At 44.3% G+C, this 144,179-nt stretch overlaps 1 protein-coding gene and 1 long non-coding RNA gene across 3 annotated transcripts; one reads left to right on the top strand and one right to left on the bottom strand.

The window, feature by feature from the left end:
* The first annotated feature begins 25,914 nt into the window (after positions 1-25,914).
* Positions 25,915-138,553, top strand: LOC143923741 (uncharacterized). Of its 2 annotated transcripts, XR_013261777.1 has the most exons (4): positions 25,915-26,052; positions 29,274-29,438; positions 134,069-134,198; positions 136,692-138,553. It is a non-coding gene; the product is annotated as an uncharacterized LOC143923741 (long non-coding RNA). The 2 variants fall into 2 exon arrangements; XR_013261776.1 differs by lacking the exons at positions 134,069-134,198; positions 136,692-138,553 and adding an exon at positions 95,669-95,813.
* Positions 55,801-116,016, bottom strand: SLC38A11 (solute carrier family 38 member 11). Its single transcript, XM_077447569.1, has 12 exons — positions 115,850-116,016; positions 112,711-112,831; positions 108,524-108,598; positions 102,575-102,709; positions 100,524-100,589; positions 98,680-98,786; positions 95,689-95,768; positions 78,671-78,741; positions 71,615-71,776; positions 66,554-66,666; positions 60,827-60,958; positions 55,801-56,087 (listed from the first exon to the last, which is right to left on the bottom strand). Exons 1-12 carry the CDS (start codon positions 115,928-115,930, stop codon positions 55,812-55,814), a joined length of 1,419 nt encoding a protein of 472 aa, XP_077303695.1. The 5' UTR covers positions 115,931-116,016; the 3' UTR covers positions 55,801-55,811.
* Positions 138,554-144,179: the final 5,626 nt, after the last annotated feature.

Raw genomic sequence — 144,179 nt, 5'->3', positions numbered from 1 at the left:
TCCAACCGTACCTGGAACATTTCCCGATTCCTTTGTGGTACTGGAAAAGTGTGAACTCATCAATGTCCTTTCCAATTCGGTAACCAGGCACTTCTCAGGATGCCACTTGCCGGTCCTCCTCTGAAGAGTCCTCCCCCGGTCACTTACACAAGCTGTGGTGCCCCTCCAAGCCGAGAGCATACCCGCACACTTTGATTCCTCCCTCAGTTACAGCGCCTCGGGCCAGCCGGTTCCGAGACTCAGGAACAGACGGATCCTTACCCCAGACCAGGCAGGTCTATCAGGGGCCACTGACAGGAACATGCTGCGGGATGTCAGACACCCCATGACCGGGACCCCTCACAGGGCTACCCCCGTCCTGGAACCAGAACAGATCACACGGGTCTCTCGAACAACTCCGGAACCCCAAACACGTGACCCACATCTGCTTAAGTACCCCTCCCAGACTCCTCAGCGGGCCCGGCACTCCCGCTGATTGGCTCCGAGAGGGCCATACCAAAACATCCAACCAGGCCTGGTTCTAGTCTGTCATGTGCACCTCACCGTTCACATGACCAGGCAGAACTTCAATCATGGCCTGGCCAGACTGGTGTTAAGGCCTACCTACACAATTAACCCTCAGTACCGTAGGGTCCTGAAGCAAAAACTAAATTTACAATGTGTGTGACATTTGATCCAAAAATGTCATCCGCTACATTTGTATGGCTAATTCAAGATGTAAAACACATACACACAGATATAGATATAGAAATAGGCAGGTGAATTTATAATTATGCCTTTTGTCTTTAAGTCAAGCTTGGTCACAGTGGTCACACTCCATCCTGATTACTAGGGAGGCTTCTTCTACTGGAGAATGTGTCGAGAACAATTCACAGTTGCATATAACTTTAAAGAATTTTTTAATTCAAAAAACAATAATGTAATGTATTGCAGCTTACCAATTCTTGGCTGTGGTGGCAGCATTAGTAGTTTATTTTTTTAGGGTTTTCTCCTTTATTGCCACCTGTTGATTTTGACAGTAATGCCTGAAATACACAATGCGAAAAATCGTCCAAAATTCAGTCATTTGGCCAGTTCGCTAGTTTTGCGACCAGTTAATGAGCACCAAATCGACGTTTTTGAGCTGAAAAAACAAAGGACAAGTTTGGAAATTTTGTGCCAAATGAACGATGAATTGAAAGGTTATTAATGTGTTTCCCGTTCGAACTGTCTGCAATAGGAATATGTAAAAAAACTAACAAAAAATGTATTCATTTATGTCCACTGAACGATTTAGCGGTCATTACATGATGGCACTATCGTTTGCTTTCACGGCCAAATGTTTTTTTTTTTTTTTTTGGAAAATGGATTTGACTGGTTTTTCGTATAGTGTATGGCCAACATTAGCATTGGATATTTTTCAACTGTGCTTATGTAGCACCCTCTAGTGTTCTACTATTGGTAGTACAGGTAAATTATAGTCTGGTTTAGGGCTAAGCCTGAGTCATGGAATCTGGGTCAGGATTCATTAGCATTCAGAGCTGGATGACTCATCCAGGCAGCTCTTTGGTGCCTCCCCCTGGTTCTAGAATATTGGAGAATATTCTAGACATTAGTAGGCGGAAGCAAGGAGGGTTGCCTTGCATATTTAGGGGCCCTTAGCCAACCCCCAGGAAGTGGGCCTAGCAGGGGACTAAGTAAGCCCTTAAATAGACATGAATCAATTGAGCAAGGTGAGTCGGGTGGGGAAAATGGCAATGCAGTGCTGAGGGAGTCTGCCTATGGCCCTCGAGGAACCCCTGCCGGGGAGGGATTTTACCTTGGGTTGGAGCTCGGTGGCTGGCCTGGAAGGATCCTACCACAGGAGGCAGTTGAAAGAAGGCTTTCTGGAGAGGCAGCCGGAGCAAGCAAGGGCGGTGTGAGTAGATCAGCGCTGTGCAGGGACAGACAAGGGGAGACACTGCCACATGTAGCAGCTCTCTCTTGAAGACAGCAGTGTGCTTATATCTTCAGCCTTGCCCTGGGAGATCTCCAGTGCATCAGTTGATTCGAACTGGTGCAAAGTGTCAGTCAGGTAGACTGGGAAGAAGAAGCAGTCAGATGGGCTGGTATAGCGGTAGCCAGCTGGGCTAGCATTTCTGCGAGAAGTAGAGCTGGGATCTGTGTCTATAGAGAAGCAGAAGGTGTGGCCAGGTGCAGTTTACTCCACATGTACTACTTTTCCAAGGGACTGAGAGCTTCTAGCCTTTAAGGGGCTGTTACTAAGCCAACAAAAGTCCGTTAGTTCCTAAAGGAGTGAACCACGTAGAGCTGTGCAAAAGATCAAGTTATTGTGCAGGAGGATCAAGTGTAAGCTGTAAATAGGGAGGAAGTTGTCCCTGGTTCTGTTGTTATTGTCAAGTTGGGCATCTCATAATTGACATCCCCATCCAAGTTATTATACCCTAATAAAACAAACAAAAAACAAGCTCAAGGACAGTTTTCTGTGTCTGGATGCAAGAAGGGATTGCTATGTGACTGTCTGTGCTGCAGTGGGGGACCCTTTTTACATGCAGCCCTATGGGGTAGTGCTACACGTGCAATGGTCAGCTTGTATTCATTTATATAAATCCTTTATCCCAAAAGGAAACAAATCAGTAACAGTTGTAACTACCTGAAAAGTTTTAGCTTCAGCTCAGCTTTAATTTGTTGGTGAAGTCCAACCAATTCTGCTAGTGCATGTAACATTGCCAATGCTGACAATGCTGCTGTCCAAAGGTATCTCTGTTGCTCTTCCATTCAGAGTGGACCTGCTGCATGCACCATCCTTACTGGGATCCTTGCTGCTACCCAGCCTTCAGGCATCAGGGTTATATTTTTATCTGAATCAGGCACTACAAGTCCTCTCAGCTTCCAAAGTCACTTCTCTACTCCACCAACCTTTAGTGCCCCCTACCTACCTGACTGGTCTGGGCTCTGCTCCGGCCAGTATCCATACACAAAAAAAATCCCTCCCACCACAACGGGACCATCTACCTCCATCCTCCGCTGAACTGACCCTCGGCTATTTTCGGCACCCTGCCTTTATCTCATACCAGCCTCGGACCTCCGGCTGGCTGGGTGTCCCTCTAGGGGAGACCATATTGATGCCCTCTGAGGATTATCTGACCTCGCCCCCAGTCCCGGGCTCTGGGCCCTCGGTGCCGAGCAGTGATCCCTTCCTTGTCCTTATGCTTCCTACATTGTGTACCTTCTGCTTTTAGTATTGGATGCACCTTGCTATTTGCTTGATACATCACAGGATACATTTGCATATGCTGATCCTCAATCCCTGATGAAGAGTATACACTTGAAACGCGTCGGAATTGTTATAGCTGTATCTGTGTTTGTGCGCATAGTGTTTGCATCCTGTATACCTTTTTACTGTAAATTGTTGTCTTTTTCACATACATGTAGGCTATTCAACTACATACTCCCCTTTTCACTTCAATAAATACTTATTACAAATTGGTACATTCAGTAGTTGTCTGTTCCCTTAAAAATCCCATTGAGGAATACCTTTGTCTTTACATATAGTTTACCGGGATGTGGGTCAGACCTACTTCAGACCAATCCCAGCACCTATATCCATTCCTATTCAAAGTGGAGACATCCTAAGACAGGTAATGTGTTACTAGCTGGACTACCAGGTAAAAATAAAGGGAAAAAACAAAATAACAAAAAACGAAAACAGCCACTAAATTTAAGGATTGTAAACTACCATATATTTAATGTTTTTTTTTTTTTTTTTTTTTTTAAATGGTTCTAAAGGTATATGTTTTTTTTATCGTAATGCATTCTATGCAAAAGGGTAAAAAACAACATTTCAGTATCTCAGTAGCCCCCCCCCCCCCCCCCATACTTACCTGAGTCCTGTATCAATCCAGCGCTCCCCTCTCTTACATGCTTGGCTGTCAGTCAAATCCTGTGAGGAGGAGGCTGGGGACGGGGCTATGTGTCTATGGAAGCACATAGCCCGACTTAAGAGCGACCCTGTATGTGTGCCCCCATAGGAAGTGGCTTCCTATGATGGCACACAGAGAAGAGGAGCCTAGAGCACTGGTGGGGGACCCCAGAGAAGGAGGTTTGGGAGTGCTTTGTGTAATACCATTGCAACGAGCAGGTAGGTATAACGTTTTTTTTTTGTAAAAAAATAAAAAAGAGTTAACTTTATAACTGCTTTAAGTACCTTTATTCCCATTCAATTTGCATCAGAAAAAAGTAACCTGTATGAAGCTTGTATTTTTTCCATACGTTTGCTAAGATCACCTTCCACTGCGTATTACAGCCTCCACCCAAAATGGCCTGAAAGCACATGTGTCTGTTGCAGGATCACTGGATTGTAAACCTACAGGTGAAAGTTCCCATATGGTTTACTGTTCTCCGTAGTATATGTTAGCAGTAAAACAATAAAACAAAATATGTAAAACATCCATTAAAGTGTAACTCCACTTTTGTTGAGAAAAAAGCATTCCCCTCTGGGTGATATCTGTACATTGCAAGGATTATAACAACCTTTGTTGCAGTTTCCTACCTTTTGTTATTCTAAGGCCGCGTACACACGGGCGGATTGTCTGCCCAACTTAGTCCGCTGAACAGTGTTTCAGCGGACAATCCGCTCGTGTGTGGGCTTCAGCGGACTTTTTCAGCGGATTGTCTGACGAACAAAGTCTTACGGAATTTCCGTAAGACAGTCCGTCCAAACTTGGTTTCAGCGGACAGTCCGCTCGAGTAGGCTAGTTCGACAGACTAAGTTTGGCGCATGCTCAGAAAGGATTTACACGGCGAAGGTTGCATTGCAGTGTATTGGACGTCTAATTTTTCGTCCCGTTGTACGTGCCGTACACGTCATCGCGCAAGCTTTCAGCGGACTGTCTGCTCATCGTGTGTGGTCAAGTCCGTTCATGCAAATTTTGAACGGACTGTCTGTCGGATTGTCTGACGAACTTAGTTGGCCAGACAATCCGCCCGTGTGTACGCGGCCTAAAGAAATCCCTGTATGTTCCTCTCTGCCTCTGTTCTGAGTGGGTCTAATGGGAGTGGTTTCATACTTATCTATCAGTTGTGCACCTTCACAGCACTAATGAGGAAATCTACTGGGTCTGCATCCCTTTAGATGTGTTCCTATAGGGAGTATCCCACCAAAAATTACATTTTTGTTGCAGGGGATGCCTGAAATCTGACTTGTATCTTAGAGAGACTTCTGGGAAAATTGAGCCAATCACACAAGCAGGAAATAATCTTTCTGGGGTGTGGTCAGTACACACTCTGTGTACAGAACAACTCCAGGTAGCCATATTGCATTGCAGTCTATCAGCGGCTGCAGATTGAAAAGGGAAGGTAATTTTAATAACATTCAATTACAATATGACTTGTGTTGCAATTGTATACACTATATTATTTTTTATTTGCTATTTTTTTCCCCACGAAAGTGGAGTTACCCTTTAAGTTTTTTTTAATTTCACAGATCTTATAGTACTGTGTAGCGGCGACACTTTGGACAAGGTGTCTGCTATGTACAAACTTAGTTTTTTCTGAGGGCTGATTGTGTAGGTTTAACTTTGGCATCAGTTTGGCTGGGCTGTCTTATGCCGCGTACACACGACAGGACTTAAGTCCGGCAGACTTTCGACGGAGTTCTGACGGAGTTCTGACAGAGTTCTGACGGACTTTCCGAACAAACGGACTTGGCCACACACAATTACACCAAAGTCCGACGGATTTGAACGTGATGGCGTATGACTGGACTAGAATAAGGAAGTTCATAGCCAGTAGCCAATAGCTGACCTTGCGTCGGTTTTAGTCCGTCAGACTAGCACACACACGAGCGGATTTCTGGGTCCGGCAGAGTTCTGTCGGAAAAATTTGAAACATGTTCCATTTCTAAAGTCTGTCAGACTTTTGCAAATCAAAAGTCCGCTGCAGCCTACACACGATCGAATAGTCTGCCGGAATCATTCCGTCAGACTTTTGATGTTGAAAAGTCTGGTCGTGTGTATGGGGCATTAGAGTTCTGCCTGGTCATGTTTACAGTTAGCTGTACATGACAGGCTCAGAACCAGGCCTGGTTGGAGGCTTTAGGTATCAGCATTCCCCGGAGCCAATCAGTGGGTGCGTCTGGCCCCGCTGAGGAGTCTGGGGAAGGGTACTTAAGATGTTGAAGTCACGTGTTCAGGGTTCGTTTGTTCGTGAGGCCATAGCTGCCTGTTCCTGGATCTGGCCTGGGGTAGCCCCGCCAGGGGTCCCGGTCATGGGAGCGTGTGCCGCCCCACAACATGGTCAGTTTTTACTAGCCCCATTAGACCCGCATGGTTTGGGGTATGGATCCATTTGTTCCCGAGTCTCGGAACCGGCTGGTCCGAGGCGTAGTAACTGAAGGAGGATTCAAGGCGTCCGGGTGTGCTCTCAACTTGGAGGGGCACCGCAGCTCATGTAAGCGACCGCGGGAGGACTCTTTGGAGGAGGGCCAACAAGCTGGCATCCCAAGAAGTGCCTGGTTGCTGGGTTGACAAGGACACTAACGAATCCACGCTTTTCCAGTACTGCCAAGGAGACAGAGAACATTCCAGATACTGAGGAAAGGTTCCTGTTCATTTTCGGTTGCAATCTTTATTCAAGGTCAAAGACTTTGTAAGTTCCGGATCAAAGTGCTGACTACCATAATCTCTGGCTAGAGATTTGTTCAGCCTTGAAGCGCCCAGCTGCGAGTGGCTACTCTCTGGGTTGTATTAGAGACTTTCTGATGACTAGCAGTTCAAGGTGCCTGAATTTCTTCACCCTTGCCCTCTGTTCCCATACGAGACTGTGTTTGCTGGATGTTACCCCTGTAAATAAAAACCCTTCTAAAGGACTTTTATGGTGTCAGAATCCAAAGTTGTTGGGTACTAACCCTGGGAACCCCTAGACGTGGAAGAACAAGCCAAGTGGAGGTAACCGGTAAGTCCAAAAGTCAAGGCCGCCCTATCGAGGGTTATGGCCGCTTTTCAACTGCAATATCACTTGTGCTAAACTTATAATAATCCTATGTATAGCAGTGCAGCTTCTTATGGTTGATGTAAATCAAACAGAATGTTATAACTAATCAACACATACTACACAGCTACTCAAAATAATTTATTTTTTAAAATGAAGAAGCAGATTCTGAAATAGTTAATTACATCTGATAATGTTGCAGATTGGAAGATATTTCTCCCACTACCTTCAAGTCAGAATTTTTTATTTTTTTTTTATTTAATGGATTTAAGCTTCAGGTTATTAGCATATAAAGTAAATCAGCAGATTGTGACACGTGTAATCGTCCTAGAGCACAGTACAGGACGCTAAACCTTGCAGGGTTTATGGCTGTTCAATTATCTCACTAATCTTGTACATCGGCCCGGCTGCAGAGGATCTCGCAACATTCCAGCCCATGGGTAGGGCTACGGGTAACAAGCAGATGCTTGCTGAGCTATCCAAGCAGCTGGATGTTGACTGCGATTACCATTACAGATATTGAACTCCATGGATCATAGAGAAAAGCCTGTCTGGCCCTGTGATCAAAATCCTTACTTAGGCTGGTGCTAAAAATTAAATAAAATAAAGATTTCTTGATAGACAAACAGGCCATACAAGGGTGTCACTCCTTGGCCCCGCAATAACCCATTTCCCTCCTTTCACATTCCCTAAATATACCCGTATATGCATTCAGTAAACAATGCACTATTCCAAATGCTGTCTTGTATAATATTTTCTTGCTTTTTTATCTACTGTTCACAACACCAGTTATCACAAACGGCTCTATTTAACTCCAAACTGAACTGTTGAAAGATTTAAATTAGTTGAATATATTCCAAGTATATAAATAAAAAAAGAGTACAATGTTTGTTTTTATTAGAAAGTACCACATGAGTGGAAAAAAGCTATTCCCTACTAGCATGATATATAGAAGGACCATTGCTCTCTCCGTAGAAGCAGTGGACTCTCTTCAAAGGTCTGACACACCCCTTGATGAGTCAGAGCTAGACCTCTCCAATCACCAGAGAGCATAAGCTGATTGAAGGTCTATATAGCCGACTTAAATCAGGGATTGTGTTAGGCCTTTAGAGAAAGACCATTGCTACATTTCCTTCTAAAGCTGGCCATACAGTAGGTGACCGCGATATTGTGTCAATATCGCCACTTTTATTGGCGAGTATGACACCCTGCGAGTCCCGCCACGGAAGCCAGCGCCGAGCCGGGTCGCTTCGGGAAAGGAAAAATGTTTTTTCCTTTCCCAATGAGCGACAAGCATTGCTGACATTGAGGCCAGGTTCACACTGGTATGGGGATCCGACTTGGATTCCTGCCAATACCAGGCACTGTGTTTGGTATGAATCTTGAGGGAGAACTCCACGCCAAATTTTAAATAAAAGAACAGCATGGGTTCCCCTCCAGGAGCATACAAGGCCCTTCGGTCTGGTATGGATTTTAAAATCCATACCAGACCCCTATCCGAGCATGCAGCCCGGCCAGTCAGGAAAGGGGGTGGCAACGAGCGAGAGCCCCCCCCCCCCCCGAACCGTACCAGGCCGCATGCCTGGGTGCTTTGGGGAAGGGGGGCAAGCCACAGGACTGTGACGACATAAGGGACGGGGCCATCGTGTGACATTACCCGGTGACCACGCCCCATGCCTATATAAGTGATCACGCAGCGTTCACACGACATTACAGTGGAAGAGAGCGTTGTGTCAACATTGAAAGAAGAGAAAAGGGAAGAAGGACACAGAAGACAGGGCCACCGCTAGCAAAAGAGCTGGAAGAAGATACCAACGGCCAGGGTTGTCGGGAAGAGGCTTTTGTCCTCATCAACATGGGGACAAGGTACTTTGGGGTGGGGGGGCCGCAGGGCACCCCCTTCCCCAAAAAACCCACGCTGAGGGCATGCGGCCTGGTACGGTCGGGGGGGAGCACTCGCGTGCTCGGATAAGGGTCCGGTATGGATTTTGGGGGGACCCCCACACTGTTTTTCCGGCGTAGGGGGGTTCCCCTTAAAATCTATACCAGACCGAAGGGCCTGGTATGCCCCTGGAGGGGTTAAGTGTGTCCTAGAGAGTGATTCTAACTATGGGGGGAGGAGCTGTGTGTGACACAACACTGATCACTGCTCCCAATTACAGGGAGCTGTGATCAGTGACAGTGTCACTAAGCAGAACATGGAAATGCTTGTTTACATTAGCATTTTCCCGTTCTTCCTCTCCGTGACACGATCACGGGTATAACTGTAGACCGAGTCTGTGGGACCCACGATAGTGCTCACGAAGCTCCTGGCGGGCGTCCGCAACCCGCCTATTAAAGGGCAACGTACAGGTATGTGATTCTGCCTGGCCGTCCAGTACTCTACCTTCTGATTGACTGAGACACAGCAGCGGTGCCATTGGCACCTGCTGCTTTTAATCAAAGTCAGTTAGCCAATCAGGAGAGAGAGGGGACAAGGCAGAACTGGGGATCTGTGTCTAAATGGACACAGAGAGCTTGGCTCGGGTGTCCCCATAGCAAGCAAGGGAGGGGCCAGGAGAGCTGAAGAGGGACCCGAGAAAAGGACGCGGGCTGCTCTGTGTAAAACCACTGCACAGAGCAGGTAAGTATAACATGTTTATTATTTTATAGAAAAAAAACTGAGACTTTACAATCACTTTAAACATTTTGGGAGAATTTAGAGATTGGGTCTAGTTCTACTCTAGGGCTCCATTCACATCTGAAAAACATGCTTGAGATGCCATTTATTAGTAATGGCATTCCAAACACGCTCAGCAGACATACAGTACATGCATTAAAAGCCCCAAAACAAACAAGGCTCAATACTCAAAAAGGTGCAGGAGCTTCTTCAGTATGTTTGTTGCACAAATGATTGGGCTGCCCTATGTGCACCGCGTGAAAACATGTGAATGTAACTTTGGAAAGGTTTATTGATAGGGTGTAGTTCTTCTCTTAGAAAAGTGTAATGCTTGGGTATAGTTATACTCTAAAGCTGGCTACTAGTGATGGACGAACTTCCGACGGGACGTTTGGCGAACTGGAACGTTCGCGGCGGGCCCCATTAACTTCAATGGGAGGCGAACTTCGCAAACCTACAGGTCAAATTTGCAGCCACAAAATAATTAATAGCTGTGCAAACATAGTCCCACCACATGGCCAATGACATAACACATGTATGAGGTGAATCTGGGATCGACAACTACAAGCATTCTTTTTTTATATGGGAAATTGTTGTGACAATTCAGGACTGTGGAGCGCATGAAGGCAATGGAGGAGAGGGAAGGTCAGGGACCAGGGTAGGCAAAGAAGAGGGTGCAGGAGATGATCACCAGCAGCGTGACATACAGCAATGACACCTGCACCGTGATAGAGTCATCTGATACCAGCACCGTGATAGAGAGCACTCACACCAGCACCGTGATATACAGCACTAACAGCAGCACCGTGATAGAGAGCACTGACATCAGCAGCGTGACATAATGCACTCACACCAGCACCGTGATATACAGCACTGACAGCAGCATCGTGATATACAGCACTGACACCTGCACCGTAAGCAGCCCCAGGAGGAAGTCAGCATAGCACAGGGATGGTGGGATCCCCTCATAATGAGCATAGCACAGGGATGGTGGGAGCCCCTCATAATAAGCAGCCCCAGGAGGATGTCAGCATAGCACAGGGATGGTGGGAGCCCCTCATAATAAGCAGCCCCAGGAGGATGTCAGCATAGCACAGGGATGGTGGGAGCCCCTCATAATAAGCAGCCCCAGGAGTAAGTCAGCACAGCACAGGGATGGTGGGAGCCCCTCATAATGAGCATAGCACAGGGATGGTGGGAGCACCTAAAAATATGCACAGCAGAGGTACATCCCCAGGAGGAAGTCAGCACAGCACAGGGATGGTGGGAGCCCCTCATAATATGCACAGCAGAGGTACAGCCCCAGGAGGATGTCAGCACAGGGATGGTGGGAGCCCCTCATAATAAGCAGCCCCAGTAGAAATATGACACCGCTCAACCTCTTCAAAGAGGATGGTACGGGCATATAGTACGGTGTGCTTTTTTTGGACAAGGAAGTGAGCCAAATGAAGAAAGAAGGTCTCTGTGCTCGATTAAAAAAATTGTTTATAGACATACATGGGTTCCTGGTCACATGTGTTGAATTCCTCCGAGATCCATGCCTCATTCATTTTTAGAAATGTGAGGTAGTTAACACTGTCGTGAGCTAGGCGAGTACGCTTATCGGTCACGATCCCCCCTGCTGCTCTGAACGTCCTTTCGGACAGGACACTGGATGAGGGGCAAGCCAACAGTTCGATTGCAAATTGGGCAAGCTCTGGCCAGAGGTCAAGCCTGCCCACCCAGTAGTCCAGGGGTTCATCACTCCTCAGAGCGTCCACATCGACCGTTAACCCGATGTAGTCGGACACCTGACGGTCTAGGCGTTCCCTGATGCTGGATCCGGATGACACCTGTCGATGGGTCGGCTGAAAGAATGACCTCATATCCGAAGTCACCAACACATCTTCAAACCGGCCTCTTCTTGCAGGCGCTGTTGGATTGGTACCCGCAACTCCTTCTCTGGGAGTGGGAATTGCTCCTCTGCCAGCGCACGCAAAAGCAGAATGCAGCATTTCTCGAAGCAAGGCCTGGAAGTGCTGCATTCTGACAGCCCTCTGTGACGGCAGTAACATTTCCGCCATTTTGTGTTTGTACCGGGGGTCTAAGTACGTTGCCACCCAGTACTGGTCCTTGACCCTTATGCTTTTTATACGGGGGTCCCTATTAAAACACTGGAGCATGAAGGCCCCCATTTGCACTAAAGTGGAAGCGGTGTGGTGGCCTGGCTCCTGCTCCTCATCCAGGATAATGTCGTCCTCTTCATTCTCCTCTCCCCATCCACGCACAACAGGGATCCCAGAAAGGTTTAAAGCATGCTCTTCTTGCTCCTCCTCATCCGCCCCGGTACCATCCTCCTCTGACTCCTCTTCAGACTCCTGTTGTTCACTTGTCTCAGATAGAGTAGCCCCCCCTGGGAATTCATCCAGCATTGCGACTTCCTCATCTTCCCGCTCCTGCTCCTCCACAGCTTGATCAATGACACAACGCAATGCACGCTCCATAAAGAAGGCATAAGGTACCATGTCACTGATGGCGCCATGGCTGCGACTGACCAGTTTGGTGATCTCCTCAAATGGGCGCAGAAGTCACGCATGAGCAGCCACTGGCGCGGTAAAAAAAAAAACAGCTCCCCAGAACTGGTTCTGCCGCAGAGTTCATACAGGTAGACATTAACTGCACGTTTCTGCTGGAGCAGCCTATCAAGCATATAGAAGGTTGAGTTCCATTGCGTCGGGCAATCGCAAATAAGACGTCTGACCGGCAGATTGTGTCGCCGCTGAATGTCAGCAAGGCGAGCCATGGCCGTGTAAGATCTTCTGAAATGGGCCGAGATTTTCCTTGCCTGCTGCAAGATGTCCTGGACCCCAGGGTATTTGACAAGGAATCGCTGCACGACCAAGTTTAAGACGTGTGCCATGCATGGCACGTGCGTGATTTTGCCCTGTTTCAATGCGCTAAGCAGATTGGCACCGTTGTCACACACCACTTTACCAACTGTAAAATTGAGCGGTGTTAGCCACTGATCTGCCTGTGAACGCAAAGCTGAAAGGAGTGCCGGGCCAGTGTGGCTCTTGGCTTCCAGGCACAACAGACGCAGCACGGCATGGCAACGTCTCACCTGGCATGTCGAATAGGTTCTGGGGAGCTTGGGCGGCGCAGCGGAAGAGACGCTAGCAGCGGAAAAGGAGGAGTCAGCTGAGGAGGAGAGGGAGGAGGATGGAGTAGGAGGAGGAAGAGAAGAAGAGTCAGCCCTGCATGCAATCTGTGGCGGTAAAACCAAATCTACACGGGTGCCACGGGTTACATGCTTGACGGCCGTCAGAAGGTTCACCCAGTGGGCAGTAAAAGTGATATACCTTCCCTGCCTGTGTTTGCTAGACCACGTGTCTGTGGTCAGATGTATCTTGGCACCGACACTGTGTGCCAGAGATACATTCACTTGCCGCTGAACATGGCCATATAGCTCTGCGATGCCCTTCTCTGAGAAATATTTCCTTCCTGGGACCTTCCATTGTGGTGTTCCAATGGCCACAAATTTTTGAAAGGCCTCCGAGTCCACCAGTTTATATGGCAGTAGTTGGCAGGCTATCAGTTCTGACAAGCCAGCTGTCAACCATTGGGCAAGAGGGTTATCCGGCGTCATAATTTTTTTACGCACGAACATTAGGCCCACGGAAGCCTGCCTTTTTGCAGAAAAACTTGAGTGTGGCGTGATGGAAGGTGGAGTGGAGGACAATTGTGAGGAGAGAGGAGAAGGAGAAGTAGAAGACGAGGCTGGACGGTGAGAGCCTGCAGTGTGGCTTTGTGTGTTCCGTTGCTCCCACTGGGCTCGGTGATGGCTGCTCATGTGCCTCTTTAAGGCGGTCGTCCCTAGGTGAGTGTTGGGCTTACCGCGACGAATGCGTTGACTGCAAAGATTGCAGATGGCAACGCTATTGTCAGCAGCGGTCACGTTAAAAAAAGCCCACACTGCGGAGCCATGTGCCGGTGTCCTGGGAGCGCCAGATGTGACCGTACATGGTCGATGACTCGCTCCTGATACATTTGCAGTCTGCTTTGTCCCTCCTGTGCGATGTAAGTTATTCCTGCTTCTCCTCCCTATCTGCTGGTCCATATCTCCCTCTGAACTCCCCTCCTCTTCCTCTCTTGTGGGCACCCACGTGACATCACTAGACACGTCATCATCAACGTCACCTTCCCCACTGCTATAAGTAGAGATCTCGGAGTAGGCAGCAACACCGGGGACCAACCTCCTCCTTGGGCTGATCTGGGTACTGTCGTCAGACTGCTGAGTAGCGGTTGTTGCTACCTCCTCTTCCTGATCCAATACCCAGAGTGGCTGCGCATCAGAAATGTCTTGATATGGATCGGAAAATAATTCCTGTGACTGAAGCGGAAGGTATGTGGTGGTGGTGGTGGTGGTGTTGTTGGTAGTGTCTTTGGGGGTGCACATAGCAGAGAGTGAAGAAGAGGGTGCAGATCGAGAGGATGAGGAGGGTGCAGAAGAGTAAGGCTGAGCGAGCCACTCAACCAATTCTGGTGCGTCCTTTAAAGTAATTGAACGCACCTTCTGCAACTTCCCACTTTGGCTCAAGCCTGTTGCTCCTGCCCTACCCCTACCACCCCTGCGGAAGGGCCTGCCTCTTACTCTGCCTGTCATTTTTTTAAATGACCCTGTGACAAAACTCTCAGTCCCTATACTGATGAAGGACTGCTGCAGTATATGGCAGCAGTCAGCAGTAGTGCACCTCAACCCTATGTATTGTGGACCGATACCAGTCCTTATAGAATGGCAGACTGTACCTCACTCAACCCTATGTACTGTAGCACCCTAGACAGACCAAGTTACCAGTCCTTATAAGGACTTTTGTGGACCAAGTAGGTTGTGTGTGAGTGATTAGCAGACTGTACGTCAGTCCCTATACCGATGAAGGACTGCTGCAGTATAGGGCAGCGGTCAGCAGTAGTGCACCTCAACCCTATGTATTGTGGACCGATACCAGTCCTTATAGAATGGCAGACTGTACCTCACTCAACCCTATGTACTGTAGTACCCTATACCTTACCAGTCCTTATAAGGACCTTTGTGGACCAAGTAGGTTGTGTGTGAGTGATTAGCAGACTGTACGTCAGTCCCTATACAGATGAAGGACTGCTGCAGTATAGGGCAGCGGTCAGCAGTAGTGCACCTCAACCCTATGTACTGTGGACCTATACCAGTCCTTATGGAATGGCAGACTGTACCTCACTCAACCCTATGTACTGTAGCACCCTAGACAGACCAAGTTACCAGTCCTTATAAGGAGCTTTGTGGAACAAGTGGGTTGTGAATGATTAGCAGACTGCAGCAGAAGGGCAGCAGTCAAGTATAATATTCTTTCTATATTTGGAAGAAAGAATATTATACGTGTACAAGCCTATTACCATACCACTGATACCAGTCCTGAAAAGAACCTTTGTGGACCTAATATAGTAACAGCTACTGATTAAACTGACTCTCACTGCCTCACACACTGCTTCCTGCCTGTCCCTATATAAACTGACAAAACAGAGGCTACTGGAACAATAATTGAAATAGCACTTTTGTGGACCTGATAGTAACAGCTAATGACTAAACTGGCTGTCCCTGCAGCACACACCGTCCTGTCCCTTTCTCTAAACTGACAAAAGACACTCAGGCTGCTGCAACAATCACTAGCACAGCACTGCCTATCCTGAACTACACCTAACACCTATACCAGTCCTGAAAAGACCTTTTGTGTACCAAATAGCTAGCGATTTGGGTCACTGTAATCTCTCCCTGCTCCACTTAGCAACCTCTCCCTATAGTGACAGAAGAAAGAATGTAAAATGGCCGCCGGATCGGGTCTATTTATAAGTTAGGGGGAATGTCCAAGTGTCCATGTGCTGTAATGTCTCAATTGGCTGTCCTGTACCCCATGATGGATGTGTCATCATAGGTCAAAGTTCTTTTACACAGTAAACACGGAAGTCCGCCGGGCGAACGGCGCCAATAGTCCGCCGAACGGGCGGACCGCGAACAGCCAAAATTCGCCGCGAAACAACCGCCGGGCGAACCGTTCGGCCATCACTACTGGCTACACATTAAAAAATATTCTTGTACAATTTTATATTAGATTTACAAAAAACATATAATATGAGGTCATGCTTAAACACTTTTTTAAATTGTGTGCAATCAGGCAGGCCCTTGCACTACATACTTAAAGGTAAATGTAAAGAAAATTGAACTAGAAAATTGATTAATATGTAGTCAGCTTTAGAAAGGTTTAGTGGTTGGGTTTAGCGCTACTCTTCGCTCTTGTACACACTGTCGGAAATTCAGATGGAAAATGTCCGATCGGATTATATTGTCGGAAAATCCGATCGTGTGTGGGCTCTGTTGGACTTTTTCCGTCGGAGATTCAGATGGACAAAATTTGAGAGCAGGATCTAAAATTTTCCGACAAAAAAAATCAGATCAGACTTTTTCCGATCGTTTGTAGAGAATTCCGACAGAGAAAGTGCCATGCATGCTCAGATCAAATTACGAGACCAAAGCTATTGGCTACTAGCCTCTACGTAGTCCCGTCATACGTAACGAACATCACCACATTCCGAAACGATCGGATTTTCCACCAACTTTGTCCGACTGTGTGTATGCAACACCAGTTTTGGACAAAATCCGTCTGAAAAAATCAGATGGATTTTGTGGTCGGAATGTCGTGTGTACAAGGCATTAGAAAGGTTTAGTGATTGGGTCTAGTTTTACTCTTGGGAAGGTTTAGTGATTGGGTCTATCGCTACTCTTGGTAAGGTTTAGTGATGGGGGTCTACTGCTACTTTAGCAAAAATTTTGTGATTGGGTCCAGTTCTACTCTTAGAAAGGTTTAGCAACTGAGTCTTATTCTACTAATAGAAAGGTTTAATGATTGGATCTAGTTCTCCTGTAAGAAAGGTTTAGTGATTGGGTCCAATTCTACTCTTAGAAAGGTTTAGTGATTGAGTCTAATTCTACACTTGGAAAGGTTTAGTGATTGAGTCTAATTCTACTCTTAGAAATGTTTAGTAATGGGGTCTAGTTCTACTCTTGGAAAGGTTTAATAATAGGATTACAGGGAAGGTTAATGGAAGAGTTAGTGTGTAAGGGTCACAGGTAGGGTGTGTTTGAGGGTCAGTGTTAGGTTTAGGGTTACAGAATGGGGTAGTTCAAGGGTCATTAGGGATAGGGTTAAATAAAGGATTATAATAGGGATATAAAAGGGGTCTGAATTCTAGGCATTACTTTCTTCGGCTAGATCTAGAAACGCCAATCTATGTCCACTTATGCCGCGTACACATGGTCGGAGAATCCGTCGGAATGCGTCTTATCGGACCGTGTCGTCAGATAATCCGACTGTGTGTGGTATGCATCGGACTGATTCAGTCAATCTCCGTCGGACCCAATTTTCCAACATGTTGGAAATATTTCCTGACCAACTGGGCCGGTCGGACCTAATCCGATCATGTGTAGCGAATTTTGATCGGACCAAGTGCCACGCATGCTCAGATCAAATTCCTACATCAAAGCTATTGGCTACTAGCCTGAATGTAGTCCCATCATAACGAAATTACGTCACCGCGTTCTTGGCAACCGCTAAATCAGACAACTTGGCCTGACCGTGTGTATGCAACAGTTTCGGACTCAATCCATCGGACTAAATCCGACAGACAAAATCCGACGGATTGACTTCCGGTTCCGGCGCCGCATGGAGTAGCTGTGCCTCTCACAGCTCCCGCAAACCGCCCTCCACATCGGCCTAAAAATCGGCGTTTTCCGCCCCAAACAGCCCCACCAGCCTTCTCCACGTCCCCGGCCACGGGATGGACCGGTTCCTCGAAAAAACCGGGCCGCGATCGTACGCGGCGGCCGCCGCGCGGCCGGCCCAGCCGCAAATCGAGGCCCCGGCTTCGGCCTACACGGATCCGGCCTGTGCGGCCCAGCCTGAGGAGACGTCGCCTGCTATGGAGGTAGGGGAACGGCCTGCTCATCCATCCAGCATTAGTGACTCTATACCACCACAGATCCAGGCCCCCCCTCCTCCAGCTAGCCCTGAATCATCTCCCTTCATCCAGCAGCCACACTTACCTCCACTGCCACGAGACCATCACACAGAACTCCTGGCACAGGCTGTGGCTGCTCTCCTCTCCCCTATGATCGCTGCATCAGTGGAGAAAGCTGTCAGCTCAGGTATGCAGAAAGTCCAAGCCCAGCTGGGGGAACATGCATCCAGACTGAATGAAGCAGAGCATCGCATATCCACCATTGAGGACGAGCTTTACAAGACGCAATCCCTGGAACATGCACAGGACAGAACGAACAAATTTATCCTAGAAAAACTCGATGACCTCGAGAACAGGTCCAGGAGGAACAACCTGCGTTTCGTAGGTTTCCCTGAATCGCTCCATCAATCTGCCCTAATGGAAGTATGCGCTCGTCGCATCCCTGAAGCTCTGGGTCTGGGAGGCCCGTGTATCGTGGAGCGCGCTCACCGCATGGGGGCTTTCAACTCGGAACGCAAGTTACCGCGCCCGATCATAGCCAAATATCTCAACTACTCAGACAAAGCCGCCATACTGCAACAATACCGGCAAGCAAGATCCCTACAGATAGAAGGAGTCCGCATCCTGATCTTCGCCGACTATTCGGTAGATGTTTCTAAACGACGCAAAGCTTTCCAGCATGTTTGTGCAGAACTTCACCAACGGCAATTCAAATTCACATTGGCATTCCCGGCTACCCTACGGATCAAAACACCCTCCGGTGAACAACTGTCCTTTCAAGACCCGGAGGAAGCATCTGCCTACTTGAAATCGTCGCGCTCAGGATCCCTCCTCAGCCCCACACCTAAGGCCCCACCACTCAACCGGGCCCTGGATCAGAGGAGCCCGCGCAAGGACTCTCCCAAGCGCTTCAGGGCCTCGGGTCCAACTCATCATGGCCTCACTACACGCTGAGGGGCACGCACTGGCCCCGCTGTTTCCACACGCAAGTGTTCCTTTCTTTATGGCTCTGTTTGGCCTTCCTCCGTACCTGGTCAAGGTGTTCTGAACTTTGGACTCTCCCTCCTGGACAGTCCACACCTCACAGGTAATATCTGTTACTACTTGTTCAGACCTGTTGTTCTGTCTGCATACATCTTGAACTGACTCTTTGCTGACGAACTTTTTTGTTATGTTCTATTTTAGTTGTATTTTTACCCTTCCTCAGTGGTTCATGGCTATAGAGGTATTTTGCTTAACATGGCAACTTATGTACACTAATTTGTGACATCTATATTTTCACTTTTGTACACATTCGTACCCTCTTCCCCCTGGGCTCTTTGTGCAGACCTGCGTCCATGTGCTGCTCTCCCACATGCCCTGCCGCTGCCTTTTACTCCATCTCTAAGGGGCGGAAGCCTCTGACATGATGCAGGGCTGGTTATGGGAACTGGTCTTCGCAGTGACCCCCATGTGGAAAAAAGAGAAGTTAGTTAGCGATTATGTTTATTTCTGCCTATCTTATCTTTGGCTACTGCGACAGTTTTATCCTTCCCCCCCTTCTCCTTTTCCTCTACCCGATAGGTTTTCTATTAGTGCACGCATACTCATCACCCCCCTTTTTAGGGCTTTGCTCCCATGCTCCAGTATAAATAACTACTGCTCACTACACTTAACCACACACATCCGAATGATTTCACTACTAGCACACCATATCCCCATCCTAATCCCATCATGCTGCGAATAATTTCGTGGAATGTGAAGGGCCTTCGTTCCCCTGCTAAGAGAATGAAGGTTCTTCGCCATCTCAAACGGCTCAAAGCAGATATAGCTTTGCTTCAGGAGACACATCTTTCCTCCACCGATTTTGTTCGGATGAAGAAGCTCTGGGTGGGGGCGGTGGCGGGCTCAGAAGCTCTCGGCCGTAAAGCGGGAGTCCTTATCCTTATTCATAAAAATCTCCCTGGTACCATACTGTCAACGGATACGGATACTCAGGGCAGACTGCTCTCTATTCGTATCCGCATTGGGACAAAAGAAATAGTGATATCCAACATATACGCCCCAAACAGTCCTACGAAACAATTCTTCACCACACTGACCACCTGGCTCCTGCGCTACCCCTCCTTACCTCAAGTCGTGGGGGGAGACTTTAATTCCGTAATACACCCACTAGCTGATAAATCTTCGAAACGACGACTTGACTCGTCCTCGACACCGACCAACACTACATTGTTAGCGGACACAATGGAATCCCTTCGTCTCCTTGACCTATGGCGCACGCACCACCCGACCGATAGGGAATTCTCCTTCTACTCCCATCCACACAACTTATTCACTAGAATTGACTACATATTTAGCTCACATGACCTACTCCCCTGCATCCCAGACGCGGAGATACATGATATTGCTATCTCTGACCATGCTCCTATATCTATATCCCTAGAGACTCCTGATATTCATCCGAATCCCAAAATTTGGCGATTCCCAGCATTCCTCCAGCACAACGCGGCCTTCCACACCTACATCACCAAAGAATGGCGTTTATACGCACAAACTAATGCGGACCATGCGGACAACCCTAATCTGCTATGGGACGCAGGGAAAGCTTTCCTCCGAGGACGCATTATCTCTTATGCATCCTCCTTCAAAAAAAATGCACATCTTAACTACACTACGGCCAGTACCAGACTCCATCAGGCTCAACGTACACTCTATACCCATGACACACCTGCAAACCGGGAAGCTTGGCGAATAGCCAAACAATCCTTTGAAACTTGGGCCGACACACTAGAATCGATTAAGAGAGCTCACTTTGATGCCACTCTCCACAAATTCGGGAACAAAGCCGGTAAACTGCTAGCCAGACTATGTAAAGGAACCTACCGCCCAACTATCATACCTGCTATCCGGGAGCCCGACGGCTCTATAACAACGTCGCAACAGGGCATAAACTCTGCCATGCTGCGCTACTATACGGCCTTGTATGCGGCCGACCCTATCGACGAGCAAACGGCAAACGAATTTATAGGCAAAGTAACCCTGACTCAAATATCCCCCTCACAACTAGACTCCCTAAATGCCCCCATATCTCTCGCGGAAATAACCAACACGATTCGGACTCTAGCCTCTTCCAAAGCCCCTGGTCCAGATGGACTAACGGGCGAATTTTATAAATCCCTCAATTCACTCCTAGCACCCACACTTGAAAGGGTGTACCAACACATATGGACAGGGGGCCCCTATCTACCCACAGGCAACCAGGCGATAATAAAACTTCTAGAAAAAAAGGGGAAGGAACCTACAGAACCAGGCTCTTATAGGCCCATATCGCTCCTAAATCTCGATGTCAAGATTTTATCCAAAATCATAGCCACAAGGCTAGCTAACATCATCCCTTTTCTGATCCATCCTGCCCAGTCAGGCTTTGTGAAAGGCAGAACGGCGACGATCAACATCAGAAAGGTGATGATGGCACTAGAGCACGCTAGATGCAACCCGAACGGGGACTTTGCCATCATTACTCTTGATGCCGAAAAAGCTTTCGACAATGTTAGTTTTGAATGGCTGTCTCTGGTTCTGAACAAAATGGGTTTCACCGGCCCTTTCTTACATCTAATAAAATCTATGTATACCTCTCCGGCCGCCAGATTGGTTGCAGCTGGCCTGCTCTCAAATGAATTTCGCCTCCATAAGGGTACGAGACAAGGCTGCCCCTTATCCCCTCTCCTCTTTAATTTGGCCCTGGAACCACTATCTAGGTTTTTGTCCACAGTAGCCCCAATCCATGGCATTCCGATAGGTGAGCTACAACTAAAGACGTCTCTCTTTGCAGATGACGTCCTCATATTCTCCGCAAATCCTTCCGCAGATATGCCCACGATAAAGAACACATTTGATCTATTCCGAAAATGCTCCGGTTTACGCATAAACTATTCCAAGAGCGAGATACTGCCCCTCGGTTCCCTCCCACCTCCGGCCTGGTCTCACAATTCCATCTTCTCGATAGCTAAATCACACATCACTTATCTGGGTATTAAAATAGGGAAGCTTCCCTCCTCACTTTACCATCTGAATTATCCTCCCCTTTTTAACAAGCTCACTCAGGAACTTGAAAACTGGATGGATCTGCCCCTCTCGCTCCTGGGAAGATGTCACCTGATAAAAATGGTCAGTTTCGCACGCCTGCTATACCCTCTTCAAACGATACCTTTACTCATCAGACACAAAGATATTCAAATTTTAAACTCTGCAATATCAAAATTTCTTTGGCGAAACAAAAGACCGCGCATTGCCTTCTCGAAACTTCATCTTCCCAGGACCGAAGGCGGTATTAGTCTTCCGAACGTTAGACTGTATAATTTAGCATGTCTCTTGAGGGTGAGTCTAGACTGGATTACCCAAAAATCCCAATGTTCAAACTTTCACTTGGAAACGGCAATGGTCCATCCCTATTCCCTTACTGCCCTTCTTCACTGCAAGTGGAAATCTCTAGCAACTCCGCATCAACACAACCTCCTGCTGAGGGACACTGCCATTGCCTGGAGGGAGGTAAGGAAAAGTCTCCGTCTCTCTCCCTTCATCTCTAAATTTCTCCCAATTCAAGGGAACCCAAATTTTACTCCAGGTTTGGAACGACAACCTTACGATGAATGGCGCCAAAAGGGTCTTGCTACATTTTTCTCCATGTGTGAGCCAGATTCCGGCAGGGTGCTGCCATTCAGCTCCCTAGCAGCAAAATTTTCTCTTCCGGATGCCTCAAACTTCCATTATCGCCAATGTGTCAGCTTTCTTCAAAAAACCTGCAGGACCGAATCCGTCAGATTCACTACATCGTTCATGGAAACTCTCATCCGGAATGACACCTGCAAAATTTCTGACATATACAAACCACTACTTTTGAAAATTACTCCATCCTTAGCCTCGTCATCAGTGCTGAATTGGGCGAAGGACTTTCCAGAGGAGGACATAGTAGACAAAATCCTGCAAGGCCTCAATTCTGTGTACAATCTGATCCCTAATGAATTATGGAGGGAAACCCAGCTAAAAATCGCCCACCACGCCCATATTCCTTTTCTACCCACTCCCAACCATTCTTCGGCCTCTTCCTCCCCGTCACTGTGCCCAATGTGCCAACAACCCAAACCTTCTCTCGTACACCGGTTCTGGACTTGTAACTTTATTGCTACTTTCTGGGATCAAGTTCTGGCTTATATCTTCAGGATTACGCTGTTGAAACTCCCCAAGAATCCGCTCCTCCTCATCTTTGGGCATTGGGACTACACTCTACTTCCCTGGTCAACCGCCCCCAGCCCACCGGGAAAGGACTGGTCCCTGATCTGCCTCCTATTAGCCAGAAGGGCCATACTGGCCAACTGGACCTCCGCATCCACGCCCTCCATTTCCCAGGTCGAAAGGGATCTCTTACAACTCCTTTTTCGGGACAAAATCAATGCCAACCTGGACCACCAGAAAGCCTCCAAACGCTTTCATGACAGATGGGACCTTTTTATTTCAATGCAACTCTCTCCACACGACCGTACGTTCCTTGATAAACACTCATTTGTGTACAAAGATCCTCATCAAACATGAACTCTTCCACTATTGGATGTCTTCCTTCAATGGAGTATTGGACCTAAGCCCACTATCCCCCCCCCCTCCCCCCCCCCCCTTCTCCCAGCCCCTCTCCTGTTTTTGCCATATTTGGTTAGTTCCATGAGGTTAATTTTAGAGCCTCCGGGCTAGTTAGATCCATCCAGTTATAGTCTCCTCATGTCTGTCTAACCCTATGAGGGAGTGGATTAGCGTCCGCCCTCGTTCAAGTTTTTAAGTCTTTTGTTTTTCCTTTCTTTTCTTTTCTTTTACACGCCTTCAAGATGATGAGAGTCTCGTCTTGTGTTATAGTCTACTTTGTACACTGTACTTATGTAAACAAGAAAACACTTGTATCTGCTGATGATGATTTTATGTACTGTTATATCATTTTTTCAATAAAAATTTATTCAAAAAAAAAAAAAAAATCCGACGGATTTGGTTGGCAAAATCTCCGACCGTGTGTACGTGGGCTTAAAGCGTCCTATTGCTCATTGCAGGTATTGCTACAGCTTGTAATCAAACAAGAAATAGCAAGGTAAGTGATCGTGACCTGACATTATGTTTAAGAGTATGCTTTTTATGCAGCCATCTACATCACTGAGTAACCTAAAATAATTACTGTACTAGAGGGAGTTGTATAGTACTAACACAACAAAAACTACCATTATATAATCATTCAGAACTGTGAAAGAGATCAATGGATACCAATGCATTCATCCCAAGGTGTTATTTCATCTTGACAGCACCCCTGAAAATTAAATTTCAAAGCTCTGTAATTTCTTGCCCTGGGCTCATGGTGACTTTTGTCCTGCTCTGTTTGTAGCAAATGCTATTACTGTCGTTTATCTAAAGTAAGGCAACCACTTTACTATATTCTGTGGAAGACATTACGTCAAAAGCTCTACAACTTAATTTGCTAATTCTCTGGTGTACATTAGGCCTCGCATAAGTACATTTTGTTGAAAGTAGTATTCACATAAAACTGTAAAATATTTGTTAATAATAGTTCACTGCCTCCATTCTCTATTTCCCCACTATAGTCAGTATTATGTGGTGGAGGACACGAATAAGACACCAGAAGGGCCTTAATCAAGGTCCTAATGTAAACCTGCAGTCTAAAGTAATAAAGCAAACTATTAGCTTTAAGCTTTCAGATTTACCAAAACCATATATATTTTTGGGGATATTAAACAAAGAATTCACACAACTGGAAAGATACAAGTTTTTGGAATACAGGTCACTAGTTTGTATTTGAGGAGATTAGTGCCTACCTTCTTTGTAAAGTTTTGTCTTTTTAGTGTGTTTCACACTTAAAGGGGCAGCTGTCACATTTTATCACATCGTTTTATGGTGTTGGTTGGCGCCAATTATATATTTCTATAGAATTCATCAAATTTACTTTGGCACAGTACAGAATAGGCATTTGACCCCAAATGCTATGTCTTGTGCATAAGTGACCCTTAAATTGACTCTGTTGATTCCACAAACCAAACACATTAAGCAAAGCAGTGCTTGTGAAATAACACGGTAAACACTCACCTCTCCAGTTGCCTGCACTGCCAAGCTTCATTTTGTTGCAAAGCTTGCTTGTCTGAAAAAACGTTTGCATCCATTTTGCAGCCAACATTTTTGGTCTTTAATCCTGCCAAGCATTCTCTACAATACACAGTTGTAACATAGGTAACAGCAAAAGAACCATACCACTCAGTGGTGGAGAGGGGTGTTTCTAGGGTTCTAATGGGCAAGGGGCACTTCAAGGCACACACATTAAAATGTTGAGGGGCTAGCAGGATACCATGATGACTATTTTGGAACAAATTTATTACCAATGCAATAATGTCACACGTAATGTCACATTATGAGGACAAACTTAATAATAGATGGATTGAAAAATAGATAAATTATACAACATTTCAAGGCTACATTCACGGGCTAACAGATCATTTTGGAACTTTTTTTGCTTGTTCTTATGTTTTTTTTTTAAAGCAGAGCTCCATCAAAAAGGTCTGCTTGTCTGCCTCCTCCTCCTCCCCCCTCCCGTGCCACATTTGGCACCTTGTGGGGGGGGGGGGGGGAGCGGGTACCCTCGCCGCAGCCGGCCCATTGAGAAAGCGCAGCATGATTTGCTCATTCACACGGGTAAACCGGCTTTGAACCTGCAAGGCTTCACTGCCGATTTCCCTTACCCAAGATGGCGGCGCAAGCACCCAAGAGCCGATTCCAATTTGCTTAGGTGAGGACACCGCAGGATCCCTGGACAGGTAAGTGCCCTACTAGTAAAAGTCAGCAGCTACAGTACTTGAACTGCTGACTTTACATTTTTTGGTGGGGGGGCTGGAGCTCCACTTTAAGGTGAATTCAGGCTTCAGCATTTTGTTTTAGCCAATGGAAAACTAGTTACTAGGAAGAAGATATGGTTGTTCCCAGTGAAATCTAGGTGGGGGTAAAAACATACCATTTTGCTTCAAAAGTAGCTCATGCATCTTTCTGTGCTTCAGTTAAGCTACAGGCATCTGAGTGCTCATATATGAACAGGCACAGATGAAAGACATGAGATTGCAGTTGATGAGCGTTTTGGAGCTTTGAACTTGAAGCTGTAAAAAAACTCTGTTGATGTGAATTAAGGGTAATGCATAGAATTTTTTATATTCATATCTCAAAAGAGACCTGCGTCACTTAGCAGACGATCTGGGACATATGCCCTAGACACCAAAGTCTAGCAACGCCTCTGGTGGTGGACTAGGCATCCGATACAACTACGTATCAGATATAGAATAATATTATGGAGAAGCAGAGGGTGAAGATCAGTGGCACAGACAGCATAACAGGTAAGTAGTTACTGTGTTCTTTTACAGGCACTGCTTGGTTTATATTTTTCATAAGTTGCTGAGTTTTTAGGCAGATCTGGGTATTGACTCATGTAATGATGATGCCTATGGCTACACAAATACTGACTTTGAAAACTTGAAGGTTGCTATACAAACATACAGTAATTAAGCAAAAGGTATAAGTTGTCTATTTTGTCCACAGATTCACTTTAAAAGTACTCCCTAGTATACAGTAAATATGAATGCCGCCTTGACAATCAGAAACAATTGGAAGAAAAATATCAAAGCTCCTAAAAGGGTATTTCTGAATTTTCCAGGGCTTGGGTGTTAAATTAGGGTAGGAATCAGCAGGGGAGGGGAAATAGAAAGAAGTTAGGATAGAGTTTAGGTTTCCTTTACTTTATATGCTAATCAAGACTTAACCTGTTAAAGCTCAAGTTAAGTTTAACTAAACACAGATATTATATATCCCTGTACTTTCTGATGGTTTTCACAATAGGTTTTCTATGAAGTAGGCATCTGCTTATGCAAATTTTTATCATATGCACAGATTGAACGAATCAGGTTTGTATAAGGCCCCTTTCACACAGGCTTTCTGATCAGGTGGACCTGATTGGACGCTCCATTCGCCTCTATAGAGCGGTGGATGTCAGCGGTGACATGTTGGCTGACATCCGCCAATATCCAATACGATCCTGTCCGTGAAATGCAGACAGATGGAGACCCTATTTTCCATCCGTCTGGAGGATTGGATTGGATGAAAACAGACAGTCGGTAAGTTTTCATTCGATCTCCCCATAGAGGAGAGCGGGACTCTGACAGGTCCATCTCTGCAAAGGGAGTGGAGATGCACCTGTCATCTGCCTGCTCAGTAAAGATCAGCGGATTGATCCCCCCGCTGAGCAAAGTGGAGTCCGTCGGGCGGACTGCCCATGTGAAAGAGCCCTAAGGCTTTGGATAAATTTGGTAAATTAAAGGATTATTTTGCTTTTTTCACAAGTAATATTCTTTTCAATGACTATTTAGTAATTAGCTAGGAGGCTTTCTTTATCTGAACTCTTCATTCTCCTATCCCCAAGACAGGAAAGTCCTCTGGAAACAGATGGTGCTGGATGAGGCTGCAATTGAGATCCATTGCCATAAGGGCTGAAGAAGGTATGGGGTGGACTACTTGAAGGGTACGGGCTAGACCAGGTTTCAGTGGGCCCCCTGGGTAGGGACTCATGCCCATAGCAACCTGGTAGGTTTAGCAAACCATCCTAAGGCAGGGCAGGAATGGGCTAAAGAATGCACATTTTCAACATGTTTACCTGTACACGTGAAGGACATGCAGTTCATGCGATTACAGTTACATTACATAGTTACACTGGTTGCATTACAAAAACACATTTATAAAAACATAACATTGTCTCTAAATACATAACTACATTAAGTGGTTTTGTCTGGAGGTTAACTATAAACACCGGTCATGTGGTCTGAATTGAAACTAGTTGTTCATGGAAGCCTACATTGAGCAATTAAAGTAGTGGATAAGACGTGACATCACGTGTCTCTATCAGCATCCCTCATATCAACAAGGGAAAGGTCAGGGCGGCTTTTGCTTCCTTCCATCCACTGATGTCATGCTCCTCTCCGTGGTCACAATCACCATCTTTCATCACGTTCATCAACAAGAACAAAGAGAACTCCAAACAAAGCTGTATTTCAGGATATTTTATTCTAAAATAATTTTTTGTGAAAAAATATTGCAATTTAGTGTAGCCATAGACCTCAAAAGAGACACGGGGAGAAGTATTTTTTTTTTTTTTTACCAGATTTGGCCAAAAATTAGAAAAAAAATAGTCTAGAACTCTTCTTCTATATTTTGTCTAAAAACAAGCAGTCTCTATCCAAGGCAGATAAAAAAGTGTGTTGACTTATTTAGTAGCTAAAAAGAATTTATTCCGTTATATTGTTGGACATAACTAGGGACAAACAGCTAAATTCACCCCTTCTGGGCAAAATAGTCAGGTCTTTGACCTCACATTTTCCAGCTGAAATAAAGTGTATTTAAACTTTCAGATAAAAAAAAAAAAAATATATATATATATATATATATATATATATATATATATATATATATATATATATATATATATATATATATATATATATATATATTCTCTCCATGCCTCAAAGGAGCTTCTAGTGTAGCCAACAAAATCCAAAATGATCTCTCCCAAGCAGAACTACAGAAAGGACATGTCTGCATTTATACTCTGCTTTTTTTTTTTTTCTCTTCCCATCCTCCCATTGGACCGGACACTCTTTGATCATCCTATGGCCTCCCTGTTGGAGGGAGATTTGTCATATATGCCAGTGTATGCTATTCCTTTCCTCCTCCTTCACTTTTGTCTGGGAATGTACTGTGTGAGAGCACTAAACCATAGGTTCTGTAGTCCCTAAGGGAGACAAGGATACGCTCTCAGTCTGCTGATTGGACAATGAAGGAGCAGCAGCTCACTAATATGATGATCCCTATACTCTCCATCTTCCTGTGAATACGACTTGCAATGTTTCCCATCCCTGTTACAGTTGGAATCCTTCCACACTTGCCACTGCAAAAGGCTTATATGAAGACAGATTAGATGCCCTTGTGCCAGCTAAATTTAAAAATACATGTAGGATTTATAGTGAATATATATTCAGTTTAAAATGAGGTCTTTTACATCTGTCTTCTGTTCCATTTTAAGTTTGTTTTTACTTTGAAGTACTTTTTATACTTGACACATGGATGTCCACTCTTTCTAATGAGCTTGGCAAAAAGCATAGGAAAATGTCGAATAAATACTTCAAAAGGTTTGTATCCAGCGACTCTGTTTTTCCGTGTTCACAATCCATAAACCACATTCTATTCAAATCATAATACCCATTTTTTGTGTTTTTGGTTTGAACTCAACAATACAATAGCACATGTGCTAGCTGGCATTGTATCTGGCTGTACAAGGTGTACATAGGCATTTTTAAAATGGAAATCCTCAGGGTGCAAAACAGTTACTATCTCTCCTTTTTTTTTTTTTTTTTTTTTTTTTTTTTTTTTTTTAGCTGTGTACCTATTAGTAGATTCCCTCTTGCTTCTTGGCCTGGTGAAAAGAAATGAGCAATTGGAAATTGATCCTCCGGGCTTAATTCCAGCTGCATAACCAGTCCGTGTAAATCATTTCTTTTTGCTGTTCCACCAGGCGCACCCACTTTCCACATCATCACATACAATACTGGACCAGCAGTTCTGCATAGTATATGAGGACAGTGTGGGAGACCCTGCACACATCCTGCCCAATAGAGAGAGGAGAAAAGCGCCAGATGCCGGGGTTACAAGGAATACAGAAAGTATTGATGCTTGTTAGGTAAGTGCAGCGTGGTGTGGTAGGCAGTAAATACACAGAGTTTATTTTGCAAAGAATGATGTAGTAACACAGCAGGCTAGCAGCTCAAACAGGCCCAGCAAGTAGGCTCACCTGTCCGGTGCCACTTACAACTGTGGAGTGGAGAGACTGTGGTCAGAAGACACAGGGATGCCAACAGCATCCGCCACAAGGGACAAAGTGAGGCCTGGCCAGTCCGACCCAAAAGGGAAGCTTCCTGAGAAGTGGAGGAGGGGAAAAGATTACAGTGCACACATACTAAAATTACATTTAAATCCTGCAAGGCTATTTAGAACACCTGAACATATTCAGCAAATAAGCAAAAAATATGGGGATTTGGTTACACTATATGGCCAGTGCTTAAGCCCACTACTGCGTCAAAGTACCCCATTATCAGAGGGTCCTACACTATTCATAGAATGAAGGATTCAGCTTATTAACCATTGGAAAAATACATTGCTTTATGTGGGAGAACTAAAGGACTCTTCCTATAACACAGGTGCACACTAATAAGAGGTGGCGAGGGGATGGGGTGCTCCAGCTCAAGGGATCTGGTTACAATAGACAAACAAATATAGACTTGGGGGGTAAACCCTAAGAATGCATAAGATTAGTTGGTGCAGCTATAGGACTCGACAAACAGAGGAAAAGATTACAGCACACACATACTAAAATGACATTTAAATCCGGCAAGGCTAGATTTAAATGTCATTTAAGTATGTATGCGCTAGCCTTGTTGGCTTTAAATGTCATTTTAGTATGTGTGCCCTGTAATCTTTTCCTTTGTTTGTCGGTCTTATAGCTGCACCATCTAATGTTATACAAACAGAAGAAAAACAGCGCCAACCTAAGTGCAGTATTTTAGATCACAGATATTTATTTGTAAAGTAGTACACTCACTCTCTATCGGAATGTTTCAGGCACATCACGTTTTACGTGTAAGAGAAGGTTCTGGGGGACATCATAGGGCTCCCGGGGAGAAGCGGTTCCTCTTTTAGCTGTTTTTTTTGTCCGGTGGCGCCGGTGGTTCCCAGCGTCTCACGGCCCGGTGTCGTGGCGTCAGGGAGGTCCGTTCATTGGTCATACTGGGTCACGCCGTGATGACGTTCGTTGCACGTGTTCGGAGCATGCGTGCTCCTTCCTCAGGCATATCGACCACCATGTGTGTTCTAACTGTAAGGGGGGATGGGATCACTAGAACATGACAGAGATCACTGCTCCCAATCACTGGGAGCAGTAGATCCCTGTAATGTTGCTAGGCAGAACAGGGAAATGCCTTGTTTACATAGGCATCTACCCGTTCTGCCTCTCCGTGCCACGATCACGGGCCACCGGCGGACATCGAGTCCATGGGACCCGCGGGCACACTCTTGTGGCACGCGGTGGGCACGTGAGCGCCAGCTAACCGCTGATGACGCAGTGACGTACGGGTATGTCGTTTTGCGCACCCGTGCCACTTTGCAGACGTATATCAGCGCAAGCCAGTCAGCGAGTGGTTAATATATGGCACTATGTGTCCAAAATATATCAAGTTTCATTGTGATGCCAAATGACTGGAGAAAGGTTAGGTACTAGTTCCTTAGCCAAACCTTAAATTGTATATAAACTTAGTCACTACAATCTCATATGAGCTTTAACATACAGGGCAAAGTAACAACTTTAATGTCACCTGACACGTGCTTACTATCCCTTTTCTTACCACCTACATTATATTACCAAAAGTATTAGGACACATGCCTTTACACGCACATGAATTTTTAATGGAATCCCAGTCTTAGTCCATAGGGTTCAATATTAAGTTGGCCCACCCTTTGCAGCTCTAACAGCTTCAACTTTCCCTGAAGGCTGTCCACAAGGTTTAGGAGTGTGTCTATGGAAATGTTAGAACATTCTTCCAGCAGTGCATTTGTGAGGATGAGAAGGCCTGGCTCACAGTCTCCGCTCTAATTCATCCCAAAAGCTTTCTATCGGGTTGAGGTAAGGACTCTGTGCAGGCCAGTCAAGTTTCTCCACCCCAAACTAGCTCATCCATGTCTTTATGGACCTTGCTGTGTGCACTGGTCCAAATCATTTGGTGAAGGGAAGATTATGGTCTGTGGTTGTTTTTCAGGGGTTGGGTTTGGCCCCTTAGTTCCAGTGAAGGGAACTCTTAAGGCATCACCATACCAAGACATTTTGGATAATTTCATGCTCCCAACTTTGTAGGAACAGTTTGGAGATGGCCCCTTCCTGTTCCAACATGACTGCGCACCAGTGCACAAAGCAAGGTGCAGCCACACCACGCTGCACCCCACCTACATGTGTACAGCGGCCAGTACAAAAGAATGACCATGCTCTGGTAAATGCTTGTGCATAAACCATTATCCAGGCATGCACATACTTTCACACTCTAATGCCGCGTACACACGACCGGACTTTCCGTCAGAATAAACTCTGACGGTCTTTTCGGCGGCGTTCCAACGGAGTTCCGCTGAAACGGACTTGCCCGCACACGACCGTTTGTTTAGATCGCGATGACGGGACTAGAAAAGGAAGTTCAATAGCCAGTAGCCAATAGCTGCCCTTGCGTCGTTTTTGGTCTGTCGGAATACTATACAGACAAACGGTTTCCCCCATAGGAATTGATTCCGTCGGAAAGATTTAAAATATGTTCTATTTCTAGGTCCGTCAGAATTTTTGAAAAAAAAAGTCAGATGAAGCCCACACACGATCGGAATATCCAATGAAATGATTCCGTCTGACCTTTTCTGCTGGAAAGTCCTGTCGTGTGTACGCGGCATTAGAGAAGCAATCGGCATTTAGCCCAGCATGGCTAGCTGTACTGAGGATCAGATATAAGCTATATAGCATGTACTCCAGACTGTTGTTAAATAGGTATAGTTTAATTATTAGTAGTATTATTTTTGAATAACTACAAAGTGGAAATAATTTAGCTGATTTCCCCAGCTATTAATTAAAGACAAAAAATATATTCCCTAAAGCAGCATAGCTAACAACAAACTGTTTAGACAGTTTCCAAGGTAAGTTGGGTGCAGAATATCCCTTAATATATAAAGGTGTTAATTAGGCAAATAAAAATATACTGGATGAAGTAAGATGTTTATTCCCATGAGACCTCCTGGGACATGTTTTTCTATTACATTGGTAGTTGTAGGGCAGTGCCATGCTGGGTAAAGTCAAGGTGTTGGATATCACAATAAAAGTTCTGACAACCGACTGGCTGAAAAGATTGTGTTCAGATTTCAGTGTGTGCATTGTATGTAATCCCACCCAGGGTAACAGAATGCCTGATAAGAACTTATCAATCACTATATTAACTATACTGTGTCATATCTTGTGTTTGACTCAATATAATTAACAAGGGTAGAAAATGATCCATAATAATCAAAAATACAATAGAAAATGGCAGTTCTATTTAAAAAATGATGTGAATTTTTTTTTTTTTTTACTGCATTATGGGAGATAGTGTGGGAATCTGCATATATGGCAATAGCCCTGAACTGGACAGCGAGTGTCGTCTAGTAGGGGAGTGGAGGATTGGTTAAAAGCGCTTTTACTTTTTTCCTAGAACTTAAATAAGCAGTGCAGATGCAGCCCCACCAGTGCTGCCAACCTACCAAATTGAAATTTACTGACAGGACACCCAAAATTTACTGGCACTGCCAAGTTTTTACTGGTATTTCCAAAAGTGACATAATTACAGTTTTAAGTGCAAATTTTTGTATTTAAGCTACAAAACAAATACAATATGGAATTAGTATGGCGATTTTAAGGTCGATATTCACCACTTCAGCCCAGGGATGGACTGGCGCCATCGGGACTACCCAGAGATTCCCGGTGGGTCGATGGCCCCTGTGGGCCAGTTTCAGCCGCATCTGCGGTGCACGGCGATCTACCCATCAACCGCCGACAGCTGGCGCCTGACGGGTAGATCGAGATGCATGCAGAATAGCGCAGGAAGTGCCTGTCTGTAATAAGTTCTCTCTCATGTCACGCAGCGCTGTTCGCTCCTCCGCGGCCCCTCCTTTCTTCTCGTCTATCCCCATTGGCTTGTAAGGTCATCTAGAGATAGACGAGAAGAGAGGAGGGGCCGCCAGGGAGCGAGTAGCACTGCGTGACATGAGAGAGAACTTATTACAGACAGGCGCTTCCTGCACTACTCTGCATGCTAGCTAGTAAGATCCCATGATGTGCCCTGATGATGTGCCCTGATGATGTGCCCTATAATGTGCCCTATAATGTGCCCCATGCTCTGATGTGCTATGTGCCCCATGCCCTGATGTGCCTCGATGTTCTATGCCCTGATGGGTCCCGTGACCTGATGTATGCTGTGCCCCAATGTCCTATGCCATGATGTGCCATGTGCCCTGATGTGCCCCATAATGTGCCCTGATGTGCTATGTGCCCCATGCCCTGATGTGCTATGTGCCCCGATGTGCCCTGATGTGCCCCGTGCCCTGATGTGCCATGTGCCCTGATGTGCCCCATGCCATGTTCCCTGATGTGCCCCGTGCCCTGATGTGCCCCCTGCCCTGATGTGCCCTGATGTGCCCCATGACTTGATGTGCCCTGTGCCCTGATGTGCCATGTGCCCTGATGTGCCATGGGCCCTGATGTGCCCCATAATGTGCCATGTGCCCGAGCCCTGATGTGCCCCATGCCCTGATGTGCTATGCGCCCTATAATGTGCCCCATAATGTTCCATGTGCCCTGATGTGCCATGTGATATAATGTGCCCCGAGCCCTGATGTGCCATAATGTGCCCAGAGCCCTGATGTGCCAGGTGCCCTGATGTGCCAGGTGCCCTGATGTGCCATGTGGCCTGATGTGCCCTATGCCCTGAGGTGCCCCGTGCCCTGATGTGCCCCGATGTCCTATGCCCTAATGGGCCCCATGAGCTGATATGCCCCATACCCTGATGTCCTGTGACCTGATGTGCCCCGTGCCCTGATGTGCCCCGATGTCCTGTGCCGTGATGTCCTGTACCCTGGTGTACTGTGCCCTGATGTGCTGTGCCCTGTACCCTGATTCGTTGTGACCTGTGCCCTGATGTCCTGTCCCCTGATGTCCTGTACCCTAATGTGCTGAGCTCTGTACGCTGATGTCCTGTTCCCTGATGTGTTGTGCCCTGATGTGCTGGGCTCTGTACCCTGATGTGCTGTGCCCTGATGTACTGTACCCTGATGTGGTGTGCCCTGGGCTGGTCTGGATAAATTCCAGGGCCACATTTTTGTCCCAGTCCAGCCCTGCTCCCTTCCTTACCGAGCACTTTTTGCGATTCGGCACTGCGTCACTTTAACTGACAATTGTGCAGATGTGCAACATTGTACCCATACAAAATTGACGTCCTTTTTATACCACAAATAGAGATTCCTTTTGGTATTATTTGATCGCCTCTGCAGTTTTTATTTTTTGTGCTATAAACAAAAAAAATTCGAAATTTTTGAAAAAAAATACAATATTTTTTTACTTTTTGCTATAATAAATACCCTCCAAAAATATGAAAAAATGTTTTTCCTCAGTTTAGGCCGATACGTATTCTTCTACATATTTTTGGTAAGAAAAAAATCGCAATAAGCGTTTATTGATTGGTTTGCACAACATTTATAGCGTCTACAAAATAGGAGTTTTAAAGATAGAGGGAAGAGAAAAACAAGGGACTGGAGGGTAACCAACCCCCGGGACTTTTAAGACGGTACCAGATATAAAGGCAGGATAATCACATGCCAAAAGTAAAATCAATATAATTTTATTAAGAATACAAATACATAAAACATTTCCGGAAAGGGAAAGTATAAATATATGCGGCAAATCCCAAAGTACAAGAAATGGTATAAAGTCATAGATAACTACACGTTACCGAACTTGTACATTAAATATGCTGCATTTTTCTCTACATGTTTCGCTCTCCTGAGCTTCTTCAGGATATTGCAGCGTATACAGTTACACAAAGAAACTGAAAAAAATACAAAGTAATGAATAAATTTACTAAATGCATCTCAGAAATTTAAAGCAAACATTTCTGTGTTAAATTAAGTATCTGCTCTGACCAACCTCAGTTGATCAAGGCAGATACATTCCTTATTAAAATTATTAAAGCAAGGACATATATTGCAAAGTAATATGAAACAAATGCATGTTAATATATTGAGGAACTGTGTATACATAATTTCCAGCATTGAAACAGAACAAAACTGTTTTAAACAATCCAATTGAGATTTAATTAAACTTACAAAATGGCCGCCTTACCCAGTGGGTCTTACATCCATGCTTATCAAAGAATTGATCAAGTCAACTGTTGATGTGTGGAGAAAGTCAAATGTGAATAGATAGAAGCGCCAATGAGGAGCCCCGATGTTCCCCGGCAGTCTGCAGAGGCACGAGATATACGGTAGAGTGAACACAAATCTATAGGTTTGGGCCAAAAAGTGGCAAATATTGGTCATATAGGGACGTACCTGAAGGGTATCAAAGGAGTAACTATGTTTGAGCCAATTTTAAAATGTAGAGGACAGGATACCTCGAAATAACCGGAGTATTGTCAGATGGTGTTTGAGATTAGGTCCTTTACAGAGAGCATTGGCCTGTAAGGGTTCAGAGCAGAGAGCGTTTTCTTATAAATAATTTGCTATCTGTTTAACCACTTGCCGACCGCCGCACGCCGATGTACGTCGGCAGAATGGCACGGGCAGGCATAAGGGCTTACATGTACGTCCTTGCCTGCCCGCCGGTCGGGGGCCCGATCGGGCCCCCGCCCGGTGCCTGCGGCGGTCGGTATTCGTTCGGGAGCGATCCCGGACGAGGGGACGGCCATTCATTCATGGCCACCCCCTCTCGATCGCTCCCGGCGAATGAAAATGTCCGGTGACATCACTTCCTCTCCTGTAATGTAAGCACAGGAGAGGAAGTGATGTATTCTCTCCTCCGTGTCGGTAGTTTTCGTTCCGGCACCGAGGAGAGAGGTTCGGTGAGTTGCACCAACACACCCCACATACAGTAGAACATGCCAGGCACACTCACACCCCCCCTTTACCCCCGATCACCCCCCAATTACCCCTGCCCCCCCAGTCACAGTGACACCAATTGCTTTTTTTTTTTTTTTTTTTGCATTGGTGTCATTTGTGACTGTAGTAACTGTTAGGGCAGTTAGGGTTAGCCCCCTTTAGTTCTAATGTGCCCCCCTAACCCCCCTAATAAAGGTTTAACCCCGTGATCACCCCCCGTCGCCAGTGTCACTAAGGCTGGGTTCACATTGCAGCGGTTTATGAGAACGAATGTGATTCGCACCGCACTGCAGTGCAAATCACATCCGATCTCTGTGCGATTCGAGTTCAGCCATACAGATAGTATGGCTGAATTCGTGTCGCACCCGCCGCACCCGCCGCAAATTCGCACGGGACCCTTTTTTTGGCCCGCAGCAGAATCGGATCGCATGGGTGTTCACACCATGCGATCCGAGTTTGCAGATCGCACTGCGATATGCGAACTGATCTGGGGGTGTCATTAACATTTCACTGACACTCCCAGCAGTTCGCATAGAGCAGTGTGAACTGCCGCCGGGAGGCATGCGATGCGGGAACCCGCCGCGGATTCATGGCGTTCCCGCATCGCTCCAGTGTGAACCCAGCCTAATAAGCGATAGTTTTTCTGATCGCTGTATTAGTGTCACAGGTGACGCTTGTTAGGCAGGTAGGTATTTAGGTTCGCCGCAGCTTTTTATAGCGCCAGGGACCCCCATATACTACCGCATAAAGCCCCCTGATTGCCCCCTAGTTAACCCTTTCACCAGTGATCACCATATAACTGTTACAGGTGACGCTGGTTGGTTAGTTATTTTTTTATAGTTTCAGGGCACCCGCCATTTATTACCTAATAAAGGTTTAACCCCCTGATCACCCGGCGGGTGTCATTTGTGACTGTAATAACTGTTAGGGCAGTTAGGGTTAGCCCCCTTTAGTTCTAAGGTACCCCCCTAACCCCCCCAATAAAGGTTTAACCCCGTGATCACCCCCCGTCGCCAGTGTCACTAAGGCTGGGTTCACATTGCAGCGGTTTATGAGAACGGATGTGATTCGCACCGCACTGCAGTGCAAATCACATCCGATCTCTGTGCGATTCGAGTTCAGCCATACAGATAGTATTCGCGCCGCACCCGCCGCAAACTCGCACGGGACCCTTTTTTTGGTCCGCAGCAGAATCGGATCGCATGGGTGTTCACACCATGCGATCCGAGTTTGCAGATCGCACTGCGATATGCGAACTGATCTGGGGGTGTCATTAACATTTCACTGACACTCCCAGCAGTTCGCATAGGGCAGTGTGAACTGCCGCCGGGAGGCATGCGATGCGGGAACCCGCCGCGGATTCGTGGCGTTCCCGCATCGCTCCAGTGTGAACCCAGCCTAATAAGCGATCGTTTTTCTGATCACTGTATTAGTGTCACAGGTGACGCTAGTTAGGCAGGTAGGTATTTAGGTTCGCCGCAGCTTTTTATAGCACCAGGGACCCCCATATACTACCGCATAAAGCCCCCTGATTGCCCCCTAGTTAACCCTTTCACCAGTGATCACCATATAACTGTTACAGGTGACGCTGGTTGGTTAGTTATTTTTTTTATAGTTTCAGGGCACCCGCCATTTATTACCTAGTCTCACTAGTGTACCCCTAAATTTAGGGGTGTCTACTTTCCAAAATGGGGTCATTTGGGGGGGGTTTGTGCCATCTTGGCATTTTATGGCCTTCAAAACTGTAACGCCCTTAGAAAGCCTGAAGGCGGTGCTTGGTTTTCGGGGCCCCGTACGCGGCTAGGCTCCCAAAAAGTCCCACATATGTGGTATCCCCGTACTCAGGAGAAGCAGCAGAATTTATTTTGGGGTGTCATTTCACATATGCCCATGGCATGCGTGAGCAATATATCATTTAGTGACAACTTTGTGAAAAAAAAAAAAAAAAAAAAGTTTGTAATTTTCCCGCAACTTGTGGCAAAATATAAAATATTCCATGGACTCAACATGCCTCTCAGCAAATAGCTTTGGGTGTCTACTTTCTAAAATGGGGTCATTTGTGGGGGTTTTGTGCCATCTTGGCATTTTATGGCCTTCAAAACTGTAATAGGTAGTGAGGAGTGAAGTCAAATATTTACGCCCTTAGAAAACCTGAAGGCGGTTCTTGGCTTTCGGGGCCCCGTACGCGGCTAGGCTCCCAAAAAGTCCCACATATGGGATATCCTCGTACTCAGGAGAAGCAGCAGAATTTATTTTGGGGTGTCATTTCACATATGCCCATAGCATGTGTGAGCAATATATCATTTAGTGACAACTTTGTGTAAAAAAAAAAAAAAATTTTTTTTTTGTCATTATTCAATCGCTTGAGGCAAAAAAATAAAATATTCAATGGGCTCAACATGCCACTTATCAATTTCCTTAGGGTGTCTACTTTCCAAAATGGGGTCATTTGGGGGGGTTTTGTACTGCCCTGCCATTTTAGCACCTCAAGAAATGAGATAGGCAGTCGTAAACTAAAAGCTGCGTAAATTCCAGAAAACGTACCTTAGTTTGTAGATGTGACAACTTTTGCGCAAACCAATAAATATACAATTATTGACTTTTTTTTTACCAAAGACATGTGGCTGAATACATTTTGGCCTAAATGTATGACTAAAATTGAGTTTATTGGATTTTTCTAATAACAAAAAGTAGAAAATATCATTTTTTTTCAAAATTTGCGGTCTTTTTACGTTTATATCGCAAAAAATAAAAATCGCAGAGGCAATCAAATACCATCAAAAGAAAGCTCTATTTGTGGGAAGAAAAGGACGCAAATTTTGTTTGGGTACAACATTGCATGACCGCGCAATTACCAGTTAAAGCAGCGCAGTGCCAAATTGTAAAAAGACCTCTGGTCATTTACCAGCAAAATGGTCCGGTCTGAAGGTGGTTAATAAGGACCAAGAGAAAGTTCCCCAGCAAATGCTAGGCAGGCTTTCCAAGTCCCAAGGGGCTCACATATAAACATTAGCCCACAGAGTATATTTGAATAAGGTTCCAAGACTTTGCCTTTCCCAAGAGAACATGAAAGGGGTTTTGATATTCCATCCAGGTCGCATCAAAGCGTCACAGAGATCCTTCTCTGTTAATTGCCAAATAGGCAATGACAGAGAAGGTGTTTTAAACTCGTGGCTCCAGCCTGGCGGCATCTGACGTCACCGCCGGGCTGCGGGCGTATTTCTAAAGAGGATTCCCCTTACAAGGCGAGATTTTGTAATTGCGCATGCGCGGACGGCATGATTCACGTCTTTCCAGCGCACCGGCCATTTTCAAAGATGGCAAACGTTCTGGCGTTGCCCTCCTCTGTGTGCTGCGCCTGCGCGAACGACGAAGAACACGTCGTTTACACGCAGGCGACCATGATGGAGAATGGCAAAACTGCCCATTCATATGGCAAACAGGGAAACATGCTGAGCGCCGAGGAAACCAGAACGGCAAGATAATATTGCCATCATCCAGTGGTTCCAAGGCTCCAAGAAGTAGCAAAAGGGAAGCAGCAAGTGGGCAAATGAATCCTCAAATTACAAAAGGGGGCAAGTTTGCGAAATTTGTAATTGGTTAAACAGACTATAGGCAAATCATGCCCCAGGGCGCCCGTACAGATTGCCTTAAAGGGGAAACAAAGAGAAATTCCTCATGGCGAAACACAATTTTTAATTCATTCAGAGTTGACTTAAATAAAAACACTTAAATAGAACGAATTGTAAAGGCATCTTTGATCAAAAAGTATATTCAAAAATTAGTATTTATATTGGATCCATAAAGAAAATAAAAGCATGGTAACACCCAACAGGGCAGCGTGGCAAAAAAAAAAAAATATTAAAATTTATATTCTGGGATGTGGTACCACTTTACCTTTTGATCAACTTCATCTATTTAAATCTTTTGTTTCTACAAAATAGGAGATTTTTATGGCATTTTTATTTAAATTTTTTTTACTAGCAATGGCAATGAGCTGCGATTTTTTTTTTTTTTTTATCGGGACTGCGACATTATGGAAATTTTTTACACTATTTTGGGATCATTGTCATTTATACAGCGATCGATGCTATAAAAATGCATTGATTACTGTGTAAATAGCACTGGCAGTGAAGGGGTTAACCACTAGGGGGCAGTGAAGGAGTTAAGTGTGTCCTAGGGAGTGATTCATACTTTTAGGGGGCTGGGCTTTAACACGCAGGACAGTGATCACAGCTCTTGATGTCACTAAGCATGTTGTTTACAAAAGCATCTCCCCATTCTTCCTCTCCGTGACACGGTCGCGGGCACCTGGCGGGCGCTCGCTCGTGACGCTGCTTCTTAAGGGGACGTACATGTATGCCCTTTTGCCTACCAGCGCCATTCTGATGACGTACATTGGCGTGCGCTGGTCAGCAAGCGGTAAGGCAAAAAACATATTTCTTCTTTTATTTTTGATATAATAAGTAGCTCAGGGACAAGATTCAGGAAGATACAAGAAATTAGAATGGGTGGCACACACACAGAAAATTTACACTCGCAGTGACACTGACAGCAGTGTGCAGCAGCACAGATGATGATGAGACCTCACCGACACGACACGTCCCCTCCTGATTCACAGGGACAGTCTCTCTCCAAGCCAGGTGGTCTCCTCAGTCCACTCCAGTCCAAACAGTACCAACAGTCCCGTTCTCGGCTTGCCTTGCTCCGATCCCGCAGACCTGCACATGAGGAACACTGTGCATTTTCTTTTGAAATGTATATACTGTACAGTATGTGTATATATACAGTATCTCACAAAAGTTCGAGCTTGCAAATCTCCTTGTATTTGTTAGACATATATCTCCCTTCCAGAGCTCCTTGCTGCAAAGACCAGTTATGCAGTATCTCACAAAAGTGAGTACACACATCACATTTTTGTATATTATAATATCTTTATATATACTTAATTATTATATCTTTTAATGTGACAACACTGAAGATGATGACACACACACATTTGCTACAATGTAAAGTAGTGAGTGTACAGCTTGTATAACAGTGTAAATTTGCTGTCCCCTCAAAATAACTCAACACACAGCCATTAATGTTTAAACCGCTGGCAAAAAAGTGAAAATGTCCAAATAGGCTCAAAGTGTCAATATTTTGTGTGGCCACCATTATTTTCCAGCACTGACTTAACCCTCTTGGGCATGGAGTTCACCAGAGCTTCACAGGTTGCCACTGGAGTCCTTTTCCACTCCTCCATGATGACATTGTGAAGCAGGTGGATGTTAGAGACCTTGCGCTCCGCCACCATCCATTTGAGGATACCCTACAGATGCTCAATAGGGTTTAGGTCTGGAGACATGCTTGGCCAGTCCATCACCTTTACCCTCAGCTTCTTTAGCAAGGCAGTGGTCATCTTTGAGGTACTGTATGTTTGGGGTCATTATCATGTTGGAATACTGCCCTGTGGCCCAATCTCCAAAGGGAGGGGATCATGCTCTGCTTCAGTATGTCACAGTACATGTTGGCAATCATGGTTCCCTCAATGAACTGTAGCTCCCCAGTGCCGGCAGCACTCATGCAGCCCCAGACCATGACACTCCCACCACCATGCTTGACTGTAGGCAAGACAAACTTGTCTTTGTACTCCTCACCTGTTTGCTGCCACACACGCTTCTCACCATCCTAACCAAATAAGTGTACATTGGTCTCATCAGACACAGGTCATGGTCCCAGTAATCCATGTCCTTAGTCTGCTTGTTATCAGCAAACTGTTTGCAGGCTTTCTTGTGCATCATCTTTAGAAGATGAGAAGAAGTCTTACTTCTGGGATGACAGTCACGCAGAACAATATAATGCAATGTGCAACGTATGGTTTGAGCACTGACAGGCTGACCTCCCCACCCCTTCAACCTCTGCAGCAATGCTGGCAGCACTCCTATGTCTATTTCCCAAAGACAACCTCTGCATATGATGCTGAGCACGTGACCTCAACTTCTTTGGTCGACTATGGCGAGGCCTGTTCTGAGTGTAACCTGTCCTGTATGGTCTTGGCCACCATGCTGCAGCTCAGGTTCAGGGTCTTGGCAATCTTCTTATAGCCTAGGCCATCTTTATGTAGAGCAACAATTATTTTTTTAAGATCCTCAAGAGTTCTGGCATGAGGTACCATGTTGAATTTCCAGTGACCGGTATGAGAGTGTGATAAAACCAAATTTTACACACCTGCTCCCCATTCACACATGAGACCTTGTAACACATTTTCACTTAGGGGTGTACTCACCTTTGTTTGTTTATATATATATATATATATATATATATATATATATATATAGTATTTTGCTACTGTATGCTAGGTAATTTGTATGTGTACCACTTCCAGGTATGTATTACCTCTCACACAGATCACAGTACTCCACCTGACAATACCATCATCTACATGTCTCTTCAGAAGACATATTTGTTTAGACATCAGAGTCACCATCTACTTCCTGGACTGGGAAGTTGGCTTGGAAATGGCATAGTTTTATAAATCCTAATGCCTATACAGTTCTTGTTTTGTGTTCACAAATGTCCTTCACAGATCAGCTTCTGATATAGCCTCTCACCATATGACTTGTTAAGGTCTGTATACATGATCAGAAAATCATATGAAAAAATACCACTTTTGAAGTGATTGTACGATAATCTGATAGTACAGTTAGTACAGCTTCTGAGAGCCGATCGCAACAGTTCATCCGATATTATCCAAAGGGACGAACACAAAAAAAAATGTGTATGATACCAGATCGTAGGATTTCTGTTTAATTTGACTGACAGCAGTGGGAGCAAATGGCTCCCGTTGCTGTCTGTCAGCCCTTGTGTGAAGAGGAGGAGAGGAGAGAAGACGGTAGCCGAGCACAATGATGGATCGAGTATAAGGGGAGTGAGGAGACGATACCACTAAACATTTTTTCCCTTATCCGCTTCAGCCCCGGAAGATTTTGCCCCCTTCCTGACCAGAGCACTTTTTGCAATTCAGCACTGTGTCGCCTTAATTGAAAATTGCGTGGCCGTGCAACGGCACCCAAACAAAATTAAGGTCCTTTTTTCCCACAAATGGAGCTTTCTTGCGGGGGTATGTCATCACCTCTTTTCTTTTTTGCGCTATAAACAAAAAAAGCGCGACAATTTTTTTAAAAAACTCTACTTTTTGCTATAATTAATATCCCCCAAAAAGTATATAAAAAAACTTTTTATTTTTCCTTAGTTTAGGCGGATATGTAGTCTACATATTTTTGGTAAAAAAAAAAATCGCAATAAGCGTATATTGATGGTTTGCACAAAAGTTATAGCCTCTACAAAATAGGGGATAGTTATATGGCATTTTTACTATTATTGTTTTTTTTACTAGTAATGGAGCCGATCTGCGTTTTTTATGGGGACTGCGACATTATGGCGGACGAATCAGACACTTTTTTGACACATTTTTGAGACCATTGCCATTTATACAACAATTGTATAGGTGTTATAAAAATGCACTGATTACTTTAAAAATGTCAATGACAGGGAAGGAGTTAACCACTAGTGGGCGATCAAGGGGTTAATTGTGTTCCCTCTCTGTGTTGTAACTGAAGGGGGCAGGGGACTGTCTAGGGGAGATGACAGATCACTGTTCATACTTTGTATGAACAGACTATCAGTCTCTTCTCCCCTTAGAGAACCGGAAACTGTTTACACACACAGATCCTGGTGCTCGGTGTGTCACGAAGGTGATCGCGACCACCAGGCACTCGCATTGGCTCCTAGTGGCCACAGGGCGAAGCGACGCAACATAATGTCGTTACGCCAAGCCGTGTCATTCTGCCTCAGTAAAACTGCAGCGGCTGGTCGACAAGTGGTTAATGCAGGAAATGCATTAAAGGAAAAATGTTTAGGCTTTAGAACCACTTTAATAAGTCAATTACAACTGCATATCTGCCCACATTTCTCCTTTTTATTGTGGAGTAGGCTGACACTGGACAAATAATAATTCGACTACAGGACAAATAATAATGACCCGGCTCATTGATTTCACTGTAGTTTCCTCTGTTCTGTACTACTGCCAAGTGGTTAATCCAACTCTTAAGAGATAATCATTTCCCTGCTGGTTATTACATTCCAGCTGCCACAGGTACCTGACCTGCATAAGGACACATTCCATTCCACCACATTCCACAACCAAAGATTTCCAGAAACCCCAAATCTTTTTTTTGTACTGAACTGGCTAGAAAAAACCGCTTCGTATACAGAGTACGGAGACTACTTAATATACAGAGTACTGAGAGCTAGAGGTGTCAGAACGTACCTGAAAGAACCTCGAAAATCCTGCAGTTGCGGCCAAATACTGGACTCTTTTGAATAGCAAAACTCAGACACTTTGGGGAAGTGTCGAGGCTTGCTGCTACCTCGCACCCCCCACACAATCCAATTAGCCCATTACTATGATGGGCTGCTTTACTGCCCAATAGGAGTGTGCAAGAGGTGGTCCAACCAAGCTTCTGCATCATCATCCGTGACTGCTGCTCCTCTTTGCCAATCCCGTCACTGGCTTCCCCTACCCCACCGTATAAAATTCAAAATGCTAACCACAACATACAAGGCCATCCACAACATCGCCCCCAGCTACATCACCAACCTAATCTGCAAATATCACCCAAAATGTCCCCTCCGCTCCTCCCAGGACCTCCTGCTCTCTAGCTCCCTTGTTATCTCCTTCCATCCTCTGAAATTCCCTGCCCCGGTATATATCCGATCAGCCCCTAACCTGTCCACCTTTAGGAGATCCCTGAAAACTCACTTATTCAGGGAAGCCTATCCCACACCTACCTAACAACTGTCCCCCGAGCCACCCCCATCAAATCATTCCCTGCATCTATTGCCTTTTGTACCACCACCCCCTCCCTTTAGAATGTAAGCTCTATGAGCAGGGCCCTCCTGTCCCTTCTGTATTCTACTGTACTGTAATTGTAAAGTGCTGCATAAACTGTTGGCGCTATATAAATCATGTATACTACTAATAATAATAATCATGGAAGTGTCAGAGCTTTGTCCCTCAGAACGACCTGGGATTTAACCTTAAACACTAGAGACCCATGCTATAGCCGAATGACGGCTACAGCGCGGACCTCCTTTGCCGGGACGACGTCTATTGACGTCGTCCCGTGCACGAGCGGCCTGCGCGCCCCCCTGAGGGGCGCGCACGGCGCGCTCTGTGATCGGCGAGTCTATGAGACTCGTCTGATCACTGATCCGAGCAAGGGGTCGATCCCGACCCTTACCACGTGGTCAGCTGTCAGCCAATGACAGCTGATCATGTGATACAATGGAGCCGGTAATCGGCTATTATTCCTCCTTGCACTGACAGCGCGAGGAGAAAAAAAAAAGAGCCGATCACCGGCGGCCGTGATCGGGACTGATGTCCCGATCACGGCCAGCCCTGCCAGTGCCCAGCTGCCCCCTGCCAGTGCCACCTCAATAAAAAATAAGTGCCCCCCCCTCAGTGCCACCCAGCAGTGCCCACAGTGCCACCCAGCAGTGCCCACAGTGCCACCCATCAGTGCCCACATCTGCCTCAACAACGGTGCTGCACCCCAGTGCCACATATCCGTGCTCATCAGTGTCATCTACCAGTGCCCATCAGTGCCGCCCATCAGTGCCCAGCAGTGCCACCTATCAGTGCCACCTATCAGTGCCCATCAGTCCCATCTATCAGTGGTACCTATCAGTGCCCCTTATTGCCACCCATCCATGCCAGCCATCCGTGCCACCTTATCTGTGCCCATCTTTGCCCATCAGTGCCGCCTTATCTGTGCCCATCAGTACTGCCTTATCTGTGCCTATCGGTGCCATCTTATCTGTGCCTATTAGTGCCACCTTAACTATGCCTATCAGTGCCCACCAGTGCAGCCTATCAGTGCCCACCAATGCAGCCTATCAGTGCCGCCTCATCAGCGCACTTCAATGAAAGAGAAAAATGACCTGTTTGCAAAATTTTATAACAAACTATTAAACATGATTTTTTTTTTTTGCATCTTTTTTTGTTTGTTTAGCAAAAAATAAAACTCCGAGCTGTAATTAAATACCACCAAAAGAAAGCTCTATTTGTGGGGAAAAAAATGATAAAAATTTCATTTGGGTACAGTGTTATATGGCCGCGCAATTGTCATTCAAAGTGCATCAGCGCTGAAAGCTGAAAATTGGTCTGGGCAGGAGGGGGGTTTAAGTGCCCAGTAAGCAAGTGGTTATAAACCTCAGACATGAAATATGAACAAAGTATATCCCTCTATAGTGTGGGCTTGTCTCAATCCAGAGCACTAAGTGTCATTTCTGTCTGCTTTTCATTCCTCTGCTATCAGCATGAATCACTTCTGCCAAGAGAAAAATGGTGACGGGGAGGGATCTCCAGCAGATTGACAACCTGCGCTCTGTTCCTGTGTGAAGGGGTGTGTGTCCCTTCTCTCCAATCATTTCTCAGAGCTCTGTAACTGAGTGTAATTTCATTTCTACACCTCCTGTTTTCTGACAGCTCAGACAAGCTGTTTAAATTCTGGACTTTGAACGTCTGTAAAGCAGAGAAGATTGCAAATAAACATGTAAGACTTATATAGGAGGATTTTTTTCATCTCTTTTTATCACCTGGGGTCACTCGCTTCACTGGGTATATGTAAGGGTTTACAACAGGCTTTTGGAGGCTGCTGTAGGTATGTGCTTGCACCTCGGGGTGTACATAGGTTACAGTATTTTTTTTCCTGGCAATCTCTTTAAGAGACTATTTAGGACCAGTCCCCTGAAGCTGCTTCCCTTTGTCATTCTGCGGATTGCAGGCATTCCAATGATATCATGTACAATGCAAGACCAGTAGTCCTGCAGTAATCCTGCATGATACCATTAGGAAGTTGAGGGTCAGCCCACATCCCGGAGCATCAGAGTGAGCAGAAGAGCTGGAGTACAACAAAAATAGCTGCTTATTCCTCTACCCATAGACAAATAGGCATAGGTCAACTTTGTTTAAAAAAATTGTAAATGCATTTTTTTCCCTCAGGACCCTGCAGAGCAACACACTTGCATTCAGTGGATTGCAAGGTGCAATGTCAGGCTCCTGCAGGCACTTATTACAGACCAATGTATGGACTGTCAGTATCACAGTGGCAGGAAATGGCAGTGGACAAGGAGGACACTGATCACTGGTCCATTGAGAACTGCATCTGCAGTGGAAGATGGGACTTGTAGTTTATTTATTTACAAATCGCTGTGAATGAATGACATGGGTTTATAGAAACATCAAGAAAAACAGAAATGGAAGGCCCGCACACCTAGTGCATTACCAAAGATTTAATAATAAGAAATTTTTATATAAAAGTGAGTACTCACAAAATGCAACTAACAAAAGGCCATAAACACAGTGCATGGACATTCACAGAACACGGGGTACAGCTAACGCATTTCTGGGGCGCACCCCCTTCCTGAGAGCTAGGCTCATAGAAACGTGTTATAAAGGTGTTACATGTTTTCGCCCAAAATACGAGTGTAACATGCAACATTGCATGTTACACCCATTGCTAAATGTGAACTTACCTTTTACCCTGCAGGACAGGAGGGCCTACCTGCAAGGGTGATTTTTTTTTTTCACCGAACCCAGAGTTTTTTTTATTAGTTTTAATTAGTACCTGATTCATTGAGCAACAAAAGTTTTCTTGGCACCAAGATAATATAAACAGACATTTTTGAAAAACTGCCATCCCAAAAAGGTTGTAACTGGAACCACAGCAGACCAGACCAGCGCTGTCTGACTACATGCTGCTTTGAACAGGCAGTAATAGTATCTGGCAAACAATAAGGATAAAACGAATGTGTATATAGTTTTGAACAATTAGTAGTCTGTATCATTAAAGGAATTGTAATTGAGAGGGAGATTAAAGCGTATCCAAGCCAAGAACAAAAATGTAGCAAACGTCAGTTTACTAGTCCCTAAAAGAGAAGTTCTGGAATTCTTTTTTGTTTAAAGCCCCATACACACTATCAGATTTTCTGATGATTTTTGTGTTCAGATTTACCAAAACCATGTAGTACAAGGGCCTGCCCGATTGTATACAAATTGAAACTCCTAAGGTTTGACCTCATATTATATGGTTTTGGTAAATCTGAAGCAGAAAATCTGATAATGTGTATGGGGCTTTAGAATTATACATACCTAGGTGGATGCAGCATCGGTCCCAGCCGATGAGAACCGAGCAATCAAACGCTACTGATTGCTCAGTTCTCAGAGTGGGTGACCGTCAGCCACCGCTGTCTGCTCTGCCCCCTCCAAACGAGCTCACTGGAGAGCTGGGCTGTACAGGGGGTGGGAGCGGCTGAGTCAGGTGCCAGTCCAGGTTTGTGGGCAGATCCCGACCATATGCGGCTCTGTGACATCAGCCGACGGTGAACTGTCTGCTGAAAATGGGTCACAGGAGTGTAGAACGAACTGCACTCCTGTGATCCATAGAAGTACAGTCAAACAAGCTTTGGCTGTACTCCTTCTTTAACCATTTCCAGACCGCCACACGCCGATATACGTCCTAACTTTGAAGAGGGATATCTTTGTTGTGGCAGCAGCTAGCTATCCTCTTCTTCGGTGGGCAGTCCGGTTTCCGATAATGGTGATCTCTGTGGCGGATTCGCAGCAAGAGCACTTTTATCAGCGGCGAGAGAGGCCCCCCCTCCCACTGTGGTGCCCTCCGCCGTTTACCGCTCACGAATGTGAATGGCCAAAGATGGATCCTGCTAAACTGGCCGGATTTCGATTAATCTATGACCAACTTTAGGCAGGAAGTATATTTGGACTACATAAAACATCCCCCTCACCTCTTCTCCCAAACACAGGTGTTATGTAGTCTTAATACACTTTCTGATAATGTTGTTTGGGATAACAGAGCATAGTGCACAAGGACAGCATCAGACTGGATAAATAAGTATTTTTGCACTTATAAGACAGATGCTGTAATACAGGGATATGCAATTAGCGAACCTCCAGCTGTTGCAAAACTACAAGTCCCATCATGCCTCTGTCTCTGGGTGTCATGCTTGTGGCTGTCAGAGTTTTGCTGTGCCTCATGGGAATTGTAGTTCTGCAACAGCTGGAGGGCCGCTAATTGCATATCCCTGCTGTAATACCTAGGATTGCGAGTAACGTTGTTTACGGGCATTTGACTTTATGAGCTATATATATATATATATATATATATATATATATATATATATATATATATATTTTTTTTTTTAAATCCTGACTCCGTTTGCAAGCGCCTCACAAGATGAGCAAGTTTCAAGCCTCTGGGGTGTGCAGTCAGCATTTGGCCAGAGGTGCGTGGGGTGCCGGTGACACTCGGAGCCGCTCGGAGACACTCAAACACTCCGTTCCCTAGTGTCTCCGAGCCTTTTTCAGAGTGTCTCTGAGTGCATCCGAGGGGTCTTTGAGTGTTTCCGTGTGTCTCCAGCGCCCCACCCCCATCTCTGGCCACATGTGGTACTGCATACAATAGCAGTCACTGTGGAACAAATTATCGGAGTTTCCTTTGACTCCTATGGGGAAACTCACTTTGATATACGAGTGCTTTGGATTACAAGCATTCTTCTGGAAGGAATTATGCTCGCAATCCAAGGTACCACTGTATAGTATAACCAAACGCATTCAATGGTATAGTTAACAGACCAAAAGGGAACAAATGAGAAGAGTTCATTGTTAGTTTACATACGGGAAAGTATGCTACTTGGTAAGGACCCCCATAACAGATAATTAGGTTCTGCCAGGAAAGTAAAAACCATTTCTAGGTCGGCTACCTAATTTTGCTGAAAAATATTTTTCCAACACAATTGGAAACATAGAAAAATAAACACAAAGCTTTGGCCGATGACTCACACAATTTACAATAAAGGATATTAATTCATGGAAATAAAATTAATTGTGGCAGGTATTAAATGGTGTTTTTACAATGAAAGAATGGATACATACGATGCCTAGCCAGCCCTTGCTTATTATTACAGATCTATTCAGAGAGTGGTGCTCCTTTCCTCTTCCTGTTGCACTTCCTCTATATATTGGTCATTGCTGCCTGGAATTTCCTCACATCAAACATCTAAGCTGCCTCTATTGTTGTGAACTAATGTCTTCCCTTCAGTGGCTCGGTGTCAGGTGATAGCAGTCTGTGTGCCATAATAAATATCCATCACGTTCCTGTAACTAACCATCCATGAATACTCTATTGAAGGGGTTTTCCACTTCCAGTAAAAAAGATATTTTCTGAAGGTGAGGGGTCGATCAACGACTCAAGACACCCTAATGCTGTTTCAGCAAATTGTCATCATCAGCCTTAAAACTCATCGATCAAATCAAGCTTACTTGCAGCATTTTTCATGCTAGAAAATGTGATTACTTCAGCAGTCATTTCCCTAGCACTGACCCTTCCTTCCTTGCACACCATAGCTAGCTCCTTATCCGGGAGTGTCTAATAAATGTCTGTGCTGGCCAAGCTCCTCTGCCCCTCCCACCACCCCCCTACATAACCTTTTATGTATCCCCTGGAGGAGGAGTGAGGGGAATACTGTAAAGTGTGTGCTGAGGCTGCTGACTTCACGTCCAAGATGGCGGCATCCAGAGCTTTTGGATGTCTACAAGGGCAGCATTTACAGGGAAATAACATGCAAAAAATATGTAAATTCACATATAATCTAATAGGAAGATTGTTGTTGAAATGAACAGGCTGTATCATTAATGTCACATGCTATTTACATGTAGGCAGGTAGTGTTTCCCATGTTTTTCTTGGTGGGTTTTCTTGGGTCCATACTCCCAGTCCTGTGTGCTATAAAAGGGTTGGAGGCCCAGACCCTAGGGTTCTGTCTTACTTAGGGGGCCCTTACTAACAGGAGAGACCGCACCATGCTCACTGCCATTGCCGGAGACTGGATTTCCAGTGCTATGCCAAGGTCGGTGTTTCCACTACCTAGGGGGATTGCTGGGATCTGCAGTACTCCTTGAAAATTGAAGATGCCAATCCTGAATACTGCCATTACTACTACTATAAATTATGGCCAAAAATTGACTCATTCCTATGCAGGTATGTTGGGGCAGCCACAAGTTAGGGACTCTGTATGTTAGGGAAAATACTGCACTTTATGTTGGATTGTTCCCAGATAGCAAGCAATTGTGCTGCAAGTCTTAAAATGACTTTCTAAGCTATTGATAGTATTGCCAGGCTTCACAAGTTTGTTGTGCAATTGCAGCAACTCTGCATTGCATGACTCCAGATCAACTTTTTTTCTGCAAGTCTGCTGCAAGTTCTGGTTCAGTTATGTTGTGTAATAGTCATCCCACCACAGGAACCACTGTGACTTGCAGAGCCAGTGGTGTCGCTTTGGGGGGTGACACCCACCATAGGGGTGACACCTTCTCGAGGGTGGCGAGGGTCCTAGAGGTAGGGCTTTTTTTCAGCTAGAACATGGCGGAACACAGTTCTGCCACCTCCGGTGCTAGCCCTGTGCTTTTTCTTCTGTCACTGCTGCTGTCAGTGTCACTTCTAATACAGAAACCCAGACTGACAGAGTAAGCAACTCCCCGGACAGCGCGGCTGCATTGAATCCTCCCCATCTGCTGCCCAGGTGTAGTTAAGCTGCTATGACTGTGAATTGGGGGGGGGGGGGGGACAACGACATCACTGCTGTTGGAGCCCCAGGAGACGGGCATCCATCCAGTCATGCTCCCGCCAGGTTGACCACTCCGATTGCCGGCAGTGGTGACCACAGCATCTTGCCATGTTCCCTGAATCCCATCCAGATTCCAGCAAGCAACACACTATTGTTCAGCACTCAGCAGGTCAGTTCCAAATCAATGCCAATGATGCCATTGTCAGCTGCCCCCAAGGACAGATCTGATCCAGAGATCCCCATACAGTATGAGGATCTCTGGATCGGATCTGTCCTTGAGGACAGCCTACAATGCAAAGTATGGGCCATACATAAAGTATAGACCAGGGGCTAGATTACTGGGGCAATAGAGGTCCCAAGCCAGAACCTGCCTAATCAATCTGAGTGCCAGCCCTAGACAGACAGACACTGCCACTGGAATTAATTACAGTAAAATATTGTAAATAATAAAGTATGGCTACTTACATTATTAAAGCTCAGGCATTTTTTTCATACTTTCCCTGTGGAATGGGACCAGCCCCCGTTAGAGGTATGAAAAAATGATGCACACTTTAAAAATGTATGACTAATATGTAGCCATAATACATTATAGTTTACTTATTGTAAATAATATTATTTATTATTATACAGGATTTATATAGCGCCAACAGTTTATGCAGTGCTTTACAATATAAAAGGGAGACAATACAGTTATAATACAATAAAATACAAGAGGATTAAGAGGGCCCTGCTCAGAAGAGCTGACAATCTAATAGGGTGGGGCAGGTGGTACAAAGGGTTGTAACTGTGGAGAATGAGCTGATGGAAGTGGTAAAAGATTAGTTGGAGATGTGATAGGCTTCCCTGAAGAAATGAGTTTTCGGGGATCGCCTGAAGGTAGTAAGAGTAGGGGATAGCCGGACAGGTTGAGGTAGCGAGTTCCAGAGGATGAGAGAGGCTCTGGAGAAATATTTTAGTGAATCAGTCCTGATGATGGTAGGCCTGCCACTGGGATTGAATAGTCACTGGAATTGATTAGAGAGACTGTAAGGCTCAAAAGTATGAATACAATTAGCACGCTGTGTACTGTAATAATGTGATGAATGTGCAGCCATAATTAATTATATATAATATTTTATTGTAATCAATTCCAGTAGCAGCGTCTAAGTCTTTCGCTCAGCCCACTGGAACTGATTATACTAAAATATTATATATAATTAATGATGGCTTCACATTCATCACATTATTAAAGGGTTTGTAAACCCTCATGGTTTTTCACCTTAATGTATTCTATGCATTAACCACTTCCGGACCACCACATGGCTACTTTGGTGACGGATATCGTTGTTATGGCAGCAGGTAGCTGCCATAACCCCGGTATCCCCGTGTTCGGCCGGTAGTCCAGTACACAATAAAAGTGGTGGAGGAAGCGATTGGATCCTTCTCAGTGCTGTGCATGGAGACGAGTGAGGGGAAGATGGCCCCCGCCGTCTCCATGACACTGCAGGGCGGAAGCCACGTCATAACGTCGCTTCCGCCTATAGCTCTTAAAGGGACATTTTTTTTTTTTTTAAATGACAATTATTTTATTGCCTTTTAGTGTAAATATGAGATTTGAGGTCTTTTTCACCCCAGATCTCTTTAGGAGGTCCTGTCATGCTTTTTTTCTATTACAGGGGATTTTTAAATTCCTTGTATTAGGAATAAAAGTGATACAATTTTTTTTTAAAAAAACAGTGTAAAAATAAAAAATAAAAGGTAAAGCAAATAAGAAAAAAAATGTTTTTAAACATATCCCGTCCTGCCGAGCTTGCGTGCAGAAGTACATGCATATGCGAGTAGCGCCCGCATATGAAAACGGTGTTCAAACCACACATGAGGTATCTCCGCAATCGGTAGAGTGAGAGCAATAATTCTAGCTCTAGACCTCCTCTGTAACGCAAAACATGCAACCCATAGAATTTTTTAAATGTCGCCTATAGAGATTTTTTAAAGGTAAAAGTTTGTCGCCATTCCACGAGCGGGTGCATGACATGTTGGGTATCAATTTACTCGGTGTAACATTATATTTCAAACATAAAAAAAAATTGGGCTAACTTTACTGTTGTCTTATTTTTTAATTCAAAAAAGTGTATTTAAAAAAAAAAAAAAGTGCGCTTGTAAGACCGCTGCGCAAATACGGTGTGACAAAAAGTATTGTAACAACGGCCTTTTTATTCCCTAGGATGTTAGAAAAAAAATATATAATGTTTGGGGCACTTTTCAGATTTGTAAAAAAAAATTGAAAACCATTTATCATTTTCCTTCCACTTCACAATTATGTGCCACTTTGTGTTGGTCGATCACATAAAATCTAAATAAAATACATTTACATTTTTGGTTGTAACATGACAAAATGTGGAAAATGTCAAGGGGTATGAATACTTTTTCAAGGCACTAATTAATTACGAAGGTTCTGGTGCTAATTTAATGCATGTAAGGCACTAAAGCTGGCCATACACCATACAACTTTCTTATTAAATTTCCTTTAGATTTACCATCAACTGTGTAGTAGAAGGGCCTGCCTGATTGCACACAAATTGAAAGTGTTTAGATTTGACCTCATATTACTGTATATGGTTTTGGTAAATCTAAAGGAAATCTATAGAAGAAAGTTGTATAATGTATGGCCAGCCTTAGTGAGTTTAATTACCACCTTAATCAGCCACAGAACCTGTGTATTTAATATGTGTTTGGTTTTAAAGGGAAGGGGTGGCAACCTTACATGGGCTGTATGCTCACATGCGGGGCTGGACTGGGGCAGAAATTTGGCCCTGGACTTCATCCAGACCGGCCCACTTACATTTTGAGTGTCCCATCACCAGCCCCCTTACAACAGAGTGTGCCATCAGCACCTCTTACATCAGAGTGTCCCATCAGCACCCCTTTACGTCAGAGTGTCCCATCAGCACCCCCTTACGTCAGAGTGTCCCATCAGCACCCCCTTACGTCAGGATGTCCCATCAGCACCCCCTTACGTCAGGATGTCCCATCAGCACCCCCTTACATCAGAGTGTCCCATCAGCACCTCTTACATCAGAGTGTCCCATGAGCAGCCCCCTTACATCAGAGTGTCCCATCAGCACCCCTTTACGTCAGAGTGTCCCATCAGCACCCCCTTACGTCAGGATGTCCCATCAGCACCCCCTTACATCAGAGTGTCCCATCAGCACCCCCTTACATCAGAGTGTCCCATCAGCAGCCCCCTTACATCAGAGTGTCCCATCAGCAGCCCCCTTACATCAGAGTGTCCCATCAGCAGCCCCCTTACATCAGGGTGTCCCATCAGCAGCCCCCTTACATCAGAGTGTCCCATCAGCAGCCCCCTTACATCAGAGTGTCCCATCAGCAGCCCTCTTACATCAGAGTGTCCCATCAGCAGCCCTCTTACATCAGAGTGTCCCATCAGCAGCCCTCTTACATCAGAGTGTCCCATCACCAGCCCCCTTACATCAGAGTGGCCCACTGAGCCATCAGCCCACCGGGAAACTCCCGCTAGTCCCGATGGCCAGTACATGCCTGCTCACATGCTCCGGTGATGGAAATGGACCCCCAATTTGTGGACATACAGTATGTGGTGGTAATTGAAGATTTGATTCAATTCTGGGTTTGTGATAAAAAAAAAAAGACTGTGTTAGCGGATGATCATAACTTTATTTCAGATACATTGGCTGGGTATGGGGTGGATGATATGGTACCGAGAGATGTAGAGTTTGTTAGACAGTAAAACATCTCATTACCATGACTGCACTCTTGAGGATAAAAGATGGCCATAACAAAGCCTACAGGCATTATTATTATCCCGAGTAGGAAGATTAGGCAAGGCACAAAGTTACTAGGATGATACCACTGATCTGCAGACAACTTTAAATAGCAGGCCGTTGGGATGATGAAGACAAGAGGTGTCGCGCTGAGAACTCCCTGAAAAAAAAAACAGTAAAAGTCAGAGCAACCAAAGCCAATATCTCCTTTTTCAGGTAGATGCTGGACAATTAAATGATCTTCCAGTTTATTTTAACAGCAGTGGTGGAATACCTCTGCTAGTTGGGGGTCACAAAAAAAAAGACATGTATATATGGAAGTAGCACCAGACCAAAAGATAAGAGTCCAAATTTATTTTTGATATTGTGTTAAAAGACAGCCAATGCTTTTCAGGTGTCAAAGGAACTCCTCCTTCATCAGGGCTTCAGCTAGAAATGAGAAGCTTAAAGTAAGGCTTTGCTGTTTGAATATTTGCAGGGAAGCTGATTGCTGGATTAAGATTCCTGGCCAGCAGTATTTCCATCAGCAGTCAAAATAAAAAAAAAGATCAAAAGTAGCTAAAGACCTGGGACTGTATTGAACTTCACCCCACTTTATTTGAAAGTAAAGAAAATGTTTTATTGGATGAAAAGTATTCCACCTGTGCAATTAGCTTCCAACATTCTTTAGCTGGTGAGTCACCATCCAACAAAAATCTTTAGGGTCTTTTTTTTTTTGTCTTCACTCATAAAAAAGGTCTGGCTGGTCCCTCCTGCCCCCCCATACATTCCTATTAATCCATCACTATGATAGGCTGCCTCACTGCCCAATATGAATGTGTGGGAAGCAGAAAGCAGCAGGTAGACTTCAGCACAGTGCCATCCATCTCCAGTTTGAGAATAATATATATAGATCTTAAAGCAGTAGTAAACCGCAGCTTGCAAAAATATATATATATTTTTTTAAATCCCCTGCAAAGGCAATGGCATAATCGCATACTAGCACATTATAAAATACTTACCTAAGAACAACACTCTCCAGCAGCACACTATCACTGCTGACAGGGTTTCCATCTTCCCCCAGGGCTCCTGCTGTATGAGTGTCTGGAGCCGCGATGACATCACTCCCGCACATGCATGCAGGAGCCATCGACTGAAGCACAGAGGTCTGAAGGTTCGGCACTATAAACACCGGCACTGTAAACACCACAAGTTTAGGAGATATTCAATGCACCTACAGGTAAGCCTTATTATAGGCTTGTCAAACAAATACGCTGTGATTTCCAAGCTCAAACTTACCAATCAGCCAGAAACCAACCAAATTGACCTGTCTAACACATATGCGTTAAGAATAGGGGTTTAGTCTGCACACATTTGCAAATACATGCCTAAACTATAGGCCCCATCAAGGCACCCTGTTTCCTGTAGTCTTAACTTTAACTTCTGTAAATCTCCACAATGGAAGCACATTCATTTTAATGGATAGGCAGAGGACAGGTGAGCCCATTGGAGCCCACCCCTACCCAAAGGTACAGGGGAACACTAAACACCCAGCACATAACACTATGGCAGAAAAGATGTTTGTACGTTGCCTGTGTTGGAGATACAACAGCTTTCAGTTTAGCCTATTGACTGCAGTTCACAAACAGGACACTAGATGTCGCTAATGCTCAGTGATATGCTATGCTATACATTTTTCTATGATGTGTTGTATTTTCTGTATGTAATGCTGTACTTGTTGGTTTTCTTTTTCACTAGGTCCAACCTTTGTTCATCTTTGAATCCTGGCGGCTGTTCCATGTAAATATCTTCTGTTATATCGCCATATAGAAACGCGGTTTTCACATCAAAATGTTTCACTTGCGTTTTTCTTGTGACGGCTACTGTTAGTAAAGTCCGTATTGTAGTGTGCTTGACTACTGGTGCAAACATCTCATTATAGACCTCTCCGTATTTTTGAGAATAGCCCTTGGCAACTAGTCTTGCTTTGTACCCAATTGTGCTATCATTTCTCTTTAAAAGTCCATTTACAGCCTATGGCTTTCCTTCCGGGTGGTAGTTATGTAAGTGTCCATGTTTTAGTGTCATGCATGGATTTCATCTCTTCCTCTGCAGCTTTTATCCATTTACTTGCTTCTTGTTCTGAAAGTTGAGATATATCTTCCCAGCTTGCAGGTTCGTTGATACTGGCAGTACTTGCTTTGTATGAGGGACGTATAGGTGGTTTACCTTGGTTTTCTCTTGTTGACCGTCTCGTTTTTGTGTCTGATCCTTCTTGTGTCTGCTCTTCGGTACTGGCTGAGTCTGCACTCACTTCAACCATTTGTTCGGAAGTTACAGAGATGAGCTGGTCAATGTCGGTTTTCTCTTCTATTCTTGCGTCCACTGTTGTCATTACATTGTCTCTTAAATCTTCAACAAAGGTTATGCTGTTGCTAATGGTAACCTTGTTTGTTTTGGGATTTAGGATTCTGTAACCCTTGATATTGTCACTGTATCCAACGAGGATACCTTCAAACGCTCTGTTCTGGAGTTTGGTGCCTTTTTCTTCAGGTATGTAGATGAATGCTTTGCATCCAAAAACTCTTATGCCGCGTACACACGACCAGACTTATGTCCGACAGACTTCCGAAGGAGTTCTGCCGGAGTTCTGACAGAGTTCTGACGGACTTTCCGAATGAGCGGACTTGGCCACACACAATCACACCAAACTCTGACGGATTCAAACGTGATGACGTACGACTGGACTCGAATAAGGAAGTTCATAGCCAGTAGCCAATAGCTGCCCTAGCGTCGGTTTTAGTCCGTCGGAATAGCATACACACGAGCAAATTTTTCGGTAGGAACTGGGTCCGGCGGAGTTCCGTCGGAAAAATTTGAAGCATGTTCCATTTTCTAAAGTCTGTCAAACTTTTGCGAATCAAAAGTCCGTTGCAGCCCACACACGATCGAAAAGTCTGCCGGAATCATTCCGTCAGACTTTGGATGTTGAAAAGTCCGCTCGTGTGTACGGGGCTTTAGGTGTTTTACACTTAGCTTCTCATTGTGCCATCGTTCATATGGGGTTTTCTCCGCTGTTCTGGAAAGAAGTCTGTTCTGCAAATATGTAGCTGTCATGGCTGCCACACCCCAGTATTTTTATGGTATTCCAGAGTCTGTAAGCATACATCTGATCATTTCAGTCAGTTCTGTTCTTTCTTTCAGCTACTCCATTTTGTTCTGTTGTATACGGGACTGTCTTTTGATGTTCTATTCCATTCTGTTTTAAGTACTCTTGTATCTTACTGCCTGTGAATTCACTTCCATTATTGCTCCGAGGTATGAGAGGCTTCCTCTGAAACTCGTTACTAGTCTTTATTGTATAGTCTTGCAATTTGTCAAAAACTTCACTCTTGTGTTGCATTAGGTAGGTGACTGTGTATCTTGAATAGTCGTCTATGAAAGTCACTATGTACCTGTTGCCTTCAGGTGTTGGTGGGTTGAGGGGACCACACACGTCACTGTGAACTAAGTCAAGTGGTCTTGAAGCTCTCTTCTGACTGATTTTGGGAAGTGCTGCTCTTGTAGCTTTGGATTTAATGCAACATTCAGCCTGGGTTCACACTATAACACGCTGCAGAACGCACAGGACTGATGTGCGTCCCTGTTCCCCCTTTCAGGGACGAATCAGGGCCAATTCTATGCTGGAATTCTGCCCTGAAATGGAGCCAAAGATGCACACGTTTTTTCTGCAGTGCGCTCCGCAGCCGCCCCGGAGATATGTAAACCGGCTCCATAGGGAGCCAGTCATGTTCTCCTACTATGCGAATTAGATGTGGAGAAATGCACATCTAATTTGCATAGGTGTGAATGGGGGCTCACACTTAACAGTAACTGGGCAAGGGGATATTGTTAGATCCCTTGTCAGATTTTTTTCTCTGTAGTTCCTGTATGCATTCTGGGTGTCTGTGACCTAGACGTCTTTATGAATGAGCGATCATCGAAGTCGGGGACCTGTGCCATGTATACCACGGCCCAACACTTCTGACCATACAGTCACGTAACTGAAAACTCACATCGGCTGGGCTGTGTATATTTAAAAGCAGCCGTGAAATGCACACATTTTTAACCTGGCCATACTGTATGATTTCTCTCCTTCAGCCTGTGGACACCATGAATAGATAAATCTCTCCTGGTGGTTATTGTATTTTAACAGCTGGCACCCATTGCAGGCTATGATCTTTTTCTGTGAATGGTAGCGCTGGGCCCTGGAGAGGCATCTACTGTTAGAAACCAGAGCTGTCAATCACAAGTCCGTCTCCTTCCTAGCAGCGTTGTCGAACAGAGGTTGGGGGAACCTGTCCAACCAACCTGCTTAGAAACAAAGGGAAGGATTTGAAAGCAACCAAGTGCTATAAAACAATATATAATGTTGGATCGTCTTTAAGATCTATGTATAACATTCCCAAACTGGAACTGAACAGTTCAATAAACTTTTCAACAAAGTTGCTTGAAGCTTGCTAAAAGCTTTGCAAATGCTTTGAAAAGACTTGTTGTACTGATCTTAAACAAAAGCCTATGTTAGAAAAGTTAACAATCGATGTCTGATTCGACTTAACAATCAAATTGAACATCGATTGAGTGAAATAAATAGCATGGTTGAGACCTGCGATTCCATCTAATTAACCTGATACAATTCTGTATGGGAGCGATCGAAACTTGGGCACACGTGTATGTCACATTGCAATAGATTTTAGCTCAATTTATGTGGTTGATCAGTTCAGAGCGTTCATTTTATTTGACTGTGTAGGCCCACCATTGGAGGGGATCTACAAGATTTCAAATATATATGGCTACACAATCTGAAATGAAATACATGAATTAATTGTTATGCTAATAGGAACCATTACTTTTATAAATTCAAGGTAATAAGCTACTTACATTAAGCTCCAATACCATTCCGAGGCAGTCAGAGAGTAAAGATATAACAGTGGTTAGAGACACAACTAAGAGGGTCACTGTGAAATGAAGGACAGTGGAGAGATTTCCTCCAAAGAAGACATTCGAAATCACCTGCAGAGAACACAAATACCAATTGTAGGGACGACCCCCTTTTCATATTTCATTCTACTGTAGCACTGGCAAGAGTTGGAACAGCAGCGCCATCTACTGTGTTATAAGTGAAGTAGTGCTTACAGGTGACACAAACAGACAGGTATGAAAGAATATGACTGGTATGGCTTTAAAACCCAACTCCAGAATTCATTTCCCTTTAAATGGTTTGTTTGGGCCAAACAAACTTTTCCCATTACTAAGGGTTCATGCAGACTGCAGCTAAAAAAAAAAAAAGTTGCTTTTACAGACCCGTAAGTTTGTATTTCAGCTTTTCTCATTTTCTATTGAACTTCTTCAAGCTTCTTAAAGCTCCTTTTGAGCTTTTTTGAGCAAAAGCATTTTTTTTATCACAAACTCTCCTAGATACAATTTTCTTAAAGTGGTTATAAACCCACTAAGAAAGAAGAAAAACAAACCTTGCAAGACAAAGGTGTAATGAGCTAGTACACATAGCAGCACATGCTGATACAGGGGATATCTCCTAAACCTGTACTTCCATGGTAGCTACAGGTAAGCTTTATTATAGGCTTACCTGTAGTGAAAAGTGGTGTGTTTACAACCGCTTTAACCACTGCATAAACAAAACAAAAAGTGGAACAAATGCTTTTGCACATTTTCAAGCTTCTTTGAGCTCTCAAAAAACACGAGTTTGTTTTTTTTTTTTTCTGCCTGTAGGAGCATATGCCTGAAAACGCCTGAAAAAGCCATAGTGTGCATAAACACATTGGCTAACAGGGAGGCACGTTTCTAGGCAGAAAAAATAAGAGCTCAAAAGTCTGTAGGAACGTCTTCTTTGAGCTGCAGTGTGCATGAGCCCTAAGACATGTGCTGGCTGTCATCGCTGCAGAAATTGTATGCAGAATCAACTACACATACAGATATGTCAACTACAAATACAGAGCTATGTTCTGGCAGCAATATGGAGACTTCCTGTCCCTTTTTCTAGAACAAAACTGAGTTGGACTGAGTGTTGCTCAGCCATTCACAGGAAGCTTTGTATTTTTATAAATTAAAACAAGGCTTCCCCTGATTGGCAGAGCAGTGCTCAACCTGACTCTGGGAAGGGGATAGGAAGTCTTGTACTGCTACCGGAACTCAGTGCTGTAAACTGCATGTAACTGATATTACATACACTTTATATAACACTAAAAGTGGGTGCATGTATTAGTAATTAGTAATGGACATCATTTGTTTCGGCCAGCTTGGCCAAAACAACCCACTTAAAGTGAACTGAAACCTGAAGTTAGACTTTAAAGAGTAACTCCACTTTTGTTGAGAAAACCAAACATTCCCCTCTGGGTGATCTATTTACACTGCAGAGAGTCTAACAAACTTTGTTGCAGATTCCTACCTTTTATTAATCTGAAAAAATGCTTTGTCGGACAAAATTAATGTGAATGAGAGTGACTTTATAGTTATAAATCAGCTGCTGCACTTGCAGGGTTCCAATGAGGAAAGTGGCAGGGTCTGTATCCATTTAGATGTGATTTACCTTTAGGAGTATCTCACCAAAAAATGACATTTGTGTGGCAGGAGATACCAAAAACCCGTCTTGTATGTTAGTGCAGAGTTCTTGGAAAATCAGTAAGCAAATCACACAAACAAGTAATCACATATCTGGGGCGCCTTCTGTACATATCTTTGTACATATGATCCTCTATATTGCCATACCATATGGCCGTTACCTTATAACTAGGTTTGCACTGATACCGGCATTGGTGCCGATACTAAGCATTTGCAGGAGTATTGGTACTCCTGCAAATGCACCGATATCTGAAACGAATACTTTCAGGCTCGGTTCTCTCTTCTGTTAGCGGAATTCCCCCACTGACAGCTGAAATGTATAGAAAAAAAAGATGGCAATTATTAGACATGTGCACACTGAAATATTTCCTTTTGTAATTTCATTTTCGTCCGAAAAATACATTTATTTAGTTACTCCCAAAATTCGTTTTTATTTTATTTTGTTGTTCGTTAAAAATTACATTCATCTGAAAATGCAAATGAATTAAGGTCAAATCTGTCATTGAAGGCTTATGGTGTCTGTCGAATGTTCAAAGAAGATTCGATGGAGCAGCTAAACTGTAAGCCCTTGTACACACGGTCGGAGATTCCGACAACCAAATCCGTCGGAGTAATTCCGACGGATGAATTCCGGAAGAGGTCCGGAAGTGATGTTGCATACACACGGTCGGACAAAGTTGTCGGAAAATCCGATTGTACATAACGTGATTTTGTTACGACGGGACTACGTTCAGGTTAGTAGCCAATAGCTTTGGTCTAGGAATTTGATCTGAGCATGCGCGGCACTTTTTCCGTCGGAGTAGGCTACACATGATCGGAGTATGTGCGATCGGAGCATTTTTTCAGAAAATTTTACCGGCAAGTTGGAAAAGTTGGTCCGTCAGATATTCCGACGGAAACAGTCCGATGGAGACCACACACAGTCGGAATATCCGACAAAACGGTCCGATAGGACACATTCCGTCGGAATCTCCGACCGTGTGTACAAGGGCTATGACTGTATAGTTTAGCTGCTCCATCGAATCTTCTTAGAACTTTCGACAGATACCATAAGCCAAAGATTCGATGTTTGTATGTTTTTGGCTGCTTTGTCGAATCTTTGTGGTTCGTTGAATGTATATAGTTCAAACAGAAAATAGCAACACTAGTATCACTATCAGGTTCACAACACTAACACAATAGCAGCAGATTATTATGAAAAAATTAAGTTGAACTGCAGCTTGTTTCACTATTGTTCTGCTTCTGTGCTTATGCTTAATTACTAAATAATTCAGGTTCTCTGACAAACGGACCAGCTAAGGCCGCGTACACACGGGCGGATTGTCTGCCCAACTAAGTTCGTCAGACAATCCGACAGACAGTCCGTTCAAAATTTGAATGAACGGACTTGACCACACACGATGAGCAGACAGTCCGCTGAAAGCGTGCGCGATGACGTGTACAGCACGTACGACGGGACTAGAAAAACGACGTCCTATACACTGCAATGCAACCTTCGGCCGTGTAAATCCTTTCTGAGCATGCGCCATACTTAGTCCGTCCAACTTGCCTACACACGAGCGGACTGTCCGCTGAAACCAAGTTTGGACGGACAAAACCAACAAAATTACGGAAATTCCGTAAGACTTTGTTCGTCAGACAGTCCGCTGAAAAAGTCCGCTGAAGCCCACACACGAGCGCATTGTCCGCTGAAACACGTTTCAGCGGACTAAGTTGGACAGACAATCCGCCCGTGTGTACGCGGCCTATGGCCGCGTACACACGGGCGGACTGTTCGCCCAACTTTGTCCGCTGAACAGTGTTTCAGCGGACAGTCCGCTCGTGTGTGGGCTTTCAGCGGACAGTTTCAGCGGACAGTTTGACGAACAAGGTTTTTCGGAATTTCCGAAAAACTGTCCGCTGAAACCTTGTTTCAGTGAACAGTCCGCTCGTGTGTAGGCTTGTTCGTCAAACAAAGTTGTGCGCATGCTCAGAAAGGATTTTCACGCCAAAAGTTATAATGCAGTGTATAGGACGTCGTATTTTTCGTCCCGTCGTACGTGCCGTTCACGTCATCGCGCACGGTTTCAGCAAACTGTTTGTCCGTCGTGTGTGGCCATGTCCGTCCATGCTAATTTTGAGCGGACTGTTTGCCGAAACTGTTTGACGGACAAAGTTGGGCGAACAGTCCCCGCGTGTGTACGCGGCCTAAGACTGACTGTCTTCTGAAATGATTCAGTGTCTGTGTCTCTCTCTGCTAGCAATCGTAAGTGAAAGTAAGTTGGCTGTACATGTGTACTTAGTTCTAGCTATTTTACTGCTCCTCCTCTGTGGTTACAATCACTCAGCCAATAACATTCATCATCATCATTATTTTTATTTTACTTCCCCCACCCAATTACAGCAGCGATCTTTTCTCTCTATGCCGAATCTTTTCTCTCTATGCCGAATCTTTTCTCTCTATGTCGAATCTTTTCTCTCTATGCCGAATCTTTTCTCTCTATGCCGAATCTTTTCTCTCTATGCCGAATCTTTTCTCTCTATGTCGAATCTTTTCTCTCTATGCCGAATCTTTTCTCTCTATGCCGAATCTTTTCTCTCTATGTCGAATAATCTTGGACTAATAGAGTTAAGGTTCAACCACAGGTTCGATAGACACAGATTGTTATTGTCGGCATCATGTCGAATCTCCTATCTATATCGAAGTGTTGTCACAATGAAAATGAAACTGAAGCATTTGTTTATGTCGGATCTTTCGTTTTTCAGATTCTGCACTTTCGATAACGAAAATACCTGAAATTCGTACGAAAATGCATTCAAACGAAAACTAATGCACATGTCTAGCAATTATCAGTTGTTAAAGTGGTTGTAAACCCTTACAAACCACTTTGACCTACAGGTAAGCCTAGATTAAGGCTTACCTGTAGGTCCAAGCAATATCTCCTAAACCGATATTTGCTCGAAAACGGGCACCGCTGTCTACGGCGCATGCGCCGTAGACAGCGGCGCGCAGGCGCACTGAGCGCGGCAGTTCCAAGAATGGAGCTGCCGCATTTGTCGACTCCCGTGCGCATGCATAGTCCCGTGCGATGCATAGTAGTCCATTATGCTTTACCTTTGCAGGGAAAAAAAGAGGAAGTAAACTCATCAGGGTTTACTTCCTCTTTAAGGAGTGGGGCCGTTGCGTCCTTAACAACCGATGACTCATTCAGCTGTCAGTGAGGTTCCTCTGTTGATAGCTGAAGTATAAACTAAGACCTGGCAATTGGAGCTGTCAAATAAAATAAAAAAAGCAACTGGGCAATGTTTATCAACAACATTGCTTGGCTGCTGAAACAGATATATAGCAAGAAACATTGTTTCTTTTTATCTATCCTTCTGTTTATTTATTTACAGATCAAAGGGATGAACTTGGTCTGATGACTTCAATTTAAAGCAACCAGTTTATTAAAATGTTCCTTTGTTTAACCCCTTATTAACCCCTAATTTACTCTAATCAGCCTTATTAACTCCTTATTCTCCTTCTCCATTTAATTATTTTTTTCCTGCTGATTTTTTTCTGTTCACTTCTATTTTATGAACAATTAAAACGTATTTTTTGTTTGCTTTGTTCAGTAATAATTTTTACACCTTTAACATATATTTACATGTTTCACTTTGAAAAAAGCACATAATTAAAAAAAAAAATAATAATAATAATTTGTAAATAATTTTTCAGTGCTTTGTACCATTGCTGACAGCTGAAGTGTAAACAAAAAAGTTGCGGTAAGTATCAGTAATTGGTATCGGCGAGTACTAAAAAAAAAAATGAGACTCTTAATCGCAAGGTTGTGGGTTTGCACCCCACGTTGGATTTATGACATTGCAGAGTACTATATATTATATATTATTATATTTTTTGTATTATTTGCAATATTTTTCCCACCAAAGTGGAACTACTCTTTAATGATCAGAGCCAGTTTCTGCATTATTAATATGTTGTGTATATGTGTTTTATATGTTTGTATATTTGGTCATGTACATATTTGTGTCATAGTTCTGCAAACTCACCTCTCTGGCCACAAAACATTCCATCGGGTATGTCAGTATTATAGTTATTGCATAGCAAAATCTTCCCACAGTGGCCAGGTTGTCATCCATACAGTAATTCTCAAACAGGTCACCTATAATGGTAAATAAAAAAAATATCAAAACAAAAAAGTTTGCTCTCATGTGATCATACTATCAAATCTAATATGAAAAAAGTTACAATGATACATTTCATCAGGGCCAGTTTACAGGCACAAATGTTAAATACTTGGCCGTGTTTTCCCTCATCTTGCACAATAATCAACTTGTTGGTGGAAGCTGCAAAGGACGAATACAGGAGGGGGGAGGGGGTCGGGAATTAAAGCGGAGTTCCACTCAAAAGTGGAACTTCCACTTATCTGTCTCCTCCCCCCTCCTGTACCACATTTGGCACCTTTCAGGGGGGGGGGGGACGGGTACCTGTTTTTGACAGGTCCCCTTCCCCACTTCCGGAGACAGTGCCGCGTTGCCATCTCTTGGGAGTTCGGCCCGCCTCCTCCTTCCTCCGCCGACAAGCCTGCACACTATGCACAGTAGGGTACTGGCTGGGAAGCCTAAAAGCTGCCAGTTTCCCTTACTAGGAATGGTGGCGGCAGCACCCGACACGACAGCCGATCAGAAAAATGGCTGGGGTGGATTTCAGGACAGGTAAGTGTCCTAATATTAAAAGTCAGCAGCTACAATATTTGTAGCTGCTGACTTTAAGACCCCTTTCACACTAGGGCACTTTGCAGGCACTACAGCACTAAAAATAGCACCTGCAAAGTGCCCTGAAAGAGCCGCTGCTGTCTCTCCAGTGTGAAAGCCCCGAGATGCATACTAGCTCATTATGCCTTTGTGTTGCAGGGTTTCACACTGGGGCGCTGCGCTGGCAGGACGTTACAAAAAGTCTTGCAAGCAGCATCTTTGGAGTGCTGCTTGCCCATTGAAATACATGGGCAATGCTGCCGAATTGCCTGCAAAGTGCTTTGACAAGGGCGCTATTAACCCTTTCCTCGACCGCTAGCAGGGGTTAAAAGCACCGAATAGCGCCAGTAAAACAGCGATAAAGCGCTGCTAAAAGTAGTGGGAATTTTGCATAGAACACAAAGACAGTCAGCAAACACACAATATGACCTTATTGTAAATACTGAGCATTGTTTAATCTGAATATTACCATAGCTACTGGCATATTCACACAATGCTTGTTGTGATTCATAACTTAGTTATAGTAAATAATCAAACTTTCCCTGTTGTACTGAGAAATTATCCCTTTAGGTGAAGCTCATGTTTGTTTTTACCAATTATTATTATTAAAATACCTTTTATACTACTTCTATTGGCTTCTATTACTGTCTCTTGCTGCCTAAAAACCCCGCTTGTGGGGGAACTAGTTCTATTTGTAGGAAAAAAAAATGCCTTTTAAAGCGGGAGTCCGCGTTTTTTTTTTTTTTTTTTAAAAGCCAGCAGCTAGAAATACTGCAGCTGCTGACTTTTAAAATAATGACACTTACCTGCCCAGCGCGCCCGCGATGTCGGCACCCGGAGCCGATCTCTCGATCGTCTCTCAGGTGCTGCCGCCGCCATCTTGGGTATGGGTATCAGGAAGTGGAGCCTTTCGGCTTCATTTCCCAGTTCCCTACTGCGCATGCGCGAGTCACGCTGCACAATAAGGATGGACCCGCTGCCTCTGGGATCTGTGTGTTTCCCAGCAGGCAGCGGGGGACTTTCGGAAAGGGGCGTAATCTACGCCCCTTTCCGCAGAGAGCTATCCCGGAAGTGGGTGCAGATACCTGTACTGTACAGGTATCTGCACCCCCCTCCCCCCTGAAAGGTGCCAATTGTGGCGCCGGAGGGGGGGAGGAATCCAATGAGCGGAAGGTCCACTTTAGGGTGGACCTCCGCTTTAAGCTTTAGCTCCTGAAAATGCACCCGTTATACAGTACATCCCTACTTTCTGAACAGGACAATGGAGAACTGAAAAAGAAGAAGCTATAGATGGGGGCTCTCAGTGGCCACTTTATTAGGTACACCTGTTCAATTGCTTGGCAACACAAATTGCTAATTAGCCAATTAGGCATCTAGACATGATGAGGACGACTTGCTGAAGTTCAAACCGAGCACCAGAATGGGGAAGGAAGTGACTTAACTGGCCTGCACAGAGTCCTGATCTCAACCCAATAGAACACCTTTGGGATGAATTAGAGCAGAGACTGTGAGCCAGGCCTTCTTCTTCAACATCAGTGCCTGACCTCACATATGCACTTCTGGAAGAATGATCAAACAGTCCCATATGGACACACTCCTAAACCTTGTGGACAGCCTTCCCAGAAAAGCTGGTACAGCTGCAAAGGGTAGGCCAATTCAATATTGAACCCTTCAGACTAAGACTGGGATACCATTAAATTTCATGGTTGTGTAAAGGCACAATACAGTGTATATATACACCTTAAAGTGGATGCAAACCCGATTCATGAAATTTGAGCTGGGAACATATATCTGCAGTGTTTTGTTATCTCTATCAAAAGCACTATGTCCCGTAGCTGTCCCGTAGCTCCGTAGCTCTGTTATCAGCATGATGACACGTTCTCCGAGACGGGAGATAGAAGTGTGTGTCGGGGGAGGTTGCTAAAAATATATTACCAATCAGCTTGCCATCTAAGAGCAGAGCTGTGCACATTCCTTTCTTCCTTTGCCTATGAGGAGGGGTGTGCCTTTCCTCCAATCAGCTGTCTTGGCTGTATGCATCTCCTTCCCCTACTTGGTGGCGTCTGTCTCCTCGCTCCTCCTCAGGTGCCAATCAGAACGCTTCTCCTTTCAGCTAATCGGGAAATGTATCTCACACCTGCTCTTCCTGATTGGCCGAGAGACGAGTCAGTGTTAGAATAGCGAATATTTATTCGCTATTCTAACACACTTGGGTGGGCTTCGAGCACAATGGTCTGCGTCTGGAGCCCACCCTATTTTTAAGCCTATTAGAGCCTGCTCTAATCAGGTGCTTCAAAAAAACAAAAAACCTTCATGTGCCCGGCATTCTAAAAGGGGCTAGATGCATCAATAGGTGGTGGCAGTGGCGATGGATAGGGGAGCCGTGCGCCCTTAATGGACGGGCCGCCCCTGATGCCAATAATCCACTCCCAGCGCTAACCAGGGAGGGAAAAACTTTAACAGGATGTGCACTCTCTAAAGGATATATACAGCTGAAGAGAGAAGATATACATGTAAAACTTATGCATAGCTCCCAACTGTCCTTGATTTCGAGGGACTGTCCCTGATTTGGAGCAAAGTCCTTCCGTCCCTCATTTCTCCTCATTTTGATCTGATCTATACAGATGTATATAAAATTTACTTTTTATTTATCAAAAAGTGTTTTCCAGTACTAACCTTTCATCTGATTTCTAATTTGCTGCATTTGTAAATTCCAAAAGCCAATATAAAGGAATAGTAGTGGTAAAAAAGCACTTCATTAACCAATCTTGATTTTTTTTTTACAATTCTCCTTTAAGGGGGCGTGCCAATGGGTGTGTCCTATGCCTGCATGTTTTTGCTGATAGGTGTCCCTCATTCCCATCTCAAAAAGTTGGGAGGTTTGTTTTATCTCTGTGTATCATCTGAGGCTTTTCACTTCGCCGGGTATATGGAGGCTTTACATCCACTTTAACCACTTGCCGCTCGCCCTATAGGCAATTGACGGTGGCAAAGTGGTTGCATAATCCTGATCGGACGTCATATGACGTGATCAGGATTATAAGCCGCTGCGCGCCCCCGGGGGCGCGCATCGCGGCGATCGTTGTTGCAGGGTGTCAGTCTGACACCCGGCAACTACGATCTCGGTAAAGAGTCTCAGACGGAGACTCTACCACGTGATCAGCCGTGTCCAATCACGGCTGATCACAGTGTAAATAGAAAGAGCCGGACAGACGCGAGTAGAGGAGAGCCAATCGGCTGCTCCTCTGACAGGGGGGGTCTGTGCTGATCGATTATCAGCACAGCCCCCCCGAGGATGCCCACACTGGACCACCAGACCACCAGGGATGCCCAGCAAAAGGTAATCCTCCCTAGACCACCAGGGATGCCAGTCAGTGCCCATAATGGATGCCAATCAGTGCCCACAATGGGCATCACTGATTGGCATGCATTATTGTTTGGCACTGATTGGCATCCATTAGTACAGTATAACACCAATGCCGCCTATGAGTGCCCACCTGTGCCACCTATCAGTGCCCACCTGTGCCGCCTATCAGTGCCCACCTGTGCCGCCTATCAGTGCCCACCCATGCCCATCTGTGCCGCCTATCCATGCCCATCTGTGCCGCCTATCCATGCCCATCTGTGCCGCCTATCCATGCCCATCTGTGCCGCCTATCTATGCCCATCTGTGCCGCCTATCCATGCCCATCTGTGCCGCCTATCCATGCCCATCTGTGCCGCCCATCCATGCCAATCCGTGCCAGCTATCAGTGCCAATTTGTGCCACCTATCAGTGTCCATCCGTGTCGCCCATCCGTGTCGCCTATCAGTGCCACCTATCAGTGTCCATCAATGCCACCTCATCAGTGCCACTTCATTGGTGCCACATCATTGGTGCCCATAAGTGCCGCCTTATCAGTGCCCATCAGTGTAGCCCCATCAGTGCCCATCAGTGAAGGAGAAAACGTACTTATTTACAAAGTTTTGAAACTGAAACAAAAAAAAACATATTTTTTTTCAAAATTTTCGGTATTTTTTTATTTGTAGCGCAAAAAATAAAAACCGTAGAGGTGATCAAATACCACCAAAAGAAAGCTCTATTTGTGGGAAAAAATGATAAAAATTTCATTTGGGTACAGTGTAGCACGACCGCGCAATTGTCATTCAAATTGGGACAGCGCTGAAAGCTCAAAATTGGTCTGGGCAGGAAGGTGTTTAAGTGCCCTGTATTGAAGTTGTTAAGATCCCCTACAATATCATTATGTAGCTGGAACAAAATATCATAAGCTATTCAAATGGAAAAAAATATACTGTATATTTTTTTTGCCAATAGAAATAGAAATATCTTCTAGTAAATGAATATTTGTACATTACCTTGTGTGAATCCTGTGAAAGATATATATCCAAAGACTGAGTACTGAACGCTGATAATCAGTGACATTATCATAGATACATGTGTAATACGGGACCAGCTGCTCACTGTCGCTTTTTCTAAAGATCCATAAATAAGAAAACAGGCGTGGTGGCACATAAACACTGAAAGAGAAATTTGTGATTGAGACACACATATGGTGAATATAAAATCATTCAACATTTAGGGCTGGTTCACACCACTTGAATTGTGTGAAATACAACTCACACCACACAGCAACACACTGCCTCCTGCAGACATGCGCAGATGCCATTTATTCTTAATGGCATCCCCAAGCATCTTTCCAAAGTGGGTGCATTCATGGCCACCAAAACTCGTGGTAATGGTACCCCAGCAGTACCATGCAGTTTGGTGCGGCGTGATTTTGGAAGTCCCATCTGTTGTACTTTTTGCATATTCCCATGCGTTTACCAGCCTATTAAAATTATAGCCTGGTGAACATGCACACGCACGGGCGCACCTTTTATGCTGTTAACCAGCCCTTAAACATATAAAAAAAATAATTGTAAACTATATAAATGATCCCTCTAGAAGTCGGTGATCAGCTTTTACTCGATTCCCCATTCTAATTTATTCCATGATACAAACACACACTTTAATTGCCCCCAAAAAAAATCTATCTAGCTATCTATTTATCTATCTATCTAGCTATCTAGCTATCTATTTTTTATTTGTCTATCTATTTGTCTATCTATTTATTCATTTATTTATTCATTTATCTATCTATCTATCTATCTATCTATCTATCTATCTATCTATCTATCTATCTATCTAGCTATCTATTTTTTATTTGTCTATCCATTAATCTATCTATCTATCTATCTATCTATCTATCTATCTATCTATCTATCTATCTATCTATCCATATATTTATTCATTTGTCTATCTATCTATTTATTCATTTGCAAAGCACTGCGTTCCATGCCCACCCAGTTGTGTGACAATAGCAAATGAATATTCCCTATTGTAACACTGATTCTGCCTCCCAGCCAATCAGGAAGCAGGTCCTGGGACCCATTTCCAGATTGGTTGAAAGGAGGAGGGAGGAGACACACGGCGAGGACACCGCCATGACGCCAAGGAGGAGATGCATGGTGAAGTTTAAAAGTATCTATCTATCTATCTATCTATCTATCTATTAATTTGCAAAGCACTGCGTTCCAAGCCCACCCAGTTGTGTGACAATAGCAAATGAATATTCCCTATTGTATCACTGATTCTGCCTCCCAGCCAATCAGGAAGTGGGTCCTGGGACCCATTTCCAGATTAGTTGAAAGGAGGAGGGGGGAGAGACGCACTGCGAGGACACCGGCATGATGCCGAGGAGGAGACGCATGGTGTAGACACCGCCGTGATGCCGAAAAGGAAACACAGGGGAAGCTGACTCCCCATCGCCCGTAGGGTGCCCGACCAGGGGGTGGGGTGGTTGCAGGTAACTCAACCTGGGTGGGGGGGCTGCCTGGGCACTGTTTGCCTCCCCCTCAAGAAAATATATCACTACCCACCACTGTGTGGGGACATAATAATGTGGGATTACAAAAAAATACATATTGCACAGTACAGATTAAAGGAAGTTTAAACAATTTTAAATTAATTAGTGTCGCTGTCCTGCTTTCGGCACCGTGGCCTATTGGGTACCATGTATCCTATCTGGTAGCAATGTCCTAAAGTATCCAGATTCGGTGACAGAAATGTTCATAGATCTCCTGAGCTAGCTTGTCTTCGGGAATTACCTCCAGAAATCCCAGAGAAATCGATTAAGTTAATCCTGTTAATGATTTTAGCAGCCAGGATCACCATTGTGAAACATTAGAAGCAAGCCTATGATAACATTCGATTACTTCAAGTTCAAATTGAATTAGATCATGATTAGTGATAGGCTCACCTGTACCCTCCAAAACAACATCATCAAATTTGAAAAGACACGGGATCCATGGATTAAGGTTTTTGTGCTTTTTGCAGATTTGCACTACAGTCCATTTACCATGGTTTCCTATGGAACACGTTCTGTAGTGCAAATCTGCAAAATGCAAAAAGCACAAAAAATGCATCGGTGTGAATCCAGCTTATCAGTCCAAGGACTAGCGACTCCTGGGATGGCCCTACTTACTATACTTGACTGTTACTTCCTTTCTATTACTTTCCTTTACTCTACACTCTTACTGCAGTTGGCAATTTTGCTTTTCTTCCTTTCTTCATTCATTAACAAGGTTATACTCTCAGCTATTTACAATGGGCCCATTAGGTTTTACCCTCACCTTTTTTCCTTTTTTACCCAATTTTTCTTCTTTCCTTCCTCTGTAATGATTGTCTGTCCCTACTTTTTGAGATCTCATTACGATGCCCACTAGTATGGATGTTATGGCTTGTTCTGCCCTTGTATTCATCTATCAAATACGATCGCTGTTTGATGATCATCGCTCAAAGTTTTATTTGTCAAATCTGCTGGTATACATATTCTCTACTTATTTTATCTGACGTTTGATCTCTGCTAAGCTCCTTGTAAATGACTAATGTACCTCATTATTTTAAATAACCGAGAGACTTTTATTGGCATTACATTGATAAATCTGCCTACTTGAAAACATTTAATAAAAAATAAATTGAAAACTAAATGAATTAGTGAAATTCATTTTTATTCATGTGAATAGCATTTCTTTTGCCGCTTACACAGGCCTGTTTTTTTCCGTCAGAATAAAATCCAAGGAGTTCCGACGGAGTTCCGGCGAAACGGACTTGTCTACACACGATCACACCAAAGTCCGATCGTTTAGAACGCGATGGCGTACAACACGTACGACGGGACTAGAAAAAGGAGTTTAGATAGCCAGTAGCCAATAGCTGCCCTTACGTCGTTTTTAGTCCGACGGAATAGCATACAGACGAACGGTTTTCCCGATAGGCTACGATTCTGTCGGAAAGAGTTAAAACATGTTCTATTTCTAGGCCCGTCAGAATTTTTGAAAAAAAAAGTCAGATGAAGCCCACACACGATCGGAATATCCGATGAAATTATTCCATCAGTCCTTTTCTGCCGGAAAGTCCGGTTGTGTGTACACGGCATTTATAGTGGAACACAAAGTAATTTTTTTTTTCTAGTTTTGGTAAGAGAAGGGATAGAACCTCTGTCAGGTTTTACTACTGTACATGTATACTTTAGAGAGACTATTCTTGCAATCAATGTCACCGGGGTAGAAAATCTTCTTCAATCTTATAGGTCTAACTAGAACAGGAATAATATGTAAATTGTCTAAAGGCCCGTACACACGGTCGGACTTTTTGACAACAAACATGCAAATTAGCTGTTTTGGAGCAACATCTGACTGTGTGTACGCTCCATCGGACAAACTTTTTCTGTTTTCATCAGACTTTTGTTGGCTGTGCGAACGGACAAACTTTCTGGCAACAAAAGTCAGATGAAGCAAAGTCCGACCGTGTGTACGCAAAAGCATCAGACTTTTGTACAAGGTACAAACACGCATTGCTCAGAGCCAATGCAAAAGATCAGACTACAATACAGAAGTTGACCAAAGGTGGCGCTGGAGTCATTGAACATCCTCTTTTGAAGTGGCGTCAGTATGTTGTGACGTCACTACGTTCGTGTTTGTTGTCAAAAAAGTCCGACCGTGTGTATGCAATACAAACTTGTGGACCACGCCCTTTGTACAAAAGTCCACGGAAAAGTTTGTACAAAGTCCGACCGTGTGTATGAGGCTATATAGACACAGAGGTTTCTTCCTGTTGTCTATGAGACAGAAAGCGAAGATACTTTTTTTGCAGCAGTGACATTGATAAAAAAATTCTTAATTTTGAGCTCTCGCACCTGTATACCCTCCATGGAACAGAGAGCAATATTTGACCAAAGCTTTGTCATTACATTACAAATACATATATTATTTTATAACAAAAACAGGGCTTTCCTATAGTGATATTAGGCTCCATTCACAAAGGGGTATCTTACTGCATCCATGTATGTGGTAAGATACCACACAACGTTTTTCAAAAAGTTTTTTGACATTCAGTAAAAGATGCTACTAAAATACCACATCAGTTATTTATAAAGTCATGCAGTATTTTAGTAGTGAAAGCCTGTGGTAATTTAGCCAGAGTCCTTACCACAGGCTGTAAATAGCTAGTTGTTAAGGAGCAGGCAGTCATTGGAATCCCTAACAATCAGTAACTGTCATGGTTGTTAGAGAGCGGGCTGTGGCCGCGTCCTTAAGAACTGATGAGTCATCAGCTGTCAGCGGGATTCCCGCTGCCCCAAAGCACCCCGCCTATTTTGAGGGCATGTGGTCTGGTATGATTTAGGAGGGGGCCACCCCTGTCCTAAAGCACCCCCCCCATGTTGAGGACATGTGGCCTGGTATGGTTCAGGAGGGGGGGGGGCTCACTCGTCCCCTTCCTTTCCTGACCTGCCAGGCTGCATGCTTGGATTGTGGACTAGTATGGATTTGGGGGAGAGGGGGGACATGCAATTTTTTTTACATTTCGGTGTGGGGGGTTCCCCTCAAAATCCATACCAGACCCGATGGGCCTGATATGGATTGTGGGGGGACCACAATGTTTTTTTTTCTTAATTTTTTCATTTCCAGTATTTTTTTTATTACATTCAGCTGTCAGCGGGGAACCTTGCTGACAGCTGATGATTCATTGGTTATTAAGGGCACGGCAGCCACCTACCGTTTCCTTAACCACTTCCCGACCAGCGCGCGACGATGTACGTCGACAGAATGGCACGGGCAGGCATATTGGCATACATGTACGTCCAATATTCGTTGCCGCCGTGCCATCGTGAGCGCGCCGCCGGCGGCGCGCTCCCGCGCTGGTCGGGACCCCCGTGAGTCCGGTCGCGGGACCCGCGGACTCGATCGCCGCGGGCATCCCCGCGATCGTCTCACGGAGCGGCCGAATGGAGGAAATGCTGTATAAACAACATTTTCCCATTCTGCCTAGCAACTAGTGACGCTGATCTCTGCTCCATGTGATTGGAGCAGAGATCAGTGTACACTAAATGAAAGCCCAACCCCCCCCACAGTTAGTAACACACCCCTAGGAACACTTAACCCCTACACTGCCACCCACAGGTTAACCCTTTCACTGCCAGTGTCATTTACACAGGAATCACTGCATTTATATAGCAGTGATTACTGTATAAATGACAATGGTCCCAAAAATGTGTCAAAAATGTCCGATGGGTCCCCAACAATGTCGCAGTCACAATAAAAATCGCAGATTGCTGACATTACTAGTAAAAAAAAAAATAATAAAAAATTATTAATAAAAATGCTATAAAACTATCCCTATTTTGTAAACGCTATAACTTTTGCGCAAACCAATCAATAATCGCTTATTGATATTTTTTTTACCAAAAATATGTAGAAGAATACGTATCGGCCTAAATTGAGGGAAAAAAATGTTTTTTTTATATATTTTTGGGGGATATTTATTATAACAAAAAGTAAAAAATAATGCGTTTTTTTTCAAAATTGTCGCTCTATTTTTGTTTATAGCGCAAAAAATAAAAACCGCAGGGGTGATCAAATACCACCAAAAGAAAGCTCTATTTGTGGGAAAAAAAGGACGTCAATTTTGTTTGGGAGCCACGTCGCACGACCGCGCAATTGTCAGTTAAAGCGACGCAGTGCCGAATCGCAAAAAGTGGTCTGGTCTTTGACCAGCAAATTGGTCCGGTCTGAAAGTGGTTAAACATCACATGCCAGGACCACTACTTATTTAATGCATCTCATGCATTTTTTCTTCTTTTTGTGAATTGACCTTCACTTCTTTTATACGGTATTTACTGAGCATTTTTGCTTTATACATTAAATACCGCATAAAGCAAATACCGCATAAAGCAATAGTGAATTGACATTTTCAGGATCGCATGCGGTATTTGGGAAAACCCCTAAATACTGCATGTGATCTGATTCTGTGAATGGAGCCTATTATCTTAAAAAAATATTTTATTTTAATGCAGTTAATTCATAGAGAAAAAAGTAGCAAAACTGAAATCTTCATTTTTTTTTCTACTTGATTTTGTGTTAAAAAGGGTTTTATTTTCCAATTGTGTGTTTTTTTTTTTTTTTTTTTTATGCAACACAAAAGAACAGCAGCAAAATAACAGTTAAGAGAAATAAAAGAAGGCGTTAAAGTGGACCTTCAGTCATTTTTTCAACTTTCCAACTATTAAATCTTCTGCCCTTGCTGTTTTGACTTTGGATGGTAAAACATTTTTTTTTTCTGCCAGTAAATACCTTACACAGCCCACTTCCTGTTTTGAGTCTGGTAAAAAGCCTAGGCTTATGACATCACGCACAGCTCTCTCTCTCACGCTCGTTTGCCAGGAAAGGAGGGGGATGAGTCATAAGAGGGCCAATGAGAGCTGCAGGGCTGCAGATCTACAGATGTATCTGTGTAAATACAGGAAGTGAACGGGCAGCAGCTTCAGCTGCCCACAGTTAAAATGGCTGCAGCCAGACTCGGTGGAGGGAGATTTCTGCAGCATATTTGGCAAGTACAGAATTACAGTATATATAAAATAATATGCAATAAGTGGTTGGAGAGAAGCTTCAGAATGGCAAAGATGTTTTTATTACAGATTATGTGAGCAGACTGCAGTTCCTCTTTAATTAGGACTGATTATGGTAAACTAATGGTTCTAGGATACAAAGGGGTTATTCTTATGGGTCTGGGATAAACTTCTACTTACTGCAGTAAATTTACATGACAGTAGGTGACCCACACCAGGAGCATATCATAACGGGTGATTTTTATGAAGGGTATAGACCTACAAGTGCATTCAAACTCTTCTATAGTATGAATCATTTTTGAGGCCTGTATACTATCATTTGGCTTGGTAATGGTCATGGCATTTGGGTGTATCTGAGAATTATTGTGCAGGATTTTGCCACTGGAGATAAAAGGTAGCTTGTTAATTCATTTGCTACTATGCCAAACGTTTTGGGTGGAGTTAACTTTTACAGAGAGACTCTTACCAAAAGACATCACGCCAACTGCTTGCACCGCGTTCCAGTTTGCAAAAACCCATGCATCTTTAGTGTGTGGTCTAGAATGTAAGGGACAAAACTGTTAAGGAAGAAGTTTGGGGTTTATAACAAAAAACAAGCATACATAATCACCTCCATGCTGCAGCTGTTCCCCACCAGCTCTAAGACAGAGAATTGAGTGATCACATGGCTGCTGATCACTCAGTTCTCAGCCTGCTCCTCCAGGGCTCATGTCGGGTAGAAGAGGGGATGGGAGCAGGTGGCTCAGGCTTTCAGGAGGGGAGCTGAGTGGGTGAACCAGCTGCTGGCCAGACATCTTGGTGGAACCCGACATTATTGACAGGGTCCTTTTGGAGCCTGGATCAGCTCTGTTATGTCAGCTGACAGCTGGCTTTAGTCCGCTGCTGGCTGATTCTGGGTCACAGTAGTTTAAAAATGAGTGCCCTCCTGGGAAACAGAAGAGAAGCATAGCTCCCAATTGTCCCTGATTTCGAGGGACTGTCCCTGATTTGGAACAATGTCCCTCTATCCCTCATTCCTCCTCATTTGTCCCTCATTTGGTATGATCTATATAGTTGTATATACAATGCACTTTTTATCTATCAAAAAAGGGTTTTCCAGCGCTAAACCTTTCATCTGATTCATCTTAGTTGCTGCATTTGTAAATTCCAAAAGCCAATTTAAAGGAATAGTAGTGGTAAAAAAAAGCATTTTTGGGTTTAACCCAGTGTTTCTCAAATCCAGTCCTCAGGCCCCCCCCCCCCAACAGGTCATGTTTTCAGGTTTTCCATTATTTTTCACAGGTGATTTGATCAGTTTCACTGCCTTAGCAATTACCACAGCCGTTTCATCTGAGGGAAATCCTGAAAACATGACCTGTTGGGGGGCGGGGGCCTGAGGACTGGATTTGAGAAACACTGGTTTAACCAATCTTATTTTTTTTGTACAATTTTCCTTTAAGGGGGTGTGGCAAGGGGTGTGGCCTATTCCTGCATACTTTTGCTGATAGGTGTCCCTCATTCCCATCTCAAAAAGTGGGCAGGTATGAGAGAAGTATGACCACAAAAATCTTTATCCATACTTCTCTTTTAATACAGTAGCATAAAAACCTATGCCTGGATAGGATATGTGACTAAACACGCAGTGTACTGATTATGTATTACTGGTACATAACTTCTATGTTCACTTTCTGGCATGTCAGCATACAGCTTTCATCACTGAGGCGGATCCAAATATTAAAGAACATCCATTCAATTTTGAGCAGCCTATTTGCTGGCATGAATCACGTTCACTAAGTTCCAGGGCCGGTGCTACCACTAGGCGGAGTAGGCAGCTGCCTAGGGCGCACTACCCCCTCTGTCCCCGTGAATCTCAAGGCAAGTGTGAGCTTGCCCTGGTCCCGGGAACACATCTGCATGCTTCCAATCCCCCAATGTGTCCCGCTGAGCGCCCCGCTGTTCCCTCTCTTCACAGAGTAAAATCTCACAGCGCCGCTCCAGGACTCCTTTGCTCCAGCCTGTCCCTCTGGAGCGGCGCTGTGTATCTGTGTGTGTGCAGCGGAGGGGCGGGGCTTGGTGGAGATTGGAGCATCGAGAGGTGTAGTGTCTGTTAGCTGGCCTCCCGGCAGGTGGGGACACCATAGCAATACTGCCCACCCAGCGCTGAGGAGAGCCCAGAAGCAACAGACGAAAAACAAGCTCTGGACTGCCGCACTCTTCAGAAGACCACTTTCTTTTATTGGAAAATCACATCACAGCTCAACAAACACAGCGAACAAGGAAAAATTGCTGATGTTTCGCACTAGCTGTAGGAGAGCCCAGATGTGATGGTTAATGAAGCAGAGGTAAAGAGGAGGATAGATCCTCCATATCTACATCAAGCTGTGTGTGGGGGTTGGGGGGGGGGGGGGGTGAGTAGTGCAGGAAATAGAAGTCAGGTAGGCCAGTGTATGTTTCAGGTAGGTGGGTCAGTGTATGTGTCAGGTAGGTTGCTCAGTGTGTGTGCCAGGTAGGTGGGTCAGTGTGTGTGTAATGGTCAGGTAGGTCGTGTGTCAGGTAGGTGGATCAGTGTGTGTGTCAGGTAGGTAGGTCAGTGTGTGTGTGTCAGGTAGATGGGTCAGTGTATGTGTCAGGTAGGTAGGTCAGTGTGTGTGTGTAATGGTCAGGTAGGTCGTGTATGTGCCAGGTAGGTGGGTCAGTGTGTGTGTAATGGTCAGGTAGGTCGTGTGTCAGGTAGGTGGATCAGTGTGTGTGTCAGGTAGGTAGGTCAGTGTGTGTGTGTCAGGTAGATGGGTCAGTGTATGTGTCAGGTAGGTAGGTCAGTGTGTGTGTGTAATGGTCAGGTAGGTCGTGTATGTGTCAGGTAGGTGGGTCAGTGTGTGTGTAGTGGTCAGGTAGGTCATGTATGTGTCAGGTAGGTGGGTCAGTGTGTGTGTCAGGTAGGTAGGTCAGTGTGTGTGTGTCAGGTAGATGGGTCAGTGTATGTGTCAGGTAGGTAGGTCAGTGTGTGTGTGTGTCAGGTAGGTGGGTCAGTGTGTGTGTAATGGACAGGTAGGTCGTGTGTGTGTCAGGTAGGTAGGTCAGTGTGTGTGTGTCAGGTAGGTAGGTCAGTGTGTGTGTGTCAGGTAGGTGGGTCAGTGTATGTGTCAGGTAGGTAGGTCAGTGTGTGTGTCAGGTAGATGGGTCAGTGTATGTGTCAGGTAGGTAGGTCAGTGTGTGTGTGTCAGGTAGGTGGGTCAGTGTGTGTGTAATGGACAGGTAGGTCGTGTGTGTGTCAGGTAGGTAGGTCAGTGTGTGTGTGTCAGGTAGGTGGGTCAGTGTATGTGTCAGGTAGGTGGGTCACATATTGCAAAGGGGGTGGAGTCGTGGGCGGAGCAAATGGAGGCGGCAAAATTAGGTTTCGCCTAGGGTGCCAAAAATTCTTGCACCAGGCCTGTTAAGTTCCTGAAAGTTGTGTCACCGGCATATACCACTGCCTCTGAGCAGACATGTTTTGTTTATTAGCTTTTTAGTTTTTTTTTAATTTTATGGAAAAAAAAAATGTGTTTACTTCTGTCCTAGACTGTAAGCGACCACTGCTCCAGACCTCCAAGGCCATAGAGGTGACCAGAGATGATCTGGTCTCTATGACCAGCCAGCTGCACCATCGGAACTTTTTCTCGGGTGCGCCGGTGAAAAATTTACACAAACCAAAATACACCACTGGCAACAGCAACTCAGCACTGCACTTATTTTACACTCAATAGGCTGCCTGGGGGTGGCTGAATATTGCATGATCTGTTCTCTTAAGAAAAAAATCTGAAGTCCAGTAATAATGTATTTAGGCCTCGAATCGTCATCTCTGGCCTTCCTTCCTCCAAATGGTTTCATTAGAGAGGATCTTTATGGGAATTATAAAAGAAAACAGACCGCAAGACAATCATTTCCAATCGCTCTTGTCCTTAAATTTGCCTCTGTCAGCCCACACAAACCAAACATTCTGCTCTTTGATTCCCAAGCCCCCATTTGCAGGGACAGTTTTTCCCACAGTTAGTCAATTATTTGCTTTTGCTGCATTTGTTTACACAGCTATTATGTCAGCTGACTGCTGTGACTGCAATTTAGAGGAAAATGTCAGATATGGAGAGACAGACCCGTCCTTCAGCTGCAACTTACATAACAATGATACAGTAGAAATTCAGTATGTTTTTATAATCCGTCAGTACTGAAATGTGTATGCATAGACCCAATTGTGTATGTGTTCCTGTGTGTGTTTATGGTGACAATCAGGGGGAAAAAAAACATCTAATTAGCTTTTAGTTTTTCCCATGTGAAACAGTTTGGGTTGTAAAACCCAACTTCAAAAAATGTTTTTTAAATGTCCTCCAGTTGGAAAAAAAGATAAAGAAGCTTAAGCTGCAATACCAACCTTCAATTCAGGGATGTCCCTACAGTACCTCTTTTTAGCCACTGGATGTCCTCAGTCTTCCAGGTTAAATGATGCCCAGCGTCATTCAATCTGGAAAACAAAAGACTCTACCATGAATGCTGGGTGTCATGGCGCTACCCCCTGAAAGGGCACCACCATGGCACCCTTCATTCACAATGTACTGTGCACTATAAAGGACTGTCCAACCCAGAGAGGAAATGAGGAGGACCCTGTGGCTTCATGTGACCGGCCTGAAGACTTAAGAAATGGTGGGCATTAATAGTAAAAAAAAAAACAGAAAAGCACACTGGGGGATCTTCAGGGGAGTGAAGGAGGGGCCTGGAGGCAATAATGGAGCATAGAGTTAGGGTGGTTTCACACTGCGAGTGGGACCAACTACATTGAGGTCTAATATAATCCATTGGTACAGCAGGAAGGCCAGGCGGCGTCCAAAATGTCTGACGTGTTTCAAGGGTGAATCCTCTTCATCAGAGCCAGGGTAGGTTCTGATGAAGACGGTTTGCCCTAAAACATGTCAAACGTTTTGGCCACCACCTGGTCTTCCTGCAGTACCGATGGATTTCATTAGACCTCAAAGCAGTTGGTCCCATTTGCTATGATATGCATTTATACAATATGAGTTTTGTGGGTATATTTATTGCTGTTTTATCCCTTATTATATTTCATTGAGGTATTGTGCTAGGTTGGTGCACACTTCTCTTTATCTTGTTGTATTTCAGTCTAAGGATACCCATTGTCCTGAGAGGGCAGCAAGACCATCAACGTTAAGAAGGAATTCACACTATATACCTCTGGGTTAACCATTGTGAGCGCAGGAGAATGCTAGTTTGATATGGTTTCACACTGCCCTAGGGCAGTTCCGGTGCGCTTTGGGCAAAGCACAGCTATCCAGTGGGTTTCGTGGGGGTTTGCTGCTCTTTCTTATAGATATCTACGATATCCTGTAGTTTTGGTGTGGTTTCAGAAAGCGCACCAAAGATGTATTATAGAGGATTTTTGGGGCGTTTTCTGAAACCACCCAAAACAGAACCTTATAGAAATCTATGGGAAAAAGGGGCAGCTAGCCTGCTCAAAAACGGCTAAAGCGCAGCTGGGCAGTGTGAAGTCGCCCTTAGACCCCTTTCACACCACACCCATAGCGCCGGTGGTAAAACGCCGCTATTTTTAGCGACGTTTTACCGCCGGATTTGCTGCGCATTTTGGCCACTAGCGGGGCGCTTTAACCCCCCGCTAGCGGCCGAGAAAGGGTTAAAACTGCCAGCAATACACCGCAATAGCGGCGTTTTGCCGGTGGTATTACAGCACTGTCCCATTGATTTCAATGGGGAGCAGCGGTGGAGGAGCGGTAAACACACCGCTCCTTCACCACTCCAAAGAAGCTGCTGGCAGGACTTTTCCCTGACGTCCTGCTAGTGCACCGCTGTAGTGTGAAAGCCCTCGGGGCTTTCACACTACAGACAATGGTGCAGCTTTTTTAGGGCGGATTGCAGGCGCTATTTCTAACGCTATAGTGCCTGCAAAATGCCCTGGTGTGAAAGGGGTCTTAGGCTTTGAATTCAGAATGAAAAATTCAACCCAAAACTTTTTTGTATTTGGATAGAGAAGTTCCGGAAAGAGGAGAGGTTTAAAAACTCCCTGCTGCTGGTGTCTCCATTGGTGCAACAATTCCTGTCCTGGTGACTCCTGCCAACAAAATTGGGGTTATAGTGAGCTGTGTGTGTAATTTAATCTTCAGCAATTCAGCTTTGGAAACTGGCTTTTATTCTAGAAAGATTGGTCTGTTAAACATGTAAAAAAGCCTAGTGCTCCATCTGCTGGCTGGAAATAGTAAATATGAAATCATAGCTTGCATCATCTTCTATTGATCTGACAAAGAATGAAAAATGGTTAAAAGTTATACAGTAACACCTTGAATTATGAGCCTAATTTGTTTCAGAAGAATGCTTGTAATCCAAAACACTTGTATATCAAAGCGAGTTTCCCCATAGAAAATAATGGAAACTCAGATAATCCTTTCTACAGCCACTGCTTGTCTATGCAGTACCGCATGTGGTCAGAGGTGCAGGGGCGCCGGAGACATTGGAAACACTCGGAGATGCCCAGAGACCACTTGGAGATGCTCAGAGACACTCGGAAACGAAGTGTTTCCAAGTGTTTGAGTGTTTCTGAGCGTCCGAGCATTTCCAAGTGTCTCCGAGTGTCTGAGAACGTCACTGGCGCCCCTGCACCTCTGGCCAAATGCGGTACTGCACATTCTAGAGGCTTGAATCCTGCTCGTCTTGCGAGACCACGCGATTTAGGATTTAAAAAAAAATAGCTTGTATTGCAAAACGCATGTAAACCACGTTACTCGCAATCCGAGGTTCCACTGTAAATCATCGTAAAAACTGTGAATATGGCCCACCTAAGCAGAGCCGTTTTTAAGGAAGGGCAAAAGGGGCAGCTGCCCTGGGCTCTGTCATTGTTGTGGGGCCCAAAACAGCTGCCTCATACTTGCCAACTATCCAGGTTTAAATTCCCTTGTCCCTTGAAGTTTTAGTCCTGTGCTGTCTCCCAATATCTCAGTGTAAAGTGCTGGTACTAATGCTGCCCAGCTCTGCCTTATTGTTGTGTGCAGATGACTCACCTGCAGACCCTGTGTTTACATGTAAATTACCGGCATTCATATGTAAATAGCGGCGACAATACTAAGTAAATAGCTGCGGCCGACGCCATTGGTATGTAAATAAAGGCGGCATTCATATGTATATCATGCTCCCCTGCTGTGAGGAGATGATGTGCTGTAACCTCTAGCAACTAATCAGTGAGTTGTAATGTGTGCTGTAACCTCTAGCAACCAGTCAGTAAGCAGTAATGATATGCTGTAACTGCTGGCAACCAATCACAATTGCTGCCTGATCTGATACAGTAAACTGATTTTAAGTCTAGCTGCTATTTATTGTATTTCTCAGAGCAGGTGGAGAGTGAAATTGCACAGAGGGGGGGCCCAAATTTTTTTTTGCCCAGGGTCCAATCTATACTAAAGACGGCCCTGCACCTAAGCCTTTGACAATACAGGCTGGTGTGTTCCAGGCACTGCCCTCTCCCTGAGACCACTGATGTCTCTGAAGTATAAAAGAATGAAAGCATAGAAGAATGAAATGAAGGTTGCACGGCACAACATCGTGTGACAAGAGGCCAGCATTACACCAAACAATTGTGTAAGTCATGGGGAATCTGTCTGCAATTAACTTTCACAGTTTGATGATTAAAACTGAACTCCAAGAAACACAGCTAAATACAGTATATAGATAAATCCAAACTGAGAACGGTTTTGTTAGCAGATTATTTGTCAAATTATTAGCATTTTTATCCATCCGGGCTTGAGTTTTTTACAGCTCTGCCCCATTCTATAGCTATATCACTCTGCTCTCCCCCTCCTATCAGCAAGCCGCTTGCGCCACAGCACATTCAACTGGCTCCTTGTGCTGTTTTTACCGCCCCCCCTCCTGAGCTTTGCTGTGAATAATATACAGCCGACTGCAAGAGGCTAATACAGTCAAATTCAAGTACTTTGCATGCAAAATAGTAATTTAATTATGTATTTGATTAATTCACAGCTACATTAATTTGCCTATTTTAGATCTGCTTTTCAGCTTTAATTAAGTGAATATCCTCCGCTCAGCACTGTGACAACATATTCTGTACAAAATTTAAAAGGGAGCGAGATACTAAATGATATAATTGAATGTATAAAATCATTCCCTAACAATAACTGTTGCATAATCAGCCATTAGCTGTACTGCCTGGCATTCATCGCTTGTAAGTATGTTTTCTGTTTGTGTTAGTTTTAACATTTTTGTGGTATTTATGAATTTCGAAATAGAAAGCTGTACAAGCATCCATTATTGTGCTGGGAAGTTATATAGACATAAAGCTGGCAGATGTTGCCCTCTGCTGGCAAAACAGCAAACAGCCAGAATACCTATTAGGAATAAAAATAATAAGCTATAAACTTATTATAAGCTATAAACAAGCCAACATCACTAGCCTTATTTGGTAGAGGTTTTATTTTAATGTGCTAACTTTTTAGAACAATAACTCCAATCAAAAAAAACAATCTGAATTCATCTTGCACTGCTCTGCCTCCAGTAGAGTGAATTCTGGCTGCCTGTAATGCAGGTTTGCCAAAAATCTTAATGGCACATTGTTGAGGATATAATTATATTGGAGGGCTGTTTATAGCATAATGCTTTATGGAATGTTGGTGCTATTTTTTGTGTACTATTTTTAACAAGCTTCAAAATAACTGACATATAGAATAAGGCAATTCCTTTGTTTAGTTGAAAAAGGCATTCAATAATAGTCCCCCCCACAGCTATTACCTTTTGTATCAATTGACCCTTCCTTTTTAGATTGTAAGCTCTAACGAGCAGGGCCCTCTGATTCCTCTTGTACCAAATTGTAATGTAACTGTAATGTCTGCCCTCATGTTGTAAAGCGCTGCACAAACTGTTGGCGTTATATAAAACCTGTATGATAATATAATCACAATAATAAAAAATAATATATCCCTCTAGCATAGAGAAACTGCAAGTTTGAACGCTTCCTTCTGCTGAAGTTCTTCCTTCTGCTACCGCAAATGTTCAATACTGACATAGTTAGATCCTTGGTAAGGTTGAAGACACCACCCGTCCAGTTCCACCTTACTATTTCCATTATCCCTGTACATTCCATTCACTAAGGCCGCGTACACACGGGCGGACTATCGGTCCAACTAAGTCCGTCAGACAATCCGACAGACAGTCCGTCCTACTTTTGAATGAACGGACTTGACCACACACGACGAACAGACAGTCCGCTGAAAGCTTGCGCGATGACGTGTACAGCACGTACGACGGGACTAGAAATACGACGTCCAATACACTGCAATGCAACCTTCGGCCGTGTAAATCCTTTCTGAGCTTGCGCCATACTTAGTCCATCGAACTAGCCTACTCACGAGCGGACTGTCCGCTGAAACCAAGTTTGGACGGACAATATTACGGAAATTCCGAAAGACTTAGTCCGCCAGACTGTCCGCTGAAAAAGTCCGCTGAAGCCCACACACGAGCGGATTGTCCGCTGAAACACGTTTCAGCGGACCAAGTCCGTCAGACAGTCTGCCCGTGTGTACGCGGCCTAAGATGTCCATCTGAATGTCTTCTGAAATTATTGACTCGGTTTAGCCTCTAACCCTCAGAACAATCCCTAACCCGAACCCTAAAACTCAATTCATTCACTCCTTATCCAACATGTAATGCTAACCTTAAACTTCTGTTCATCCTTGGTTTAAACCCTTAATCAACCTTAAAGTGTAACTAAATGGTAAAATGTAAACCTCTCTTCCTGTCAAACCTATCCCATTCTTTAAAGTGTATCTAAACCTTAATAAAGAATGTCTCTAATTTTCTTCCCTTGGGTTTGTTATATACACCATTAAAAGCATTCAGTTATACTGTAAATGTCTTATAAGGGCACAAAACAAAACAGTTCATTCTGTCAGAAATCCAGTGACCTTGTACACTCTGCTTGTGTTGCAATGAAATCTCAACCAATGCTATTAGCCCTTCCCAATTCACTTTGTATACACCCTTTTGCACCATACTACACCTTTGTCATGGAGAAGAGAAAAGTGTTCCTCTAACCTCAAAAGGCTTTCCGACCAAGGGTAATATGTGTGTAGACATACGTAGACTCATCCACTTCATTCCAGAAGAGGAGAAAGCAGTAGTAGTAGGAACAATCATCAACTCTCAACTCGACTACGCAAACTCTCTCTACCTAGGACTACCTAAATTCCAGATTGCACGCCTACAAAGTTGTCCAAAACACAGCAGCAAGACTAGTCATGGGAAAAAAAAACCCTGAGAATCCATCTCCCCTTCCCTGAGGATCCTACACTGGCTACCCGTAAAGGATTGGATCACATTCAAGACCCTCTGCCTGACCCACAAATGCACACAAGGAAACGCTCCTCAATACTTATGCGAAAAAATAAAACACTACACTCCCAATCGCAACCTCCGATCAATTAACCAAAACCTTCTCCTCATCCCCAAATCCTGGTACATCAAGGGGAGAATGAAGATTCGCAGTCCACGGCTATGGAACGCTCTACCCATGAACATCCGCTTAGATGGAAACCACCAGACTTTTAGGAAAAAGCTCAAGACCCACCTCTTTTAAGAAGGATGTAAATGCAGATTGGATCAAACGCCTTGAGGCGATTCAGTTCGCATTTGCAGCGCTATACAAGTCATTCATTCATTCAACAGTTAGTGAGTGTTGTTCCCCCCCAAAACATTAAAAATGTTAGTGGCGGGTTCAACAGGTGAAAACAAAACTTACAAAAAGCCTGAAAAAAACTAATTCAGCTACCACTACCAAGGACTGCTAAACTAAAATATTACATTTTTGCTTTTGGATTTAGATATGTCTCAACATTCACCCTAGCTCTCAACCAAATCGCCCATCCTTATTTTTGATTCCTGAGAATAACCTTGCAACAATATTTGTTTAACCTTAATGTATTCCCTGCATTAAGGTAAAAAATGCTCCATTGCCTTTTCTTCCAATCCACATCCCTAAACACTTACCTTATCTGGCCACCACTCCAACACTGTCTTGGCTGCAGCACTGTTCCCCTCACTTCCTGTTTCAAAGGACACACTGAGGGCAGCTGGAGCCATAGTATCCTGAGGCTGTCAGTCCATTTCCCTTGAGAAAGGAGCAGGGGCATGGCTCCTCAGCACTGTGTGTCTATGGACGCATACAGTCCAACTCGGTAGCATGTGTGTCTCTAGAGTACCCTGCTTGCTAAGGAGGCACCTAGAGGTGGGAGGAGTGAACAGCACCATTGTGGGACTTCCAGAAGAGGAGGTAAGGGACCTCTCTGTGTAATATTGTTGCACAGACCAGGTAAGTATAAAAAAATGCAATTTTAACCAAAATAATGTTGTTCTTTTAGTTGTGTCGCCCCCGCCCCCTCAATCCCACCAAAAGCCTACTGCCGCGTACACACGAGCGGATTGTATGGCGTACTTAGTCCGTCGAAACACATTTCAGTGGACAATCCGCTCGTGTGTGGGCTTCAGCTGACTTTTTCAGCGTGCAGTCCGGAGTACTAAGAATTTTGGTTTTTTCGAAATTCTGTCCGTCGTACTTTGGTTACAGCGGACAGTACGGTCGTCAGTATGCTAGTTCGACGGACTAAGAATGGCGCATGCCCAGAAAGGATTTACACGGCGGAAGGGTGCTTTGCTGTGTCTTGGACTTCCTATTTCTAGTCCCGTCGTACGTCCTGTACACGTCATCGCGCAAGCTTTCGTCGGACTGTTTGTGCATCCGTGTGTGGTCAAGTCCGTTCAGTGGAAAGTACGACGGACTGTCCGTCGGATTGTATGATGGACTAAGTACGCCATACAATCCGCTCGTGTGTACGCGGCATAAGAAGGCAGTCAGAGGGAACTGTACACATGTCTTGGCTGCAATACTCAGCTTGTCGGGTGTGACAGGCAGCACCACCTGTTAAACCCATTGTGATTGTTGAAATTCATGAGACTACACCGCAACCATAAGTCAACAGCTTGGCTCGTGGTTGCAGCACATTCGTTTTATGCTTTTACGTTTTTCAGTGACTGTCACCTAGTGAATCTAGTCTTAATGAGAAAACTTAGGTGCTCATCTTTAAACCAAAAATAAAGACAAAACACCCCCCCAAAACATCTGCGCAAATACAACCAGTCCTAAACTCAATGGCTACACCATTATCTATTGTATCAACTATCATCTTTCAATGGAACCCACTGCACATTTCACGTTTACCCAAAAAATACAAAACAAGCACAAGAGACGTTACTTACCTTTAGTGTGATGTGTCGCTTGTGCTTCTGACTTCTAGTTCAATAGTAATCTATCTAACACCCCTTAAACTTCCAGTGTGATGGGGAGTTAAAAGAACTGAGATGCTGTCACTGGCACTCATCGAGAGATCTCGATTGTGTCCCACCTTTCCACCTTCCCACCCACCTCCTCCATCCATAGAAGCCATCCCACAGCATTTATGAATGAAACGTGATCTATGAATGGAGAGGGCAGAACTTTCAATCATTTGCTCGTCCTCCATTCATAGTTCCTGTTTCCTTCCTAGAAGTGGGCTATTTTGACCTGAGATGTGGCCTGATCATATTGACAATTATAGCCCTAAAATAACCTGCAAACTGCTAGTACTGAACTTATTGTTAGCTATCGTTGTCCAATGTTACAACCCATCAATAGCTAAACAGAAATATTTCCAGATATGCCATAGGCCACTGGCCCTCGTCTGCGTTTTGAATAAAATATTACTAGAATAATTTTCATTGTTTTTCCCTCACATTCAATATATATTTCAGAAATGTCCTTGAGATAAAAAAATGTTTTTTTTGTTCCAAAAATGTTATTTTTATATGTTAAGTTATAACTATTAGGAAGAGGGGTTGTCATGGCAACAGGAACACTGGTACAGCTCTTTTTTTCAAATAGCCTCCAATGTATAGTATATACGTAAACTGGCAAAACGCCTTCTACGTAGGAAAACCGCTACTTTGTTTATAATATGCCTGTCTGCATGTCATGTCCGATCGTAAACTCTCACAAGCAGGGCCCTCCAAACCCTCTTGTCTTGAATTATATTGCAAATGTACTGTCTCCCTTTATTTTTATAATGTGCTATGTGAACTCTTGGCGCCTTGCTCTGCCTTGTAAAGGCAGAGCAAGGCATCTTGGGACCTGAATCATCGGGAACTACAACTACCAGCTGGCTGATAGGGAAGAACAGACTGCTGGGAGAGTCTTTTAACCGCTTCAGTCCCGGAAGATTTGGCTGCTGAATGACCGGAATTTTTTTTGCAATTCTGCACTGCGTCACTTTAACTGACAATTGCGCGGTCGTGCAACATTGTACCCAAATAAAATGAATGTCCTTTTTTTCCCCACAAATAGAGATTTCTTTTGTTGGTATTTGGTCATCTCTGCAGTTTTTATTTTTTTGCACTATAAACAAAAAAAGAGCAACAATTTTGAAAAAAATTAAATATTTTGTATTTTGCTATAATGAATATCCTCATTTTTTTTTTTTTAAATAAAACAAATTTTTTTCTCAGTTTAGGCCAATATGTGTTCATCTACATATTTTTGGTAATAAAAATCGCAATAAACGTATATTGATTGGTTTGCGCAAAAGTTATAGCGTCTACAAAATAGGGGATAGATTTATAGCATTTTTATAATGTTTTTTTTTTTACTAGTAATGGTGGTGATCTGCGATTTTTATTGCGACTACAACATTATGGCAGACACATCAGACAATGTTGACACAATTTTGGGACCACTGGCATTTATACAGCGATCAGTGCTATAAAAATGCATTGATTACTCTAAATATGTCACTGGCAGGGAAGGGGTTAACACTAGGGGGCTATCAAGAGGTTACATTTTTTCCCTAGTGTGTGTTCTAACTGAAGGGGGGGATGGGACTTGCTGGGGGAAGAGACAGATCAGTGTCGGTACTTTGTATGAACACACGATCTGTCTCTTCTCCCCACAGAGAAACGAGATCTCTGTGTTTTCACACAGAGATCCCGGTTCTCGCAGTGTCACGAGTGATTGCGGGACCTTTGCAACCGCCGGGCATTCGCATCGGCTCTGGGGGTGAGCTGCGGGCGTGCACGCACCCCTAGTGCCTAAAAAAGGGAAGCGACTTAACATAACGGAAATTTGCGCAGCCGAGCCATGTTGCTGCAGTACAACTGGTCGGCAAGCGGTCGAAAGGGACGGATTGAGGCCTGGCACATTCTCTTGGGACCCTGGCATGAATCTGAGTGCAGGGTTTCTGTGACCGTGTGTGCTGCAGCTGAGTCATGGCCTGCACCAGCAGAACCATCCAGCGGCTATTCAGAGGGACATCTGTGGGCAGCACCCCTTGGCTGTTCGGCAGCGACCTGGAGGCCACTCCTATACCATCTATCCTGCGGTGATATCAAATCCGAGTGAGCCATAGTGTGGTGCAGCGTAGGCTAGCCACCATCCCCTGAGCCACATTCCCGAGAGATCGCCGTTATCATCATCAGCTCTTGTTCCAGTGTGGTGAGCCGGCTATAGCCCAACCCTGTATATAGACACCGTTGCCTCCTGAACCATCCTTGGTGACATCGTTGGTGTCAAGGACCTAGGCCAAACTTTATAGACACTATATACAGACATCTATATCTTCTAATGACCTACTCTTACTTGTAGTTCTACATAGGGCAACATCTTTAAGTCAGTGACCACTGTGTTTCCAGTTGCAGTTTGTTCAACACAGGAAGATTTGCTTCTTTGTTTATTTCCAATCAATTGATTCAAGTTGCTTTGCTCTGCCATTCAGAAATTCTTTGCATGCAATTGTTTTCAAGGGCTAGCTGAAGATCAAGCAGATTTCCTCACAATGATACAGGACTACTTCTCACCTCCTTCCTCACTTCAGGGATTTGTTTCTATTGAACTCATAGAGTTACAATTCACCAAGAACTCTCTGAAAGAGCAGGATGAATTTCAATATATCAACATCAAGGGGCGGCACAGTGGTGTAGTGGTTAGCACTCTCACCTAGCAGTAAGAAGGGTCGCTGGTTCAAATCCCAACCACGACACTACCTGCCTGGAGTTTGCATGTTCTCCCTGTGCCTGCGTGGGTTTCCTCCGGGTACTCCGGTTTCCTCCCACAATCCAAAGACATGCAGGTAGGTAAATTGGCTTCTGTTCAAAATTGGCCCTAGGATATGAATGGGGACCTTGGATTGTGGGCTCCTTGAGGGTAGGGACCAACATGAGTGTGCAATGTACAGGGATGGGGACAATTGTAGACACTCACAGGTTGAACTGGATGGACTGATGTCTTTATTCAACCTAACTAACTATGAAACTATGAAACTATGAAACATTGTATTTACTATTCTGCATCTATGTGTTGAGAAACAGAAGAGGGTTTTTAGAAGTCTAGTTGGAGGCCAAGGTGCTAAGAGGGCTCCACTCGAGTGCAGCGCAACCCTGAAGGTGGAACAGGGAATGCAGTGCCAAAAGAAGCAGGGTTTGCCGGTGGCTGTGGCTTGATGACTTGATCACCGTGGAGCAGCTGAAGCAAGCTGGATGCACTGTGTGGCAGGCATGCTAGAAAGGAGACAAATGTAGCAGTAAGCTAGGAAATCCAGTAGGAGAATTAGAGGCGAGGCCAGGGGTCATAAACAGTAAGATCAGTTCTTAAGCAGATTCAGGATTCGGGTAGGGTCACTGGAACAAGCTGAGGTCATTCACGGTAAGACAGACAAAAGCAGAGTTGCTGAGCTAAGCCGGGATCAAGCAGTGGAACAGGCAGAAGTAGTTCAGAATATAAGCCAGGGGTCAAGCTAGGAGATCAGGATAAGCGGGTAGAGGAAACCGGGTCATTCAACGGGAAGTCCAAGATCAGAATGCAGGAACACAGGGAACACAGGGGATCTAACGATAATCCAGCAACTCAGGGATCTCAACAGTGGGTTTATATAGACAGTGGGCATCAGCATCTATCACAACCTGTGCCTGCACATTCCTGTTGCGCATCCATGCATGCCTGTTAGAGATTTTGAGCTTCTGCGTACGCCTGTCAGCGAAGTCACGCATCGCCGTCGCACATCTGCGTACATCACTGCGCCTGGAGGTTTGTCTGGTGAAGCCATGATTAGTATTGGCGACATTGCCAGTCCTATGGCCATTTCCCTGACAGAGGGGGTTAGACACCAATAAGAGCCATTCCTCTGCCCTCCTGTAACCTGTTCACATAGGCATTGTATGAGCCTTGCTGTGTACAGAGATTATAGTCTTCACTGTTGAATGTTTAATATTGATAAGTGATTGCCATTTAGTTATTGATAACATTCCTATAAGAGATTTTATTCTAAAACTGTAAACTTGTATTGATTTTCCAAATGTTTCCATTTAAGTAAGTAAATGAGTTAATTGGTTTAATCAGTTCTGTTGTACCTAATTCATTGTTATCATTCCCAAAGGGAAAATGTCCAAACTCAGTGTGTCAGAGGTGGTGGAGGACTTGCAGGGTCAGGGCAACCAGTGGGGTACTGATTTAACCCAGGACCCTCACGAGGGCAGCACTACACATATATTTTGGATGGGCTGTTATCACAATGCAAGAAGAAACTTACCAAATGGTCAGACGTAGGGATGGATACGAGGATAAAGACCTGGCAATAGATAGTTGGCAGAAGTGGAAAAAGTTTAAAAAAACCTGGAGCTACGCTGAGCAGGTTAGAATATAAAGGGATAAAGGGAGGAGGCCTGATTGAGGCTTGACGTTCAGTGTCTTGTTGTGTGCTCTGGGCTTCCTTTTCCTTTCTTCTATCCGCATAGGAAATAAAAGAGGGTGGGGGGGGGGGATCGGGGGGGGGGGTAAAATAATGGGAAGAAGCAGTGCGAGGGTGGGTATGGGCTAAATACTAGGGATAGTATAGGATAATTGGGCTCTATTTTTTATATATATAAACGAATAAAGACTATTGTTGGTAATGTTAATTTAAAAGATGAGCTACAATGATGTGAAGATGAGGAAAACAAAATGAACGTTAAGTTGATTTGCCCTCGCAGATAAATTCGCTGATGTAGCAAAAACAAAAAACAAAAAAAAAAAACAATGCAAGGCAACTAAAAATTCCCCTGCATCATTTGTTTTTTGAATGCAACAAACCACAAGAGAAATGCATTAGGAACATCTGTAAATGTGCATTAATGTGGTATTTAGAATCAGTGGCACTGCAGCACAATGCAAATATACCCATGTCTTAACGTGCGCTTCGGTAACGCACATGTATGTGAATGGGCCCTAAGCAAATCAGTGCTTTGCTCACATTTAGGAGAGCAATGGTTATACTCTAATTCTTCTATCTCCAACAGTATATACCCCACTGCTGATAAGCTTTTAAAATAGTTTTTTGTTAATAAGGATGAATGTATGTATTTAAATTGTTTACAGATTTATTACACATTACTTACATTACTATTGACATGGATGATGCCCGGATAATTACCATCAAGAGGACCACAACCGTTAAAAGGAAAGATATCAATGACACCTACAGCAAAGTGAAATTAAGATTTAGTTATTAAAGAAGAACATGACCTAAAATTTCAAAGTTTACAATAGAACTGAAGAAAAGGATTTTTCTGTAAAAAAGGAATCTTTTGATTTGTCCTGCATAGGTAAAGTGAGTGTTTGCTTGATTGGTAGTGTTGTTATTATTATTATTATTATTTTTTTTTCTATTTAGCTTTTTGTCTTTTTCTGTCAAATAGTTTTCATTTGTTTTCATGTCCATATTTTTTCCCCAGTTTAAAGTAAACTGTAACTAAAGACAATTGTTTTTTTTTTTTTTTTCATTTCGGATAGGCTAAGGGAGCGTTATAACCTCTGTTTTTTGCCATCTTTGTCCTGTAGGGGAGATTTCCCTTCACTCCTATCTCATAGCTAAAACAGGAAGTCAGAGAAAATGCCTCCAAAGTGAGGGAATCCAATAGAAACTCTAGCAACATATAATAGTGATAGAATTCAGCAAAGCAACATTCCTTTATCTCACAGATTCTCACAAATAAATCCCCCAAATCCCTATGCTTTACCAATGTAGCAAGGGAACCCATTCACAACAGATACAAATGATAGCAGATGCAGAATAAAATGCAAAAATTGAGACATGATTTTGAAGGTCTCCATTTAATTGAAAGAGTAATGGAAGGTCCTTGTAACCAAAGCTAAAGTATGCAGAACATTATGGAATAATCCTACAATGCTGCCCCCTTCCAGTGCTACCAACCTTGAAAATCCAGCACTTGCACAGATGTACTTAAGAGCTCTCCCCTGGCCTTCCTTCTGGACCTGGCAGAAGACCTGCAGCAAATTTGTGCAAGTTCGATATTTCCCTGCACATGCGCAAACAGCCTGAGCTCCAGGACCTCCATACATGTGGCTCTGCCAGGTCCTGAAGCCCTGCACCATATCTGCACATGCTTTAAATCCAGTGATGTGTCAAATAGTGTCCCCCATCGGATAGTGTCCGCCCCGTACTGCGCAGGCACAGCGCTTGAGCAGTACGGAGGACAAGGAGAAGCCGAACATCTCCGAAGATAAACGGCGCCTGCGCAGTGAGTCCAGGTTCATGTCCCACCATCCAAGTGGACATAGAGTTAGAATAAAAAATCGAATAAAAAAGCGAAGCAAGCCCGCGAGGGTCCTGTTACTATGTGCTACCGTATGTCCACTTGGATGGTGCACCTGGACTCACTGCGCAGGCGCCATTTATCTTCGGAGATGTTCGGCTTCTCCTTGTCCTCTGTACTGCGCAAGCGCTGCGCCTGCGCAGTACGGGACGGACACTATCCAATGGCCGGACAGTTTTTGACAGAACACCGGCAGTGAGAATGTGCTTTCAGAGCACTGGAGCAGATGTCATTCCCGCTTCAGCGAGAAAGGAGGACATGCTGCACTACTGCACAAAAAAGGTCAGAAACCTAATTGTGGAAGGAGGGAAGCCAGGTGCAAATAACTATAATTTAATGGTTGAAGGGCCTCTTTAAATTGAAAAATGCATAAGATTGCATGAAATCCCATTTTGTATACATGAGCCCCCAAGATGCTTATATGAAATAACAGTCACCAGATTCGGCTGTTATCAGAGAGATCTGGGTGATGATCTTAGGTCATATCTTCCAGCCAGCCATTATGGGAGCAATGAGTTCTAGAATAGGTTACACATGATGTCCCAATTGCTATTATTACCCACTGATAAACTGGCAGATATATGAAGCATTCTGCAGCTCCCTGAAGATACTATGGACTGCAACCAGGATACCAGGAGAAAGTCTTTCTCCCACCATGTCATTACACAGTAACAGCATAGCTCCCAACTGTCCCTGATTTCGAGGGACTGTCCTTGATTTGGAGCAATGTCTCTTTCAAAAGGAGTTTCCGGTGCTAAACCTTTCATCCAATTTGCTGCAATTGTTCATTTTTAAAGCCAATATAAAGGAATATTAGTGGTAAAAAAAGCACTTGTGGATTTTATTAACCTTTTTTTTTGGTTATGTCCCCTTTAAGGGGTGTGGCAGGGGGCATGTCCTATGCCTACATATGTTTGCTAGTAGGTGTCCCTCATTCCCATCTCGAAATGTTGGGCGGTATGTAATAGGCATGCCCATTGTGCTTTATTATTACATCACGGGCAAGCATGGGGGACCATGCAGAGCTTACATAGTTATTACTAAGCAATGACACACTGTGGGGTGGGTTTTTCCCACTGCTATGTCTAGATATTATTTCAATATTAATGAGAAGGTACTTAAATGTCTGCACCCCTGCAGCCAAGGCAACATTTTCAAAGTGCATTTGTCACGAATGGATGAAGGACACTGGGTGAGGGGCTCTTGGGGCTGCTATTACTCCCATAAATTCTATAGTCTTCCATTCCATTAAAATGTGGAGATTTGCAGTACAGTGAATGTTACTGTGCTGCTGGGCATACAGCACAATTGTTGTACTAAATTGTAAACCAAAAGTAAAAAACACACTTTTGAGGAATCCAAGTAGGAAATAAATAAAAAATAGGGAGTTTTAGAAGGGGAGCTCATAGAGGAACAAGTGAGGAACAAGTGAACGAGTTCGTAACAGCAATATAAAATAAATGTAAAAATATAGTCAAGTTTGAGGAGCATCTTTAATTCCTGTAGTTTGAAGATCATCTTTAATTCCTGTGAAAATGTGACTATCTTCCTTACATGAAATTCCTTAAAATAATTTAAGCTGGTTTTGGGGTCTTCATCTTAAAAAGGTTGCTCACTACTGCTATGGATTGTGGAAGATTAGATAATGCCTACAATGTCAAATCCATCCAAAATGGCGAGCTTTACCCTTGGCTTGCCTGTTTCTAAAGTTTTTGGTTGCTGCAAGTGCACTGATCATCAGGAAAATACCATTAATTATTTCTAGTTACATACCTTCCCTAGTCTTTGCATGTTGCGGTACAGCGCTATGGGAAGAGTAACCAATGCCGTTGTCCCCAGGATAGCCAAACGACGATCAGCAAGTATGCTCTCTGGAGATACTGCCAAAAAACAGATAAAAGATTGCCATTCAAAATAACACAAAAACTGATTATTTTGCATTAGTTATTTATATCAATATAATATATATTTTTTTTTTTATCCAATTTAACTTTGTACAAACAGAAAACGTAAATCATTATCTTGGTGCAGATTTGGATTGCCTATGAGTATGCTATGATCACCTATAATGGATCATTGCAATTTACTCTGCTGCTCAGCTTTATATAGTGAGCGTAGATGACAATTCTGCATACTCTTTTTGTATGTATCTGGCTAGATTATGTGGTTTGTGTTCACCTATAACACTAAAGCTTTTTTTTGCTCAGCCAGTAGACCCATCCCCATGTTGAGGGCATGTGGCCTGGTACAGTTCAGTAGGGTGGGGGCGCTCTCCCTCCCCCCCTTTTTCTGTGGCCTGCCAGGTTGTGGGCTTGGGTAAGAGTCTGGTATGGATTTTGGGGGGGACCCCAGGCCATTTTTTTTTAATTTTGGCATGGGATTCCCCGTAAAATCCATACCAGACTTAAAGGGCCTGGTGTGGATTTTAGGGGGGCCCTCATGCCATTTTTAAGAAAGATTTTGGCGTTCGAATTTCCCACGAACACCCCATAATGTTCTAAATTCAGCAAACAGGTGAACACTCGATATTCGCGTCGAACTCTTGAATATATATATTCTCGAATATATATATTCTCGATATACGCTTGACTCGAATATCAGGCTCATCCCTAGTCATGAGTGCTAGCAGAGCTCCTGAAACAGAGGTGCTGCTGCCACACAGACATCGGAGCTTTACTGGATACATTGGGAATGCTGCTCTCCAAATATAATCTGCAGGGCTGAGCTGTCAGTTTGACTCGGTTTTGCATCGTGCAGGAGAAGGCGCCGGGGTAATGAGAGGCTCCAGTGCCAGCTGCACCCCCCACTCCCCAGCACAGTACCCAAGGCATGTGCAATGTCTTTCTTTTCCTTATCTAGAGTCTGCGTGGAACAATGCTGCAAAGCAAACAGTGCCCCAGTCATCAAGTGGTTATTAAAGTTGAATCTTACTAATAAAAAAAGTTTTTTTCTTCAGCTTTAGTTACATTGTATATCTGTAGTAAAGTATGCCCCGCAATGATGGGTTTGGTAGAAATCCTGTAGAAATCTTTTCTTCAGGGTTGCCCTGTCCTCTTCCTACTTAAGAGCTTAAGGTTTCCAGGCTCAGCTGCACTAAAAAGATTTTTTTGGGGGGTGGGGGGGAAGCAAACCTGGCTCCCTCACTACACCTACCCCCCCAGTCACACGATTGATCGCCACTGTGCTCGCCCATCACCCGCCAGCACCGCACTTACCTTATCCAGGCCACGGCTTTGGCATCTTCCCTCCTGCATCTCCTCCCGAGTCCTGCTGGCCGCTTCTCCTCCCGGCCAATTGGGTCTTAGGACTCTTGGCCCATTGGATCTAAGAACTCGCTTCCTGATTGACTGGGAGAAGCAGGAAGACGTTAGCGAATATTAATTCGCTAATGTCACACAAGTGAGTGGGCACGGGCGCAGTGCTTTAATCGTGTGCTTAAACTCCCCCCTCCCATTGAAATTCATCATGCGTCCGGTGCCCTGCATGGAGATTAGGGGCCGGGTGCATAGATTAGGGGGGCGGCGCCCCTGCTCCCCTTATGATTGTCCGTCACTGCTACAGAATGCGGGCATTTAAAAGTAAAATACAGAGGGCATACTGCCTGTGAAGGTACTCACCTCCAGGGATTCTTTGAAATATTTTCGGCAAAATGTCTCCAGTTATGATGTTGTAGCTGATCATTGCTGAAAGATATTATCAGGTGTCATATTAGGTAGGAGAAAATATGTCTCGGTTATTCAGACAATCAAAGAAAAACTATATTTAACTTAAAGCAGTATTAGCCTTGGTTCAGACATATGCGTTGCGGGAACCAGTGCGGGTTCCGGCATCGCATGTCACTCGCAGGCAGTTAACACTGCCCTGTGCGAACCGCTGCGGGTGTCAATAGAAAGTTAATGACACCTCCAAATCAGTTCGCAGTGCGAACTGTCAAATGCTATAGGAATTGGATCGCATTTGGTGCGAATGCGATGTGATTTCAGCCATACGGTTTGTATGGCTAAATTTGCATCACACAGACATCGCATGTGATCTGCACAGCAATGCAGTGCGAATCACAAGTGATGTCTGTGTTTGCACCAATGTGAACCCAGCCTTAAACCCCAAAACAAACACTTAAATTTTAGCTAGATGTGATTGGCTGCATTAGATTAAATTTTTAGGCTTTCTTTCTTCTATTTTCATCTGGTGATCTGGCCAAAAAATCTGGCCAAGCTGTCCTGTAGATGTATCAGTTTACAGAGATGAGGCAAACCATATACCATTGACTGGGGTGCTTACAATGATAAGCTTTGATTTATTCTTGTAAAACATTTATGCCAAAAGGAATAAAAACCTTTTGCTGTAACTTCCTATAAAGTGTCAGCAGGATTTTGGCTACAATTTGTTAGTGTATAAAAATCCAGAGAGGGGGCACTCTAAGGGCCGGTTCACACAGGGGGCGATGCGAGGCGACACCGACTTGCCTCGCCGCGACCTGCCGCGACCTCAGCGGCGACTTGCAAATGACTTCTGTATAGAAGTCAATGCAAGTCGCCCCGAGGTCGCCCAAAAGTAGTACAGGAACCTTTTTTCTGAGTCGGAGCGACTCGAGTCGCTCCTCTCAGAACGGTTCCATAGTACAGAACGGGGGCGACTTGTCAGATCGCGGCGAGGCAAGTCGTGTCGCCTCGCATAGCCCCCAGTGTGAACTGGCCCTAATACAGAAGATGTGTTACTGGCTAGACCACCAGGTGAAAATAGAGGGGGAAAAAAGCCTAACAAAAAAAAGAAAACTTATGCAGTCATCACATCTAATGATTGGTAAGCTGATATATATTAAATTTTTTTGGTTTGTGGTTTAATTCTGCTTTAAGGTCAGGGTTCTGTGTAGGCCACTGGAGTTCCTCCACATCAAATTTGTCAAACCATGTATTTATGGAGCTGGCTTTGTGTACATGGTCACAGTAATACTAGAACAAAAAGGCCTCTCCCAAAATGTTGCTACATGACTGGAAGCGCAAAACCATCTACAATGTCTTTTTATACTGTAGAATTAACAGTGCACTTCACTGGAATCAATCATTTTGAAATGGGACATCCAACAAGTTTAAAAATGGTGTGATTATATGAAGTCTGCAAACTTTAGGCCATATAGTGTAATTGTTGCTAAATCTACAGGATACTCCACAATTAGATTGGCATGTGGTGCAGGTTGAGCTTAAGGCTGGGTTCACACTGCCGTACAGAGCGTCTTCAGTGCGTCCCTGTTCATCGTTTCAGGGTCCGATTTCCGTCTGAGTTTTTGGCTGAATTCGAAAGTGAAAACGGACCAGAAGACACACAGGACTCCTGTGCAATATGCCCCGGAGATGTGTGAACCGACTCCATTGAGAGCTGGCCACAATCTTCGGGCATGCGACTTGGATGCGGAGGAAATTAGCATCCAATTCGCAATTGTGTGAACCCAGCCTTAGATTAATGATGTCTGTGGAGTAGAGAGCAGAGCCATGGACTCTAGCAAGAGAACTACAGGGATATAAAAGGATAGTACCTGCAAAGGGATATAAAAGGATAGTACCTGCAAAGGGATATAAAAGGATAGTACCTGCAAAGGGATATAAAAGGATAGTACCTGCAAAGGGATATAAAAGGATAGTACCTGCAAAGGGATATAAAAGGATAGTACCTGCAAAGGGATATAAAAACTGCAATGCTGATACAGCCATGTATCCAGGAAAACCGAAGGTCCTGCTGACAAGAGACTGATATGTGCTAGTGCCAGACATTTCTCCACTTTTAATCAGCAGTATCATAGAATAATCTATAGAAAGACATCACAGACCACAGAGTGTTACTTCATGAGAACTGCAACACGTACAGAAACGACACAATTTAAATAAACACTTATAGAGAAAAATACATGTTATACTGTATATTTAGTCTTATCACATTACTAGAATCCCCACCTTGATATTAAAGATAAATGGCAGCCTTTGTTTTAGTTGTAAATATAGTAGGAAAGGGTGCTTAGTGGATTATTATTATATTATACAGGTTTTATATAGCGCCAACAGTTTGCTCAGCGCTTTACAACATGAGGGCAGACATTACATTTACATTACAATTTGGTATAAGAGGAATCAGAGGGCCCTGCTCGTTAGAGCTTACAATCTAAAAAGATTACTTATAGTATTTAAACTGTCAATACTCACAGTCCATACCGCTGTCTCCCTCTGCCAGGACTTTAGTGCTCATGTCAGGGAGGAGATCAGGCCACCCAAAAAGGTGGCAAAGGAACCAAAGCTGGGTGTTGGAATGAGCATTCCAGCACTTGGCCCGGCAGCGGGACACAGCCCGGAACAGTGGGGCGCTCTGAAATTTTATTAAAACCCCTCCAAAGTTTTAGCACTTAAAAAAAAAAAAAAAAAAAAAAACGTTTTAAAGCTGTCCTTGTTCCCTGTTTATATTGGAGAGATTACCTCTTCATATCTCTTCCAGCTTGTGGGTTGTTGCAGTGTGGTGAGGTGGCAGTGAAGACACAGAGTTCAGTTGCAATAAACAGAACTTGTATTGAGAAGAATGTTCAATGATACAAACAGCCCAGTGGGAAAGCACCCAACTGGGAACACTCACAGTAGGTCTGGCGAAAGCAGAATTGAGCGGTTCTTGAGCGTGCCAACAAGTGTCTGTGTCAAAGGGCGGAATGCGATCTGGCTTTGTCTGCACCCACGTGGGAGGATTCCAAGAAGTAAGGCCTATCCCTAGCCTGTCCCTATTGGTCAGGAACCTCTCCCCATCGGTAGACATGAGACCTAGCCTTAACATGTCCATTCACAATAATGTGCCCCAAGCCTGGCACTCAGGGCCTTAAATAGGCTCTGGCTTACCCAAGATGGCTACTAGAGTCACATGGGGAGGCAGCATCCAATCAGATAGCTTCCCCAGTGGCCCTGGAAACAATAGAGGAGGAAACAGGTTCCTCATGACTTCTTCTCCCTGTTATGGTTGTCCCCACCTGCGGTGGAAAAAATAGACAGCACCTGCCTACAAACCGATCACATGTTACCAGGACAGGAAATAAAATGAACTCTTCCCAATGGGAACAATGTTATCAATAGGAAGCTAGCAATTTTTCTAACCTTTCCCTACTATATACAAAATAAAAACAAAATTTTTACTTAAATGTCACTTTGTGTAGTTATTATATTATTATTATTATTATTATTATACAGGACTTATATAGCGCCAACAGTTTGTGCAGAACTTTACAATGTAGAAGGGGGGACAGCACAATTACAATACAGTTCAATACAGAAAGGACAGGAGGGTAATCCTTTACTCATGCAATTACTTTGGGATCCTATTCACTGTCTCAAATGTTTTCTAGTCAGCTCCTGATCGGTGACTCATTAAATAATATTGATAAAATATTATTAATATTATATAATATTCCTCAAGATTATAAAACAATAATAGTACTAGTAATAGTAATTACTAGAACTACTAATCGCACCTTCAAAAACAAGTCAACCTGAATTCCTCTACTATAGGCTCCATTAAAAATAGCCATGAAATTTAGAATTCCAGAATTCCAGAACTCCAGAACTCCAGAATTCGACCCTTTCTGACTAATGACACCACAAAGCATCTTATTTACTCCTTGATTATTTCCTGCCTTGACTACTGCAACTCTCTCCTTAATGGCCGACCCTTAAGCAGGATATTCCCCTTTAGTCAATTATGTATTCTGCTGCTAGTGTAATACACTTCACTAACCGACCTGTGACGGCTGCTCCTCTCTACCAATCACTTCACTGGCTTCCCCTACCCCACCGTGTAAAATTCAAAATGCTAACCACAACATACAAGGCCATTCACAACATCGCCCCCATCTACATCACCAACCTAATCTGCAGATATTGCCCAAATCATCCCCTCCGCTGCTCCCAGGACCTCCTGCTCTCTATCTCCCTTGTTACCTCCTCTCATTCTCACCTTCAAGACTTCTCCAGAGCCTCTCCCATCCTCTGGAACTCCCTGCCCCAGTATATGCGATCGGCCTCTACACCTTTAGGAGATCCCTGAAAACTAATTTATTCAGGGAAGCCTATCCCACACCCACCTAACTGTGTCCCTGAGCCACCCCCATCAAATCATTCTCTGCAGCTATTACCTTTTGTACCACCCCCTCCCTTTTAAATGTAAGCTCCTAGATTGTAAGCTCTAACGAGCAGGGCCCTCTGATTCCCCCTGTCTTGAATTGTATTGTATTGTAATGTCTACCCTAATGTTGTAAAGCGCTGCGTAAACTGTCGGCGCTATGTAAATCCTGTATAATAATAATAATAATAATAGAATGTAAGCTCTACGAGCAGGGCCCCTTCTGTACCTTTTGTATTGAACTGTACTGTAATTGATTTGTCCCCCCCTATACATTGTAAAACGCTGCGTAAACTGTTGGTGCTATATAAATCGTGTATTATAATAATAATAATAATAATAATAATAATAATAATAATAATAAAAAATAAAGTTTAGCTGCAAGAAGAAAGAGAGCTCAGATGTGACCTCTGGTGGATAGTTTGAAGGATTACAGGTAGACCTTGATTAAAATCTTCAAATCAATGTTCTCATGTTGTGGGCTTCAAAGGCTGCGATGCCAATCCCCGGTGAATCTGAAAGCAAGCATGCAGGCTGTGTCAGTTTGCCGGTCCTCTGTTGGGTGCTGTGGTTCATTTTGCCAGCCACTTTAGCACTTGCCAGCTTTAAAAACCAAGGAGAGGACCGGCTATCTGACACATAATTAAGTGTCACATAGCATACTCGAAAATTTCACTTACTGTCCACCGGAAAGGTGAGTATGAAATATATTCTTTTCTAGGATGCCTCTTATTTAGGGTTAGTAAAGTAGTGAAATGTCACTTTAAGGAAAATTGAGACTGGTGTACAAACACAAAACCTGTAAAACATCTTATTTTATGTACGTTTGGCTTGAGATTGAACAGACATTAATTTAAACCCTTTCAACAATGTAACAATTCTTGTTTTCTGGGTCCTTGCGTCTGCACTTTCCCCCTGGGGGATTTATGAATGGGAAAAAGTGTAGATATGTTTTGCTAACTCATTTACAGTAGGATCATTTCTCTGAGATATTTCCGTGGTATGACATAGAGCTCATTTACCCCAGAGCAAAACAGGACCAGAGATAAACAGGAGACAGCCATGTGTCCATTTTAGTGTACAGATGACAGTGGAGAACAGCATGGCAATCTAGAATACAATTATCAGGACATGCTGAAAATTAAAGTGGACCAGAACTTAAAGAGTGAAGATCTGCTATGTAACAGGAAACATCTAGAAATGTTAATTGTGCAACAGCAATATAACCTGAAAGATTCACTTTGTCTTTAATTTCCCCTATAAAATAGCAATAGCAACCTGTCTATCGATCCTCATAGCTTCATGTCTGCATTTTGAGTTCGTCCAGTGCACTGTGCCTGTGAATGCTAGTCACAGGAGACTTGAAATATTATATTGGTGATATAGGGGTTGATTTACTATATCTGGAGAGTGCATAATCTGGTACAACTCTGTATAAAAATCAATCAGCTTACAGATTTTTTGTCATGACTTACAAATGTTATGAGACAGAGAAAAAACAGAGTTTTGGAGCATGCTACATAAAGAATGCAGGGCTCAGGAGTGTGCTACATAAAGAATGCAGGGCTCAGGAGTGTACTACATAAAGAATGCAGGGCTCAGCAGTGTACTACATAAAGAATGCAGGGCTCAGGAGTGTACTACATAAAGAATGCAGGGCTAAGGAGCACGCTACATAAAGAATGCAGGGCTAAGGAGCGTGCTACATAAAGAATGCAGGGCTCAGCATTGCACTACATAAAGAATGCAGGGCTCAGAAGTGAGCTATATAAAGAATGCAGGGCTCAGCATTGTGCTACATAAAAAAAATGCAAGGCTCAGCAGTGTGCAACATAAAGAATGTGGGGTTCAGGAGTGCACTACATAAAGAATGTAGGGCTCAGTTGTGCCCAGCAATACAGCCTCACCAGTGCCCATCTATGCAGCCTCACTTGTGCCCAGCAATGCAGCCTCACTAGTGCCCAGCAACGCTGCCTCATCAGTGCCCATCAACACAGTCTCACCTGTGCCCAGGAATGCAGCCTCACCAGTGCCCAGCAATGCAGCCTCACCAGTGCCCAGGAAGCAGCCTCACCAGTGCCCAGGAATGAAGCCTCATCTGTGCAGGGGATCAGAGAGGAGAGGAAGAGGAGAGCCAGCCAGATCATCACACGGGCCGGCGCCTCCCACTGTGTCAATGTGAATCGCTGGGTGCCTGCTGTCACACAAGTCCTGCCTCCTGGATCGGCTCCCACCTATCTTATGATAGACAGCACACGTCCCGGCATTGGACAAGTGTGCTGTCTGTCAAAGGAGCCATACCAGGAGGTGGAACTTGTGTGACGATGGGCACCCAGCGATTGAAATTAAATCTGACACAGCCAGAGATGCCGGCCTGACACCGTGTGTGGCACCCAAGGTGGATCACCCTGCCCCCCCCACTCAGTAGCCGTCCTGCAATCCGGGGATAAATCGGGGGACATACAGGCTCCGGTGTCCTCAGTCTGGGTACTGCCCCCGAAAACCGAGGAGGTCTGGTCACCCTACTTTAGAAAGTAGCACAATGTGGTGAATTGCATCCTGGAGTACCTCCACTCTCTTGTAGACACTGGTGCCAGCACTACCACTGCAGGAAATGCTAGCCCACCAGTCTGCTTCTTCACCAGCCCACCTGGCTGCTTTTCCCCAGTCTACCCAACTGACTCTCTGGAGATTCTCCCAGAGCAAGGTAGGGAAGATTTAAGCATACTGCTATTTTCCAGAGAGCCCTGCTACATGTGGCAGTCTCCTCCCTTGTAAGTCCCTGCACCATGCTGTAGTACTCATACTGTCCTCTCCTTGATGCCGCTGCCTCTCAGGAAAGCCTCCTTCCAACTTCTCCTGTGGTAGGATCCTTCTAAGCCAGCACCTGGGCCCTGGCCCGAGGTAGAGCCTCTCCCCAGCAGGGGTCCCTCAAGGGCCACCAACAGTCTCCTCAGCACTGCACCTCCATCTCCCACCCGACTTCCTTTCCAGCATGACTCATTCCTATTTAAGGGCTCATTTAGTCCCCTGCCAGGCCCACCTCCTGGGGATTGGCTAAGTTCCCCTAAATATGCAGAGCAACCCTCCTAGTCTCTAGAATGCTTTCCAACTTTCTAGAACTGGGGGGGGGGGGGGCACCAGAGAGCTGTCTGCATCACGATCTCAGCAAACACCTTGCTGCAGCACCTTACTTCCCATACATACAGTATGTGTTATCACCACTGTCAGGGTGCTGCATCTCAGCGCTGATGCTACCTTACAAAATGTTTTAGGCCATGTTAGGTTGACTCTTGACAGTATAATTCGAAATTTGCATGTGTATCTGCTTTTTTATATATTTCTGGATTAGACATGGAATTTTCAGTGAAGATATCCTTTGCTTATGTATTTTTTAATTCTATGTGCATTATCATTTGCTCAAGCTTATGACTGACTTGCAATATAAATATTAATAATAATAATCACAGCCTACCTGTGACATAGGCAACTCCAATTAAAAGCAGAAGACCCAAGGGTAAGCCAGCCAGCTTCATAGAATATGGCAGACCTAACAGCAGAATGGCAGAGAAAGTAGTGAGTACATCTTAAATAATAAATATACGGTAGGTAACTTCTGCATTACTATGTGCAATATAATGTAAACACATGTGAAAGTGTAAACTTAAGAAGAAAAAGAGGTGCCGCTCAACACATAAATTCATAAATTAATAACAGTTGATACAAGTAGTAAGCCATATATGGCGATTCATCAATTCCATTCAATTAGTGCGCTCTTCTATATGCATTGTGTAAGTGTCTAGATATCCAATAGTGATGGTCCAGGTAATAAAAAAAACTGCTGTGCACACCAAAGTGCCCTCCACCGGTCAAACTATTTGCTCACCTCCCAGGGAGACCCACACAGGTGTGCAGTGACGAAACGTGTTGAAGTTGAGCCTGTGACGTCATCGCGTATGATCGGGAAGCAGAGAGCAAGTTGCTGGGCCCACAGGGGCATTTCACCCCAACCACACAAGCGATCACCTGTGTGCAGCAGGAATAGTGCATCTGTAAATGTGAGTTTTATACTGTATACTTATACTGTTGATTTTATTAAAGATATTGTATTATAAGGTAAACACTATGGGGCTGATTTACAAAGGGTTTGCGCCATGAGTTGCGGTGTATTTCGATGCGCAAAGGCCGTTTTCGTATTCACAAAGCATTTGTTCCTGTAACACAGCGCAATTCCCCATTTACTATTAGCATGCCGGCGTACGGGAGGCGGCGATCGGTGTGCCGCTATAGACCTGGCACACGCATTCTTCAACTCAGAATTAAAAGAAGCTGGAAGTGCCAATATCATGGGGGTGATATGGGTGATGTGAGGAAGTATAGTTATAACTGTCCAAGTAACAAATATGCCCAAAATAGAATGGAAAAGTAACTTTCTCTGAACAAGCCTGCTGTGCCTGCAAATACACTTCGATCTGCGGTAGGTGAATTTATGCACTGTGCATACGTAAGCGGCATTTGCGCACGTTCAAGTGCTTTGGTTCACTGCGCCGGCAAAATCTTAGTAAATGTCAAGCCGCATAGATTCATTTGCATAAGTTGAACAGGCGCACCTCTCAACTTTTTTTTGCGCTGGTTCACTTCTACAGTACTACTGTTCTCGTCTGGCATCTTCCTCCACGGCGTCTCTTCTTTGTTCTCGGGCCGCTCCGTGCAATGGGAGGCTCCCGCTGTGTGACGCTTCTCTTCTTCTAACAGTTCTTATATAACTGACGCACGGTTCCGTTATATAAGTGTCAGAAGAAAAGAAGTGTCATACAGCGGGAGCCTCCCATTGGGCAGAGCGGCCCGAGAACGAAGCGAGGAAGAAGAGACGCCATGGAGGAAGATGCCGGACAAGAACACTGGAGCAAGAAGAAGAAGATGGAGGAAGAAGAAAATGGAGGAAGAAACCGAAGGATGAAGAAAGGAAGAAGGAAGAAGGCCCGAAGAAAGAAGATGAAAGAAGAAGACTTTAATAAAGGACTTGTCAAAAACTGTCTCTTGTCATTTTTAACACATTTGTCACTTTTTTGGTGAAATGGTAGGTACCCCCTTACCATTTCACACAGGGGGGTAGGCCAGAATGTGGGGGTCCCCTTGTTAAAGGGGCTTCCACATTCCTATAAGCCCCCGCCCCCAGACCCTCATAACCACCGGCCAGGGTTGTGGGGATGAGGCCCTTGTCCTCATCAACATGGGGACAAGGTGCTTTGGGGGGGGACCCCAAAGCACTCTCCCAATGTTGAGGGCATGTGGCCTGGTACGGTTCGGGGGTGCTCTCTCGTCCCCCCTCATTTCCTGCGGCCTGCCAGGTTGCGTGCTCAGATAAGGGCATGGTATGGATTTTGAGGGGGACCCCCACGCCATTTTTTTTGGCGCAGGGTTCCCCTTAAAATCCATGCCAGATCTGAAGGGCCTGGTATGGATTTTGAGGGGGACCCCAACGCCATTTTTCTTGGCGCGGGGTTCCCCTTAAAATCCACGCCAGACCTGAAGGGCCTGGTATGCTCTAGGAGGGGAACCCATGGCGTTTTTTTTTTAATTAAAGTCGCCTGGCCTGGGGGCGACTTAAAGTCGTGTTGTAAGTCGCCCCAAGTCGCGTTGTGATTCATACTCAAGTCGTGTCCAAGTTGCCTCCCAAAGTTGCGCTGGAAGTCATGTTGCCCCTGTGTGAATGGACTGTTAATGATACGGCGTGCGCTATTATCAATAGGAGATTATTATCGCGTGCGCCGGCATATTATCTGTTGTGCTTATGCGTGCGCCGGTTCATACACTCACTGAATAATTTATCTGGTGCACAAATTGAGGTATGAACCGGCGCAACACATTCTTCTTAGTAAATCAGCCCCTATGTCAGTTCTTTTCTTCCCCTTATGACACCTATGTATGAGGAATACCATTTAAGGGATCAGGAGCCCTTATACTGACAGAGGAATGGCAGATTGCTGGATTGATATCCCTAAAGGGAAGGTGTCATGGACCCCTTTGTGGGTCTCCCTGGGAGGTGAGCGCATAGTGTGACCGGTGGAGGGCACGTTGGTGTGCATAGCAGTTTTTTTATTACCTGGACAGTCACTATTGGACATCTAGACACTTGCACAATGCATATAGAAGAGAGCACTAATTTCATGGAATTGATGAATCGCCATATCAAGCTTACTACTTGTATTAACTGTTATTATTTATGGACTTATATTATTTGATTGTTATTTTTAGCACATAGAGACACCTTTTTGAGACCCCTGTATGGGTTATCACAGAGAGTTCATTGGTTTTCACAGATTTAATTTATACACCTATTTGGAGCCCAGCAGGGAGTAGCTGGGTAAGGTAGCGCTTCACAATATTTTGTTATTTAGTGAGTCAATCTTGCCTACAGAAATCATTGATGAGAATTTAAAACACAACCCATAAAATCATTTTTTGTACGACAACCCATAATAGCCAATCGGAATTAAAGGATAACTGCACTTTCAGTGTTAAATTCATCTTCCACTTCTGAGAAACCTTCACTGTGCGGCCCACTGAAAGCCACACAGCCACCACCGCAAGGGTTCCTGCACTAATGAGGACTGGTGAGTATAAGACTTGGGTGGGAAGGGTGCTGTTCTTTGTCAATGGCACTCCAGATAACTGTACGTTAGTTGCCAACACATATTAGTGCACCGACACCAGGGGGGTTATTTACGAAAGGCAAATCCACTTTGCACTACAAGTGCAAACTACAAGTGCAAAGTGGAAGTAAAGTCACTGTAGATCCGAGGGGGGCATGCAAGGAAAATAAAAAACAGCATTTTAGCTTGCACATGATTGGATGATAAAATCAGCAGAGCTTCCCCTCATTTCAGATCTTCCCCTCAGATCTGCAGCAACTGAACTTCCAAGTGCACTTTCACTGCAATTTCAAGTGCACTTTGCACTTGTAGTTTGCACTTGTAGTGCAAAGTGGATTTGCCTTTCGTAAATAACCCCCATGTCAGCAAAATTGGTGTATGTCTGTAAGCTGGTAAGTTGCAGTGCGTTGGCAGCCCATTCATAATAAATGGACTATTTTAATGCAAAGCATGTTGCAATGTGTTAATGTCAGGACAGACCGTATATGTGTAAATGGTCCCTAAAGTGTTTTCTACATTATTTGACAGGAACACTTACTAAATGCACCCCCAAACACTTGTACTCCAATGCAGAGTAGCACTATGCTGTGTTGCCATTTAAAGAATACAGACAATCGTTCTGAGTAGCCTGTGTTTCAGTGCACTGTGGTATATTGTTAATTGGCTCTTACTCTACAGGGTCGTGATTTTGCTTTTAAAGTTGGTAAAAAAAAAATGTATTTATTTTTTAATGGCCAAGTGAAATATAAACCTAATATATAAACTGTTCTTACAAATTTATTGTAAACTTATTGAAAAGGAGCTCTCATCTGAGCAAGCCATACATACATATAGGGCCAACCAGGACAGGGGAAGTGCCTCTAGATCGGTAGATCAGTGGTGACAACTGAGCCATTACACAGCATTTAGAGAGTGTTATATAATATTACAAATGACTGTTACCTGCCAAAGAGCAGTATGTATGGCTGCGACTTCCCAATGAGAAGAACTAGGTGTACATCCTTACCTATCATTCCAGTGCCAAGAATGGCATTGATCAAGTTAAATCCTGCCCAGAACACATTTCTAGTAAGTTTATTGTCTTCTTTATCCTCTTCAACAAGTAATTCTGTATCATTTATATCTATCTGCAAAAAAGATAATAATAATGATAATAATCTATATACACTAGGAGCTATATTAGTATACATACAATACAGTAGGAGTTAAAGGAACATATCAATGTTATGTATATAGTTCAAGGAAATATTAAGTTAGGCCTGATTCACACTTATGCATTTTTAGTGCTTTTTGCAGATTTGTACTTCAGAACGTGTTCCATAGGAATCCAAGTTAAATGGACGTAGTGCAAATCTGCAAAAAGCACTAAAAATGCATAGGTGTGAATCCAACCTTATATATTTTTGTTTTGCATTTTTTGTAGCAATGCGTGCTTTACCTCAATGCATGGCAATCCATGTTAAGCATGCTGGTGCAATCTAGGGCAATTCATTCATTCTATATTTTGGCAACATACCACAACACACGTGGCTGCTGAGAAGCTTAAGCTTATCTTAACCCCCACTTATTTAAACCACAACAAACCTTGCCCCCCAAAAATACACATAGACCACTTTAAGTTGGAAGTAGGGCAGTAGGCCACAGCTTTATTAAACATATCAGTATAACAACCTTCAAAATACCAATAACCATGCCGGTCATGGTTAAACCGTGAGCATCTATAAACAAACCGTATACTCTAATGCCGCGTACACACGGTAGGAGAATCCATCGGAATGCGTCTTATCGGACCGTGTCGTCAGATAATCCGACTGTGTGTGGTATGCATCGGACTGATTCCGTCCGAATCTCCGTCAGACCCAATTTTCCAACATGTTGGAAATATTTCCCGACCAACTGGGCCGGTCGGACGTAATCCGATCATGTGTAGAGAATTTTGATCGGACCAAGTGCCACGCATGCTCAGATCAAATTCCTACATCAAAGCTATTGGCTACTAGCCTGAATCTAGTCCCATCGTAACGAAATTACGTCATCACGTTCTGAAAGATCGGATTTTTCGACAACTTAGTCCGATCGTGTGTATGCAACAGTTTCGGACTAAATCTGATGGACAAAATCCGACGGATTTGGTTGTGGAAGTCTCCGACCGTGTGTACAGGGGCTAAGAGGCCTGTCTCCACCATCTGTGTGAGACAGGTATTAAACTGACCCCGTAATTAAACTTGAGTGCTTAGCCCATAAAATAATACCACTTGCTGGCAAGGCAAAACTGCCAAGGAAGCTGTGACAAAACACACAATGGGCGGGTGGGTGTTCAATTCTTAAGATTCTCAAGAGAACATCAAATTCTCTGGAAAGTAGTGGGATGTGCCTCTGTGTAGCCTTTTCTAGAGTTCCGGCTCCACTCAGTCACCTCGTGACATTGTAGCCAATCCCAATGGAGCCACTCCGGATTAGGTTGAAGCACCGCTTAGTTGCCAAGCATCCAGCAGTCAAGGCTCCCTTTCCTTAGGGTCCAGGGGCCTTCATTATTGCATTGCCGCTTGCTGTGCTGCATTTCAGGACTGTTGGAAGGTACATTGGAGTGTTGCGGTACAGCACAGGTTTTCATTAACTGTGAAAGTGTAGTCTGTGCAGACCTGGAGAGAAACCCAAGAGAAATAGCAGCCAGGATGGGGAGGAGCCACATTCTCACAGACAGCTGACACTCCCGGAAGTGTGGGATGCCAAAGATTCCAGCTGCAGAAGTAGTTTTCTAAAAGGGCAAAGGTTGGTAGCAAGGAAGTCCCCAAGTGATAAGCATTTGAACAGGTTGCCTTTTTTTAATTGCTTGAATATTGAACTAGGGCATGTTTTATAGAGTGGCAAGATTATCATTTTGTCTATTGAGTAAATTCCTTTTTTTATGCATGCTAATTGTCTGCTAGCTTTGCTTGCTGCAGAATATTAAACAGGAGCCAACTAACCTAGCAGTGTATCTTTGGAGTGTGGGAGGAAATCCACCTAGGCCCAACATGCAAACTTCATGCAGGTAGTACCATGGTTGGGATTTCAACTGATGACTCTAGTGCTGCGAGGCAGAAGTGCTAATTACTTGCTGATGCTGCAGCATGGAGTATGAAGGTTTATTTTTTTATCCCCCTCAAACCTCTCTCATAGAGAATGTCACAGTCAGCAAGTGATACTGCCTGCCACCCTAAGATTACTCAAAAAATAAAAATCAGCACTAGGGATCAATGATTGGAGGGGGTGGACCAGTGGCGGCCCGTAATGCAGGGAACAGGGGTGCCACCCCCTATACATGCGTCCGGCCCCCTAACTTACATGCGGGGCACCGGATACATGTATTCCAATGGGGTTTTCTTTTTTTGAAGCACATGATTAGAGCCAGAGGCTCTAATAGGCTTCAAATAAGGAAGGGCTGGGGGTGCAGAGGGGCTGACCTGACCAACCGCCGGGGAGGAGGGTTTGCAGGTGACCCGACCGACCCGAGGGGAGGAGGTAGGTGGCTGTGGGTACATTGTTTCCCCCCCCCAACAAAAAAAATATATATGTACCACCAGAGGTCACTGGGGTGGACCTTTCAATCATCTACCCATCTTCCATTCATAAATTCTGTTTCATTTATAGCATGATCAATGGGACAAGATTATAAATGTGATGTACAATGTAATAATCAAGTGTTCATTGCTGGGCAGTCTATTGCAATGTTTATCTATCTGTAAATGTGTCAAAAATACAGTGAAAATGAATAACCTAAAAAGGCGTTTCAGTGTAATTTTCAGGATTCATACTGAACATATAAGTGGAGACACTCGTATCTATACGCCATGTATATCTATAGTCAAGATGTTTATTTTGTTTTAATTTTGAAATGCCTTTTAGTTTGACAATAATCTGCTGGACAAAAAATAAAAATAAAGAGGGTGAAACTCCCTAACAGGGCACAGCAATAAAAACCTGACAGAGTTCTAATTTTTGCTTATTAAATACAAATTGGGGTACAGATACATTTTAACAAAACAAAATAAATGTCCTAATAATTAATATTTAAAAATATTTTAGATTGAAAGCTTTACTGTACTTTTGGTGCTATATTCTAAAAATAATCATCATCACATCAATAGTAATACATGAAATACCTGCTCTGTCCAGCTGTCCTGTGCCGAGGTTGTCCCCATTCTGGACACTGTTCTTCGTGGCCAGGAGTTGTACATTTTCATAAAGCAGTCATGGTCCAAAACATTTGAATCACTGACCAGGAAGGATCAATGTAGCACAGTAAGCTGATCTATATACTATTGCCATAAAGACAGAATGATGAGAATCTTGCTGTCCAATGAAAAAGGGGAATGATGGTTATAAAAAGAAAGCAGCAGGAAAGAATGACTGAGTTCAGATTTATGATAATGTGTAACTCAATAAACTGGCCTAGGAACTTAAACCTATTAGGGACCTCCTAATTTCATAAAAACATGGCTTACCACCAGCAACAGAGAGGTACTATTAAAAGAATATAAAATTAAGTAGCTCAGTTAAAAAAAAAGGCATACTGCACTAAATCTGCTTTGCTGTCCTCTGTAGAGGACTCCCCTACTGAGGTACCCATAAACATAGATACAGTATTTGGTTGTCTAAACAGGGCATGAGTTTTGCTGTATGCAGGTACCTTGGGCAGACCATGGATTATATTTTGAAGGTCCTTGTTTAAAATCTTTCTATCATGAGGGGACAATGCCTCTCCTTGTCTCCCATTGAAACTACAAGTGGCCTTTTCAGTTCACATTATGTAGACATGGTCCACTGTTGTCACTTTCTAAAAACTCACCCTGAGAAATGCCATGCAGTCATCAGTGGAGTGAACATGTTAGACAGAATACAAGAGCTCCTGGCACCACTGCCATATAAAACGTCTGGGTGTTTCAGATGATGTGTCAACCCAATGCACACTGTGGTTCCTCCCACCAACCCTTGTATCACTACTGTGTTCTGCAGTAATGTATGAGTTGTCGGGAGGAGCCACAATGCATAGTATGTGGCTCAGGCCCCATTCACACCCAAGCGGGGCGATTTTCAGGTGTCTTTATTTGAAAGATTTGCAAGCATATTACAAGCCTTTTAGACGCATATTACAAGCATTTTACGTGTGTATTCAAGCTTTAGATGTTTTTATAGCCAATAGAAAGCACTGGGGGGAAAAGTATAAGGGTAGAGAGCTGTTTTGCCAGAAAACATATTCTCATTTTGAGCTTTTTTCAGTCGTTCCCATTGAAGTCTATGAGGCCAATCTGCCTATAAGGAAGCTTGAAAGCACTGTCCCTCATTTAGGGGGACTGTTTCTCTTTTGGAAGCAAAGTCCCTTGCCCCCCCTTCCTCTTTATTTGGGGCTGATCTGAAAGTGAAGGAACTTTGGCTGATCTGAGGTGTGAAGGTGCAGAAATTGGAGCTGATCTGAGGTCAGAATATGCAGGAATTGGGGCTGATCTGAGGTGTGAAGGTGCAGAAATTGGAGCTGATCTGAGGGCTGAAGATGCAGGAAATGGAGCTGATCTGAGGTCTAAAGATGCAGGAATTTGGGCTGATCTGAAGTCTGAATGTATAAGAATTGGGCTAGATCTGAAGTGTGGAGATGCAGGATTTGTGGCTGATCTGAGGTCTGAAGGTACAGGAACTGGAGTTGATATGGGGTCTGAAAGTGCAGGAATTGGGGGCTGATCTGAGGGCTAAATGCTGAAGAATCGGGGCAGATCTGAAATGTGGGGCTGCAGGAACTGGAGTTGATCTGCTGTATGAAAGTGCAGAAATTGAGGCTGATGTGAGGTAAGAAGGTGCATGACTATTGTATAACAAATGTCCCTTTTCTGCTAACAACCTTTATACTCCAACTTTCCCCCTCTGACCTTATTAATAAAAAGCCATACAAAATCTGGAGTAAACATAGGCCGTAGCAACCTTATTTTATTAAACATATATATATTCCAATTAAAATCAACATGAAAACATCTGTTATGAAAAACCATCAGTCCCTCATAGCGTTGGCCTTTGCAGGATCCTCCATAAACATCTGTATCAAAATACTACACTGCGGTACCTCTCGAGTGTGTTATTAGGCCTTAAGCCGACAGGCTGGCTCAGAGACAACCGCTTACCGCAGCGCACGCATTACCAATTTCCAGATAACTTCCTTCACCCGCAAAGACCAACACCAGCCATTGCCACGACATCCAACCGCTCCTGTCTTGTAATGAGAGAGAACAAACACATACACAACAGGCCTGCAAAAACAAAACACCAAACCTTGGGGAGGGTGGACGGGAACTTTCCCTCATGCTCTGGTGCCATGGAGGAGGGGTCAGCTTCCTATATTAACTCTGTACCCCCCCCCCCCCCACTCTGGTCATTCCTAGAGCCCCTACTATCCACTACCCCCTGTTAACTACTGTCATGCCAGGCCTTTGCTTACTTCATTTTATTCATTTATCTCCGGGCTTTTCTGGAATTTGGTTTTATCTGAGGTGTGAAGGTGCAGAAATTGGGGCTGATCTGAGCTCAAAAGGTGTAGAAAATGGTGTTGATCTAAGGCAGCCATTCTCAACCAGGGTTCCGTGGAACCCTGGGGTTCCTCCAGAGGTTACTAGGGGTTCCTTGAGGTGTGGCTGATGGACCACCTATTTGATGATGCCTACAAACTTCAAGGTTCAGCACCACTTAGCAAAGCCAGCATCTTGACACCAAATATCTTTTTAGCTGTCTTTAAGGGTGGCATTCTGAACACTACTTGAAGGGGGACATTCTTCTTATTGGCCACCAAAATAAGGAGCACTGTTCCTATTGAGCCCTGCTGATTTGGTTTTAGTAAGGGTTCCTCGAGACATGAAAATTATTTTTGAGGTTCCTCTAGGGTTAAAAGGTTGAGAAAGCCTGATCTAAGGTGTGCAGGAATTGGGGAGCATCTGCATTCTAAATATAAATGTGTATAGGTTAATATAATTATACTTGCAACAAAATGAATATGCACCTTAAATAAACAGTGATAAATCTAATGTAAACGTTACCCACTAGAAAAAGTTAAAAACATCCTTAAAGTCCTTTAAAATCTTATTCCACTCCTGATGTGAATATTATAATTGCTGCAAATTAAGTATCCACAGAACATGCGTGCTTCAACATGAAGATATCCTCATGCTCAACTACTGTGTACCACCACCTTTTAATGTTGCCGCTTACCTCAAATATGGACCCACACTAAGGTAAGGTCAAATCAAGCTTCCCCAGCAACCTGGGACATAACCATTCCACTCTTCACCAGAAAAGAAAACTCCAGCTTTATCATCCACTCAATAACACAGTGAAAACCAATTCAATAAAGGAAAGGAAATAAAAAATCTCTCATAGTGTAGTATCCTAAACCATGTAACATTTATTAGAGCAGAAAAGAAGACTACTAACTAGTGTTGGGTGAGCAGTACGGATCAAGCATAAGTTTGCCCATAAGCTTCTTCCATTCAGGCAAGACGGCCTAAGGACCACCTCAGAATTAGTAGGCCCCAGACAGGTTTCTGGGCCTACTTGCACAGCTTGCAGTGACGTAGCCTCAGGCCAGAAGGGCCACGAGGTGAGGACTGAATATAGCACATGGCATCTGTCCAATAAATACCCCTTCCCAGAATGCACAGCGGAAGGAACCTCCTACTGGGCTGTTTCTGGAAAAAGAAGATTCCTTACAGTTTAACCTAGTTGTTATTCTCACACTGACCTGTGATACCACAGGTCAGTCTACCTCCTTGCTACAGGCAACAGTGGGAAGCGCACCACACAGTCAAATTTAGGACAGAACCAAATAAACTATGTACAATCAATCCCGAGCTGTTTACAGCTCAGCCAAAAACTAAATTTACATTATAGCTCCATATTTAGGAACAGGGGGCTACAATTACATTTAGTGGTGTATACAGTGCTGTATGCGAATATTTATTTATTTTTGGTTGTTTTTTTTTTTTTTTTTGGTTCCCTGCCTGGCCCCTTTTTTTTTAAATTGCCAGCCACCGTTTACTTACTGCAACGCTGTTGTTCTCCCTTGCTTAGTAATATATATATTTTTTTATAGTTTTTCCATTTCTGTCAGCGGCAGTCCTCAATTTTAAGTGCACCAAATGCCACTTTTCTGTCAATAAAGTGCATCCAATCACTAATTTTCTATTATCGATTACATTTGGGTAATAAGCCCTCATCATGTCTGGGAGGCCAACAAGGAGAGGCAGACATTCCCATGCCACTATGAGGGGTTTGCAGCGTCTGTGTCTAGGGGCAAAGGTGGACGTGGTCCGTCATCAGGCAGGGCATGTTTGTCTCTGTTTAGTGATGTTGCCCATGCTATCCAGCCACAGCATGCACACTAGTTCACAGTCCACCGCAGCTGCCAGAGCGGCTTATTCTACCTCCTTGTCCATAGCTACACCTTCCATAGCCCCAGCAACATGCACGGAGGAGTCAGCTGAATTATTTGACCACAGCGTCAGCCACTTGCTTCTTTTGGATGCACAGACATCGCTTGATTCTGATGTTGGTTCTGAGGTTAAGGAAGGGAGTACCATGAGCCTACAGAGAGGGGAGAACACTTATAAACAACAAATTGGCAGTCATGTTCCCCCAGCCACCATGTATTGCCAAGCTGGCTCAAGTGATGAGGATGGAGGGGATGATGATGATGAGGTCACTGACTCAACTTGGGTGCCTGTTAGAGCAGAAGAGGAAGGAGTAGTATGTCCTCCAAAGGCAGACATTATGGAAAAGTAGGGAGCAGCCACCCTATTCCATCAGATTGTAGTGCTCTTATCTCCCAGCCCATTTCCCACAGCTCAACTGTGTGGGCCTTTTTTAGCCCATGTGCAGCCGATTGCACTGTTTTGCAATTTGCAATCTCTGCCACAAGCAGATCAAGCGTAGCAAAAAACACTAGCTATTTGGGTACCACATGCTTGCAAAGGCATTTAACTTTCAATCACTCGTTGGCAAGAGCACCTGAAAGCCACACAAAAGGGACACACCTAATTTCCTCACTCCTCACCTTTCATCTCTACTCCCGCTATATCTCATGATGACGACCTCTCAGCAGCCTCGACTGACAGGGATGATGGTATAACAAAGGGTGTCACAGGTCCTTGCAACAAGTCTGCCAGCAGCACACAATCAGCTGTAGAGTATAGCAGGCACATTTATCTGCCCCAGCTGCTGCAGCGAGTAAAAAAATACATTCCTTATCACGCACATGCCCAATGTCTAAATTCCAGCTTGACCAAATTGTGGCTTTACAACTCCTGCCTTTCTGTCTGGTGGATTCTTCCCCCTTCCATGAATATGTAGAATGTGCTGTACAACAATGGCAGGTTCCCAGTTGCTATTTCTTTTGATGTAAGGCCATTCCAGCTCTGTACATCACATGGAAGGCAATTTTTTGACATTGTTGGGCAAAGCAGTCAGCCACAGGGTCTACCTTATTGCTGACTTGTGGTCCTGCAAGCATGGTCAAGGACGATACATTTAGTTCACAGCAAACTGGGTAACACTGTTTGCAACTAGGAAGGATGCTGGACAGGGCTCAGGGCTGGAGCTTGTTTTGCCACCACGTCTCCATACAGCTGGTGGTGATGACGTGACATCTGTCAGCTCCACCCCATCCTCCTCCTTCATGCCCTCCTCTGCTGAATTGTCTTATGAACCATCAGTACCCTAAGTGTTCAAAGGGCTATTCAATGAGTTGGGCTAAGGCCCCATTCACACCTGACCATTTTGTAGCTTGAAGCCTGAAGCTACAAAACGCTGGAGGGGAAAAAATCTATTATTCTCAATGGAAATGGTTCACATCTCCACTTCAAGTCACCTGAAGCCGAATGCCTGAAGCTCAAACAAGTTCTGGACCCTTTTTTGTTGCTTGAATCGGGCAGATTTGGGCGTTTCTCTTTTTTTTACATTGATGACCTTTTGCCCTGCAAAAAAATTGTGGCAAAAAACGCTGCAAAATCGCGGTAAAATCGCACGATTTTCTGCCTGAAAACGCTATGCGCAGGTGTGAATGGGGCCTAAATGCCGTGTTTCAGCTGGTCTGTCTAGGGGACATGACCCACACCGGAGCAGAGATTCTTTCAGCTCTGCAGGGGCAGGCCCAGAATGGTTCACGCCTTGGAATCTTGAGCAAGGAATGATGGTGTGCAATAATGGCACTAACTTTTTGTCCACCCTTCGACATCCAAAGCTGACACATTTGCCATACCTGGCATAGGTCCTCAATTTGGTGGTGCAGCGTTTATTAACCACTTGCCAACTGTATACTGTATATATGCAATGGCAAGGCGGCTCTGTTGTGCAGAATCACGTACTTGTACATGATCCTGTACTTCCGGGTTTGGGGTGTGCAAGCGCGCCACCGACAACCCACTCTCCCACTGTATACTGTATATATGCAATGGCAAGGCGGCTCTCTTGTGCAGAATCACGTACCTGTACATGATCCTGTACTTCCGGGTTTGGGGTGTGCACGCGCGCCACCGACAACCCACTCTTCCACTGTGATTGGACACAGCAGGAGCCAATGAGTTGGTCCAGCAGACTCATTGTCCTCTGGGATCCGCCGAGCATTCGGGAGGGAGGAAGCAGAATGGCGGTCTACCTATGTAAAGTAGGGAACGTAGTGAACACAGATCTTTGCCTTCCCACAGTACAAGCAACCCTCCCACACAATAAACAAGCACATTTTAGGCACACATTTAACCCTTTGATCACCACTGATGTAACCCCTTCCCTGCCGGTGTCATTAGTACAGTGACAGTGCACATTTTTAGCACTGATCACTGTATTAATGCCACTGGTCTCCAAAAAAGTGTCAATTAGAGTCTGTTTCGTCTGCTGTAATGTCACAGTCCCACTTTAAATCACGAATCGCCACCAGTACTAGTAACAATAAATAATTAACTGAAAATTCCATAAATATATCCCATAGTTTGAAGACGCTATAACTTTTGTGCTAACCAATCAATATACGCTTGTTGGGATTTTTTTTTACCAAAAATATGTAGCAGAATACATATTGGACTAAATTGATAAAGAAATTAAATTTTTTTCCCTTTTTTTATTGGATATGTTTTATAGCAGAAAGTTGACGGTATTTTTTTGTTAACACAAAAAATGGCCTGGTCATGAAGGGGGGTAAACCTTTTCAGAGCTGAAGTGGTTAAACAATACCCAGGTTTGCAAGATCTTCTAAAGTTGACAATGCTGCAGCGGCTGCAGATGCAGCAGAGGGCCATCAACGAGTACCTCAGTATGGCAGTATGTGTCAGCATGGCACAAGGACAGGCTTAGGGAACCTTTGTTTTTTCCCCATGCCAATGGCTTCTGATGAAGGATGCATGCACTGTACTGTCAACTTTTGTGGAGGCAACAAGGATGGTGGGCCATTACAATGCATGCCTCAGTGACACAATCCCTCTTGAGTTCCTGTTGGAGCAGACTCTGCATGGCATTATGGACAGGGCACTTAAGGCAGAGTAGCAGGAGGAAGAGGAGGACTTCCTTTCCTCTTAAGGCCCACCTTTATGCAGACACCATTCTTGCGACACCACAGAACACACAAGAAGAAGAGGGAGGAGCAGGAGGAAGAGGAAGATTCTGGCAGTTTTGGAGGCATTGAAGCAGAGGAAGACATACGCCAAACCTTAAGAGAGGGTTTTCAGTCCCCAGAAACCTTGGGAGTAGTACGTAGATGGGAGGAGGCAGTTCCAGATACTGTAATCCTCAGTGATCCTGAGGACTCTGCTTCTCATGCCTCGGCAAACTTGCGGTGCATGGCCTCCCTTATTTTTCAAAGCCTGCAAAAGGACCTAAGAATTTGTGTCATCAAGGATAAGGATCATTATTGGTTGGCAACCCTTCTTGACCACTGTTACAAGGGGAAAGTCTTGGAACTCAACACATCCTCACAGAGGGAGCAGAGGATGAAATATCTTGAGGACATCTTAAAGAAGAGTTTATGTAATGCCTTTCCAGAGTCTGGTAGGTTGCAGTCTCATGGAAAATCTACTTTTGAGGCTTCTTTTGGTCCAAGGATGAACAGTGAAGTGATGCATTTATAAAACTTTTTAGTCCTTGGTGCCGAAGGCTGTCAGCTTTTACAACCCATCGACAGCGCCTGTATCAAATGGTGAAAGATTATCTAGGGGCCCATTTCCAAATGGGCATTCAGTGCTGCTGGAGGTTTTTTGACAGATAAAAGAGCCCGTCTGTCCACAGACTCCATTGACCAGCTGACATTTGTCAAAATGAATCAGTCCTGGATCAGCAGCAGCTATCAAGCCCCTGATGCTGATGTCCCTGATTAAGTTTTATTGGGATCTCAAATCTCTGCAGGACTGTTTAGGCTGCCTAGCTTTGTGGGTGTTGCTTTTATCTTGAAGTATTTTTTCGGTATAGCTTTCATGGGCACAATTTTTCCACACCTGTTTGACAGGTGCATATAATTTGCTTTCATCAAGAGTACCTCTAGAAGGTTAAGGTGTGAAGGCACCACCAACACTCAAAGACCAATTTTTCGGCAACTGTTTGACCGGGGCATCAAATTAAATTTTTTTACACCAAGGCCAATTCTTGTTTTCATCAAGACTACCTGTAGAAAGTTAAGGTGTGAAGGAACCACCAACCCCCAAAATTTTTTTTTTTTCTGTAACTGTTTGACCGGGGCATATCATTTAAAAATGTTTACAGTAAGGCCAATTCTTGCTTTCAACAAGAGTACCGCTATAGGGTTACAGTGTGAAGGGACCACCAACAACCAAAGACCAATTTTTCTGCAACCATTTTGATAGGGGCATCAAATTTCATTATTTTACAGCAAGGCCAATTCTTGCGTCCACCAAGAGTACTTCTAGAAGGTTAAGGTGTGAAGACACCACCAACACCCAAAGACCAATTTTTCCACAACTGTTTGACCGGGGCATTAAAATTTAATTTTTTACAGCAAGTTCCATTCTTGCTTCCATCAAGAGTACCTCTATAGGGTTACGTTGTGAAGGCACCACCAACACCCAAAGACCAATTTTTCCACCACTGTTTGGCAGGGGCATAAATTGAAATATTTACAGTAAGGCCAATTCTTGCTTTTATCAAGAGTACCTCTGTAGGGTTGCGGTGTGAAGGCACCACCAACACCCAAAGACCAATTTTTCCACAACTGATTGACAGGTGCATCAAAGTAAAAATTTTTACAACAAGGCAATTCTTGCTTTCATCAGGGGTACAGCTAGAAGGTTAAGGTGTGTAGGCACCACCAACACCCAAAGGCCAATTTTTACGTAACTATTTGAACGGGGCATCAAATTTCAATTTTTTGTACCAAGGCCAATTCTTGCTTTCATCAAGAGTACCTATAGTAGGTTATGGTGTGAAGGCACCACCAACCCACAAAGACCAATTTTTCTACAACTTTGGTATTTCCATCCAAAGTCTGCTAAAGGCACACCAGAATTTATCCAAAAAATCTCTAATCTTGTTCTAACTGTTCTTGTTCTAATTGGGCAACAAAGTGGCAAATGAGGTTTAATGTTGATAAATGTAAAGTTATGCACTTGGGGGCTAAGAATATGCATACATCATACATACTAGGAGGTGTACAACTGGGGAAATCAGTGGGGGAGAGAAGGATCTGGGGGTTTTGGTAGATCATAAGCTCAATAGAAGCATGCAATTTCAAGTCCTTTCTTGTATTAAGAGATGTATGGACTCCGGAGAAAGAGATATCATGTTGCCCCTGTTCAAATCATTAGTAAGACCTCATCTGGAATATGCAGTTCAGTTTTGGGAACCAGTTCTCAAAAAGGATATCGGGGAACTGGAGAAAGTGCAGAGATGGGCAAGCAAACTGATAAGAGGCATGGAGGAGCTCAGCTATGAGGAAAGATTGGAGGAGCTGAATCTATTCCCTCTTGAGAAGAGGAGATTAAGGGGGGATATGATCAACATGTACAAATACATAAGTGGTCCATATAGTGAACTTGGTGTCCAGTTATTCACTTTAAGGTCATCACAGAAGACAAGGGGGCACTTTTTACATCTAAAGGAAAAAAGATTTCATCTCCAAATACTGAAAAGTTTCTTCACAGTAATGCCACGTACACACGAGCGAAATGTCCGACAGAAAAAGTCAGACGGAAGCTTTTCATCGTATATTCCGATTGTGTGTATGCCTCATCTGACTTTTTTTTTTTAATTAATTCTGACGAACCTAGAAATAGAACATGTTCTAAATATTTCCGATGGAACCAATTCCTATCGGGAAAACTGCTCATCTGTATGCTGTTCCGATGGACCAAAAACAACGCATGCTCTGAAGCAAGTACGAGACAGAAGGTATTGGCAATTGGCTATTGAACTTCCTTTTTCTAGTCTGATCGTACGCGTTGTACGTTACCGCATTCTTGGCGATCAGACTTTGGAGTGATCGTGTGTACGCAAGACAGTTTCAGCGGAATTCCGTCGGAACTCCATGGAAAAACCTTCAGAGGTTTTTTTTTTCCGACGGGAAAAACGGTAGTGTGTACAGGGCATAAGAGCTGTAAAAATGTGGAATAGACTCTGTCCAGAGGTGGTTCTGGCAAGCTCAGTAGATTGCTGTAAAAAAAGCCTGCATTCTTTCCTAAATATACATAATATAACTGGGTACTAACATTTATAGGTATAGTTGATCCAGGGAAAATCCAATTGCCTCTCGGGGGATCAGGAAGGAATTTTTTCTCCCCCGCTGTAGCAAATTGAAGCATGCTTTGCTGTTTTTTTTTTTCCTTCTTCTAGATTAACTGTGGGCGAAGGAATGTGTATATGGCATGGTATTATTATCATTATTTTTTATTTATTTATTTATTTATTTATTTATTTATTTTGGTTGAACTGGAAGGACTTGTGTCTTTTTTCAACCTGACTAACTATGTAACTATGTAGTCATATTATAATTTATTAAAAAATAAATTGTTCATATGTGTGTGCACTGTGTGGGGCGCTGGACTGTCTATTAGGTCCGTACATGTGCCGTGTGTCTATTAGGTCCGTACATTTTTGAAAGGCATGTAATTTGAGGCTGAGGCTCTAATTGCCTTGTTTCAGGTTGTCCTCAGGCGCAGAGCACTGCACCCCCACCCTTCCACTGTTGATGTTAGCGAATCAATATTCGTCATTGCGTCACTTCCGGCTTCTTGTCCTCTGGAACGCAAGGCATCCTTTGGTGAGTGCGGACCTGAAGGGGTTTGTTTGCGATTCCCCCACCCCAAAATTGTTTTTTTTAGCACTTGCCGCCACTGGTCAACAGTCTTGTCAGGTTTAGCCTTTTTTCATTTTGACCACTCTGGGCATCTGTATGGAGTAAGTTGTTTATTGTAAAAGTCCACCTTCTTTTAAAACTGGTGTTGTTTATTGTCCGTTGTTATTACATCTTGCACATCTAAATAGATAGATAGAGGTAATGGCATACAGAAGTAAGTTCGGTGTGATGAAGGGATTTTAAATGTCTTTCCAGTTTTATATTCTTAATGGACACTAGAGGGCAGCCTGTTATATGGTTTCTTAGGAAGCTCGGTTTTGCATGCTATCTTTTGCTTACAGAACAGAACACCTGCCATGTCCGAAATGTAAGAATACAGTTCTGGCCTTGTTCTGAAAGTGCTCGGTGTCTGGTTGTGTCTGCCTTCAATATTTCTGAAATAATGATACATCCAAACAGTGCTGGGCCTTAACTGCTTAAGCCCCATCCACCCATGTCACACGGACATATGGAAATATCCAAGATCTTGCTGCCAGAATCTGACAGCAAGATCCTGCAAACATTTTTATTCTTATGCTGTATGCATGTAATCGTTTCAGTAAGGCTCAGTTCACACCTGATTGTTTTGGAATTATGACCAGGATCGCAGTAAAATGTGGGATGTGGTTGCAGTGCCATTATTTCTTAATAGTACTAATAGTACCCTAAACGCAGTACAATTTTGCTGCAATTGTGCAACAAAACACGCGAAAGTCACAGCAAAAAACGAAACGCTAAACACTCCTGGCTAAAAGCCAACATTTGGTACATGAGCTTCTTTGGTGCATTTTTGGAGGGTAATGCTCCAAAAACGCACCACAAAATTGTGCAAAAAAAAGTGACACTGTAGCGTCGCTCCTTGTCGGTCAGGCGTGAGTAGGGCCTAATATGTACATGCGTACAATGCCAGTGGTTGGTAGGACACTAGGTGTGCCGTTGAGATGCCCAGAACATAGACCGTGTGCTGCATCCATCATGCCTGTCACATCAGGAAGAGGGTCTGTGGCCATGCAGGCACTGCGACCCCATTGACTTGAATGGGCTGTCTGCGTGCAGCACCTTGCTGACACAAGCCACACACAAAAAACAGCCTATTCATGGTGTATAGACTCAGCACCCCTGTAAGTGAGACCCTACAAATACACACTGCCAATGGAATGACCAGTATTTATACCCCCTTTGGCAGATTGTCAAAATCATCGCCATCATCATCACCAGTCCTATTAGGTACCAGCATGACTTCATAACCTGTCAGTAACTTGGTATTACTTTACATATGTACAGGTGATACTCGCAAAATTTGAACATTGTGGAAAAGTTCATTTATTTCACTAATGCAACTTAAAAGGTGAAACTAATATATGAGATAGACTCATTACATGCAAAGCAAGATAGTTCAAGCCATGATTTGTCATAATTGTGATGATTATGGCTTACAGCTCATGAAAACCCCAAATCCACAATCTCGGAAAATTAGAATATTGTGAAAAGGTGAAATATATTAGGCTCAAAGTGTCCCACTCTAATCAGCTAATTAAGCCATAGCACCTGCAAAAGGTACCTGAGCCTTTAAATGGCTCTGGTTCAGTAGGAATCACAATCATGGGAAAGACTGCTGACCTGACAGTTGTGCAGAAAACCATCATTGACACCCTCCATAAGGAGAGAAAGCCTCAAAAGGTAATTACAAAAGAAGTTGGATGTTCCTAGAGTGCTGTATCAAAGCACATTAATAGAAAGTTATGTGGAAAGGAAAAGTGTAGAAGAAAAAGGTGCACAAGCAGCAGGGATGACCGCAGCCTGGAGAGGATTGTCAGGAAAAGGCCATTCAAAAGTGTTGGGGACTTTCACAAGGAGTGGACTGAGGCTGGAGTCAGTACATCAAGAGCCACCACACACAGATGGATCCTGGACATGGGCTTCAAATGTCGTATTCCTCTTGTCAAGCCACTCCTGAACAAGAAACAACATCAGAAGCATCTTACCTGGGCTAAAGAAAAACAGACCTGGTCTGTTGCTCAGTGCTCCAAAGTCCTCTTTTCTGATGAGAGCTAATTTTGCAACTCATTTGGAAACCAAGGACCCAGAGTATGGAGGAAGATTGAAGAGGCACACACTGCACGATGCTTGAAGTCCAGTGTGAAGTTTCTACAGTCTGTGTTGATTCGGGGAGCCATGTCATCTGTTGGTGTTTGTCCACTGTGTTTCAATAAGTCCGGGGTCAACGCAGTCATCTACCAGGAGATTTTGGAGCACTTCATGCTTCCTTCCGCAGGCAAGCTCTATTGGGATGCTGACTTCATTTTCCAGCAGGACTTGGCACCTGCCCACACTGCCAAAAGCACAAAAACCTGGTTCAATGACCATGGGATTACTGTGTGGATTGGTCAGCAAACTCGCCTGACCTGAACCCCATAGAGAATTTATGGGGCAATGCCAAGAGAAAGATGAGAGACACGAGACCAAACAATGCAGAAGAGCTGAAGGCTGCTATTGAGGCATCCAGGTCTTCCATATTACTTCAGCAGTGCCACAGGCTGATAGCTTCCATGCCACACCACATTGAGGAAGTAATTGCTGCAAAAGGGGCCCAAACCAAGTACTGAGTACATATGCATGCTTATACTTTTCAGAGGTCCAATATTATGTACAATTCTTGTTTTATTGATTGCATATAATATTCTAATTTTCTGAGATTGTGGCCTTGGGGTTTTCATGAGCTGTAAGCCATAATCATCACAATTATGACAAATCACGGCTTGAACTATCTTGCTTTGCATGTAATGAGTCTATCTCATATATTAGTTTCACCTTTTAAGTTGCATTAGTGAAATAAATGAACTTTTGCACAATATTTAAATTTTTCGAGTATCAACTGTATAGCTATTGTGAGAGTGAGAGCCCCTGTGTCTCTGTGAAAATGAGTGTAAAATGGACACAGGACTCTCAAAAGCCACGTACACACGATTGGATTTTTGTCTGGGAAATGTGTGATGAGATGCTGTTGGCAGAAAATCTGGTCATGTGTACGCTCCATTGGACAATTGTTGTCGAATTTTCCAGGGACAAATGTTGGATAGCGGGTTTTTCTAAAACTTTCCGTAGACAAATGTGTGTTGTCGGATTTTCCGAGCGTATGTACACAAGTTTGTCGGACAAAAGTCCAAAGTACAAACAGGCATGCTCAGAAGCAAGGATGAGCCAAAAGCAGTCGGTCTTGTAAACTAGTTTTCGTAATGGAGAATTAACATTCGTGACATGGCAAATTATGAAATCTCAAAATGCCGCGCACAATTCCCTTCTTCATTGGTATAATAATGAAGCTGCTTTGCTGGTGATACCGATGGAGTTATTGCAAACAAATTTTCAAAGGCTTTTTTTTCTAGTGATTTCAAGAATAATATTATTGTGCTTTTTTATTGTTTTATTTGGGCAAGTTACCACAACACCATTATCCCGTAGTTTTTAAGATCAAAGATACAACTATGTTGGTGTCCCTTGTCAATTTTACATTGTATTTTTTTAAATGTAACTGCCGACTCCCTAAGGGCCGGTTCACACAGCGAGGCGCGGCGAGGCGTCTCCGACTTGCCTCGCCGCGACCTGCGGGGACCTCAGCGGCGACTTGCAGAGGACTTCTGTATAGAAGTCAATGCAAGTCGCCCCCGAAGTCGCCCCGAAGTAGTACAGGAACCTTTTTTCTGAGTCGGAGCGACTCGAGTCGCTCCTCTCAGAACGGTTCCATTGTACAGAACGGGGGCGACTTGCGGGAGCGAGGCGAGGCGAGCCGTGTCGCCTCGCATCGCCTCGCTGTGTGAACCGGCCCAAACTGTCATTTGAAGTAAAATACATAGCCAAATATTATTCTACACAATTTTTTTTTATTGTGCATTAAAAAAATAAAAATAAAATTAGACATGCTATCTGCCAATAGAAGTTAACCAAAAAGTACATTCTATGCATCCAAAAATATAGAAAACATAACAAATTAAATCATCATTCAACCAGAAAAAATGATGTCAAAGCAATAACTCCAAGGCCGATAATAAATAACACCTCATCCCCTCCGATTCCACAACATGTCTGGTTGATGAATGGCCATTCAGAAACGAACTGAAAAGTGCGAACTGAAAATCGTGAATCAACACTCACCAAACTTCTACTAACATGAAATTAGCAGAAGGAGCACAAATGGTGGCGCTAAAAAGCCATTGGAGTACTGTAAACTCATTGTCTTGTTCAAGAAAACAGTTTGAGATGATTTGAGCTTTGTGCATTATCCTGCTGGAAGCCAACAGAAGATAACTCTGTAGACATAAAAGGATGGACATGGTCATCAACAATACTCAGGTAGGCTTTTGCGTTTAACTAGTTGCCGCCCGCCCACCGTCAAATGATGGCGCAACGGTGCCGCTCTCGTTCTGGGATGCTGTCATATGACGTCATCGCAGAATGGCAGCTCTTGTGTGCCCGCGGGGGCGTACAGCGTGGAGATCGTGTCCGCACCGTGTTGCTAGGACACAGCTTGGCCCTGATCTCTGTAAAGAGCCACGTACCTCCCTGCAGTGTCGGCGGCTCTACCTTTCTGTCTCACTTGCAGCGAGATCATTGGTCGGCGTCTGTGCACCCAGGCAGAGATGGGAATCACAGTGCAGCCTACTACAAGATCCCCCATCCCGCCTATGACTACACTGCACCTGCATCTCCCTGCAGGGCAAAGGCATAATGAACTAGTATGCACCGCAAACTAGCTCCTTATGAAATACTTACCTTAGAATGAGGTCATCGTATCGCAGCCCGGTCCACGTCGAGGGAGCTGACATTTTGCTCTCTGCATTTCTTCCGGGTTCGTGGCTCTGGTGCTGTGAGTGGCTGGAGCTGCGATGACATCACTCCCGCGTATGCACGTGGGAGTCTTTTTCCCTGCAAGGTCCGGCAGCGCCTGCTGGACCTACAGCCGGGCATTCACAGCGCATGCGCCGCTAGTGTCAGCGGCTGCATGCAAAGTGAATATCTCCTAAACCGTACAGGTTTAGGAGATATTAATTTTACCTACAGTAAGCCTTATTATAGGCTTACCTGTAGGTAAAAAAAAAGGATATACAACCACTTTAAGTGTTCTGGCTGAGGGAAGAAGGTTCTCATCCAGGATTTTACAATACATGGCCCAGTCCATTGGCACCTCAGGTGGCAAAGTCGGCTTGTATCTTTACCAGAGAAACAGCCCTAAAGCATCATGTTTCCACCTCCGTGCTTGACTGTAGGGATGATGTTCTTAGGGTCATAGTCAGCATTTTTCTTCCTCCAAACATGGTGAGTCGAGTTAATGCCAAAATGCTGGTCTCATCTGACCACAGCACTTTCTCCCAATCCTTCTAGATGTTCATTGGCATGACTGTACATGTGCCTTATTGAGGAGGGGGACTGGTCTTGTTTGGAGGAAGAAAAATGCTGACTATGACCCTAAGAACACCATCTCTACAGTCAAGCAGGGAGGTGGCCTCCTGAAATGTGTGCAATCCTGTTCACCTACTAATCCTTCTTGGTGCCAGAGGATGGAGGGGTCTAGACCAGTGATGGCGAACCTTGGCACCCCAGATGTTTTGGAACTACATTTCCCATGATGCTCAACTACACTGCAGAGTGCAGGAGCATCATGGGAAATGTAGTTCCAAAACATCTGGGGTGCCAAAGTTTGCCATCACTGGTCTAGACTAACATCCGGCATACACACCGGATGCTGGCTCTGTTCCCTCCCTTTTCCTCCCATTGGCGTCTGGTATGAAGCCGGTTGGGGTTCCACCCCAGGTCTCGGCATATAAGCTCTGATGAGCCAGTGGCATTTCCTCTGCTTTCTCCACATGAGAAGCATGTTTACCTCAGCATACCGCCATTTCATCACACCAGTAAGTCCAAGCCTCTATTATGTCTTGGTTTCTTTATCATGTTTTTTTGCACTTGTGCTCTTCACTTTTTTAATGATGTGCAGTGGATGACTGCTCACTAATGCCTTTTTTTTTTTTCTTCACACATCCATGCTCATGCAGGAGATTTTTGGGCAAATTTTTCACAATATCCTCACCTTTTCCTCGATTTATTTACATATTTACTTAGTTATACCTATACACTGCTATGCAATTTTTTAGATTGGTGAAGTTCAGATGTGTCCCCCAATCATTTCCCTCACATGTATTACCCTGGAAATCCTGACCCCTCTCTGGGGCTGTTCCCATGGTCCATCAGGCTCCTCCTGCCTTAGCCCCGGTGAGACATTACACTTGATGTTTTCCCCTTTTCCCACATCAAACTGAGCTCCTGGGCTCTGTCCTAGCTAATATGTAGGTACTATGCTATGCATATTATCCTAATTAGGGAATTTGTGTATTTATATATATATATATATATATATATATATATATATATATATATATATATATATATATATATATATATATATTTTATAATTTTTTTTTTTTTTTTTTTTACATTTTTCAGACATTTTACATCTTACTCCTGATGAATGGATGTTATTCCATGATGTGTGTAGAGTTCTGTTATATTAAGACCACCTGACCTTTTTTTATTATCTTATTTTTATGAAAAAATATTTTATGAAATTGCTCATGCCAATAGTATCATGTACTTGTTTATCATGTATGCGTCTTACCAATCATGTGTTCTAATTACAAGTCTGGACTGTCTTATGTATATACTAATATCTATTATGTTTCTCTTTATGTACTAATTTTATTATGTAACTGTATACCATGAATTCTTTTATTTACTATGTGATATATATGACAGCTGTTCCATGGCTTGTCCTGATTTATTTTTTTACTTCATTGCAGCATATACTCAATCATGAGAATAAATTATATTTATATTTTCATTATATATTATCTTTCCAGTGACTCCCCTCATATAAAGTCCCATAACCATAGCCCTTTTTCTTGTATACTACTAACAGGGATGGAGGCTTGTCACTGTGGTTTGTGCCAGATAATTTTTTGCTTCTCTTAAGGATTTAGATAAGTTCTGTAAAGAAGAGTGGACCAAAATCCCTCCTGAGATGTGTGCAAACCTGGTCACCAACTACAAGAAATGTCTGACCTCTGTGCTTGCCAACAAGGGGTTCTCCACCAAGTACTACAGTAAGTCATGTTTTGCTTGGGGATCAAATACGTATTTTACTCACTGAACTGCAACTCAATTTATAATATTTTGTGACTTGTGTTTTTTTCTGGATTTTTGGTTGATATTCTGTCTCTATCATATAAAATACACCTATGACAAAAAAATTAGACTCTTCATTTTTTTGCAAGTGGGCAAACTTTCAAAATCTGCAGGGGATCAAATAATTATTTTTCCCACTGTACAGAGACAAAGATGTATTTACCAAAGGCCAGTTCTTACTATCGTCTCCCTGTATCCTCATTTACTTCCTCTGTTGGGAATTATAAGTTACTAATGGTTATTATATGTGATAGATTTTACTGAAACTATGCAATGAAAATATCATTCTATCCATTATTCAATGAGCAAGTGACTTATGATTACAGACAGTGTTATATAATCAATACTCTCCATTAGCTCTGCATATATTTGTTGTAGAATGTAGAAGCACAGAGTAGTGAACTAATGACTTGTAGTGTCTCCATCACTTAGCATTAACATTTTAGAAGGACCATTTACTTTGCAAGGGTTTATTTAATAAGTGCAAGAGGCAATGCCGTACAGTAAAGCATAGCAGCCAATTAGATTTCAGCTTTCATCGCTTTACTGAAGGTAGAATAATAAAAGATGACCTATTGCTAAGACAGAAGTGTAAGGTCTAATTTTTGTTATACACTACAAGACTTGTAAAACTCAGAGGCTATTAAAAAATAGATTCTTGGGCTAACAGGAAGTAGGTTATTATTAAGGTGAAGACAGAATTCATGAAATAGAGCTTATACATTAGCCGATGCTCCTTGCCATTGGGGCTACTGTAACCTCCGGACACAGAAAGCCTGAAAATGTTGTGTCTATACCCCAAACCTTCTCTACAGCATACAGAGAGCCATGGAGTTCTGCCCTGTGCAAACGATCGGACATTGATTGGACATTCCGACAACAAAATCCATGGATTTTTCCCGACGGATGTTGGCTCAAACTTGTCTTGCATACACACGGTCACACAAAGTTGGTAGGAAATTGCGAACGCCAAGAACGCGGTGGCGTACAACACGTACGACGAGCCAAGAAAAATTAAGTTCAATAAACAGTGCGGCTCTTTTTCTTGATTCCGAGCATGCGTGGAACTTTGTGCGTCGGAATTGTGTACACACGATCGGAATTTATGACAACGGATTTTGTTGTTAGAAAATCTGAGAACCAGATCTCAAATTTTGTGTTACGGGAATTCCGATGGAAAATGTCCAATGGAGCCTACACATGGTCGGAATTTCCGACAAAAAGCTCCCATCGAACATTTTCTGTCAGAAAATCTGACCGTGTGTACGGGGCATTACTCTTTTTTTTTTTCATCATGGATAATCGTTTCTTGGTTTAGATTTCACTAGATTTACCTGCTTTACTAGATAACAGTAAAACAGCGACCAGCTGGGAAAACACATCTTGTACTGATTACTTAGTTCACTGAGAGTTCTAGTCCCTGAAATGTACAGGGGGGGCTTAAAGACACAGTATAAGATCATTGCCAAATCAACTGTAACTGGTCAGAATGGAAAATGTTCTCTTATATGTTCTGGGCACCTTATGCCTTTTAACCTGTCCATATGTGCCGGCCACGACCCAGAAACAGAATGCTTTTTCACAGAAATGATTTTCAGAATTTTATTTAAACCTTATATACAATCCAATATCCATTGGGACCATTACATATTCATGACAGCCACCATCATCATAGATCCCACATCCTAATACTGGAGCCTATTTCACCATACAGCCAGAGTATGAGTGACTTTGCCTCCTACCCATAATCTATCTGTTATTCGTTAAGGTATCTGTGTTATCCCACATTTAAACCCAAAAGTCGGTCCATGATCAGGTCCTCCGGGGCAAGCCCCGGTGTCCCCAACCATGGGTCCCATAGCTTCTCAAATTTTCCGGCACACCACCTTTGCTGGTAAATATTTTTTTCCATTCTCAGCGTATTTCCTACAGCAGTAATCAGGACACGCTTCCTGATTGGCCGGGAGGAGAATCAGGAGGACAATAGTGAATATTAATTTGCTATTGTCACACAACTTAGTGGGCCTGAGCCCACCCCACCCACAATTTTTGGAAGCCAATTAGAGCCTCCATTGGAATCCATGCGCCTGGTGCCCTGCATGTAGATTAGGGGCTGGGCGCATGGATTAGATTATATGGACGAGCCGCCACTGGTTAGGATGCCAGTGGATTGGTAAGCATGATACTGACTCGCTTGTTCGCCTTTAACATTACAAACTACTACTTACCTCTAATTAATACATTCCTCACAAAATTTGCTCTAATCGAGTTATAATATGTTATTAGGTCATTGTCATCCTAGCCCTAAATTTAGGGAGTAATTTCTATTCACTGTGTAGTGATACCTTTTGTCACAATTGTGACTATGTACTGTATCTTTTTTTCTTATTGCAAAATTCAATACATTTCAGTAAAAGAAGAAGGTCAGAAGAACATGTGAAGGACCTCAGATGAACATGTGAAGGACCTCAGATGAACATGTGAAGGACCTCAGATGAACATGTGAAGGACCTCAGATGAACATGTGAAGGATCTCAGATGAACATGTGAAGGACCTCAGATGAACATGTGAAGGACCTCAGATGAACATGTGAAGGACCTCAGATGAATATGTGAAGGACCTCAGATGAACATGTGAAGGACCTCAGATGAACATGTGAAGGATCTCAGATGAACATGTGAAGGACCTCAGATGAACATGTGAAGGACCTCAGATGAACATGTGAAGGACCTCAGATGAACATGTGAAGGACCTCAGATGAACATGTGAAGGACCTCAGATGAACATGTGAAGGACCTCAGATGAACATGTGAAGGATCTCAGATGAACATGTGAAGGACCTCAGATGAACATGTGAAGGACCTCAGATGAACATGTGAAGGACCTCAGATGAACATGTGAAGGATCTCAGATGAACATGTGAAGGATCTCAGATGAACATGTGAAGGACCTCAGATGAACATGTGAAGGATCTCAGATGAACATGTGAAGGATCTCAGATGAACATGTGAAGGACCTCAGATGAACATGTGAAGGTGCATCTCAAAATGATCAATTGCAAGCTGAATACACCTGAAACCATGCTACATTCACCTATCTGCACAGATCTTTAGCTGGCAAGTTTAAAGGATAAGTTCACCTTTGGGAACATGCTTTACATTCCACCCGTTTTTAGGGTGGAAGATGTGACATGTTCCAGCTCCTGGCAGACAAAAATAAAATTAAAATGTTTCTGCACATCCAATGGGTTAACTTATCTCCTCACTATTTATTATGAAAGTTTGCATCAAAATACAGCTTACCAATAGGGTCACCACCTTTTCTTCAAGCCAAACCCGAACACTTTAGTGGCACAGGGCACATTCATTTTCGTGGTATACACAATAGGATTATAAAAGATCTGGGACACCTTTGGGTGCCCCAAGGAGAGTGGTGGCAATGCAGCTCGTTGTGGCAAACAGTGGGTGTGGCCAAAATGCTCTTTCTGACATCATGGCCCCCCCAGTGATGCCAAACCTGCCCCCGAGACAGTGGCCAGCAGCTCTCAAATGGCAACAGACTTTTGTGTGACTACAGTGGAACCTTGGTCAACGGGTTAACGCGGTTAACAAGCGTTTTGAAAGACTTGGTTTGCAAGCTTTGTCTCTCAAAACAAGCAGAATTCAAGCTAATGGGGTGTGCAGTTCCGCATTTTGCCAGAGGTGTGGGGGGCACCAATGATGCTCGCCCGGAGCAATTCGGAGCCATTTGGAAATACTCGGAAACACTTGGAAATACTCGGTTCAGGCTTTCCGAGTTCAGCCGAGCTGTCCCCGAGTATTTTCAGTGCCCCCCACCTCTGGCCACATGCGGTATTGCATGCAATAGAAGTTAATACGGAACAAATTATCTTCATTTCTATTGACTTCTATGAGGAAACTTGCTTTGATATGCGAACGCTTTGTAATACAAGCATTCTCCTGGAGCAGATTATGCTAGTAATCCAAGATTCCACTGTATCTCAGTTACTTGGGGAGCCACAGCCCAGTCTAAATAATGTGTCCGGGTTTCAAGCAGACTGAAACCGGGACACAAGATTCCAAACCCAAACTGTCCGGGTGAATCCTGGACAGGTGGCAACCCTACTTACCAAACAAAAGTCCCTCCTCCCTAACATAAAATACCATATCCCCCACAAATAAATGATCTCACCCCCCTACTAAATCCCCCACCCCCACAGCACTATGAGGTGTATTAACCCGTTTTCACCCCCTATCTCCTCTCAAATCATGTAAAAGTATCGCTATAAACCTACCCTAAAAACTACTGTAGCTGGAACCAAAATACTGTGCCCCCCCCCCCCCCCCCTTCCAGCTCCTGAAGCCACTCCCCGCTTTTGCTGCGTTTTCCATTGAAGGGGAGGTGTGTTTTTGGTGCCCTTTTTTACCACATCATATCACATCACATCACATCACGCATGTACCAAAAAATGCAGCAAGCAGGACTTGCAGAAACACAACAGACCAGTGAGAAGATTTAGTATATTTTATATAAGATTTAATGGTCATGCATTTTTCTTCTACCTTTTTTAACGCAAAAACTGAAGAAAGCAGAAAATGTGAAAGCAGTCCTATGGATGTGTATGGTGAGGTAAGATGGCAGTATATTGTGGGAGGTTAGGAGGGACTTGTGTGCAGAGTAGTAAGGATGGCAATGTGTTAGGTAGCAGGGAGCATTGGGAGGAGGATTGAGCGTGCAGGAGGATGGTAGGCATGCCAATATGCCTCTATGCATGCCACTGCCCAGTGGCTGCTGAAGCACTGGAGTTAGTTCCATTGGTGTGCCAGTGGTCTTCATGTGAGTTACCCACAGCTTCCCAAAGACTTTGTATCAAGTCCTGTATTATTGGCACGTTTTCTGAAAGCACACCAAAAGTCCCGCATGCTGCATTTTTGGGGCACTTTCAGAAAATGCACCAAATGTGTAAGACGTAATAAAAAGTTTATTGGAAACTGCAGGTTTACTGCGCGAAACCCACGGGTACATTCACGCTGCAGCCAAACCGCAGCACAGCTGTGGGGAACTGCTTTTAGGGATCCTACACACCATGTACCTTCATACCAGCCGCAATCCACACTCCTCTACTATACATACAAGCTGGCATCCTGTACTCTGCACCCCTCTCCTGTACATATGCACTGGCATCCTGTACTCTGCACCCCTCTCCTGTACATATGCACTGGCATCCTGTACTCTGCACCCCTCTCCTGTACATACACGCTGGCATCCTATACTCTGCACCCCTCTCCTGTACATATGAGCTGGCATCCTATACTCTGCATCCCTCTCCTGTACATATGAGCTGGCATCCTATACTCTGCACCCCTCTCCTGTACATACACGCTGGCATCCTATACTCTGCACCCCTCTCCTGTACATACACGCTGGCATCCTATACTCTGCACCCCTCTCCTGTACATATGAGCTGGCATCCTATACTCTGCACCCCTCTCCTGTACATATGAGCTGGCATCCTATACTCTGCACCCCTCTCCTGTACATACGAGCTGGCATCCTATACTCTGCACCCCTCTCCTGTACATATGAGCTGGCATCCTATACTCTGCACCCCTCTCCTGTACATACACGCTGGCATCCTATACTCTGCACCCCTCTCCTGTACATATGAGCTGGCATCCTATACTCTGCACCCCTCTCCTGTACATATGAGCTGGCATCCTATACTCTGCACCCCTCTCCTGTACATATGCGCTGGCATCCTATACTCTGCACCCCTCTCCTGTACATATGCGCTGGCATCCTATACTCTGCACCCCTCTCCTGTACATCCAAGCTGGCATCCTATACTCTGCACCCCTCTCCTGTACATACGAGCTGGCATCCTATACTCTGCACCCCTCTCCTGTACATATGCGCTGGCATCCTATACTCTGCACCCCTCTCCTGTACATCCAAGCTGGCATCCTATACTCTGCACCCCTCTCCTGTACATATGCGCTGGCATCCTATACTCTGCACCCCTCTCCTGTACATCCAAGCTGGCATCCTATACTCTGCACCCCTCTCCTGTACATATGCGCTGGCATCCTATACTCTGCACCCCTCTCCTGTACATATGCGCTGGCATCCTATACTCTGCACCCCTCTCCTGTACATCCAAGCTGGCATCCTATACTCTGCACCCCTCTCCTGTACATATGAGCTGGCATCCTATACTCTGCACCCCTCTCCTGTACATCCAAGCTGGCATCCTATACTCTGCACCCCTCTCCTGTACATATGAGCTGGCATCCTATACTCTGCACCCCTCTCCTGTACATACGTGCTGGCATCCTATACTCTGCACCCCTCTCCTGTACATACGAGCTGGCAACCTATACTCTACACCCCTTTTCTATACATATTAGCTGGCATCCTATATGCTGCACATTTCAGTCAGTGTATGGGCAGCTTTAGATTGTAAGCTCCTGGAAGGCAATGACTGATGTGAATGTACAACATGTACACCTCGTTCACAATGTGGCTTTGAAAGGATAGAACTTCATGTGAAAACAGTTATTCACTGTAAGGTCAACACAGAGGACAAGAAGGCACTCTTTACGTCTAGAGGAAAAGAGATTTCATCTCCAAATACAGAAAGGTTTCTTCACAGTAAGAGCTGTGAAAATAGATTCCCTGCAGAGGTGGTTCTGGTCAGCTCAATAGATTGCGTTAAAAAAGGCCTGGATTCTTTCCTAAATGTACAGAATATGACTGGGTATTGATATTTATAGGTAAAGTTGATCCAGGGAATATCTCTGGGATCAGGAAGACATTGTCCCCCTGCTGGAGAAAATTGGATCATGCTTTGCTGGTTTGCCTTCCTCTGGATCAACTGTGGGTGTAGGATTGTGTATATGGGATTGTATGGAATGTTTCTAATTACCTTGGATGAACTAGATGGACTTGTGTCTTTTTTTTTTTAACCTATGACTTCAAAGCCGCATGTCAGTGCAACTTCAGGTTTGACTTTGAAGACATCAGTGCGGCTTCATGCAGAGACGTCTATGCAAGTCACACCCAAAATCACGAAAAGAAATGCAGGAACTACTTCTTCGAATCGATGAGCCGCAAAGTTGGCATTTCACCTCTGTGAACACGGCCATTGGTGACAATAGGGAGCGACTTTTTATTCGCTTTGACTTATCAAATCACATGACAATTCGCTCCAATGTGAACAAAGGCATAGAGTGCTGTGTACATTGTCAGCGCTGTATAAATACATTAAATATATATAGAAGTGAGTGGTTTGGCACAAAACATCCCACATCAGTTTGTACATTGTGTGCATTTCTCTCAGATTTATTCATGTCTAATCTTTATTATATTAAAATGACAGTCAGGTACCTCGCCACCCCCCAGATCTCCCCTCCTGCCTGTCTCTTGGCAGTCACACCTTTCCAGCGCACTTACACCATCGGCCACAAGATGGCGCTGCAGCCCAGCCCAACGCGTCGGGCCGGCGCTGGTAGATGCGCAGTAGCCGCCTCGTCCTGCGGGATCCCGGACTGAGCGGAGACGCTGCCAGTGCTGCATTAGGTTACCCCGCCCTCTTGCAGATAACACGGGCTGGGTTCCTGGCACCGAGTCAGCATCCCAAACCTCGTGGGATCTCCATCCGGGAGGGGCGGAGGAGGGGGATGGGGGGTCCTGCTGTAGTTGGGGAGATGAATTAGAGGAAGGCGAGTGCTGCAGAGCGGAGCGGACCCCGAGGAGGGGGAGGGGCGGTGTACGGCGCTACGGTCTGCAGCACCGATACCTGAGCCGGAGACACCGAGGAGCCGTGTGTGGGGGGCGGGGAGAGCCCGGTGTGCGGGACACGTGTCTGTTATCAGAGAGGAGCCCTCCGATCATTGTGGGGGGGAAAGGAGAGCCTACAATCATCCCCCCCCCCACCCCCCATACACATTCAATCATTATCTCCCCCACCCCCCATACACATCCAATCATTATCCCCCCACCCCACCCCCCATACACATCCAATCATTATCCCCCCCACCCCCCATACACATCCAATCATTATCCCCCACCCCCCATACACATCCAATCATTATCCCCCCACCCCCCATACACATCCAATCATTATCCCCCCACCCCACCCCCCATACACATCCAATCATTATCCCCCCCACCCCCCATACACATCCAATCATTATCCCCCCACCCCACCCCCCATACACATCCAATCATTATCCCCCCCACCCCCCATACACATCCAATCATTATCCCCCCACCCCACCCCCCATACACATCCAATCATTATCCCCCCCCACCCCCCATACACATCCAATCATTATCCCCCCACCCCCCATACACATCCAATCATTATCCCCCCCACCCCCCCATACACATCCAATCATCCCCCCACCCCACCCCCCATACACATCCAATCATTATCCCCCCACCCCACCCCCCTTACACATCCAATCATTTATCCCCCCCCCCACCCCCATACACATCCAATCATTATCCCCCCACCCCCCATACACATCCAATCATTATCCCCCCCACCCCCCCATACACATCCAATCATTATCCCCCCACCCCACCCCCATACACATCCAATCATTTCCCCCCACCCACCCCCCATACACATCCAATCATTATCCCCCCCCCCCACCCCCCATACACATCCAATCATTATCCCCCCACCCCCCATACACATCCAATCATTATCCCCCCCACCCCCCATACACATCCAATCATTATCCCCCACCCACCCCCCATACACATCCAATTCATTATCCCCCCCCCCACCCCCCATACACATCCAATCATTATCCCCCCACCCCCCATACACATCCAATCATTATCCCCCCTCCCCCCATACACATCCAATCATTATCCCCCCCCCACCCTCCATATACATCCAATCATTATCCCCCCACCCCCCATACACATCCAATCATTATCCCCCCCACCCCCCATACACAGCCAATCATTATCCACCCCCCACCCACCCTACACATCCAATCATCCCCCCACCCCCCATACACATCCAATCATTATCCCCCCACCAAACCCCCATACACATCCAATCATTATCCCCCCACCCCCCATACACATCCAATCATTATCCCCCCCCACCCCCCATACACATCCAATCATTATCCCCCCCACCCCCCATACACATCCAATCATTATCCCCCCCACCCCCCATACACATCCAATCATTATCCCCCCACCCCACCCCCCATACACATCCAATCATTATCCCCCCACCCCCCATACACATCCAATCATTATCCCCCCCACCCCCCATACACATCCAATCATTATCCCCCCCACCCCCCATACACATCCAATCATTATCCCCCCACCCCACCCCCCATACACATCCAATCATTATCCCCCCCACCCCCCATACACATCCAATCATTATCCCCCCACCCCCCATACACATCCAATCATTATCCCCCCCACCCCCCATACACATCCAATCATTATCCCCCCACCCCACCCCCCATACACATCCAATCATTATCCCCCCCCACCCCCATACACATCCAATCATTATCCCCCCCCCCCACCCCCCATACACATCCAATCATTATCCCCCCACCCCCCATACACATCCAATCATTATCCCCCCCCACCCCCCATACACATCCAATCATTATCCCCCCACCCCCCATACACATCCAATCATTATCCCCCCCACCCCCCATACACATCCAATCATTATCCCCCCCCCCCACCCCCCATACACATCCAATCATTATCCCCCCACCCCCCATACACATCCAATCATTATCCCCCCACCCCCCATACACATCCAATCATTATCCCCCCCACCCCCCATACACATCCAATCATTATCCCCCACCCACCCCCCATACACATCCAATCATTATCCCCC

Source organism: Lithobates pipiens, unplaced genomic scaffold (genome assembly GCF_037356315.1).
Source record: "Lithobates pipiens isolate NorthernLeopardFrog02 unplaced genomic scaffold, aLitPip1_a1.2 Scaffold_22, whole genome shotgun sequence".
NCBI classification, from domain to species: Eukaryota; Metazoa; Chordata; class Amphibia; order Anura; family Ranidae; genus Lithobates; species Lithobates pipiens.
The sequence above is the reverse complement of the archived record's forward strand: the minus strand, read 5'-3'. Positions and strand labels throughout refer to the sequence as shown.

Bases quoted from the DNA above. Each gene is read 5' to 3' on its own strand.
- SLC38A11 (XM_077447569.1), bottom strand. From the start codon at position 115,930: ATGAAAATGTACAACTCCTGGCCACGAAGAACAGTGTCCAGAATGGGG. The intron at 102,710-108,523 runs GTAGGCTGTGAT...GTCTTTCTATAG, and splicing joins TGGAGTTGCCTATGTCACAG to ATTATTCTATGATACTGCTG. The intron at 95,769-98,679 runs GTATGTAACTAG...ACTTTGCTGTAG, and splicing joins ACATGCAAAGACTAGGGAAG to GTGTCATTGATATCTTTCCT.